The sequence below is a fragment of the Neolamprologus multifasciatus genome, chromosome 20 (assembly GCF_963576455.1).
Source record: "Neolamprologus multifasciatus chromosome 20, fNeoMul1.2, whole genome shotgun sequence".
NCBI classification, from domain to species: Eukaryota; Metazoa; Chordata; class Actinopteri; order Cichliformes; family Cichlidae; genus Neolamprologus; species Neolamprologus multifasciatus.
The window spans coordinates 12,338,848-12,460,743 of NC_140458.1; the positions used below are offsets into that span (position 1 = coordinate 12,338,848).

The 121,896-nt window shown below is 40.6% G+C and overlaps 6 protein-coding genes across 11 annotated transcripts; 3 read left to right on the forward strand and 3 right to left on the reverse strand.

Annotated features, from left to right (window-relative positions):
• The first annotated feature begins 21,281 nt into the window (after window positions 1–21,281).
• Window positions 21,282–38,616, forward strand: LOC146494524 (uncharacterized). 2 transcript variants are annotated; one of them, XM_085145617.1, is made up of 3 exons: window positions 21,282–32,213; window positions 34,839–36,565; window positions 36,895–38,616. In XM_085145617.1, the coding sequence occupies exons 2-3, from the start codon at window positions 34,997–34,999 to the stop codon at window positions 37,351–37,353; spliced, it is 2,028 nt and encodes a 675-aa protein (XP_085001743.1). In that variant the 5' UTR covers window positions 21,282–32,213; window positions 34,839–34,996; the 3' UTR covers window positions 37,354–38,616. The 2 variants fall into 2 exon arrangements, with proteins under 2 accessions (XP_085001743.1, XP_085001744.1); XM_085145618.1 differs by having other exon boundaries at window positions 21,282–21,824.
• On the reverse strand, window positions 38,481–46,704 carry irf10 (interferon regulatory factor 10). The gene is made up of 9 exons (XM_085145620.1): window positions 45,905–46,704; window positions 45,637–45,825; window positions 43,659–43,854; window positions 43,410–43,486; window positions 42,628–42,682; window positions 41,782–41,883; window positions 39,978–40,364; window positions 39,761–39,879; window positions 38,481–39,130 (listed from the first exon to the last, which is right to left on the reverse strand). Exons 2-9 carry the CDS (start codon window positions 45,805–45,807, stop codon window positions 39,026–39,028), a joined length of 1,212 nt encoding a protein of 403 aa, XP_085001746.1. The 5' UTR covers window positions 45,808–45,825; window positions 45,905–46,704; the 3' UTR covers window positions 38,481–39,025.
• Window positions 46,705–49,557: 2,853 nt separating this feature from the next.
• bmp7b (bone morphogenetic protein 7b) lies at window positions 49,558–71,185 on the reverse strand. Its single transcript, XM_085145619.1, has 7 exons — window positions 70,613–71,185; window positions 56,091–56,283; window positions 54,746–54,894; window positions 52,293–52,496; window positions 51,170–51,246; window positions 50,722–50,832; window positions 49,558–50,518 (listed from the first exon to the last, which is right to left on the reverse strand). Exons 1-7 carry the CDS (start codon window positions 71,010–71,012, stop codon window positions 50,369–50,371), a joined length of 1,284 nt encoding a protein of 427 aa, XP_085001745.1. The 5' UTR covers window positions 71,013–71,185; the 3' UTR covers window positions 49,558–50,368.
• A 6,911-nt stretch (window positions 71,186–78,096) lies between these two features.
• On the forward strand, window positions 78,097–96,444 carry spo11 (SPO11 initiator of meiotic double stranded breaks). 5 transcript variants are annotated; one of them, XM_085144934.1, is made up of 14 exons: window positions 78,111–78,305; window positions 80,744–80,857; window positions 81,512–81,600; window positions 81,938–82,004; window positions 82,106–82,229; window positions 82,559–82,645; window positions 84,408–84,444; window positions 84,538–84,647; window positions 84,747–84,846; window positions 85,197–85,234; window positions 85,609–85,685; window positions 86,109–86,220; window positions 88,161–88,306; window positions 96,162–96,436. In XM_085144934.1, the coding sequence occupies exons 1-13, from the start codon at window positions 78,190–78,192 to the stop codon at window positions 88,278–88,280; spliced, it is 1,191 nt and encodes a 396-aa protein (XP_085001060.1). In that variant the 5' UTR covers window positions 78,111–78,189; the 3' UTR covers window positions 88,281–88,306; window positions 96,162–96,436. The 5 variants fall into 5 exon arrangements, with proteins under 5 accessions (XP_085001062.1, XP_085001064.1, XP_085001060.1 ...); XM_085144936.1 differs by lacking the exon at window positions 96,162–96,436 and having other exon boundaries at window positions 78,097–78,184; window positions 88,161–88,490; XM_085144938.1 differs by lacking the exon at window positions 88,161–88,306 and having other exon boundaries at window positions 78,110–78,305; window positions 96,162–96,444.
• A 3,197-nt stretch (window positions 96,445–99,641) lies between these two features.
• Window positions 99,642–112,735, forward strand: LOC146494528 (dual specificity protein phosphatase 7-like). The gene is made up of 3 exons (XM_085144939.1): window positions 99,642–100,429; window positions 101,071–101,499; window positions 102,575–112,735. Exons 1-3 carry the CDS (start codon window positions 100,060–100,062, stop codon window positions 102,883–102,885), a joined length of 1,110 nt encoding a protein of 369 aa, XP_085001065.1. The 5' UTR covers window positions 99,642–100,059; the 3' UTR covers window positions 102,886–112,735.
• tnnc1a (troponin C type 1a (slow)) lies at window positions 112,387–116,415 on the reverse strand. Its single transcript, XM_085144950.1, has 6 exons — window positions 116,226–116,415; window positions 114,944–114,974; window positions 114,548–114,694; window positions 113,881–113,995; window positions 113,209–113,345; window positions 112,387–113,071 (listed from the first exon to the last, which is right to left on the reverse strand). The coding sequence occupies exons 1-6, from the start codon at window positions 116,247–116,249 to the stop codon at window positions 113,040–113,042; spliced, it is 486 nt and encodes a 161-aa protein (XP_085001076.1). The 5' UTR covers window positions 116,250–116,415; the 3' UTR covers window positions 112,387–113,039.
• Between the last annotated feature and the right edge of the window lie 5,481 nt (window positions 116,416–121,896).

The window sequence follows — 121,896 nt, forward strand, 5'->3', positions numbered from 1 at the left end:
GTTTGAATAAGAGGTACAACTTATGATAAAAAGTCCTTTGACCTGACATTGTAACTAGTGTGCTTAAATTGAATTAAATAGGTAACCACAAAATACAGCCTTATAAATAAACACCAAACAATGTTGTTGTCTTCTTTTAGCTAAGCAGATCCATCCCACTTTTTTCACACAAGACATTAACTTCTGCTGAACCTAGCTGTTTAGCTAACCAGATATGTTTTTCCCCTCACCTGCTTCCACCACCCACTGATGTTCAAGGAGATTTGAATATCAGTAGGTGACCAGTCTTTGTACAAAGGTAACTATGTACAGTCTGGTGTAAAAAAAAAAAAAAGTTTGAGGGAACCTATTTATTCCCGCAGACACTGCTCTACATTGATATATGTTATAAAAGACACATCACATAGATAAGGCTTACTAAATCAAAAAATAAATAAATAAAACCCTAACCCTCAGCAACAAAGAAAATAAAATTCAGAGAATTGATTAAAAGGAGAAATACAAGGCTTCCAATATGTGGGTTCAAGATTAATTTGCCATATTTATTGTAAGTGTTACTGAACATGCTATGGTATGGTAGTTACAGTCACAGATTTAATCTTTACCTTAAAATTATTATTATTGTATTTTTATTATTTAAGGGAAATCCAGGAGGAATATGTATAACTGCTGTGTGCAAGGACTTACTGATTCTGCAGATGATTATCCTGGGACTGTAAATGTGCTGCTATCCATAGTGCTCTATAATAGGAGTTATTCATTAGAAATGGAGTCTGGGTTAGAGTTGGGTAGACAGTATGCTAATTGGCTAGAGATGGTATAATTCGAAGTTCACATTAAAGCAGAAAAACACATTTCAACATTTTTTTTCTTTGCCATTCCATCACTTATTTATATTTGGATTGGAAATGGAATTGGGTACACCAGTTTCTTAAAATATGTGGACTGTAAATGGAAATGGAGTATATAAGTCAAAACTGAATTTTAATGAGCCTGAAAATCAATAACTGATATGATCACTTTCATTCTTCAGCAGAGCCTAAACTCTGTTAGGCGAGCTTGCTTATTTTTTAAGCAGCAGAAATAGATTTCCAGTCTTCTTGAAGGACATTTCAAAGCAAGTTTTGGATGCTGATAAGAGATTTCCACACTGCTTCAATAATGTTTAGGACTGGCTTCATGGGAGGCCAATCTATCACCGATAGTGCGTCACTGTGTTTTTCTACGTATGCTTTTACTACATCAGGAGCGTATTTCCTTGTGGCAAGTGGAAAGAAATCCCATCCCATTTTCAATTAATCAATATTGGGTTTTTATGTCTGTGAGAGAGCTAGTACGATAGTCACACTGCATGGCCATCTATCTTTTCAGCAGTATGCAGCCTCATATTCCCATAAACACACAGCTATGTGGCAGATAGTACATGAGGACTTGTCATTTATATTATGTTGTTCCACCTCTTACTATAAAACCTAGTGCCAACATACTAGCTTATGTTGTAATACAGGAAGCACAGCCTGAAGCCTAGATTACAGAATACTTTATTGGCAGTACATTATTACACAAAGTTATGCTAAGTATATGCAACTCTTCATTAGTTCTCTCATGTTAAGGTTCCTGTCTTGTGATTATATGCAACTTAGCACAAAAACTAAGGAAATTTGTGTTTGGTCGATTATTTCCCCTTAAATTGCTTCACATTTGTAAGGAAAATGTTTTTGTGGGTTGAGCAGCAGACTTGAGTATGTCGATTGTGACCATGACAAACTTATCAAATCTTTTCTGCTAATGACAAACAGCCTATTATGCTGTTGACTCTTGTTTGGTGTTGTTTATTGGATGATTGAATAGGAAGAAACAAGAAATGTTGGCAGTTAGTCTAACTGTAACATGTGGAAGAACTCTTTTTGCAAATAACAAGCTTGGTCAAATATTGCAGTGGGACACCATTCAATTCTGTAACCAGCATTTTCTCAAGTCTGCCAATGTGGTTGTGTTGGTCACTCTGGCATGAACAGCACACCTAAGCTGATCCCACAATTATTCAATGGGAGTAAGGTTGGGACTGCATGCAGGTCATTCCTTCCTGTCCACTCCCAAATTCTGGAGTTAGTCTCTGATAAACCTGCAATGTGCGGGTGAGAGTAATCATCTTGGAAGATAGAGTTTGGTCCCAGACTGCAGTGACATGGGATTGCTTCTGTCAGGGCTCTATGTGCAGGCGGATGGAGAGGAGGAACCAAATGCGAGACTCTGAGACTGAATTGAAACTGAGAACCTTAGCTTTATTGCTGGTGATAAACGAAAACATGAACTGAACAATGACACTGAGAACTGAACACACAGGCATAATTCTGAGGGTACGACGTGACACTGAGCACAGGAAAACACAGGGCTAATATACACAGGGTGGTAATCAGGGAATGGGCAACGGGAGGGAGACACAGCTGGGAGAAATTGGACTAACAAGACAGGGGGAGCAAGGCTGCACACACTAACATAAGACAGACTTTCACAATAAAACAGGCAATAAGACACAAGGACGCAGACTAAGAAACACAGACTTAACACGGGCAGAATTAAAAATAAACCAGAATAAGCTGGAACATAGAACATCATCATAATAATAATCATCATCGTCATCATCATCATCATCACAAGCACTAAGGGAATAAGAAAACAATCAAACACACCAAAGTAACTTGAAACGCAGATTCATCATAAAACCCAACAAAGCACCAGAGAAACATAAAGAACAATCCATCATTCAAAAATAAACCAAAACATAACTCAAAATACTGGGTCAAACTGACCCAGAACCGTGACAGCTACTGGTTGAAGAATTTCATCTTGGTATCTCTCTGTATTGAGATTTACTTCAGTGATTATTGGATTATTTAAAAAGAAATAAAAAGTCTTTCAATGAATATAAGATTTATTGCCAAGGCAAGTTGTTATAACAAAGAAATAATTGACCAAAGACAAATTTCCATACTTTTTGTGCAAAGTATTATAAACTTCCCCTGGCCACCCACTCTCTACATGTCTGATCAGATTTTCTATTCCCAGTCTGTTCCTATTCCCAGAGCCATTACAACACTTCATCCCAGCTGAAAACAAAGATAACCTCCAACCATGCCAGATGCTCGCTACTTGAATTGTGCTTTTAGTAGACACATACATATGTATTAATCGGTCTGTGTACAGTACTACCCATACACAATCCTACCCAATTAAAGAATTATTTATAGCACATTATTCTGTAGACACTTTAACATTACACTGGTTCAATTAGAAACTAAACTGTGTTTCCCCAGAAAGTAAATCATTGTCAGCAGATCTTTCCTGTTTCTATAAGAAGAAATTCTTTGTCAGACTCTAAGAACTAGTTCCTATACTTTCACTGTGATTAAACAACATCAGGGTTACTCATGTTGTACTTCTGTCGAGGCTGTCCAGCTCATTTAGCAGAAAGGAAAAGTGGGATCGTATAAACTGAGGAATGAATCATGGGTAATAATCTATTACCAGGTTTCAGTACCAGTCTTTAAATAAAGTTAACAGAACATGCATCTCATACCTACTATGTCTAGTGGAAGAAACATTAACGAAGTAGAGTGTATGTTGTTTTGCTGTCTTATAAAAGAGCCTAATGATGCTAAATGAAAGATGTCATATGAAGGAGATGTCAAATATATTTTGAGGCTCTGGATGTTGGGTTGTGAGTCATGTAAGGCTGTTGCACTAGGAGGAAATTAGAAATCTCAGTGCAGTTGTATATTAAGACTTTCATTGCCTGGAATATTCTGAAATGTGCTGTTGAAAGCAATTTGTTAAATTACCGTCGTAAACTGAAAAAGAGCTACAATACTAAAGCTACTAAATTACTCTGCAGAGTAATTTCCAGTGTGGGTCATAAAGTTATGCACTGCAGGTCCTGTTTACTGCTTTGTTTTTCTAACTACATTTCTGTTAACTCATTAACTTACATGCCTGGCACTTGTTGAGGTTAGTTGACCCAGCAGATGACATGGTTCGATGGTGTAGGACTGGTTGAAGAGCCTTTAGCTTTGAAGGTGTTTGAATTTGTCTTGTCCCCTCCTGTAGGGGCTCCAGGACAGGTGGTGTGCACTGGTGTGTTTGTAGTGGGTGGTCATCTAACCATTACATCTCCTGGCTTTGGTACGGGCGTTATTGAAGATCTAACATTCACATTGTTCTTTATCTGTCTTTGCTCCTTTTTTGCGCTTTCCTGCTGTGTTTGCTGACTCTTCCTCTCCCCCCTTTTTGATCACCCAAGCTGTATTTTCTAGGTTTTCCCTCTCACTGCTTGACACTCTCATCTTGGCTGCCTCTCGGTGTTTCATACACACAGAGAGACACACACGCTCTCTTGCTCGGTCTGTCAGACATCCTCTGTTGTGTTGCAGGGTGGTGTGTGTGTGTGGCTTGAAGGGTGTGATAGTGGGTTACAGCATTGTGGTTACTATGGGGAGCCATCAGGATCAGAAGGAATATAATATTTTTACACAATATTAAAGGGTATACCAAGTTCAAAAACCTCCAGTTTCAGTGATCCTTGTTTAGCATAGTTTTGTGTTTTATTATTGACAAATGTAATTAACTGTAATTTTCTTTTAAAAAAGCAAAGCAAAAAAAAAAAAAAAGAATGACTGACTTTTTGACACTGTAACATTACAAAAACCCAAGAAAACTCAAAAATATTAAGACAACATTATTCGGTAAATTTTTGATTTCAGTATGGAGCATACAAATAGTGTTTTGTGAACCACAGTACCCACTTCAGGCATTAAGAAACCGCAGTCATGCATGACAAAGCAAAGGTGTGACTTGCATGTTCCACTAGGAATTATTCCTTTACGTTTTTGCCTAGGACACTATTTATCTCAAGCTCAGTAATCAGTGTTTGGTCAGGTGTGGAGTGGATTAGTATTTTCTTTTACATCACTTGTCTGGGGGTTCTGCGCAGTATGTTGGCTCTTCCGAGGATGACACTCTTCTGGACAAGGGTGTCTGATGTTCCTGGAATTTTCAAAGAAAACAACCACAACTATGTCTGGTTGGCTAAGCCAGAAACTACTTGTCTGTCTTGAACTTGAACTCCTTCAGGACCTTGGTCCTATTGTTCTCTACCACAGTTGGTGATGTCTCCCATCAGGAAGATTATAGGTCACATGCAGCACGGATGTTCCTGTGCTGCATATGTACACTATCCCAGCCATTTGGTTGTGCCTCTGAGTGTACAGTGGTCCAGCTTGCATCTTACATGCTGCTACTATGTGGTGGATTGCTTCTGGGGCAACTTTGGTCCTGTGCACTGTTGTAGATTCCTACAATGGATGGATCTGTTGCTTAGAACCTGTTGTCAGAATTAAATTAAATTAAATTTAACTTAATCATTATTTTTTTAATACGATTTAAATTGATGTAAATATCCCAACCCAAACACTATTGAAATGCATAATGTTTTAGATAGTTAGTTCCTTTATATTAGATTAATACTAACAAAACATACCTTGTTTCCCGATAGTTCCTAAAACTTCCTCTTTGATTTAGTATAATCTTGAAATTGTAAACATTGTTTTGCTTTGAATAAATCCAGTAAAATCATTTTTTGACCCTTATTACGAGTGGAGTGTACATATCTCTATATATCTGTACTTTCAACTGCTCCCTTATTTCCCAAAGGGTTGCAAGACATATTTTGATTTGGCGCAGATCACTGGATGCCCTCCCTGGAATAACCTTTCCCACTGCATGTATGCGGGCTTTGGACTAGCACTGAGTGTACACTGGCCTGTGACTATTGAGGCTGGGTTTATGTCTGCTCAATCAAACTGCGTGCCTTTTACGTCTAAGGCAAATGTGTTAAACACTACACCACAGAGCCACTACAGTATACATATTTATGTAATAACTTATAAAGCTACAGTCACACACAGGATAAGAAGTTCATTAAAAACAGAAACACTACCTAAAATACACTGAACATTTGTGCTTGGGAGAGGGTTAATTGGCACTTAGCATTATGGGTTCTTGCAGGTCCTGACTCCCCCTTCCTCAATAAAAGGCATCTAATAGGCTTCTGCTGTACGTGGTCTTGAGTCATGAGTAAAACTCATTGTAGGCCATGTAAGGAGAAGAGCAATAAGATATTATTTAATGGTGCTCTTTGCCCATGAACTCTGAAATCCTCCTTATTTTTCAACAGACAATCTATTTAGATTTATAACAGAAAGCGCTCCAACTCAGCACTGTCCTGTTACAGTTGAACTTTGGGGACTTACAGTAACTCTTACAAAGCTTTAAGGGTACTTTTTTGCTTTCATCCTATAATCCAAGGCCTCATCCACTTGAGAGTACATTGCTATACTTGTCAACAACTTCCAGTACCTAATTTTTAAGTCAGTATTGACATCTGCTGGTGAAGATTGTGCATTACAGCTCATATTAGTTCACACTTCAAGAGATTCGTTGTGCAGCTCACGGCACCATTCCTCAAAAAAATACCAAGTGCAACAAATGCCAAATTCAGGAAATGAAAAAAGTTGAAATTTGGACTGATTGTGTGGAAAAGTATTTGTCGGATTTGCTGTTATCTCCACCAACAACAGATCGAATGTGAGTAACGTTCATCTACTGTTGATGTAGTGTCTTTGGGAAATAAAGAAAAATTATAATCGCATTATGTTTTTTGTTTGTCATTGTAGATACTCACAGGTTTAATTCATTCAGGTGAAGAAAAGGGGATTTCCAGTCAGTGTTCATGGTGTTGTTGAGCGCGTGTTCAGGAGTGTGTGTGTGTGTGTGTGTGTGTGTGTCTGTGTGTGTGTGTGTGTGTGTGTGTTGTGCTTGTTGCTCTTTCAGCTTTATCAGTGCTGGCTTCCTCTTTGAAACTGTGTTGTCTCAGTTTTCTGCAGCATAGTCTCTGATGTGGTTTGTGAGTCATAGTGTGGTAAATATACAAATTTGCACACACACATACAGAGTCACAAACACATATAGTCACATGTACACACACAGTTTTCATGGTCACTACTTAGTATTCCCTTTGCATTCATGTTTTACTTTGATGGAGCAATAAGCTATGAGCCCGCTGACATAAGCTGTTGGATTTTCTCAGGTGAACAAAGCATGCAGCTACGGCGCCTCAGCAACAGAGCAAAAAAAAGAAGAAGAAAAAAGGAAAAGAAAAGAAAAAAGTTCACATCTTCACTTTAAATCTTCACAGCTACACCAGACAGTAAAGGCAAAGGCCTCAAACTTTATTAAAAATATCACATTGTGCTGTGTGGGGATATTCTGGGGGTCACCATGGCAACAGACATCCAAGTGCCACATCCACGAATGTGCACACCTGCCTGCCAGTGTTCCAACTTGTGCCTCAGAGCCTCGCTGTTAGACATTATCTAGGTGCTGTTTGCTACATGTGACAGGACAGAGAGGCGACAGTAGCAGTGCCTTTGTTCTCAGAAAGAGGAGCACGCAGCTCTGTCAAGGTGTTAATTAGCCATTGTGAGACGAGACAGTCGTTAGGATTGAGCTTGCTTCAGCTGTGAGATGCACAACCTTTTGTGTGAAACAGCTTTGTCTTGTCAGACTTTGCGATGAATGCAATACAGTGAGTGACAGCTTCTTTGAAAGCAGCAATGCATTATATATACAACCACAGCATTCAATACCCTCTGTCCTTGCCAGCAGGAGATCTGACAGATGCAGTATATTTACCTGTTATGTCATTAAAACTTCCTGACAGCCGCCAGCTTAGTATAATATCACATTCCTTAGTTGTGCTTTGACTCTCTACAGCTCGGGCATGTATTTAAGCTCTAGTTTACTCAGTTAAGTTTAAAATGTGTAGTGGTGTAGTTTTGCAAGGGCATGCCATGTTTTTCTCAGTGTCTAAATGAGATGTTGTGACTCATGTGGAGAAAACCAGTAACTTGGACTGGGTGACTGACAGTATCGGTTTGACTCATCATTCTGATCCTTGCCACCGATATACAACAGTGAACTTAGTATTTTCTTGAGGACATTACTCATTGCAAGATAAAAAAAGGAATGCTGCACAGTAAAGTGGTTTGGATGACCTGTGAGTATAAAGGCCGATTGTATTTAGTGTTTTTCATCTGTGGAAATGCCAGACCATATTTGTGTGATATTATGCATTTTGTAAGTCAACACACACACACATATGGACAAAAACAATCAACGGTATAGTCTGCCAGTTTTGTGATGCCTAGATTAGAAAGCAGATTACATTTGTGAATTCTGAATAATAGCAGAAAAATATTCTTAAAATATTCACACTTATTTATTGCAAACAAGCGAATTTGAATTTTTTGGGCCATAGAAAGTTGGTGTCAGTGGTGTGTCGAATGACTAATTTGAAAATAAAAACAAGCTAGTGGAGATTTCTTATCGCAGAACACTTGTCTGCATACATGTGCATGTATGTGAGTGTGTGAATGTATGCATGAGTATGTGAGTCACGCACCACTATCCAGCCCCCTGGGCTTCGAGTTCTGACGCCCATCTTTCAGCTCTTCTACTGCACACTGAACCCAGTGAACCTTCTGCTGTTTACACTCTCCCCCTCCTCCTGCTCACTCTGTCTCTATTTATCTCTCTCACACACTCTCATGCTCATCTATTCTCCCTCCGTCTCTCCTACTTTCTCTCTCCATCTCCCTCCAGCTCCCTACAGTACATCTCTCATTCTCACGCACTCTCGCTCTCTTGTGTTCTTAGGCTTTTCTCTCACGAACTGTCCTCCATCTCTCTTTATAACTGTGCCTCTACACTGTGTATCTACCTCTGCAGATCAAGACTTATTCAGACTCAGACAGTCTCTGCTTTTATAAGGTTCAGACAGACACTCAGGGTTAGGCTGTGTTAGGGTTGTCCCTTTTAATGTATAGATTTGTGGCCATAGAAAGAAACAGACAGACAGGTGAACGGAGTGAGAGATGTAAATAGATAGAGAAGGATTTTTCTGATTTTCAGACATTTAAGCGCCAGACTGAAGATTGAATGACAATAGAGATCCTCATTCTCAACCTCCACCTTCTCTTCATCGCCGTCTGCCTGCACATCCACATTATCTCAGTGCCGTCATCACTATCATCATCATCACTCCCAAAAACAAACATGCACTCACTCCATCAGGTTGCAGAAAGTCGAACAGCTGCTGTGTTGTCAGCCCTCTGCTGCCCACACCAAGCCCCTTCTGTCCAATGCAACTTTCACCATCAGCAGACTGGTAAAATGTGGCTCTGTTTTTGTACGCGTCTGCGCAGGCCAATTTTATTTTTTTTCATGAATGAGGATATGTGTGTGGGAATGTGCTTGGGATAGTAGGTGGGAAGGTTCAGCGGGGAGGGCATGCCATTCATGCCAGCTCCTCTTGTAACTTTACCCCTCACATCACAGTAATGTCATCTTCGGCTCCTCAGCTCTGAACTGCTTCATTTGAAATTCTCTGGCGCATTGTGGAAGTGAAACACGCTATTAATAATCCTGGTTGGGTGAGCGAGTGTGTGTTGGACACAGCTTGAAAGTCCATTGAGCTGTGTAGAGGAGGTAAGCAGAATGTGCATCACATGGCGTGCACCTCAGAGGAGCACATCTCGCTGTGCCAGAGAACAGTTTGTGCGTGAGGGTTTTGCATGTGTATTTGAAAGTGTCTAAATATGTGCAAGGTATGTCGTGTGTTTGTATGCGTGAAAAGTGCTTTGAAAACGTGAGATTGCTATACTGAGAATTATGCATTCACCATAAGCCACAAGGTTAATCTCCATGCAACAGCTCAATAATTCACATCTCATAAGCTTTAACCATGTTCTGAAAAATCATGATTTTCCATTTACTATATATCTCTCGCTTGATGAGAAATGATGTTTGTCCTGAATAATGATATTTAGCAGGCTAACTCCACGTGTTTATTTATTTTACTTGTGGCAGAGTAGCTTTCTTGGCAGAATCTCATCAGTATTTGGTACAGGTTGGGAACCCCGAGCCTGGTCACAGAAGGCACACGTACACTGTAAATGGCTAATCGGGTATCAAACCAGCAGAGAGAAAAAAAGCGTCTCCAGTCCTTGTCTCATTCATTTTTCACAGCCAGCAAATGAAGTTGGTACGGTGGGAGCAATCAATTATAGATGAGAGAAGGTAGGATGGAAAGAGAGAGAGAAAGATGAAGGGGAAGAAAGAGGCCTACCTCGCATGCGGCAGAGCTTTAGCACATCATTGAATATCACAGTGGTATTCTGCAACCTGCATGCACAGGGCTGCTCAGGTAATGGAGTTTGGAGGCCCAGGACTGCACAGAGAACACTGGACAGAAAATCATTCAGTGTGCATGAACCTCAAACACTAAACCAGTAGCATTTGATTCAATAACAACTCCAAACGCAAAGTTTTACAGCGTCTTGGTTCACTCGTGTGTGCACTTGTGTTTTTCTATGGCTCATTGCACTGACACAGTCATAGCGAAACTGCATTGTGCCTTTTCACAAATGTCGAGCAACAGTAATAGCGTTCCCTCGGTAGGTTACAGCTCGCTATGAAACCAGGATATAAAATTGGTTAAGATGCAGCATTTTAGAGTTCACACATGCTCTCCGGTCTTTTCTGTGTTTGAGTCACACTGCATTTTGTCTATCCTTGTTACTCCTAGTTACTACAGTGTATGTTACACATAGCAGACCACAAACAGATTTTCCAAGATAAATTTAGTTGTGATTCTAGGAATTTAGAATTTTAAAAACATTAACGCAAAAACTACATTTGTATTATAATGAACTGCGGTTGATTGTAGCTGCTGGCAGAAATTATTTGTGAGTACATTTTCAGAACTCTTTGATGTGTTGCTTTCATCGATACCATAGTCTCTGACATTCAGTATTTTTTGTCATGTAGAAACTAAAAGTAAAGCAATAGCTTTGATCAAATTCAGGTACCGGGGCTTTCCTGGACAATCAAGCCACACATTACCTCTGTGCATTTTTTTTCTGTGCCATTTAGTCTTTGATAGTTTCACAACTCCAACCTGTGGCACTTTTATTCAGTTTAAATCCACGGGACTGTCCCACACATATAAATGCATATGCAGACACACATTTGAAATCACATTCAATGCGATTTCAGTGCAATTAAGAGGAGAAGTACTGTCTTCTCTTCGTAGCTGTCCATAGCTTTATATACAGATGTTTTCAGCGAGCTTTCAGTGCTATGTTTGAAAAGTCTAAGCGCAAAGCATCACTCCGTGGCCTCGCTATTCGTTAAATGTCAGATATTAGCTTCTGGAAACAGCTCTGTTTGTGCCGTCTGTATTTGGTGTCTGTGTGTTAATGTGTGTGTTAGTGTGTGTGTTTCTCTTTGTGTGTGTGTGTGTGGGCAGAGAGGCTGTTTGATGTGAGTCAGATCCAAACCCAGGCTGGTTTCTCTCACATGTGTGTGGGACGCATCCAGATGGCTCCATAGGACTGCGCAAATGTCACTCTGATAATGAGACAACAGGGCCTGCTGAAATACAGGTAGCAGGGCTGTGGTTTGCCCTTTTATACACACACATACACTCAAAGAAATTAAGTGAAAAATTAGAGACCATTGCAATGGGATTACAACAGCCACAGCAACAGCAAATTCTCAAGCAACAAATCTTCAAGCGACAGTGTTGAAAGAAATCTGTCCACAGGCACAAAGACATATGAATGTTTGTCTGCTACAGTAGATGACAGAGACATACTCTATAGACCCACAAGATGAAAACTATATCAGCTTTGCAATCACAGCTGCTACATATCACACGTTTCCTAAATTAATTTCATACAGGCAGATACTTTAAAACACTGGGGCTGCCAACACCAAGAAGGTTCTGAGTTTAAAGCTGCTGGTAGGATGGAGTTTAAATGTTTCCATGTGCCTGTAAGGGTTTGTGCTGGTTTCCTCCAAAGTTCAGTAACACTCATATTAGGTTATCTGGTGATTATATATTTACCTAAGGTGCTGATGTGGCCATCAATTATTGTCTGATTTTCTGCAACCTGATTGTATCCTCAGTTTAGCCCAGTGTCTGGTGGTGTCCACTGGTTAAGTAATAATATAGTGACATAATTTCTAGGTTCAAGGATCTACAGAGTTTGCTGGCACCTGCTTTTTACTGAATGTTTTTACAAGGCTCTATACATTCCTGTGAAAAACTAAGTTCACCCCATAATTTGGTAGTTTGTAGAACCGCCTTTAGCAGCAGTAACTTGAAGTAAACATTTTCTGCATCAGTTTATCAATCTCTAAAATCACAGAAGAAAATTTTTCAGGTTTGGGATTGCTTGTTTATGAACAGCACTCTTAACAGCCATCTTAGTATGTCAGTCAGGTGGAGGCCTGGACTTTGACTGGACAAGTCCAACACCTTGATTATTTTTTCTTTTTCAGCCATTCTCTTTAAGAATTGATTTTATGTTTTTAGGGTCATGACCAATGTTCCCTCTAATTTTTCACGTGTCTGAGCGAACACACAAACTACCTGAGCGGTCCTTTGGACCACTGTGAGCAACAGCAGACATGTGCACTGTGGTCACGCCAGCATCGAATCCATCCAAGTTACATGGTTTATTAAAATGATCAAATTACAGCATTTGCATTTATGTTAGACTACATTTAATTAACTGCTTTAGCCCACTCACAATGAAAATGTAAAAAATTCTTGTTCATGACCTGTGTAGTATGTTAACACTATTGGAACTAAAAATAACTTGAACTCCAATTTTGAAAACAAAACTTTCTTCTTCTTCTTCTCCTTCTTTTTTATTTTTATTTTTATTTTTTATAAAGCTCTGACTTGTATTATGAGTATGAGTCTGTGGTCTGGGAGAGAGTCCTGTAACTCTCTGTCTGCAAAATACAGTATGTAATGACCAATGGGCAATTAATTATATAGTTACTTCTTCAAAAAAGTAATAGTAACAGTAAGTTTTTTGCAGCTGTTTACCTAAAAATGCAGCCAAGGCGGTTTTTTAAATGGTAAATGGCCTGTATTTATACAGCACTTTACTAGTCCCTAAGAACCCCAAAGCGCTTTACATATCCAGTCATCCACCCATTCACACACACATTCACACACTGGTGATGGCAAGCTACATTGTAGCCACAGCCACCCTGGGGCGCACTGACAGAGGCGAGGCTGCCGGACACTGGCGCCACCGGGCCCTCTGACCACCACCAGTAGGCAACGGGTGAAGTGTCTTGCCCAAGGACACAATGACCGAGACTGTCTAAGCCGGGGCTCGAACCGGCAACCTTCCGATTACAAGGCGAACTCCCAACTCTTGAGCCCACGATCGCCCCGATAAATAAACCTTTCAAAATATTTACAGAACAATCAGCTGTTCTGCATCAAATCTGATGCCACACAAATAATTTCTGTCCACTATGAGATAAAGGAGAACAACAGCCTGATACATGCAGGCCTAACAACAGGAGATGTATCACTGCTGTAACACCTGTAACATTAAGTAAATGGTAAATGGCCTGTATTTGTATAGCGCTTTACTTAGTCCCTAAGGACCCCAAAGCGCTTTACAAGTTCAGTCATCTACCCATTAACACACACATTCACACACTGGTGATAGCAAGCTACACTGTAGCAACAGCCGCCCTGGGGCGCACTGACAGTAGTTGCCTGTTCTGACACACACAACAAAACTATTGACTACACTGCACACTAACTACACAAGATTTGCGCTAAACAACGCAAATCTCTCACATATCAAAACACCGCCCTCACTCATAAAACTTCACCGTCCCTAAACAACTAAATGCCATGTTGCCATATCATTTTTTGATTGGTTGACATGGTACATTTTTCCAACAATAGGAAAGGGTGGGGTTTTTGTGGTTTTGTTTTTGCTCACAGGCGGAGTGCTTTCCAGAGTTTTCCTTGTAAAACGCAGTTTTCACCGTTTCTTCCCACAGTAAATACGTGCATCGTTCTAATCCCATACGGGAGCAGCCAGTCACTTACTGACTAACACTGCAAAACAGAATTGTTAAAGTTTTAATTTTAATTTAAATTCAGGTTAGATTTTTTTTTTTTTTTTTGTGCGCAATTCAGATTTTCTGTGCGCAGTCCGTGCCAGCAGTGCGCAATTGCGCATGTGCGCAGCTTAGAAGGAACATTGGTCATGACCCATTTTCAACCATTTAGCTGTTAGATAGATGGCCTCACATTTGACTCTTTAATACTTTGACATGCAGGGGAGCTCATGGTTGACTCGATGACTACAAGGTGTACATGTCCTATAGCTGCAAAACAAACCCAAATCGTCACCCTGCTACACACTGTTTTTACCAATTGTTATGATAAGTTTGTGCTGATATGCTGTGTTTGGCTTTCACCAAATGTGGCGCTGTGAATTGTGACCAGAATCATCACCTTGGTATTGTGTATACAAAGGACGTTGTTATACTGTTGGATTGTTAGACCATTGAATATGTTATAGATTTTCTCTGGTTTGTTCAGCTGCAACTTTGCAAAGCAATCCTTCAAAACAAGTCATACTTGTTCAGTCTTTTTTTGCATGTGCTGTAGAGTTTGAGATGTGGCTCTTGGGCAGCACGTGGCTGCTACTTTTGTTAATTTGTATGGAAGCACCAGTTAGTTTTTTCAGAGGACTTCATAGAGTTAGTTAGTTTGTTGGAAGAACTAATGTTTCAGCTTAAAGATTACAGTAGGCTTAGAGCAGCAAATAATAACTGCTAATCTTGTTGTGGTTGGCTAACACATTAGCTGCAGTTTTGTTTTCTGTCTTCTTTCTGTCATATTATGCCACTTGCCTCTGCCCATCTGTAACTTGTTCGTGATTTACCTCACTGATAAATCCTCAACATGTACTGTTGTTCAGAACATTTTAACCTGTATGTTGAAACTTCTCAAATACATCTGTAATTTAAATAACTCTTTGGCTAGCAACTAAGCTAGCAAGCAGATTTTTAAGACAAATGTTAGGCAGGTAGCAAACTTCAGTTTTGTTTGAACCCCATGCACATTTTTAGATAATTTGTTAGAACTAACTCAACAAGAGCACAGAATATCACTTTTAGATGTCTACTGTAACTAATTAGTTCATTGATACTATTACGCCTTTCAGCCCTAAAAATCCTCTTTTCATGGATATCTAGATACTGTGCTTTGTCTATAATGACTATTGATCAATGTATGACAAAGTATTACAGTGACATTTAGAAAAAATATTACTGATCATTTTGAGAAAAAAGTCAAAACATTTTTTTTGAAATATTAGATGGTATATATAAAATGTTATACATTTTGAAAAAAAATCCAAATATGTAATATTATATAATATTATATATAATGTTCAAGTCAGACAACTGCCGTGGCTGCTATACCCTCTACAACAGGAGTTATTTAAGAGTTATGAATTTGTGAAGACACTTTTTTGAGTAACAGAAATTATTTCTCTTGTAGCACAAAAACACAGTGCAGTTATCAGTATAAGAATGCTGAAATGATGGTGCAGAAAGCTACAAAGAAAAACCACACAAAGCTTGAGGAGTTTGTTCAATATGAATCAGCTGGAAAAGGACATCTTTGGATAAAGTTAGTATCTATATGTTCACAACCGTTTAGTACACAAATTAGTTATTTTATAGCAATATTCCAAATAATGGTTCTAGTTTTGTCTCATTGAATCTCTGTTGTATTTTAGAAAAACATCTGTTGGCAGATGTTTACCATCATACTACTGTTTTAACCCTGTTCACTGGGTGGGTACTAAAAGTGGTATTTGGGCTCTGGAATTGCTAACTATGTCAAACCTTGAAAGTGGATAGGCTTTCACCCCCTCCCTTTGCTGGACAAACAGACAAGAAATCTAACGCATGAATGTAACAAACACACTGAGAAAAAATAAATATTTAAAGTAAAATAATGCACTGATCACATTTGCAGACATACCCACTAAGTGACTCATGAGTTATAGTCTAGAGGTTCATGTGCTTTGTTCTCTGATCACTTGATCTGTAGAGAAACACTGTATCTTTATTATCAAGGCTGGTTATTGACTTCATCAGAGAGATGAATGCAGTAATATTCTTTCACTGACTTGTGCTAAATGACGGCTTCACCTCCGTCCCTCTCCAGCTGTCGGAGGTCACCGTGGGTCACCACACAGTTGCCATGGGAACGGGAAACAAGAAGGAAATTTCTCCTGAGCACCAAACAGTGACACCTTACTTCGTCTCCGACAGACTCGGTTGAGTTGCACATCAAGTGTGAAAGCAGGAGTGAGAAGTTGTTGTTTATTTAATTTTCTTACGAGTCACAAGAGTGGCCAGTCAACCCCACTCTTTTTCACACTCCCTCTTTTGCTTTCTTTCTCCTATGTAGAAACCTATTTTCACACGTACCCTTGTGGATGTTTGCTCTCACATATTTTCTTTGTCTGCATCACTCCACTCCGTGGTTCTCTCACACAATATATATTCCTGCTATCTGGAACAGCAAAGCACAGGTGCAACCCTGTCTGTGTGTGCGCAAGTGAGACGGTATTTGTTATTTCAGCTCTCCAACTGCTGTGACCCAGTGTAACTATTGCACCTACATTGTCAACCCTCTAACAGCTCAGTCAGCCTCTCGAGGTTACCGCACCTGTTTGTCTAACAAGCACACAAACATACTTTTTATATCAGGCCTCAGTCACAAATACTAATCACTGACACCATTATGATCCAATGCGTATAGCATGTGTGTGTAGAGGGGATGGGGGTGGAGCTGATGGCATTGCTGCTGTATCAAACTGCTGGAAGCAAATTTCCTCTAAGGTGATTTGTTATAGTGACAGAGCAGGAAATATTTTTAGCCAGAGTGAAAGGACAAATAATCAAGCAGGAAAGACAAATGGTAGACAACAAGGGAAGTGAGGGAAGGAGAAAGCTAGAGAGCAAGGGAAGAAAGAGTGGGTAAGTGAGAGAGAGAGAGAGAGAGAGAGAGAGAGAGAGAGAGAGAGAGCAATGGGGGAGTGAAATCTGAGGGTAAACCAAAACCACCTGGATGTTGCTGACTTGCTACTCTTGTGTTTAGAGCAGTCTATCTACATTGCATTACACATGCGCACTCACATAACCACACATACCTCATGGTCATATGCACGCACACACACATATGGATCTAAATATGTGCAATTGCTGCTAAAAAAGTTAAAGATCCTTCTTACTTATGAAAACTCAAGTCATGTATGTTGTAATAAACGTACAGCAAAATGAACCACCAGTTAATGTAATCTTTTCTGCTGTTTAATATACAGTTTTAGTTAATTAAATGACTGCTTTTGATTTCTTGAGTTTATTTATACTTTGATGAAAATGTGTCTGACCACCTGATCGTCTGATCATCTGACTTGCAATTTATACGACTGTAATGCCAGATTGCCCAGATGGTTAACTAATGAAATAAAAGCTAAATGTAGGAATAATAAATCCAAGTCGAAGCAAATTTTCCTTGAAGTTGTGAATAAAGCATAGTGGAAACTTCTCGTAGGATTTACTCAGCAGATAAAACCAGGAGTGATATAATACAACTAAAGGGGCAGAGACTAAAACTTCTTATTTTTAACTTCTCCTTTTTTTCTCAATGGAATTCTTACAAGTGTAAGACTTTGGTTTTTTGGGTTCTGCTGTCACAGCAGTCAGGAGCCTTGGCCTTAACCTCAAAGCGGTTGGTAAAACAATATATAGTGAGAAGAGCGGTGGTCGGGACAATCTGGTTTGCATACACAAGTCGAGAGGCCGTTATGTAGCACAATGTCCTCCTCTCTGTCTCTGTCTCTCTTACACACACGAACATACACACACACATAGCCTACACACTTTCTCTCTCTCTCACTGGTTTGTTCCCTGAGTCAGCACTCTGCCTCAGCTCCAGTTTCTCTATCCTGGCCCTCCTCTGCCCGCCTGCCTGCAGGACACTATTAGGACATCATTGTGTGCATTTGTGAGTGTCTATGTGAGCCCATGCTTGTGTGTGTATAAAAGAATGGGTGTGCGTGCCTTTGAGGGAGAGAGCTACTGTTGCATTTACGTGGTCAGGTCCTTTCAGCATCTTATGCAATACGATATTTTTCACTTTGCGAGTAACCCTGGATATTTTTGTCGGCTCTACCGAATCAGCTATTATTGCAGCTCACCATAAAAGATGCACGTCTCCTCTCACTCTTCCAAAACACTCCCAATGGGTTTTGCATGTTGTAGTGTGAGTGTGTCTATTTCTGTGTGTGCGTGTGTGTGTGTGTGTGTGTGTGTGTGTATGAGAGAAAGAGAGAGAGATTCTGTATACTACTAGTTCTGCTAACATGGCCCAAAAATAGCGAACTGGAGAGGTGTGAAGTAAAAAAGGAAAGGACACTTTAGTAGAAGAGTAACTGACACGGGGTGAGTCACTTTCACACACACAAACACACACACACACACACACACAGGCAAACATGTGGTGTGCTCATGCAAACTATAGACTTACAAGCACACACATGCATACAGTATCCAAAACTGTAGCATGTCACAAAAACGCAGAGTTGCGAAATTGTCTCACTATGGCTTTGTCACCACTGAGTGTGTAGTCAAGACTCGCAAGTTTGTGTCTCACTGCCATGTGATTGGCTGCTTCACTGTTGGTTTGATTCCAAATTACTGTAAAAGATTCCCCCATTACTGGTTTAAGGTACTGCCTCACTTATAAAAACCTCCTTTTTTTCTTAATGGCTTAGCCTTTTGTAATCCTTTGCAGTTTCTCCACAGAGATCTGTGGGCCCGCTTACAATCAAAGACTGTTATATGGCAAAGTGCTAAATCGATTTGCCTGATTTAAGGGTAGACGGGTCAGATTTCACCCAGAAACCTACTCCCTTGCTATTATGGGCTTCTCAAGGTATATTTGACTTTGTGACAACCTCTGATCAGTGTATTGGCATTTGTGCTTGTCTGTTTACGCTCTAGGAAGTTAATCCCTTTAACACATTGTGAAACGCCCTACATCACATTGACTGCACTTTACACGTAACACCACCACACCTCACAAATTAGTCATTTGTTTATTAATGCACTTGAACACTCTAACACTACAAATTCAATGTGGTTACATTATTTTCTGTGCTCCTAAAGTGATTTGTCATTACTGTTGTTCTGAGTCAGCATTTTTGTCAATGAACTGATGATTTAACAGCGCATATATTCAAGTTCAAGCCAAAATGGAGTTGTTGGCTTTTTCCGTAACCTTCATTTTTGAATGTTGACTCAGTGATAAGACGAATGTTTTTTCCCAGTTCTATTTACACCAGTGCTTAAAGGATGTTGTATTGTAAATGCAGAAGTGAGACTGGGAGAGAGAGAAGGAGAGAGGAAACGATACTAAGACGTTTTACTGACACAGTGCCTAATGATCACAAGAGCGAAAGATACATGCACGATTATGAGCACACAGACACACACAAGCCATGTGATCTCTCGATTAGTGCTGTAGTCACACCCTCCCACTCTCTCTGGTTGTTTGATCACAATCTCCCTCCTACTCCTGGGCTCCAGTCAAACAGAAACTTTCAAGAGATAATGCTTGCTCGACATTAAATCACTGATGACCTTTGCTGAAATAACTTAGATATGTTCTTAGATTTATGTTCAGTGGAGATGTTCAGCTGACAGAAAAAAATAAATCGCTTCAAGCATATGTAGACATTTTTACGTCAGTTGATATTCAAAGGTTGCGTTTGATGGTATTCAAAACCTAAAGGTGAAGGATATAGCCTAGAATTTTATCTACGGGGGTTATAACGCTGTGATGTAGCTGTAATTTTGTGGGGGTGAGATGGTTTATCTTATCTTTGCCTAATAATCCTCTTGAAACATGTTGATAGTTTTAAAGATGGCTGCACTTTTCTAAAGGCCCTTTACAGAGCTGAATGTTAGTCATTCACCATTTACAAGGGAGATTGTTTTGCCTGTCGGATACCCAGCCTCTCTGTGCTGTTTGTTCTGCTTTTTTTGTTTTAAGAGGTCATCATATGATCAGCAGGAAAGAGTGATTGGTGGTGTGGTTAACAAAAATGCAATGTATTGAGTATATCCACAAATTAAGTTATTATTTTAGAGAAAAACTTTTAGGTATCTAACTTTTAAGTGTATGAGCTTCTCTGCAACTGTTATAGTGCCTCTGGGAAGCAATCATAAGATCATAATCATCAATGATTATTCATCATTTTCGATGGCCAGGGTTATTATAGACATGACAGAAGAAAAGACAATAACACAAACAGAACACAGTCTGTAATCTAAACAGAAACTATGCATTATTGATCAATCCATCGGGGAAGCTTGTGATCACAAATAAGGGAGTCTTGAGCTCTCAGTTTACTTTCACTGTTAAATAAAAGCATGCAGATCATACATTAGAACTCTTAAGTTGTATTTAATCATTCAGCGCAGTCAAGAGTTAACATAAATTAACCTCATAACAAGAAGCTTCCCACCAGAATGTCAGTCAACACAAACCTATGCTCCCAAACCTCGTTTAGTTGTCCTTAGAGTGCAAAATGTAATTTAATGATTAAAGGAAAGAGTTGGAACGGCAATGGTTTGAACTACCTTAAAATTTCTATAAGGAAATGTTTAGGTATTAGTTCTGTTTGAACCAAAGATCTCATGATTTTACTGGCATTCAATTGATGGGAAACTGCTGATGTTGATCCTACACAGCTGTCACATTGTGTTAAAGAAACCACCCTTCAAGGACTTATGCCAAGTCATATGTTATGGGAAGTGGAGCACACAGTACAGTAAAGAAAAGCATATGACTTATTGCTACATTACACAGGGCATTCCCATACCTCAGTGATTTTGCAATAAGACGTATGAGTGGTCTTTTGTGGTTTCACGCTTGAAAGAAAAGCACATGATGGCACTGCACGCAGATCATGAACAAGTGATTACGCTAAAAAGAGAACTGACTTGTTATGACTATGACGAAACTCTCAGTGTGTCAGATCTGGACAGCTGGTATTACACTTCATCTGTCACAGCATGTCAATACTTAGTGATTATGTTTAGCTCTCTTACCTACAAGTACTGTGTGCCCAGCAAGCACACCTTTTCTATTGTCCACGCCGACTGTGATTGGCTGATGGGCTAAGAGGCTGAGGTGTTGCAGCAAATAGCACAGCTTGTGGGCCGGTCCATTCTGCAGCTCGAGGGAGGTTAATGAGTGAAGCCACTGGGCTATCAGCCAAACATGAGCAGCAACGCTAAGGCTCCCACAATGAGCCTGACTGTATTACCACTGAGCTCTGTCTAATTATACACTCCCAGCGAGGGAGAGAGTGACAGAGAGCATGTTAGGCAGGGGAAAGAAAAAGTTATTAAATGTTGCTGTGTGTCAGAGAGACTTACTGAGGGGATGACTGTAGACTGAAGTTATAACAGTGAGATATATACAAGGTGTGTGCTAGCAAGGAGATAGAAAGAGAGAAGGAGAGAGAGAGGGAAGGAGGGGGTTGGAGAGATCAAGCAAGAGAGAGACAGAGAGCACACTCACTCAGAGAGAGAGAGAGAGAGCAAAGAGGCGTTTAGAAAGTGAGAAGGAGGAGAGGCAGGAATAGGATGAAGGGAGGGAAGGCTGAGCAGTAGAGAGGAGGAAGAGACTCGCAGTGTCAAAACTGGATATTCCTACGTGCCTGCTGCCGCCTGATCCAATGAGTAAACTCTCTGATACCTGCTACGCAAAGGCACCCGGCAAGGTATGTGACCACACTGCTTCCTCCTCTGAGTGCGCGCGCGTGTGTATGAGAGAGAGAGCACAGGTGTGTTGGCAACTTCAAGTGACAGGATAAACAGACTGGGCTGTGTGATTCGATTCGAAACTGGTTCATGAGTTACTGTAGGTGCATGTATTCTGAGAGTAAGCCAATCTGATTATAGCTAGAAAATGTGTTTCAATTGTTTGTTTGTTTGTGTGTGTGTGTGTGTGTGTGTGTGTGTGTGTGTGTGTGTGTGTGTGTGCGTGCATGCGTGCGTGTGAATGAGCATGTTGTACAGACTCATGTAAGTCAGCACCTATGTGTGTGGGTGTTTGTGTGCGTGGAAGAGAATAACAGAGAGCGTGTGAACAAGAGGGAGAGTGTGACTGATCCAGAGAGGAGTGTGTGAGAAAGATGGAGTCAGACAGAGTGAGAGAGGTGGAGGTTCATCACTCAGCCTCAGACGGCAGATCAGGGCTTTCAGAATTAGAGCAGTGGGCTTAAATAGCCTTGGTCCAGAGATAGCAAGGGGGCCCTCGAGGAGCCCACTTAAATTGGGAGGGATGGGTATAATATTGGTGAGGGTGGGGTTAGCCCATGTGGGGGAAAATTTAGAAAGGGAATGATGGAGGAGGAGTAGAGGGGGAAAAAGATTTGCAGATGTTGGGGACAAGTCTAGGAAAGAGCTCGTGCAATCAAAGGCAGGTGCATTAGGCATCTGTGATCTAAGTTCCTATTCAAGCAGTGTAAGAGATGCTTTATAATTATTCACTGGAAGAACTTATAAAGTCCCTTTTATTTTTTTAATTAACTTCAAAAGTTAGTCTTAGTCAAAGACTTCGATTTTTTCTGTTTCTGTGTTTTCCTCTTGAAAGCACAGAACATGTAAGCCAGTTTGTAGTTCCATTATTGACTGCTCCTTCCTCATTTCTTTCCCATTCGAGATAGAGATAGAGGGAGACTCATACTCCACCAGTGTGCACAGTTATCATTTCTGTGTATCTATTTCTGCTACATCAAGCACTGTCCTTCTGTTGTGGTGACATCCCATATGCTGCATAAAGGAACATTTCACAGGTTCAAACAATTCTCAACTACAGATGTGATTGAAGGGAAGCATATAACATTTGTCCCCATCGACTTAATTTACTTACTTCAATTATGAGGGTGATTTGCTGGAGTGTACAGGAAGTCTTATGTCTCAGACTTGTCTGATTGCTTTGAGAGATGCTTGTTTCTGAAAGGAACGTGAGTTTCATCTACAAGGTGCAATCGCTGCTTTGAATGTTGAATTTGTCATTTGCAATTTCAAGCAGGGATCCTCTGGTGTATCAGTGCAGGTTCATGCCAGAGCAGGGCTCTAGTTGTAAATGGGTGTTTTCAAAACCCAGGTCTCCTGTGTTTATTTTGTGTTATAGCAACTTAACAAGTCAAAGCCTACGGCTCTATGATATACTTCAGTGTACAGAGATGTGCCCTTATGAATGATGTAGAGGCAAACTGAATGTAGCGATGGTTCTATATATATTTTGGGAAAGAGAAATACAACTTTTCTCTGTGGGCTGAATTAGAAATACAGCATGTTCTCCCATGCCATGTTTCTTAGAGTACTGTCACCATGTAGAGGAGAACAGGCCTCTTGTGGGAGAAGGTTGAGTGGCTGCTGGCCCTTTAAGAGGTCTATTTTTACAGGGGCACACTCATGCATGGAGCGAGGTGCACAGACGAGGCAGTGGCACACGGAGACTGTATCTGTGCTGCCTCACTTCTGTGACTCCAAACAGCACATCCTGCAGGACCATAACCTTGTGACTGAGTGACTGAGAGAGAGTCATAAAACTTGTGCAGTCCACAGAGGAGCGCGTGTTCTTTTAACACAAGCTCAAACACGAAAATCATCAAAACTGGAAGTTACAAGGTTTTCACCCAACAGGGAGACTCAACCCTTTTTTTTTCCCTCCAAGTGGATCTCTCTGAAGTCTAAAAGTGATAATGAGTGGGAGCTTGCAATAAAGACACCCTTATGCACACTGTACACAAATGTGCCAACATTCCCACATACTTGTTTTGATATGCAGATAGCTATGAAAGAAATCTGAAAACATTCATGCCCCCTTCTTACAAACACATAATACACTTTAGTTTACTTAACACCCACACACTCCTCGAAAGAAACCACAAAAATGAGTACATTTCAGAACATTTCAACACAAACGCACATCCGTGCACTTAGAGGTGCGCATAGTGCTATACACCCACGTAAAAAAGAAAAAAAAAAGAAAAAAATTACTTATACATCCTCAATATCTGGACCCAAAATAATCTTCTCCTTATGCAATCTGCATGTTATATAATGCATGGCCTGTCATTATCACAGCGCTCCTTCACGCCCTGCTGTGCCTCTCCACCTACAGCACCACGCAGACAGGCACACACACACACACACACACACACCCTGCACCTTGTGTTAGCAGTCATATACTCTACTCTAGCACTCCCACCCACGTTGAGTGTATGCTCTCAAACAGCTACCCAGATGAGTGAGAGGGAAAGACGGAGAGGAAGACATAGAGTGGGTAGGGTAAGGAGACTGAAAGTGAAAGGCACAAAAAGGGAAAACTTACAGAATGAAGTGTAAATTCATGCAGAGACATGATTAAAGAAATCACATGTTGCTCATATATACGAGTCACTTTTAAGGCTGAATTTAAAAGGGGAAAATTCTGTCTTGAACACAGTGAAGCGCATCGTGGATGCAGTATTTTAGCAAGTGTCTGAGTTTACCTAACTCCACGTAACCTCATTTATGCGTTCATTTTCTTTTAAATTTTGTTTAACAAGTTTCTTTTCAGGAACTTAGAAGGCAAGAAAACATTCAGGCACGATGTGTGAGGAATAATCACTCTCATTTGTCCTTCCAAGTCACACCTATTGGCACACAAAGGCTTGCGTGTCTTTGCCTGTCTTGCATGTCCTCTCAAGGAATGGACAGGGAGTCAACTTAGTGCTGTCCTACTATAAACTCATACAGCGTCTAATTTAGGAGGCATGGTGAAAAGAGAAGCTGCGACATTGGGTAATTATTCTGTGAACTTTATTTCATTATGAAGTAGTTCTTCATTCGTGCCATTTTTAGTCAGTCAAAGGGACTTGCATGTCTGCTGTTCCAAGATCAGCACTCCCACAATTGGAATGGTATGAGAATTGGCTTGGGAGCTCAGCAGAGGAGCCAGGAGTGTGTGATGAATAATCCCAAACACAGGCAAGTGTTTGAATACAGTTGACACTGTGCCAGACTGCTTTAAGGTGACAGCACACCTGTTGATCAGTGTGTCCTAAGAGATGAAGGTGCAGGGAGTGGCATTTCATCGATGAATCTCCATTTGAATCTGCTTATTTTTTATGTTAACTGAAGATATGTATATGCTTATAAACCAGTGTATGTGTGTGGTCAAAAGCAAACTTACATATTTAATCTGCCCGTTATCCAAGTCTGTTCTTGCTCTTTGTATATATATACAGATCGTTTTCCTTGGCCTTGACATGCTAACCCTTGTGTATGATCAAGCAGTATGTTCTCCTACTCCTCCACACTTCATCTACAATAGGGGTCAGTGACCTTTCAACCGGGCCACCCACTACTAACACCCACTGTTTTTCAGCCAAGCCTGCCGTTCTGCCTGCTGAAGGCCGTGCAAGTAAAATTGCTCCCTCAGACAGACCCGGTGTGCACAAACAATAGAATGCACAGTATTGGCTTTGGTGTCACTGTACTGAAGGTGTAACATCTGATACATCCTGTATCAATAGTGACCTTAAACCCTATCCGAAAGTGGGATGTATATTACCTTTTTTATCCGAGCACTCTTTTCCTACTCATTCTCTCCCCCCCCCCCTTTGGTCTTGGAGAATATTAAAATAACTCATCGAAGCATCTTTCACTAATTTAATTTATCTTCTTTTTATTAGCAGACATCATCAAATTGATGGGTGATAAAGGTTCTCTCTCAAGTGGATTCGGGACTTTCCTTGTATTCATTTTGAAACGAAGCATTAAGCCCACTCAATCATATTTCGATATAATTTGCAGCACCCTCTATAACAAACTGAATAAGCATGTGTTGAGTAAATGACTGTGACCGTGTGTGGCTGGTTGGCAGATTTGGTGTGGGAGGGGTTGTACAGCAATAGCAATAATGGCAGTGTATAGCAATGTTGCCTTGAATACCAGCAGTGATAAAGGTACTCTAGACAGTATATGTGGAGCCAGTCTAGACAGTCTCTCTGAAAATGAATGGCACTTAAGCTACCAACAGGAGACCTGGCCATGCTCTCTCCATGGAGATGTCATCACTATGTTTGCTTACAGCTTGCTGACATTTTGCTGCTAAACCAGACAACCAACAGAAACCCAGTTTGAGTGGCAGTCGCCAGGGGACAATGCCAAAAACAACAAAACTTTGGAATGAAAAGTAATCCCCCTCCTCTTCAGCCACACACACGCGCACACACACAGACACTTGTCCTCTCCCTTTCAAGCTCTTTTCACCCCATCAGACTTCATCACCCTCCCTTTGGCTTTCCCCTATTCTCCCGCCTCCACCCCACTCGTAAGCTGATGATTTCATAGCGTGAGAGTACGGCTTGCATGAAGGGCTCTGAGTCGGGCTAATCATGTCACTAATTCACAAATTCCAAAACTCTGACTGTTCTACCTGTGAGAGAATGTACATAAGAAGTTGGAGATCTAAGTTAAAAGAAAAAGGAGCCTGTGAAAATACCAAAGCATGACTGTGCATCTGCAATGCGTGACATCACTGCTATTGCATAAGAATTGTTTTCATCTGACAAACACTAGTCAGTTGGTGTTTGTTTTGTGTGTTTTTATATCTTTGTGAACTATTTGATGCCTAGAAATTGAAACCAAACTAAGTACTTGGTGGTTGAAAGCATATGTGGTGTAGATGCTACATTATAGGCAAATGATCACACTGAGACAATGGAAAAATGCAAAAATGAAACTTCCATCAGCAGACGCTTTAAATGTCAATGAATGACAATTGCATGACACCCGCCCCAGAGAATGTCAGCCACAAGATTTGCAGAATACCTGCCAAGTTGTTTCACGCTGACCCATGTGTGCACACTTGTATGTGAAGTGCACACTGAAGTATTTACAGCAGTAAAGAGAGACAGACAGCAGCAGGCCGCCACGGTCAAAGAAAGAGGAGCATGAGGTGGAGAATTTTTTGCTTCTGCTGACTGGCTGACCTGCATGTAATTAGTCAAGTCATATTTTTAACTGATATTGCGTAAAAGCCAGCTTAAGGAGCAATAGCTGCCCTATTTATACCCTAGGGGCTAATGGCCTGTACCACTACATAGGGGGATTTCCTCCCAGAACTATACTAAGCCTGCCTTAGGCCGTACCAGTTAGGATTCACAGGGATTAACTCAGCAATACATTACAGACTTCACATTGTAGTCTGCCATACTCTCCTCCTATTAACTCTGCTCTTGCAATCTTCAGCAGTTATATTTTCAGTTGTCATGTTTAGGAGTTTATATGTGATGTTTATTTTTGCTGGACTGTTGATCTTATTCATACTAAAAAAAATAACAATATATTTATTGCTTTATGCAGCTATGAGGTGTACACAGCTGTCATAAGTGAACAAAGAATCAGTCTTTTGACTCTTTGCATGCACGTTTTTGTGTACATGGAGCCTGCCGTGTGTGTGTGTGTATTTGTGTATGTGTGTGTAGGGGTGTTAATAGTAACTCCTGAGCCATAATCTGATCTTCATTATGATGAACCTGCTGCGGGCAGGGCTGCTGGCTCATCCTGCTGAAGAATGGGTCAGTGCCCTGAAGGCTGACCTGGCGTTTTGCCCAACAAGCCCATATCACCGTGTCCTTTTATCAGCTTAGCCTGGCTTTTTGTAGAGTAATCCGCTGCACAAAGCTAGTAGTACTCACCCCCCCCCCCCCCAACAACCCACCCCTCCCACCCCACACCTCAACCTTACTCTACCACCACTCTACCAAAATTATAATGAATGAGAATGTTTGCTAACTTGTCTACAAATTAATCAAGACGCTTGACCCCTACGGCAAAGGGGATCCGGTGGATCAGTTGTGATGTGATGGTGCAGTTTTAATCCATTAAAAACTATCCCATTGTCTGTCCAGTGCTTGACTTAAAGAGAATGGTGGGTGCAAATCAAAACAAAGTTTATTATATTTTTTAATTTTGTTGTTTTTATCTATCTCTCTATCTCTATCTCTCTCTCTCCCTCAGTTCCCCACACCTTCTTCTCTTGTCTCCTCTTCTCTTCCCTTTGTTCCGATCTGTTACATTCAGCAACAAATTTCTGCTGCATCAGACGTCCATCATAGATCTTCTACCCAGCCTGAAACGTGATCGGATACTTAATACAAGGCTACACATGACGATGAGGGAGGGGTGGGGGTTTGGGAGGGGGGGAACCCCACACTAAATGTCATTTTCTTAAAAAAAAATTTTTTAAAAAGTAAAATGTCCCATGCTCTCTAAATCCTCAAATGTAGAGGTCTTTAACCCCTCATTGTACTTTACACTACTGCTACGGTTTGTTGGATGTAGTCTGACTCATCTGACCTTTCTCATCTTGGCCCGACCCCGTGTGTGTGTGTGTAGGTGTGTGTGTGTGTGTGTGAGATGGACAGATTAAATAGTGCAAAGCTAGAGAGTGAGACAAGCAGAAACAGAAGAGACTGAGGAAGAGTACACCAAACGCCTTAGTGGTATCATAGTACCATAAATGATTAACACGCAGTGTGTGTTTGTTGTGTTAATATTTGTATATATACGTTTGAATTTGCTTGAATTTCAAAGAGTGCTACATAAGTAGAAGACAACAGTCATTTCTATACCTCTGTCATAGTAAATACCCAGTGATGAACCCAGTCCTATTTCCTTCTCTTTCACTATGACTGGGCTATTACGTGTAAATGTCTATCAAATACTGAATAGTGTTTCATATAAAAGCTGACTGTGTTCATATGATTTTATTTACACCTCAACATTTAAAGTATTTCCTGTTTTTTTTTTCCAATATGAAAGTATTGCATCTGCTAACTGACCTGGCTTTGTTTATTTTAGTTTAAAATCTTTTATTTAAGCGGCAAGTTATCTTGCATAATCATCCAATTTATTGAAATAAAAATTTTTTAAAAATACATGAAATAAAGGTACAGTAAATCAGCCATTGTTTTAGAAATTGGTTGCTTTTGTGTATTTTTCAAAGTTGAAATTTTCAAAACTATTTGTTCAGCCTCCACATCTCGTCTCGTCACATCAGAAAGGCAATTTGTCACTCTTTTAACTGATTAGAAGGGCCTTGGCACACCCTTGTAAATCATTATTTACAACTGCCTGCTGCTTGCTATCTTGTCAGTCACTTACATATGCCACTTATATGTAATATGGTATGTGTAATTATTAGCAACATATAGTAGTACTAGTATAGTATAATGAATAAGTCTTAATATGCAAAGTAATTGAACCAGTTTTCAAAATCTGTGACTTATTTTCCATACATTTCTTTTTTCTTTTTTTTTTTATTGTCTTTGCTACACATACAAGAAATGTCACACTCTTCTACGGTACTGACTAGCACAAAGGAAAGATATATTTAAAAAATGTAAAAATAAGTGGAAATGTTCGTGCAGTGCTTTATGGTAAATTACAGAGCGATTTTTATACGCCTTCTGTCTTTTCTGTCTGTCGGGCTACAGCCTCTCATCCAAATCACAACAGATACGTCCCCTTGCAATGCAGTGCAGAAAAAAACCAAATCTTTTGGAATGTGTTATCCTGCCTCTGCAGGCATCTGCCACGATGTTTTTTTTCTTCTTCTTCTTTGTGATATGCAGTGCCATAAAACCGTTTCATCTTTTTTCTTTTCTTTCTTTTCTAATGCAATGATTGGCCAACAAGTTACAGTGCAAGCGGTAAAGGCGTAAGTGCGAATCCATTCCAGTCAATCTCCCACATACAGTAATGTGTAACTTTGCACTGTTGAAAGTGATACACCATAGAAAAAAAGTGCATATTTAATTATTGCTCTAGATCAGAAATAAGTGCAAATGCACAGCTACATTTAAGTTTCTTTTTTGTAAACAGCGACAAAGGGACTTGCGATTCAGATTTTATGTCTATGTCCATCACCATAAATAGAGTTTTGCAAGATAAACTATGGATTTTGAGTATTTCTTCACAGCTCTTGTTATAATTACTTCGATAAGTGCTCCCGCTGTCTTAAAAATGGGTTGGAAAGAAATGCAAGACAAGTGAGAAACAATTATAAAATAAACATAGCGTAATACAGCTTTTTTTTAACAACTGCAAATTATGTTCTGTTTGTGAACTACCTTTGTTCCTACTATACTTGGCATATTTTATCTTTATTTATTATGGCCTTGTGGAGCAGTCTACCTAATAAAAAAAAATCTAATTACCTTCAAAATATTTTTTTCACTTTTATTTTTGAATGTAAAATTTAGTTTCATTTAAAGTCCTAATATATGCCGTGTTGTTCTTAATCTGCACCGCCTCATGACTTTACCTACAGTCTCTTGTGATACGATTGTGATACTCAAATAACCCACATAAATTTAACAATTGCTTTAGCAGACAGCACTCATGCCCACACAACCTCAATGCACATCATTTTTACTTTGAAAAAAAATACAAGTAATGTTTTCTAAATGTCAGAGGAGATGCACTTGGCAGTTGTTGCCTGACTCTGAGATTGTTTTAATGTGGCCTTTAGGCTGATTTTTGAACACACACCTACTTGTCTGATTAGCTTTCCATTTCTTTGAAGATGAGAAGTTAGACAAGGTTAACTTCTGATGTGCTGTTGGTGGGTACAAATGGTTTGCTTATAGAACTGTAAAGGAACATAAAGATTTCTTTTTTCACTTAACCATGAATAATGATTTGATTGCTTCATTAAATCCTGTTTTCTCTTGTGCTCCACTTTGTTCTTGTTTCTGAATCGCAATTTTGTGCTGATAATTAACATAAGCTCGTTTGAGCTGAGGTTTGGCCCTGTTTCTTTGACGAGAATCAGACAGGGTTATTTGCATAGTATTGCGTTTTCAATGCAGGGCCTGTTTATTATTTTTCAGAAGGCTTTATCACTGACAGGTTTTTGATTTCTCGCTGTGAATGAAATACACCGCTCGCGCTGATACAGTCCTAATAAGCCATACCCGCTATACCAACACACTTGACTGAATCGACTGAATCACTGAAGCAAATCATTCAGAGCTCTCCTGCAGTGCTCCTGTTAGCGTACGAGCTTGAGTATGAGTGTGTGTCTGTGAGTGTTTGTGTGTGTGTGTGTGTGCATACATATGAAGTCAAATCAAATGTATTCATAAAAGCTCTTTGAACAAGCAGGTTCGCCATAAAGTGCTTTGATGAGAACAAAGGACACAAATTCAGATGAAACTACAGATAAACAAAAAAGAACAAGTATCGTTTGTGTGTGTGTGTGTGTGTGTGTGTGTGTGTGTGTGTGTGTGCATGCGCTTGATGGATGTGAGGTTTAGTTTTGAGTCAGAGGCAGCAGCAAAAGCCTAAGTCTGAGAGTGTGTGTAGGATGAGCCTCCTACCACGTCCCTCCCTGTCTCTCAACAGTCTCTGCCTCCCCTTTATCCCTCCCTTACTTTAATGTGGCAGCATGTCTTCTGAAATATGTTCACACATATAGATGAATGATTTTCATTACAGATTATTTTATTTTATGCATTTAAGATTGGGTGAGCAGTATATAATCTATATGGGCTGCATCCTCGATTGTGTGTGCATATATATATTTATATAAGTGTACACACACATATATAAATATAAATGTACAATACAATGTATACATATATGTGTATGCGTGTGTGTATATGAGTGTATGCATGTTTGTATCCCTCACAGTGATTAAAGCAAGTGGGCGGCAGCAGCAACTGGTCTGCCTGTGTGGCTCTGCATAGCAGACATGTTTCTCACTGCTAGATATTACTCATTTCCTCAGCCCTTTGCACACACAAGCATATACACACTCACTTGACACACACGTACTCACATACACAACAGACACAGAGACGGATAGCAGGCTCTCAGTTTTTCCCTCAGTTTGGTGGGCTCGCTGGTGCTATTTCATGCGTACAGAGATCAGAGGGAGTGTGTAGCTGGAAGCTGCTGATATCTGCGGGTGTTGTAACTGGCTGTAGTGCTTTGGAGAAGCAGTGTAGCACAGTAAGGAGCTGAGGAGTGGGTTGACCCTCTGGGAGGACTACAATATGAATGACTGCCAACTCCGGGATGTCTGCTTAGCCTGCTGTAAGGTCAGTGTGACATCAAGTCACAACAACTTGCAACTCCATCAACTTGTCTGTCTTCTCCTTGGATAACAGCACCTATTACATGTGTTTTTGTTGCAGTTAGAATGATGGAACTATTGTTTGATGTTTCTTTATTTAAAAAAAAAAAATAGGCAAAATATCAAAGTAGGCAAAAGTAGCAACCAAAATTTAGCAGTTCTGTTTTTCTGATGTTGGACATTACTCCTGAGTAATGTGTGAAGAGAAAAGGCGGGACGAGGAAGAGCACTGCAAATGTACATGTCAAATTTTAAAGTTGTTCAGAAGTTGAAAATGTAAGCATTTTGCATTTCAATGTAATAAAAAGAACATTTATGGATTAATTTATAAGTTGTAGTGAAAATGAGACACGCTTGCATTTATTAATTGCATATATTGTTACAAAGCCATGCAAAAAAACTGAGGAATCCCTAATTGGAAGGAACATGTAACATCATTATGGCTTTGATCGGACGCTTTTGATATATTTAAATGTTACAACAACAGTAGCTCCAGCTAAATTCCAACTCTCTGTGTGCATGTCTGCACAGTGTAGGAGTATTCTGTTAGAACCTGACATTTCTCTGCAAACTCCTCCACATGTACAATTGTGTTCTTTGTTTTCTTGTACTTTTTTTTGGCAAGTTTATATTCGGTCTATTTTGACAACCTTTTTCATAATGACTGTCAAGATGGCGAGAGTATAAGAGTCATTTGAGGACAAAAGCTGAAGCCAATTTTTTTTATTATTATTATTTAAGACATCTGGATTCTAGACAAGTGCTTGTTTAATGAAATTCTGCTATAGAAAAAAAAACATAAAAAAAACCTTTGAATACTTTGTTGATTTTGATGTTTGTTTTTACGTTTATTTTATTGCTTTCTAAAAAGGCATATTTTGGCATATTGAAGAAATCAATAAAACTTTACGTCAATGAATTTAACAAATTATTGTGAACATAAATATTAACAGCTCAGATGAACTCACATTGAAAATGTCTGTAGATTACGTAACGTCCGATTAAGGCCCCATATCCAGAATATATATTTTTTGAAACACAAGGCCTTTTTTTAGCCCCCAGCTTTCAGCATAACTTAAAAGAAGTCACTTAACATTGACCTTCATCATCTGCTTCATCTACTAACCTAATTATTGTGCATTATAAACATTTACGGATTTTCTTCACCTTTCTTGCCGGCATCCGGGACGAAAGGAAGCCCCTCCTCTCACTGCCCAGTTTTCAGTTTTCAACTCAGATGCACAAACAGCTTGCTCCACTCTAACACTTATTCTGTTTTTGGACCAAGTCACTTGATGAGCAACAGTGTTCCCGCCTCTCTATGGAGTATCCCTATCTAACCTCTCTAACCAGCTGGATGTGTGAGTGTGTGTGGATACAGTTGCCATGGTGACAGTGTGGCGGATGGTGAGACGGCAGGGAGTCGGTAGGCAGTTGAGACAGACTTGCGGGTGAGTGCGGGGCTGGTGCGGCGGGAACAACGATGGCGGTGGCGGCGGAGGGAACAGCTGGACTCGGAGCGTGGCAGCCATCATTTCAAAAGAGCTCATTTAAAGCATTTGGAGAAGAATTGAAGGAGCTCCCCCGCACTTCTCACTGAATGAAACAAGGCTGCAAAATCTCTGACACATTTGAGGACTCAAACACAAACACACACGCACACAAAGACCTAAACAAATAAACACATTCACATATTTTTCCAGGGAAAAAAGAAAAATAACACATGCACGCAAACAAACATCGCATACGTGCGTGCAGGGACGCAAACAGACGCGCATTCTTTTCCCCTGCATTCCCTGCTGTGACACATAATTAATATGCAAAGACATATACCCTGTATCCACAACAACTGGTGGTAATATCAACAGTGCTTCTGTCAGCTTTGGGTGGGTGGTGACCAGCTTTGCCTTTCACTGGGGGAGTAAGTACAGCTGCCTGAGGGGAGTATTTGTGTGTCTGTTGCTGTCCATGTGGTTGTCTCAGAGAGAAGGGTTGGAGGGGTGTTAGTAGTAAGGCTTATATAGAATAAAGAGAGCACCCGAGGGTGTCGAGGGGGTGGTTCATGAAAGTGGTACAAAAACGTATCTGCATATTCCAATCATCCCCTGAGAGTCAGAGATGAAAACTCTCCTGCTGTGAGTGCTCTGCGTGTGTGTTTTTGCGCACTCATACACATACATACTGCACTGCCTCTGAACTTCACTGGCTGCAAAATGTATTTTTAGCCCACATGTGGGAGTAATGTGTTTGAATGAATCGAGTAAGTTGGGTGGTTTCAGTCCCACCGCACAGCATAGGTAATGACTAATTAGCTACAGCAATCAGAAAAGCTTGGAGTTTCTAACCTCTTTAAAGTAGTTTGGAAGAGGGAGTCACCAACTGATTTCTCTCCATCTGCCTGATACAGCAGAATGTTTGTTTGTATGTCTGACCAGACTGACAGCTAAGTCTTAACTACAACTGATGCCAGGACCTAACAGACTGTTCCTCTTCAGTGTTCACACTTAATCTCTCTTACTTCTGTCTCTGTCCCCTCCCTCAAGTTTACCCACCTATCTCTGTTTTCTGTTCTCTTTTATCCTCTCTGTAGGTGAGTGGTGCTTCAGCGCAAGAGAATCCACAGTGATCTGACAGTGATGCTGTGTGTCAGCTTTCCCCTCTGTCTGCACCCCTCTTTCTCCCGTGAGGCCCATGTGACCTAGCCTACACCCATAAACAGGGGGCCCCCACTGCCGCTGGAGCCCACCCATGAATCCCAGCCCTGACCGCGGCAAAGAGTGCCTCCCTCCGAAGAAGAGGGAGTCTCGCCAAGGATCAGCAGAACACCACATCCCCCTGGATGAGTTTAAACCCCCTGTACCTCTGCGGAGTCGGTCCAGTATAGGGAGAGGAGAAGCCAGTGAAAGGGACCGTGTCCAGGCAAATCCAAACCCGCATCTCCTACATACTCCTCCACCCCTTCCTGCTCCAATACCAGGCCTCCCTGTGCCCATACCATGGACCCTAAGCTATTCACCCACTGTTTCTCTTCCGCTCTTCACAGGGCAGGTCAGCGAAAGGAGGGGCTCAGGATCACCCGCTTGGAGAGATGATCCTCTTTCCTCATCCCTGCCCCATCACTCCAGGTGGCTCAGAGGGGAGGTTCCCCTTTCTCTGCCACCTTCTCCATCATCCTCCTCTACTTCATCCTTTAAGACTCCCTTCCCAGCCAGTCCCAGAGAGATGTGGTCCTATATTAACAGCGGTCGGCGGGACTATAGCTCCTCTCTCTTTTCCCCATCATACCTGTTTGGCCACCACCCTCTCTACTCCCAAGAACCAAGCTTAGTTGAAGTGAGACCCAGGTACTTGGGAAAGCGGCCCAATGGCCTGGATGGGTCGGGCAGCAGGACTGCCTCAGCCTCCAGGCCTCTGCTCACGGGAGACTATGGGAATGATAGCAGCAGAGCCCAGCTTGATATTAGTCCACATAGCTCCCATGCCAATGGTGGACGGCGACAGCAGGAGGATCTAACAACACGTATCCATTCTGGAGGGCCATTTTTGTCAGACTCTCAAGCTCAGGGGGCCGCTGAGCCACATTCCTCACTGCAGGATAGACATCTGCCTGGAATAGTTAAGACCACCTCCAATTTGCTTTCTCTCAGTCCCCATCCTCTTGGACCAGACTCCAGGGCAAGTAGAGGGGGACTATTGGATCACCTAGGGGCCACACCAGCTGAAACCCAAATCATCTACTCCTTGGGATCGGCATGTCCCTCCAGCCCTCAGGCTCAAACCTATCCACTCTACAGCTCCTCAGGAACAAGTCTTTACAGCCTGCACAGGGAGCCAGGCCCCAGACAGCACAACTTTAGGAACTCCCCACACTCACCACTGGGTCTACCTAACAGCCATGACAGGCCACAAAGAGACCAGGACAGAGACCAAGAAAGAGACAAGGTCACACAAAGGGAGAGGGAGCGCAGTACAGATAAAGAAAAACAGAAACAATCACAGTATGACAAAGACCAAGAAAGAGACAGTGAGCGTGAGAGACGACGGGACAGAGAAAGAGACAGAGGGAGAGATTTGTCTCCTTCCCATCATCACCCATCTCCCCCTGCACTCCTACCTCACTTCACTAAGGGTTCTTTGATTGAGCTAGCCAGCGGGCGATTGAAGCGGGTGGAGGAGCTGAGGACTGAGGACTTCCTGAGGAGTGCAGATACCTCCCCAGAATTCCACCTCAGCACCTGCACCGTCCTGCAGATTTCCCCCAGTAGTACACAAGGCTTCAGTCACCTGCATGTCCATCTCACAGACCGCAACACTCAGGTCAGCTTTGCTTTGACATATCTTCTTAAGCTTACACTTGAATTTCTCACACACACACACACACACACACACACACACACACACACACACACACACACGCATAGATAGATATAAATCCTCAAGTAGATAGCCAAAATATTATAGGACAAACTTAGTGATTATTCATAGTGTAGGTTGCTTTGATATTCCCCGGTCAAAAGCTGCATTTTATAGGTTGTTTAATTCTTTATACATTTCACTAAACTCCAACGTGTCACTGTATTGATAATAAGTGCCAGACATGCACTGTCTTTTCTTTGAGTTTATAACAATGTTGTGGTTTTGTGTAGGAGTTACTGAAGGTCTTGGTGGAGTATCCGTTCTTTGTGCAAGACAGAGGCTGGTCTTCTTGCTGTCCCCAGAGAACCACACAGCTGTACAGCCTGCCCTGCCGCCAGCTCACAGAGGGTGATGTCTGCTTGGCCCTCACCCCCACCCCGACCCATCGGACACACACTCGTACCAGCTCCAGGACCCATCGCACGCAACTACCCTCGAGGGCTGCAGCAGAGTCCAGCACTTCACACAGGGAGGAGATGCCACCACCACCTCCTCCTCCCCCTCTGCCTCAACACCCACATCCAACCGTGCCGGCCCCTTCAAGCGCTCTGGCCCGAGAGCCCTTGGCTAAGGACCAGCAGCGCCCACGCAAACGGCGCTGGTCTGCCCCAGACACCCTTCCCTCAACCAGAACTGATGAAAGCCTCCTGGATTTACCTCATGGCTCCAAGCTAATGAAGTGGCAGTAGAACTCTGCACATGCATACTTACACATACACAGGTGCACATACACACCCTCCTTGTCTCTGTTGCACCAACCAAGACAAACAATGGAGAGACCTCAAGGCAGGGTTGCAGGGAAGGAAATTTAAAAAATACATATATATATATATACAACAGAAAACACAATTTGCAGGTGTCCATACTGCTGCCCAAATGATAGTCAACTCTATTAAGGCCCCTTCCTCCACCATTCTTTCCTTTCATTACCCTTTTTTCCTTTCCTTTCCTTTCCTTTCACCTTTTTCCCTTTCCTTTCCATCCCTCATATTTAACTTAGCACAGCCCTGAAAGGAGCAGCAGCTGAAGATTCTCTGGATGGCTGCTTACAAACACTGATGACATTTAGTGAGACAATCAAGCACTTGTGTGTTCACTCTGTTTTTGTAATGGTTGTTGTCCCCCACACCTACTTACTGAAAGTGTTTGCTGCAGGGTATTTTCAATCAGTGTTATGAAAGTTAATGCTACTGAAGAATTGCAGATATACATGAACAAAAATTGACTATATATATATTGCATTACAGGTGTTATATACAGTAAATATGCTAAACAGATTTAATGCAATCTCTCTGTCAATTTTGCAATGCATTTTTCTTTTCTTTTTCTTCTTTTCTTGCTTCTGAGCCGATGCCTACGGGTCGGCCTGGGCAGGCAAGGTGAATGTACGAGCAACTCTTAGCCTTTTTTTATTCTCATCACTGGGAGTCATTTCAAACGGTTGTTCGTCAAGGCATTACTCTCCAATATGTTCTTAACATTATCTCTGAGAAAGGGAGAACACTAATGAAAACTGCGTAACAGACAATCCCACCCACACAGACAGGTCTGTGCCACATCGCCTCGACACTCATGGTGTTTTTCCATTAAAAACTGAATGATGGAAAGAGTAAAAAAGTGCAGTATGGCTGAAGAGTAATGGTGCTAATAACACGTTGGAACATGATGCTTTGTGAATACTCGTGACCCCTGTGTACTGTATGCTTTTGTTCCCATCTCATTTTTTTATGTACTGTATATGTTTGAAGGCAGGGAAAATGATGAAAGTATTTTAAACTCAGATACGGGTATTCTCTGATTCAGCACACTCTCTCACTTTAGTTTGTGTTTTTTTTTATTTTCAAAAAGTTGATTTTTCTTTTTAAATGTTATAGCTACAAAAATGTATATTTTTAAAAAATTGTGAATGTTATATGATGTTGGCTAGAAATAAAGGAAAAAAAAGCTTTATAGATTTATTTACAAGTGTCACTTTATTCATGCCATTTGTTGTAAAGCATTGTGAATTTAAATTACTTAGCAGTACTACTCTGAATATATATATGCGATCAATATTGGATACATGATAAAGATTTAATGTTACAGTATTTTGGAAGCACATTTTATTGGGTTAAACAATATGTTTGCAGAGCACTTGGTAACACTTTACAGTCAACAAAAGGTAGAAATAAAAAGCAAATTACTTTGATGCATTACAAACAGGTCAGTGTTGCAATGATATGTTTCTTAAACACATCTCCATCTCTGCTGACAACACTGTAATGCTCTGCGGGTGTCTTTACAGGGGAGAAACACTTCTTCAGTAATCCACTTGTACACTGTCCAAGCCTACCCTGAAGCACGGTAGCTTTCCTCATCCTCCTACATCTTCTCTCCCGCTGTGTTGGAGGTGATGGTCAGAGGCTTCTCTTCAGTTTCTGCCAAATTGAACCTCTGCAATAGCTCCACTGCAAACAAGGGAACCACCTGACCAACAGGACATTGTGATACACAATTAATATGCTTATGGGGACCTCTGCTGGTTGACATTACAATTGCTGCACGGCGAGCTCATGTTCCAAAGTCCTGATTTGACTTTGGAAGGCAAAAGACTTTTCAGCTTGACATAAAATTTAGTTAATATTTACCAGGTGGGGTATTTTAAAAATGTACAAGGTGATGACAGCCAATCAGATGCACTGTCACATATCACTGAATGACATTCTAAGGGGAGTAACTGTAAAAGGGACATAGATTGGATTGGTATTTATATAGAGTACCACTTTTTCACTATGAGTCTCATTCATCCAGTGCTTTTATCTAACATGTATGCTCTGATGGATGCACTGGGGGCAACTTGGTGTTTGATACCTTGATCAAGGATGATTCAACACATGGACAGGAGGAGCCATTTGACCACCATTTTAACTCATAGCGCAGAAGATTTATAGAATATGAATCTTAATTTGAAACTGAAAACCGTTTTTAAATTAAATCCCCTGTTTTTATGAGCAAATCAAATAAAAATAATAAAAAAAAAGATATTTGATATATTATTTAAACCAGATGCTAAACAGTGACAATGTGTAAGTAAATCTGTAAAGTTTTTCCACCCACCTGAGCCATGATCAGCTTCTTGGTTTTAGGTACATTGGGGTCTGGATATTCCTCTCCAAAGCAGAGCTCAATCTCATAAGAGGGTGTAGGCCCCCTCCCCTGTAGACAGTTCTGGAGACCTGTGCAGATGATAATTGGTATATTCAGATGGATGATAAAAAGACAACACCTGTTTGCATGGAGGAAAGATTTGTGATGTATGCATGAGCTGCCTTACCATTGAGAAATGTGGGTATATCAAGCAGTTTGAAGGTTTTTTCTCGATCCAGTTTGTTGGGTTTGTCGGTGTGTTGGGCCATGGGGCCGTTCCAGTACACTCTGCCCTGGCAGAATCTCTTGATAAACACTCCATCTGGGGCCACCCATAATAGAACACCTCTTTCCAGGTGACAAAGAAGGCGATTCATTGCTTCAGCCATAGTGGGTGGCTGGCATACAGAGCCCGGGGAAGGAAAAGAAAGCTGTTGGGCAGTGCAGGGTCCGTAAATCTTCTCATTTCCTAAAGGAACATGTCCCTGCAGGATAAAACACCCATCTGGACTCCTGGTGGTCACTTTCATCACTATCTGGCCCTGATACACCAACATCACCTGCATACGGAAGTCTTTAAGATAAGAATAAGAATCAGAATACTTTATTAATCCCAGAGGAAATTATGTGGTCACAGTTGCTCCAAGAAAGCCAGGACAATAACTAGAGTAAACTAAATAATAAAACAAATTACAGAGTTACAAAATATAACAAAATAGTTCTATTTTAAAAAATACACACAAAAGATAGTATGTGTTCCAGACCAAGGTTATTATCGTTAACGAAAACTAACGAAATAACGAAAACTAGAAGTGAAAAAACATTTTCGTTAACAGAAATAAAAATAAAAACAAAAAAAGGAAAACTAACTAAAACTGGAATGAGTGTTCACAAAACGAACTAAAATTAACTGAATTTATAGCAAAAATGTGTTTAGTTTTCATTGATGTGTGCGTGTCATACAATAGTCAAGGGTGAAAATGAAGTTTAGTTTCCAGATTTTTTTCTTGCTGTGTCTCATTATGCCAGCAGGTGGCAAGTACGTTAGTCGAGTCGTCTGTGTTGCTGCTCCATCCACGCGCAGAATCATGTCAGGAAAAGTCGGAAGAAAGCGCCAGAGTCCAATTTGGGATTACTTTGAATATGACTGTGTTTTGGATAAAGCAAGTGTCTTGTAGTGGAAACAGACAAATTATGAGGGACATTTCTAAAGGGAAAAAAAATCCCACAAACCTTAAAGTCCACTTGAAAAGCTCACACAAGAAGGCTAAGCTAGCTTACCTTGAGAAGGTAAGGGAGCACACTCAACCCTCATCCCCAGAAAACAGAAGCTAACCCCAGGCAAGGCAGCGTGATGCATCCCGAGACAACAGGACTGGGATATCTACACAACTGTGTGAGTCAATTACCTTCAAAAAGTTTATCAATTCACTTGAACCAAAATTACGAACACCCGGTGCTGCAAGAGTTAATAGTCTCATTGGGGCCAAGATATACATTTTATAGTTGCCTGGTATCAATGGTTGTTCATCTGCCTTTATTTATTTATTTAAAGAACCCATAGGTGGGAATGTGAGTTGTCTGTCTCTGCATGTTAGCCCTGCGACAGACAGGCGACCTGTGCAGGGTGCAGGGTATGGTAGCTGGAATAGCAACATACCCAAGGATAAGCAGAAGAGAATGACTGATATGATGAAACTGGGATTTTGTTACACTTAATTATTGCAAACACAACTAAAACTATAACTGAAACTAATCAAAACTAAACTGAAACTAAGGATTTTCAAAAAAAAATAAAACTAAACTAAACTAGCAAACAATTGGTAAAAACTAATTAAAACTGATATAAAATTGAAAATCTGAAGTCAAAACTAAATAAAAATAAAAACTAATGAAAATTGCAAAACTATTAAAACCCTGTTCCAGACCATATGCTGAAAAAGCCAACAACACATTCGCCTGTCTGTGCATAATCCTAAAAATGCTCTTACCTGATATAGCAAGTGTAGGATTAAAGAAGGTTATAGGTGCAGGGGCCTGGTTTTGATGTTTTTCCACTAACTCACAGTACATGTGCTCCCTCATCAGGTTTTCTAAAGCAGAAAAAACACACATAAAACTTTCTCAGCACAGTATGCAGTGTGTAACGTTGCTGCTCCATTACTTTTAAGCTGAGTAAAATTCTGAGAAGTAAGGGTTGGCATATCAAACCATCTGAATGAAACAGGCATTTTTCCCATGTCAACAAACAGTTTGACATAAGGGTGACTATCTTACCAATCATGTTTGACCAAAAATAAAGAAAAAACAATTTGACAGCAATCTAACTAACAGTTGACTGACAAAAAGAAATACGAGAGTCCTTGTGGCACTACAAAAAAAAAAAAAAAACTGTTCAAAATGGAATTTAATTCTGTCTAAAGAAGTTTAGAGAATGACTGATTTATGGAGCAAATGGCTTTGTCTTTTTTTGCACCCAGCAAGAACCCCTTCAGCAAAAATAGAACTGTGTTAACAGCATCAGTATCCCAATGTAAGCCAGCTTCTCACCCAAATCATATGTTTACCCAATCAGCATCTCACAAACCATTTGGGAACACAGAAAAGGGCCAATATGGGGCCCTGGACGACATATCACTGCAGTCAACTCGTATATAGGAAAATGAACAAGCACTCAAATAGCTCAAAGGTGACCAAATGCCATAACAATCTCATGCCCACGTGTGAAACCTAGCAGGGATAAATGCACACTTTTACAAAAAATGTTTGATCTTTGTGGTCATGATTATCCTTAATGGTTCTATAGTGATGTACCAGTTTGTGTATGTAAGTCTTACCTGTTAATATTTTTTCTTCTTTGTCTCCTTGAAAGGATTCTTTTTTATTTGGGGGCTACAAAAAATGAAACCGAGGTTAGATAAACATTGCATGAGGCTTATAAGTAACATTTTTAACATAACAGCAAAAGCTTCTTATTGGAGGTGCACACTGTTGTGTACCGTGGTGAACACATACACATTTAAAGGGGACTTTTTTACATTTTTATCTATTTATATTCATGGATGTTTCTTATATTAAATTGACCAGCATATGCAGTAGTCATCAGGTTTCAGATTGCTCTAAATTCTTGGTTTCAGACAGTTTGACTGCTCTGTATTATGTCAGTGAAAGCAGATATTTCACTGACTTATCTCAAGCACACAGTTCTGGCTTTGAGGAAAGAACACCTACATGTGTTCTTCACACCTTCTGTTTATGAGGGACAACCAATTAGAAGAAAGTTCACATAAAAGGAGATAAGATAAAACAGCTTGTAGAGATAAATTGAGTACCTGTACCAACACCCCGGATTAATTAAATGAGGATTATTTTAAACTCGTAATCATGCAAAGAATATAAATGGCAAGATCCAAAATAGTATAATCGATAACTCTTTAAACTCCATTCAAAACTCGATTGCAATGAAGTGCCAACAAGAAATAATAGAAGTAATATTCCCATTTAAAAGCAAACTGATGTTTTCTTCATTTCTTTAGGATTATTACAGTGTGTCCACTGCATAATCCACTATCAGATATTTTGTTAATCCAGGGATTACTGGCTGCATGGGTTAGTTTACCAATTTGTCCAGATAAGCGGGGGTCCTTGGAGAACTCTTGGCATGGTGCATCACTTGATCCTTTATTTGAATAGACTCTGAGAAGAGCAACAAGTAGATAAAGTTAGCACAAATAAAATACTCACATATACTGTACTATATAGTTAAAGCAATACCCTGTAAAGTAAAGATAACATTTTTTTAAAAAAAGCTCAAAAACTGTAGATAGATCAAAGATATATATAAGAAACTTTTACACTCGGTTGTTACCTGCTGGCCTGGATTGGTTGTTATCATGTTGGATGCGATAGACCTTGTATGGCTCCGTGATATCTAGCTGGTTGCGTTCAGGGACTTCCTGGAAGTCTGTGCTTTTGTTAAGTGCACAGCGTAGACGAGTCTTCCACATGGTGGGATCAGCTTTGTCCCTGCCCTCCCTATATTTGCCCTTGTACACAGCCCAAGCCTGAATACAAAGATTAAAATATGAGACAATCTATGTTTAGAAGTGGTCGCATGAAAGAAAACTGAATGTAACTCTAAACTTCAACATATTTAAAGCATGTTTTGATGCACTTCATCATCTGCAAGTGTATGATTAATCTTCTTTTCTATCATTAAATTATTAAAAGTGTGAATTCATCAAACCATCATTGAGGAAAAATTGAAATGAATTGCTTTAGAAAAAGATAACAAGTAGGGATATTTTCAAATAGCAGTTTTTGACTTTTGGGTTTATTCTTTCATAAATATGCTTAAAATACTTAAAACCTTCCTTTTTGACAAAGAATATAGTTAGGACTGGATCAGGGGACTCTGAATCCTCCCTTAGTTACATTGCAATAAGTCTAGGCTACTGGGAGCTTCCCATGATGCACGATTTTTCTTTTTCACTCACCTTTTTTACTTTCTATGTGTTAATACACCACTCTGCAATTAAACACGAGTTATTATTAACCTCTGGCATTCTTCCACAGCGTGTCTTTCCGATCTTCTTCCCCTGATCCCCAACCCATCGCAGCAGATGGCTATCGCTCCCTTAACCGGGGTAAGCTGGAGGTTTCTTCCTGTCCAAAGGAAGTTTTTCCTTTCCACTGTTGCCAGAGCTCTTGCTCATAGGAGGGCTTGGATTGTTGCGATTTTCTCTTTCTCTTTAACTTACAATATAAAGCACCTTGAGGCAAATGCTGTTGTGATTTGGTGCTATATAAATAAATTTGAGTTGACTTGCATTAATAAAGTGATACACCAAACATCTATTGAAACAGATATAAAATAATTATTTCTCTGCTATAAATACGTAAATAAAAATATATTGTTTACCACATACTTTCAGATGAATAAATCCAGTGAAGTCATATAGTCTAGTTATTATAGCTTTGTATTAATATCGTCTTTTCTTTTTCATTATGTTTTCAGCTTTTGCTTTTAAATCTGTTCAGTTTCATTTTGCTTCCAAAGCTGAGTTTCAGTTTTTAATTTTTGAAAATTGTGAGTTTTTGTTTACTTTGTGTTACAAACACTATTAGTTTATTGAGATTTTAACATGGATATTTTGTATTACAAAATGGTTCAACACAAACTTTTACTGAATATTTGCATTTTAGTGAGAAACTAGGTTTCGTTTCTTGGTTTTCTCTCTTTCTTGAAAATGATGTTTTAATTTTATTCAGTGTTTTTTTTTTTATTGTTATTTCCAGTTATTTATTTTATACCTAGTTCTAGTTTATGGTCACTTAATAATAACCTTAGTCCATATCGCCTCTATTCAGTCAAACTTGGCTGCCTCCTAGTGACCATTAAAAAGCACTTTGCTGTGTTGGCCAGGCCTAATAGTGGCCTGGCCAACACAGCAAAGTAACGGATTTTATCAGTAGACAATTTTTTTTCTTTCACATAGTTAAAGTTAAATAAATAAAAACAATAATAAAAAAAACACTTCCTAACAAAGACTTGCAGATCATTAATGCGACCATCTGCAACCGTCCAACAATCTGGCGAAAAACTAAACACCCTCCACTTCTAATGTTCAATGAAATGAATGTTTTCTCATTTCCTTTGCATCTGCTATGGTTTAAGTTCTTATGACAATAATCCAGTGCAGGAAATAAGGGTATCGTCCAGATTACTTCAACGCAATTGCAAATTGGGATCCGATTATTTATGCAGTTTAATACACCCCCAAACAGTATTTTCGGCAAATTTTACGTTTACAGTTTTGGAAAATAAAAGTTTAGAAAATGTTGACCTTGAACAACGCCGCATCTTCCGTCTGTTTGTAGTCCTTCTTGGCTGCGTGCTTCCACGGTATCCTGAACATAGTTTTGTTCTCATCCTCCCAGCAAAGTCCTTCATATTCCCCACTCTCTATCTGGACTATGAGCCACTCTTTCAGGTGCAACTTAGCCCCGTCATCCATCTTCAGAACATACTGTGTCTTAGAAGAACAAAATTCCACTTTCAAATATCAGAGACATGTGCACAGTTGACCCAGCACAGTTTAATCACGTTCCCACCTTGCAAACTGGAAAAACACCAGTATTTTTTATCTCGCTGCCGTCCGAGCTTCTTATGTGATGTTAAGTACGGCACAATAGACCAAAAACAGACTAAAAGTTTATCAATTTAACACAAACGGATCTCACCGCAAGCTTAAATGAAGAAGTCGCAACTAAAATTAAGTGGGCTCTTGGAAGCGAAAGCGAAAGCTTTAACTCGTTTGATACTTTCGGTTTCCCCCCTCGCTTGCAGAGCTGCCACGAAGGTAGATTCGTTTCAAAGGAAGGTGAATGAAAGAGAGTGAATTCACTGTGCCACGCGGATGGCATTCGGGCAAAGACTTAAATGTAAAACTGTAAAAATGTAAAACCGCTTTTTGAACTCAATTTGTAGTCACCGTTTAAAGTAAACTATTTAAATATGCATTTGATCACAAAACTCCAACCAAGGACTCATTATTGTGTAAAAACAGCTAACTAGAACCAGAAAACTACTAAAAAAAAGTTTACAGGTATTCATTAATTAGCTGGGAGAATCTGAATGAGCACTTGTGTAGAACCGAGTCTAAATGGGGAATGAACACAGACACAGCTGTGTCTTTCATGGTTTTAAAACACATTACATTGGAAATACACTCCAACCTTACTCATAACCGCCCCTGAAGCCCAGTCGGACCTCTAAGCCTATCCTTTTATCCCTATAAAAAGTCGCCACACTGTGACTGTATAAACAGATTTAGGTCCTCGCAACATGAGTAATAACCGCCCACACACACACACACACACACACACACACACAGATACTAACAAACACTTGTACCCGTCATACCGAAACGTTCTTGTGAAAATGAAAGCGTGTGGGCGTAAGGATTTTTTTCTTTTCACCAGAAGCTCCCCCTCTATTATGTGGGGTTTAATGCTCCTTACTTAAGACCGATATTATTTCACATCGGGTAACGAAACTGAGTGGGCGGAGACTAAAAATTCAAAGTTCACTTGGATAAAAGGTGAGGCGCGTAGGTGTTTTAAAGAAGACTTTTGGCACCGTTTTGCAAACACACTGTTTAGTTCGCCCAGCAGGGGGCACTGTAAACCTTGGTTAATGCCTGTTCCGACAACGTGAACTTCGAGTGAACCTGATCAACCAAACGATTGTGTCATAGTAAATTAATATGGTCTATGGTCTATAGAGGTGGGTATATGAAAAGCAGTTATAATGCCTAACTGTAGAGCTAAGACACTAAAGTGCTATCAGTAAGAGGATCTAATCTGTTGTGGATCATTTGTGGACTTATGATCTTGGTGAGATTTAATTCACAAGAATTTGTTCATAGGATTGGGAGCGAAGCAGGATTAAAAGTGTCACATTTTTATGTTAAAAAAAAAAGTTCAGCACAATACTTCCCCTTTGTAAGAGCAGGTATGAAGTGCAGTGTTGTAGAAGTGGCTCTGAAACCATGTGATGATGTGACCTTGACACAGAATGTCTTCAGAGGAATGATATGAGCTGTTTATTAACTAATATACATATATATAATTCAGGATCCTGGCAAGACAGGACAGTTTGAAAATTGGTTGACAGTTATTAAGCTAAGCATAGCAGAGGGGAGGGGGTAACACTTACCTGCCGCTTCATTAGGTATACATGTTCAGTTGGTCATTAACACAAATATCTAAGTGCATTTCAGCATTAAGTTCAGCTGAAGTTCAAAATATGCAGCAGAATGAGGAAGAAAGGTAAGTTACCTGTCTTTAAAATATGGCATTGTTGGTGGTGCCAGACAGGCTGCTTTGAGTATTTTAGTAACTGCTGATCTGCTGGGATTTTCCCCCATACAGTCATCCCCTGGAGTTACAGAAAATGGTTTAAAATATGTGAAAAATACCCAGTCACCAAAAGTTCTTTGTGTGAAAATACATCAGAAGAGGATGGGCAATCTTTGAAGAGGACGGGCTACAGCAGAAGATCACACTGGGCAGCTAAGAACAGGAAACTGATTTTAGTTGTCTGAGAAGACGGGGAAAAAACATTGCTTAGGGGATATTTTCTTAGCACACGTTGGACCCGTATTTCCAAGTGAGCACCATTTAAACAACATAGCCTACCGGAGTATTGTTGTTGACCATGTCCATACCTTTAGAATGAACCCCTATGGCTGCTTCCAGCTGAACACATTATGCCTCCAGTTACAAAGCTCCAGTTATGTCAAACTGCTTTAGTAAACATAAAAATGAGATCACAGATACTCTGGGGAAAAAAGCCCTCCACAGCCACTGGATCCCAGTCAAAAGACTACCTTGGGCATAGGCTGGAACAGGAGATTCACATTAAATCTGCATCAAATATGAGATGCTTTCGTGCCAGTATGGACTAAAATCTCTGTGGAATGTTTCCAGCACCTTACTCTGAAAGTCAAATCGGGTCCAACCCAGAACTAGCAAGATGTACCTAAGTGTTTGTTCAGATTTCCACATCAAAGGGGTAACACCAAGACAAATGGAGACATTAAAATGATATCAATTGGCAATATATGAGGGCATGCAGCTTTTAAAAACATGTAGTAAATCTTAATCAAGCTTGTGCTGATAATATAGCTCCTAACACTCTCCTTACTGGTATGTGTCTGACAGGAAAACAGCCAGAAGTCTGTCTCATTCTGGCCATCTCTGCAGGAACTGACCCTTGATGTTAACTGCACCAAGAGGAAGCCAATCCAGCACAGCAAGTTAGTATTTGTAGTTATACATACTTTATGAATTTTAGAATTTTTACTTGTCAACACAAATTCACAATTTTACAGAATATTTCTCACAGATGAAATATCGGAATTATAAGCTGAAATTTCAAGACTGTCCAGCCTTCAGCAGGTAGTTATATGAACACACAGAAGCTACCTCAACCATCCCATAATACAGTTATCCAGCCAGATTACTACTGGGGTTATAACAATCACCTTACACTTCTTTAAAGTACCCAGCACTTAACCAAGTGTGCAGAAGTTCCACTCAGCTGTTTTCACAATTTTCCTCCACTCATTCAAGTGTGCAGGGAATTGCACATAACGTAACTCTTTATTTGTTTTCATCAGCCCTTTCGGTAAAAGTTCTCAATATACTGTAAGAGCTCCAATGCTTTGGAAACAGAAACTGCTGTGTAGTTAAATGAACAGCTGTCCTAATGAATCCGAATCTGAAATCTGAAAACAAAAGCTCGTGTCACGGATCGCATCGTTTAAATGTAAACGTTGGTGCAGCGTGCTCGACACCGATGCGCACAAGCATCCTGCATTTTCCCCAAATCTGCTGTCAGCAACCACCGCAAAATATTTACACGTAAACCCAGTGTGTTTTGTACTTGAATGCATGTGGGAGCATCGACACACACTCGCCGACAGAAAACAACCCACATCCACCTCATATACGTAAACCACAGACACGGGCATGCAAACCCACACACACGTAGTAACTAAGCCTGAGAAATTCTTAGTTTGCTTTTGAATGTGGAAAAAACTTGTTGCAGATCTCAGGTCAGCAGGTGAAGGGTGAGGCTACAATCCGAGCAAATATTTGTGCAGGAACGTGTAAGACAGTTCAATACCAGCGTGTGTCCTCCTCAGACTTGGACACAGTTCTGCTCTCCGTCCAGATTAAACAATAAATCTCAAAGTGGCTTTGTTGCTTTTCTCCTGTTTATTGTTGTACCAGTTCAGCAGTGAAACATAGTCGAGACATTGGAGCACATGGTTACTTAGCCGGCTCTCAATAAATAGACCTTTTAAATATGACAGATTGTATTACAGCAGAAAAATATAAACCTGAAAATGTCGAGCACACAGAACAAGATGCTTCATACAAAGATCCCACTCTCTTCCCCCCCGTCTCTCTGACAGCTCAGCTGATTGTTGTTACAAAATAAATGTGTCATGCTTCTGAGGCAGAGCGCCGTGTGCCGTATTTGAACTCAATGCTAATGCCAAAAGTAGTTTTCTTTTCATTTCTTCAGAGTTTGTGTGCACTCATACTGACAAAGGAAGTAGGCAGCTTTACATAAAGGAAGAAAAAAAAAACACAAATCCAAGTGACAGAAAATAAATACACTTGCTTTGTTTTTGAAAAAACAAAATATTTACATGGTATTGTACATAGAAGAAAAATACAGATTCACCCTCCCTCGCTCAGTAAAAGTATAAACTACAATAATTAGAATAATTACTGAAATAAACAAAAGATTGTTGGGTGTGAATGAATATACATTACAATCACTGTTTTAAATGCATCGTATACACAGTAGAAAGCACAAACATGAGTGTGTGTGTTTATCTGTTCATCTGAGGATGACAGAGTCTCTTCCAAAAAAAAAAAAAAAGCACATAGTATATTTTGTAACCAACTCTCAACATGTTTAAATTACAGCAAGGGGGAAGCCCTTTTTTTCCCAAGAGTGTGTGCGTACGCATGTGTCCATGCGAGGATGGTGATGGTCTAGTGGCAGCCACAAGCTCTGACCACCATGTTGCGGTATTTCTTGAGAATGACGTTCGAGCTGTCGTCGAAGTAGAGCACAGAGATGGCATTGAGCTGCGTGGGGGCGCAGCAGGGTTTAGGAACTGTCTCTGGGTTAATGAAATGAACCTGGGAAGAGGAGGAGGAAAAGAAGTTGTGAAGAAGAAGAAGAAAAAAAAGGTATTTGCGTGGATACTGCTGAAAATGATGCCCTTTTTGGATAATTAAACACAGTTGTTCCAACAGTGGCTACATTGTCTTGACATTTGATGAGATGATTAGACTCTTAACATGACTGCTGCATTTTTTCCCCTCGTTCTATGGTTACTCACAAGTGTTTGCACAATGGCATGGTTTGTGGCGTTCATGTAGGAGTTCAACGGGAAGGCACACTCTCCCTCGCAATAGTATGCTGCATATCCTTCTGGAGCAATGATCCAGTCCTGAGAGTGGAGGAGAAATTCAGGTTTGTTTGGCTATACTGTTTTGATATGTCGGATATTTTCATCCTTTGTTTCTATAAAAGGCATACAGGAGTTTAATGTGTTTTCTGTTACCCTTCAGTATTGTCGTCATATGGCCTAATTATGCCATATCTTGTACTATGTGTTGGGAGAACACAAATAAAGCAGTAACTTCATCTAACAAAGGTATTTCTGGGCTTTTATTGTGTCACTGATCAAGATTCTGGGATAGGAGCAGCAAACAGCAGTGTCTGGTTTAGGTTTCTGTTGGGCCAAGCAATTCTGGCGACCGAAGAAAGAGGAATGGTTTCCGTACCTGCCACCCCAAGTCTCTGAAACTGACGTAGAGCTCATGCTTCTTGCATGCCTGCTTCTGATCAGTACTGCTGTTTTCTATAGAACAGGAAGAAAAATAGAGAGAGTTTATACTTCAGCACAAGTGCTTTTATCCTTCTCAGCTAGACGAGTAACTATTTTCTGTCGTCAGACCCCAATTAGGCAGCAATGATAAAGAACAGACCTAAACACACCACCATGTTCTCATGCAAAACATCAACACTTGTACAACGACTAAAAGAAACCACCTCCATCTAGAGCAGCAGTTTGGTTAATTGACTTAAATGAATGGGCTATGCTGCACAGAGGTCACTGTGCCGGGCTTTGAGTTTCCACTGGATGAAGCAGATGTGCACGCAGAGTAGCCGAGCCACATTTTCACAACTCTTGACTTTATTTATTCTCTCTCCCCTTTCTCCCGCTTATTTCAACATGTGTTTTTTTTCCTTTTTACTCGGTCCATGTGTTGAAAAGAATAGTCTGTTTTCGATCAAATGCTATCTCTAGTTCCTGAAAGCGGTTCACATTGGAAATGATGAGCGACTGGTTCTCATCATCTAGTTAAAGACCACTGCTATTCAGAGTTCTAAACAGGCCCATTTAGCCCATGTGTCGTGGCCCGGGTTGCCCCACAGCAAGCTGCAGATGTGTTCTTCCATAAAAGCCCGTGCTGCCTTACCTCCATGCAGGGAACTTGGCCCCAAGTACTCTGTAATGCTTGTGTAAATAAACAAAGACAGCAGAGGCATATTTGAAGCTCAGGCATTACAGTCTAATGTTTCAGTGCTTCACATAAACACAGCCCTCTCACACCTTCAAAACAAAGGCCTTGAATATTCATCGCAGGAATCACATCCATTAAAGGGAAGTACTTTTGCATTTCGGTACATGCGTGTGCTTGTGTGTGTGTGTTAGCGCCTCAATGAGCATGCTGCATGAGTTGGCCCTTTTATTATGAAACTGTAGAGTACCAGTTATTTATTTCCCATTCCATGAATTCTTCACTAAGGATACAAAAGACAAATGGATCCGGGGGTTATCCCAACACACCAGAGTAAATCATAGCTGAATGTTTATAAAACACAAACACATTCTGTGTTTACCTGCAACATTGGCCACTCTAAGCGCCTCTTGGCTTTTTGCCCCTTTCGAGCGGTTGGGGTTACGCTGTTTGCCCCCTCCTGTAGCTGAGCGGATGCTTCGCAGGTGCACCTCAGTGGCTTTGAAGAAGGCCACCATGAAGGGCTGTTTATTCTGAGGCCCACTGCGACCAACCAGGCCTGCCGTACGAGGACTGATACTCTCTCCTGTAGGGGGTGACAGAGAGGACAGTGCAACAGGTGTTCAGACAGATCAGTGTGCAAACAAGAAAAGCTGAATTTAAATGAATATGTCCCTGCTTAGTGTGGCTGTTTTTAAGTTTTTATTTTGCATACAAACTGCTCTTACTGAAACCACTTTCGCTGCATTTGGTTTTACACATGTGACTTTCTTCTCTGAATTCCTCTCCCTTCTCCACCTCTGAAATAGCAAGAACAAACGCAGCGCTGAACATCAAAGCCTCCCTCCTTGTGTTTGCGTGGGTGTGTTTGTGCTTGCGGGTGTACAAGCACTCCAGTAGTGTCTATCTGGTTCCCGCATGGAAGAATGTGTGTCTGATCACTGTTCAGTGGTAAATCAAGGTTTCTGGTCGCTGCTGGCGACGAGAAGTCGCAGGAACCTGTCTGTACACGCTCATCCATAACCCCTTCATACCTGATCCAACACACAAACACACACTCATAGATATAGCCTCACCAGCACACCCACTGCACGCCTCGAAGGCTACATAGTGTCTGTTTTCCTCGCCTAACATGTAACATCCTGCCGTCCTTTGATGGATGATATTCTCAAACACTCCCTGCTGACTGTTTGTTGATAAAGTTTTTCGCTGACAAACATTTAAGGCTCTCGATGACAAACTCCTGCTGAGATGTTATCCTTTGGTTAGCACACTGTATTTTCCGCATGTCTGCTAATGATGCTGAGGGTATGGCGGATGATAGTGGTGATGAATGATGAGAAGCAGGGTTTGATTTATCTTTCCACGCACAAGGAAGAAATCATCTGACTGTAACCTTTACAGCGATGATGGAGGCCTTTGTCTGTTGCAATACAATGCCGACCTTCATTTGAGTTCAACATCTAACGTTAATCATCTGCACAGTACTGTGATTCATGCTGTTTATTCACGCAAGCTTGTTATTTTGTAACGTTTACCCTTAAATATAGCTGAAACTCTGTTGCATTAGAAGCCTGTATTCTGAAGACATTTTAAGGTGCACCCTCTTCTGCTGTAGTAGTTCATCTGCTTCAAGGTTTGATGTGTTTATGTGTTCAGAGCTGTTCTTCTGCATACTTTGGTTATATTGAGCTGTTATTTACTGTTACCTCTGACATCTGACATAAAAAAGGTATTTTCTCATTCTCTGTAAACTGTAGAGGTGGTTGTGCGGAAAATTCCAGCAGCTCAAAGGTTTCTGAAACACTCACAGCAGCCTGTCTGGCACAAATGACGTGCCATTTTCAAAGTCACTTAAATCACCTTACTTCTCCCTTCTGATACTTGATTTGAATTTCCATTGACCCATGGAAATTCTGATACATGCCTAAATGCACTGAGTTGCTGCCATGTGGTTGGCTAAGTAGACACTGGCATTAATGACCAAATAAATGAAAAAAGTGAACATACATCTTACCCTTGCAAATCTTACAGTTTGCATATACAGAGTCTAGTATCTTTTATATTTTTTTATTGGCTAGCCTCTGTACCTTTGTTCATGTACTTTTCTGTTGCAATTTGTGAATAACAGCTATTAATTTCTGTGGAAAACACATTACACAAGTACACTAGCTCAGTTACCTGGCACATACCCATCAGACAGTAAATATAGTTACAATCAAAATATTTTTTCCTGCCCATTTGTTTTTTTATGGGCACACCCGTGGACCGAATCTCTTTCTTTGTGTTAAATCAGTGACCCTTGAACTCATTTTTCTTTCTAGAAAATTAAAACAGATAAACTATTCTTTCCGAACTGTGCTTTTTCACTCCATTTTATGGTGACTGATAATGATTCATGCCACAGTTCATACTATTGGCAGTTTTTTGTTCTTCCTCAGTCACCTCAGGACTTTACAGTAAAACTCTGAGTTGAGATTCTGACTCAGGAAAACTTAATTCATGACATCCTGTGAACGTCTTGAAAAAACCCTTCGACTGCTGTGTAGTTTCTCAGTCATAGCCAAGCACTGAAGTCTCCTTACCAGTAATGACTGGGTCAGTATGACACAAAAGTTCAATATTAGCTCTTTGCGCAATTTCGAGTTTCACAGTGAACAGAACAGGACTTCCGGGGAATGATCCAAATGTACCAGGAGCACTGGAAGCAGTCCACAAGTGCACAAGGAAAAAGCTGCCAAATTTAAAGCTGGACAGGTTTTTGCTCTTTATGGGCCAAGTCACTAAACATTTTGATCACACTCTGTGTATTTCTGTGACATTCATTGCCCTGACCATTTGTGCTCTCCAGAGCCAGCTGTAGACCCAAATTTCTGCCAGGGTTCAGGACCCAGTGGTTACTGGTGGCTGTTACATCAAACACCAACCAGCCCTCCTCCGCTGCCCAGATCACTCTCGAGTCCAGCAGAAATAGGTCTGACTCCCTGAAAGGGACAAGAAAACTCATTTAAAATTAGGTGTTGACTTGCACTATTTTTTTTTTAAAGGTAGAGACAAGGTGACAGCATGTGCAGCTAAGTGACCAAAGCAGAGCTGTTGAGGGGAGAGAGGGAGTGTGACAGAGTCAACCAAAGAGAGATGAAGCAAGACAGAGAGTAAGGCAAGGGAGGCGGGGAGGGCTCCAGCTGGTGAGGCCCAGGGGAACACTTCATTTTCTTAATTGACAATAATGGCTTTATAAACGACGGGTCCTTTCATACACTACACACGGTCCATCATTGGCTGGAATTTTGTGGGAGAGCCAAAAAGCCAAAGAGAGAAAGGGAGCAAAAAGTACAGCTGTGAGAGAGGACAAGAATGTGTGAAAAGAGAAACAGTGCATATCCAAGTCGGTATCCCAGTGCATATCCTATTGTTCAGCAGTAAACTCTGACCCTTTCTGCCCTTTCACCATTGGAGACTAAAATCCCTTGTTCTTCATATGGCCATTCATGTATCCCGACCTATTTTCTGACTGGGAAGATAGTGTGTCACAGAGCTCTGGTTCATTCATGTACCTGGGCCTGTCTTTGGCAAAGGGATAAATGACGGTGTTGTTCCCTTTGGATAATAGAAACCTTTAGGAGGGGCTGAAGATAGCTGGATATGGGCCATTCCAGGGTTACATGTATAACTACTGGTAGGTGTATCAAAGCCTTCAAGATAAGTTGTTAAAACTTTAATTCATTTATAAATTTTAGGTCATTTTACATGTCTCAATAGAAAAAGCATAGATCTATGACATAAAATTATTGATGACTAGACTTCTTTGAATTTATTGAATTTGTTTTCAGGTTCTGGGCCCACCCCTCTGTTAAGCTGTTACTTACTGGGACATTTGTATAAGACAGGGGAATAGTGCTTGCTATTTGTATTTTTTTTCCAGATCAGTCAAAGTGTTTGCTACAGGAAACATACATTACAACAAAAGGAAGCATTTCTTACTGATAAATGACTTCAGACTAATAAAAAGAAAAGAAAAGGTGAGGCAAGGAAACAAGAATATACTAGCATGTAGGGAGAAGAAGCTTATAAATCTACAACCGGCAGGTTAGTAAGTGAGGTGTGGTCCAGCCCCTGAAACTGTCTTTTCAGCATCCAACTAATCTTTTGAAACACATAACCACGAACCAATGCTCACCTGTCTGAGTGTTCCTCCAACACCTGGTAGATGCTGATACGGAAGGTCTCATTATCATACCGTTCATGGATGAAGTCTTTATATATACGGAATTCGGCAGCAGTGACTGCCTCACCCTCAGGGATCCGTGATAGATCAAATTTGAACTCTCGATGATGCCGCCGCACCGGTAGGAATTCTTTATCGTGCTCCACTGCAAAACATAAACATAAAAAAAACAAACATGAAAAATGTATCTTTTAAGAGGCTCTATGTATTCAAAGAATGTTTCCCATTCACATGAGTTATGTTGCATTCTCCCCTTTAGCAGTGATACTAAATTTTTACAGGCAGACACAAAGAGCTAATGTGACTTTTTTATGAAACTTAAAAGCTTTTCGTGTGGTATTGAGTTGCATCTTCCAGGGAAACAAAACATATGCTTGCAGAGTAGGAAGACAACAAATGTCTTTTACGCTCAGACTTTCTACAATTCATTTTTCCTAAACCATCCATCATCCTCAGTTATTAGCGAGGAGATGACATAGCTTGTCAGACTCTGGGTCAGCCCCAAATTAAACACATCTATAGCTATTCAATACACATGTTGGCTTATGATTGAAACATTCATGAGAACTAGCACTAAAAGCAATGCATCTGGCACACACCGAGCCGTGATAGAGAGATGCGGGCGGACTCTGACAGCTTTATGAGCCTCTTTCTTCCCCCTCTCTTCCCTTCATAGCCCCAGAGAGTCATCCAGTCTGCCCTTCATCTGGTTCTCATGAGTTGGAGCTTGATGTTCGGTGTACCCCTTCCCCACCCCTTGTTCTCTCTCATCCTCACATCCCAGCTTTCCAACCCCTCCTGTACCTCCCTGACCTTGCTCATCTCATGTCCCAGCAGGAAATCCCAGGGGTCAGTGCCTTTCTTATCTCATCATCTCCTGAGGCACCCGCCACTTTTGTCTTTATTAGCTGATAGACAGGTTCCCCACCCATATAAGTATGCATGCATATACACACAAATATAAAATATGCACTCAAATGTACAAAAAGAAATCAAAGGAAATAAATATACATTATTGAGTCAGGCTCAAGTGATATTGAAACTTTAAAAAAAAAAATTCTTTTGCTTGTGTTTAATTTAAATGAAAGAGGAGGGTCACAGGAAATGTCAGTGGATCGGCATAGTTATAGGATTTGTCCTCATCTGTCGAGATATAAAATGGGATTGTGGGTGAAATGACACTTTCTTCTGATGACTTATGTGTTAGATAAATTTCCAACAGCTCATATGTGTTGTTATAGGCTTCAACAGACCCCCTTTAAGTACATTACTTCATTACATTTTGGAGAAATTGATTTGTAGAACGCAGGTATCCCCTTGGTCAGTCACCTATAGTTAACAAAAGTTCAAATATAGGGTTAGGATTAAGTTTCTCACAAGAACTTTAGGCAGCTATTCCAGCCAACAAAGCAGAAAGGTGGTATTCAGAATACAGTTACTTTGTTGAAATAAAGGGATTACACAGCGGTCTTTTCCTGTTTCATATGTTAGGCTATGCTCTCTCTATTTTTGGTAATTCCACACTGGTGGAAACCCAAACAAAACACGCAATAAGAGGCTCAAATGCCCGTGTCTCAATCTCCCGTCTCATAATGACGTGAAGAAATGTTTTTAAAAATGATTTAACATGAAGGCAATAGGGAGAGTGTTACAGGCATCGCCCTAAAAAATGTAGCCTTATGGGCAGTGTAGTCCATGCTGCAGGGAGAATCGACTGCCATACCCGTTATGTGTCTGTGAGCAAGGGAGGGAGAAAAAGGAGAAAAGTACGAGTTGTCACCAACCAGAAACGGGAGCTGGAAGCATGTAAATATAATAATAACCACTGCAGCCAAGAAGAGTGCCTGACAAGTCCAGTTGTATGTAAGCTATTAAGACTCGACTGTACACCGTGTTCGTGTTTTCCTTCGAAACAATAAGTTCTGTTGGAGCAGCCTTTCAGCGCCTCTCTCTGTCTCTCGCTAGCAAAGTTGACCCACACAACAAAGTAAAGCTAGTTTTCGGCTATGAGCCCGACACGGAACCCGACGTATTAGTCAGAGGTCCATTTACCTTGGTTCGGAGCCACGGACTTGTTTTATATACGCGCGGAATAGTTTTCTATATGAGATCGCTGCAAAAAAGTGCAGGCTTACCTAATGTCCACCTGACTGTTACTCATTTTATATTAAGATTTAAACATCCAGTTGGTATTGGTATGGCGAGTAACCCTCAATAAATCACACAGCAATAGTACATTCATGTAGTTGTAAAAAGCATGACAATATTAAGTAATCCAAAGTATTCAGAATACGTTACTCTCATTGAGTAACGTAACGGAATACGTTATAAAATACATTTGGGGGCATGTATTCTGTAATCTGTAGTGGAATACATTTTAAAAGTAACCTTCCCAACACTGTAGATAGATAGATAGCTAATATAAGTACAAGGATCTCTTTCCTACATCCCCTTTCATTTCTATCTTTATTAAACCCTGTTGCTGAAGGACAACGTACAATGGCAGCACTGTGAGATGATTCGGTATAAGAAAGGATCTAATTACTCTTCAGTGAGGGGCAGCTTTAGGCTCCCATTGTTCTCCATCTATGGGCACACACTGAACTGGTTTCAAAAGCTGTACAGCTTTTTAAATTCAAGGTTTTTTGGATTTCACCACATGCTTTTATCAATTCAACACCAGTGGATCTAAGCAGTGCCACTTGTTTATTATCTCTTCTCATCAGAGCCTTCATTGAGCTCCCACCCTGAAGTCAAACATTACAACATTATACTGTGTTTTGACAATACATGCATGCATACAAGCTTACTTATACCTCTCCACCTGCAGGTCACCTCAAGCTCAGACTCTACTGCATACTGGATAACAGCACGGTGATGGCTCGTTTTGGCCTCTGACCACTTAAAGCAAAGTCTGTCTGTTTGGGGCCTTTGTTGCATGCATATGCTGTAAAAGAATTTAAAATTTATGATCATTTGAGGTTCAAAGACTCCTAGGTAACTCTAAAGAAGTGTGAAAAAGAAATATATATTCTCCTTCATATTCCTACATCACTATCATGTGTCATCTTCCAGGACCTTCTAGGACACATCCCCACACAACAGGACATGCCCACAATATTATGAGGAATGCAACAAGTAAGGACTACCACTTTAATGTTATTATTCCAGGAAACAATTACTTCTTGTTACTAATTTACCCTGGTACCTTCTCACACAATTTTAGAGCCTGCCTATTCTTCTACTGTCCCAGGGAACCCTCCCTCCTCTGTTGCCCAGTGCAGGTGCAGTCCCTCTGGGGAGAAAGCCAGACCTGTTCTTGAGCCCCCCCTGAGCAGCCGCCCCGCCCCTTTACTGTAAAAGCTCTTTATCTTTGCTTATGAGAGCAGTTGGATGCTGCTGCTGTAAAACTCCCACACTAAATATTTTCCTCTCACATCAAATGTCCACTCTTCAGTGCTGGTATTTGTGTAATTTGTGTAAAAAAATATAACGCAGTGTACAGTGTGCAGCTAAGGCCTCTGCCATAATTCTTCCGTTTTCTCTCTTTTAATTCTCTCCAAAGGAAGCAGTCGTCAGATGAGGGGACAAGGCACAGCTAAAGCCAAGTGAGTGCATTTATGACTTCCTCTGGGAGGAAGTGAGTAGCCTTCACCCCACCTGTGTCGCAAAAACACACACCACAAACATGGCAAACACACCCTCTGATGCCATGTGAACCCTTCATTCAGAGTTTTCAACGTCCAAATCAGTCAGAGTCCTTAACACGGACACACACACACACACACACACACACACGAACAGAAAAATAGTCCATTGCACACGCACAACTATCACAAAGTATTGCCTGTGAAGTGAACAGTCTTGTGCGTCACAGCACGGTAACACAATCATTATGGGTTTTTGTAATCCATAATTAGAGATGCAACAACACACAAATGCAAAGAGGCAAACACACACACACAAGCGCACAAGCACTTACTCTTACACAGCGAGCTGCTTTTATTATTTGGTCTTAAGACGTCTGATTGCTTTTTCTAAAAACGCTGATGATGCATGGTTATCCCATATTATTTAACAAGAAACAAGAGCAGGCCACACACGTGCACAGCAGCACACATCACAGATATCAGAGGGACAGTGAGTCCTCCATCCTCTCAGTTTACCATGCACCTGGCAGCCAGAAGGTTTTTCATGAACACTGTATTAGCATCTTAGCCCGTGCTAAGCCAAAATCGCAATTCTTTCTCAAGAGAAGAATCAAATGTAAAAAAGGATCATTCTGTTATGTTATTTCAGCACTTTGTATAAAGCCACGGCTTTAATGTCACATACACCTTTCTGTTTGCATAAATAAATCAAACTGAAATAGTCCCCAGAAAGTGCACTTACTCACTAATTTACTTGTGTTAGACTAACATTTGAGTAAATTGCTGCTCTGTGAAATCATAGGGCTCGAGGACTTTTATCCATTAGAAAAAAGGATTTAAAAAAGCCCACTCACATTTAAAACCTACATATTTAATAACAGCAAAAACAGACACGACCACTGTTGATTTACACTTCAATAAATTTTTTTAACCATAAAATAATAATTTCAAAATGAGTAACTGGCACATTAACACATGTCAAAGAGAGTGACTCCCCTTTTCATTTCCACTGGCCTCAAATGCATTACGTAACTTTGCCTGATTGAACACAATTTTTCGACAAGAAGCATGCTGCTTAATGCTCAAAGGCACTATGTCACAAACCACCAAATATGAGCTTTGTGACAGCTTGAAGAAGACCAAAGAGGACGCTGACCAAGAATTCTAAGCCGGGGGGGGGAGTCTTGTGCAAGAGGCAGGACAAGAGTAAATCTTTGACTTTCTTTAAGTCTGAATAGTGAGAGCTTAGCACTGATGTCAACCTGGCACTCATGCAACTGAATTAGGAAGTAATATTAACTGGCTTACTAAGAGTATTTATTGACCATTAAAAATGGGTAACCCACATATGTCCATTAATAAGTCAAAGATTAATACACAAAAGCTACTTTTCAACACAAATAAAGAGTTTAGCCTTGTCTGATTGTTGGTAGGATTACTCAAATATAATAAATACATTTGCATGGAATTTGTTTTGCCAAAGATTTAGCAGTGATTGAATTTCATTCAGATCCTTTTTTTGTTTGTTTGTTTTGTTCTTTGCAAAACAGGACATGTTGCATCATATTTCAACAAATAGTACATATGAAACTGAAGAAAATGTGGGAAATACCGTCTTGTTTTTGTTCTCAAGAAAGTATTATAAGCTAATCTGGATCCAGATACATCTCTGGATCCGGGGACCAATCTCATGCATGATGTGGACGGAGTTTTCAGCCTGGGTGCAAATATGTACTCTCAGACCTCTCTTGTTATTATCACATTATGGAGATGAACAGTATTACACAGGTCTAGAGTGTATGTTGTCCTTCCTTCTCTGTACTTGTGTCCCATTCTTTATGCTTATATATGAATAGCTGGGTTCTTCTCTTGCTTTTGTGGGAACTAAACCCGATAGATCACGGGACATATAAGCAGCAGCAGTAATATTCTAAGTCACAAGGGAGGCTGTAGCAAAAACATCTACAAAGTGAATAAATACCAGCCAATGAAAAATTATATTAATTTTTAAGTGTTCTAGTGCTGCTAATCAGCACCAGATGTGATACATCTCACTAAACAGATGTGAAAAGAACTAAACGAACAGATTTTTCTCTCATCGTGGAGATGGAGAAGTACCACACAGACCTGCACTTGCATGTACATATTCCTCTGTGTTGCCTCGATGACTTGATATGGCACCACCTGGCCCTGCACCATTCATGCCCCTCTGTCTGTTCCCATAGGAGCTGCCACAGTTCCTTCTCCACATATTGTGTGTTAAGAGCAAGATAATGGAGACCAGAGAAGGGAATGAATGACTAACTGGTGAATTAGTTTAGACATATAAGAGGCTCTGGCTTGCAGACAACACTGTGTCACACACTTGTGCGCTCAGAAGCAGTTGTGTCACGCTATAGTCACACCAGAGGCACGCAGCTCTAGTTTTATAGCTAGCAGCCAAGTCAGGTAATAGCAAGTGAAGAACTCTAATATTTCTTTTTTAAATACACACTCATATCTCACATTCATTCCCTCCCCACCCTTCTCTCTATTGCTCCTTGCATTCCTCTTCACAGTGGGCTGCCCGTGGTGCTGAGGCTAATACAGATGTTTCCCGCTGTCTGCAGGCCAAAGCAGCTGTGCAGAGAAACTTTATCTTTTCGGCGTCCAACAAGTCCCCTTAACTAAACCTCCACCATTACATCTGGCCCAGTTTTTAGTATGTCCTACACACAGGGCCATATGATACCAAATTTCCCTGTCTATTCTCCTGAATCAACAGTATTGATTATCACCACTGGCCTCCTAGTATTAATGAACTTGTTGTTTTATGGTCCCAGAGGTGCTGCGTGGTATTTAGTCTCCAAACTCCTACTCTGCCCCTCATCTCCAGAGGTTTAGGCCTCCTGTGCTCCCAGACATAAAACATTTCAACACTTTCTCAAGTTCTTTTGTATGTTTTTCTACTCCCCATCTCTCTTTCACACACATCCACACACTTTCTCTGAATGCAAACCATAGCATTCCCTTCCTCTTCCCTTAATTTCTCCATGCTTTTCTATTAAACACAGCAGAGAGAAGCAGAGAGATTTCCACCTTTCATCTATTCTTGAGTTGCTGAATTTGTTTGCCGCTGTCTTTCTTTATTACAGCTTCTTCCCCAGCTGTGTTTGAGGAGGCTTCTCACATGGGGGCCAGAATAAAGTCTGGCCTACAAAGTATGCGTTGAAGGCCAGTCTTTCCTGTTTGCATGCAGCCTGTCCTTGACACTGTGACTGTAACACATCTTTCTTCCTCCTCTAGATTTATGTAATCGCTTCTGTGTACACTCCCAGTGAATGAAAAAGCACATGCATATTTATCTACTTTCATGTGTACAAGTGTGGAGAGCAACGTATGCTCACTTTCCTGCTCAGAAGGAATGTTTCTGGAGCTAATTAGTGTTATTGAGTGCACGTTTTATTGCCTTCTGCTGGACAGGGAGTGAGCAGAAGCAAAGGAATGTAATAGCTAGTACAGATAGCCTGGCCTTCCTCTCAGGTAATTTCTCTTAATGTACTCCACAATTTGATGTATTGCACCAAGGTCTAGTGTGTAAATAAATACCACAAATGGAGACAATTTATATCTTTTCTCATAAGCTTCCAACAGCTTCACAGAGTACACAGCTGACAAGATCAAGGAAGATTATGTTTTTTCCCCCAATGTCTTATCTAAGAAATTCACCTGTTGAACCCAGGAGTCTGAAATGATATCTGGATGTACATAACAGAACCTCTGTGCATTTGGCCAGGCTAAGGCACTCGCTGAGAGAGATGATGAAACAATCTGCGGGTGGGACGATGTGGCGAGTGGTCAAAAAGCCCAGATGTACTAAGCAGCGGGCGTTCTAGCTCTGCCTCAATGATAGACGGACCTCCTTCATTGCCAGGAATGCTGCACTCATTTTAGTGTTTCTAATAATTTTACTCTCCTTCCTTGCATACTCTCCTTCTTTTGTCCATATGTGGCTCTAATTCTGCAGTAACTGAAATAATTTGCTTTTTGGCTAAAACCCCAATATGCATATTTAAATGCAAAAACCTGATTCACTGAATAAAAAATATTTACACACATTTTCCTACTTTTCTATCGTCTGGGTTACTTTGGCCTTGCCTTATCAGTGCGCAGCAGCATCTGCACTCCCCTGCACTTCCATGACAGCAGGTACCAAACAGTGAAGCTGAGAGGGCAGATGGGGCGAGAGCAAAGTCAAAGATCCTGGGACCAATAGCTCTGTCGATGCAAAAACAAATGCACCGCTCTTTGCATGGCACTGACGCACTGACAGGGCAGAGGGGAGAGAAAGAGAGAGAAGGAATGAAATGAAAGAAGAAACATGAGGATAAAGGTGGATCGCAAATAGATGCCACACATTTCATTCCTTATTGTCTTTCCTTGTGTGAACATCTTGTGCTTGTGAATTTTCATGTTGGAGCCGTGACGGGAGTGCGTACTCAAACACTATTTTAGAGCCACCTACCCTGCCCAGTCACCAGCTGCATTGTGTAATGTGTGTTAGTTCTCCTAGCGGAAGATTGCGTTAGCGGAAACCCATAATACTGACCAGATTCCTCACCAGGCTCCGACAGCCAAATCAAAGCTTGTAAAAGCCAAGCAACAACTGTACGCAAGTGGTTTTATGATAAGTGCTGAAACATTGTGCCTGTGAAGCATGGAACATGAACTGGCTGTCACAGGTTTCTATTTCTTCAGGCAAGCAGCTGAGTTTCCCTTGAGTTTCCTCACAGCTATTTTATTTATTTCAAGAAGGAATGGGCTGTGATTCCACCACATAAACAACAAGCTGATAAAAACAGGGTGTCAATGTGGCCATCACACGTGCGTAAGACACTGCACTGTGATGCAGGAGACAATTTTAAGAAGTTTCTCCTCTTGCCAACATGAGTATTGTATGTGAATTTTCCTGAGGTCTATAATAAGGGGTGGCTTGGCTGGATGAGGAGGGTGTGGCTCCTGTGGTCACAAAATTAGAGAACATAAAAACAGGGGGATGAGGGGAAGAGTGGGTAAGTGGGGGAAACTGAATGGCTGCAATTCCACATCTCTGAGTTGTTTTATCCTATAGTTAATCCCTACAGTTTATCCCTGTCTTCCAGCACATTATATCAAAATAAAGACTGCTGTAGATTTAGGATGTGGCTGCTTTATAGTCACAGTCACCTTTCAATAATATCGAATTGCCTTTGACAAGGGAGCTGATGCAAGTGGCAGGTTCTTCAGATTCACTCCTTAGTTAATGAGTATTTGAAAAATGAACTGTGATTTGATGTAGTGAGCAACATAAAAAGATTTCAGTTAACCTCTATCATACATCATACAGAAAAAAAATCTCAATATAGGGTATTTCAAAGATAAACTGAAGGAATCTTTTTTTTAAACTGGATTTGTTTGCTGTCTCATCTGTATTTTGATAAAAAGATCAATATTACACCATGGCAGAGCTAAATTAGCTTTGTACAAAGATTTGAAGCACAGGGCAGCATCTAGCCTGGCTACATCAAAATCTAACTACAAGCATCTCTGAAGTTCACCAGCTGTTTTATTCATACAAAAACAGAAATGTAAAAATGACAGCTTTAGGGTTTTAAGGAGGAGTTGTGTCAGATAGAGGATGACAGTATACAGTAAGCTACTGGAGCAATGAAAAAATAGCTTGGCAAATAAACCTCGGCAAAATGTTGCTTTTACACTTCACTGTTTTCATTATTTAAACAAACAGGGTGTAATTAGTGCAAGTCTCAGCTGCCCTGCTGCTTCATGTTTCACAGCGAGCTATTGATCTTTTTACCCAACAGCCCACTACAAAGTGATAAAGCGTGTTCACTGAACAGCCAAATTATTGCTTTAAAACAAAACCATCTGCATGGCTCTATACCAGCAGAAGCAAGTGAGACTGACTGTACCAAGAAAGCCCCAAAAATTTTATTCTGGTGGAATTGGGTCACAACGTTTTCAGTGAGAGAACTCTTTCGTCACTCATCCAAGTGACTTCTTCGGCCTCTTTGGAGACTGACTTTATCACTTTGTAGTGCTTCGGCTTTTTGGGATTGTCTTACCTGGATGATTGAGCATGCATCAAGATACCGAGAAAGTCTTTACAGTCAGTGTTTCTTTGAGGTTCTCACATATTCTGTATAAATCTCTGATTCGTGATGCCCAGTGAAGCATGAGGTAGAACCCAGAAGTAAGGTTTATGGGTGCAGAGGGCAAACATGTTTTATGGCTGCAGTGAGAGAAAGAGGTCAGCAAAGCTGCTGTTAGTATAATCTCAAACCTCTCCATGGCCTTCAAGCAAAAGACGTCTGGTTTGACCACAAGTCTTAAATGTAAAGACTCTTCTTCCTGTGGTTACTGTTTCTTCTTGTGCACAGGCTCAAAGGCATGTGTTCGTGACCGTGCACACACTCCTGCTGTGGCAAGTTAATGATCGTTAAGTGTGAGTAAGTTATAGCATGAAACTTTGCTGACCCTTTCCCAGAGAGCCAGTGCTGTCAGACCCTACAGCAGTATAAATGCATCACGCAGGCATGATGTCATCAGTAGCTGCCAGTGGGCAGGATGTTTCCTAACGTGGTAATCGCCCTACTGTGGATAGTCACTCTGTACCCAAGAGATCAAACTCTCTTTGCTCTTTATAGGATAAACATCTTGAGCAAGCTACACTTCCCTTGCACTCCACTTTTCATCACCAGTCTCCTTTTAGCATACGGAAAGTATGACTTACTTGTTCCCGGTTCTGTGTTTAAAACACTGTTAGAGTGAGAGCAACCGAAAAATAAAGAAAAAGACAGATCATTACAGGGCATCAGTCAATTTGTATAATTTAGTGCAGTGTTCCAGTCTTGTTTGTTCAGCCCCTTTTGACTGACTACGCATATCTGGTTTTAGGTACCAGGTGTGTTATTAGAGTTAATGAGCTCTATGGGGATCTAAAGGAGGTGCAAATAGTGGTAGTTAACTCTAGGGAGAGTGAGATACCCCCTGCAGAGTAGCGGAAGCGCACAAACCAGGACTCAGGGGTGTGAGGGTGCAGAACAGACACTTGGGCTAATGCGAGCCGTCAGATCTGTCCGCTGCCGCTCCGAAGCCTGAGGTGTCGCAGAAGTGTCTCAGATCCACAGGACCGGCATGAGAGAGCAAGAGAAGGTAGAGGAAAACAAAATGCGATCAGAGAAAGGGAGGCCCTACAGACAGATACAAAAAAGGGTTATAGGAACTTTTACCGCAACTTCAACTGTAAAATGGTAACAGCGCCATCTGTGGCTTCAAGTAGTAATTAAAGGATTATGGCCCGTTAATAGTGTGGAGCTCAAGGGTATCGGTACATAACCTATTAAATGTGAAACAAAAAAACTTTTTCAGTGAATAAAAACCACAAAATTTACTGTGAACAGCAAGAGGGGACTAAGTAATAATATTGTTCTTTAGCTTAAACCAAGCTTACTTCAACAAACAAAATTTTTTTAAACAAACTGCCAATTCTACAGTGTTGGACCTTACACTGCCAGCTGAAAACATCCCACAGACGAAGAAGTTGACAACTTTGCAAACACTGCCACAATTAATAAGAATTATCTGTAAAGCCACAGTTTGATAGGGCGTTCAGGCCTTTGTGGTTATCTAAAAACTTTAAAGGGATATAACTTGAGAACAACAAAATGTGAATTTGTAACTTTGATTACCCTCTTCAGTTGGACTTAATAGGCTTGAAGCTGGGTGCCACAGGCAGGGTAGGACATTCAGGAACTAAAATCAGACATGCCAGAACTTTAAGAATTGCTGGCAATTAGAAAAACAAAGGATAAAATTGGTCTTAACTTGGAGTAATAACATGACACTACCATATCATAGCCTTACGAACTTGCTTAATGTAGCTTCCACTAAATGATTGCCTTAGTGTAGCACTGTGATTGACTCACAGCCCCATAAGAATACATTAATCCGTGATTGCATGAGAACAGGAAAAATAAGGACGCTGTGACTAACACACCTCATGAAAACATCTTGCAGTAACAGACTATGCCCTCACCTCCCTCTTCACACACACACACACGTACGCACACACACAGCACAGGTGACGATGTTGCTTCTCTTTAAGTCATCCAGGATGCAAATAGCAGACAGCCAAGTCATGGCCCTTTCCTGTGGTTGGGAATGTGTAAATAGGCATTTCAGGTAAAATTCATTATTGTTACTTAGCTATGACAGCAGTGTGAGTGTGCTAATTTTCTGGTGTGCTACATGTACATGTGCGGCACACACCCAGGACCTGGGTGAGCTGCGCTCCATGCAGCAGTATGCATTCTGAATGCATGCTGTAAGTCATTTACACAGCTGGCCTTTTAAACTGAAGTGACTCAGAGAGAGGACTTCCCTGGCCTGAGGTCTGTCCCAAAGCCCACACCCACCCTAGCTGGCTGCATTGGTCTCTGCATATGCTCAAACAAGCTGACAACAAAGTGTATCAGCTCTGTTGAGTGGCAATCAGTAAGGAAGAGCGAGAGCTAGAACAATTATTTTGCATTCTACATAATATGGACTATTCTAGTGGCTCAGGGATCTTTGATTTTGATGGCAATCCTAAAATCAGATCCATTTTCACATATTTGACCTTAAATTTAAATGCAAACAGTGCATGAAAACAGACCTTTCAGGAAGCAGCGCCCAGGGTACAAAGTCTGACTAATGTACCTTGGCTCAGTAGCTATGGAGACATGCAGTTTTGAGGGACAATTTTTAAATAAAAGCTACACTCATTTTGCTCTCAGACAACCTAAATAAGAAAACAAAAACCACAACGAGCAAATGTGGAAAGGAAGGAATTTGGAGAGGAAATAGTCAATCCATTTGAAAGCCATCACTTTCTTCTTGGTGAATTCCCTCTCCCTCCCTCTCGTGTAAAGGGTAACGAAATTGCATATTATCTGCTGTTTTGAATAAAGCCACCAGGATGTCTATTTGATGGTATCACGTGAGAGTACGGAACCAGCCTAACAATAGACCCTACTGATAGATCTAACACATGGCAGATTAAATCACGAATGCGCTGTTTATATCCAAATGAGTGTCATTTGAGGGAACACTAAATATGTGCTGTGAGGAAGACTCAACCTGAGCAGATGCCATTAGTGATTACATTAGCCACAAGATTTCAAGAGGGCAGTGTGACTTTGTTTTTGTTAACATAGGAAATAAAAAAGTTCTCCCTAGCTGATGTAAGCCATCTTGCAAAGGTTTTTTGCTAAAAAGATGTTTGCAAAATAGACAGACCAACTTTATCACGCTGCCAAAGGCTCCCTTCTCCCTCCTTTCTTGCCATCTTAGTGCTGTCTTGGCCCTTGACTTTGCGAGGCCCTTGACTTGTGTCTTGAGTCTCTGTGGTCAGATCCATCTGTGTCACAGCCTGTCAAAAATAGTCACAATGCAGCAGCTCCCACAGTAATTACACAGTGCAGTGGAGGAGCCAGTGTCACCTCCCTCTCTCTTGCCAAGACACTCCAACAATGAGCTTTCCAGGATTGAATGTAAATGTCTCCCTGCTTGCAGAAAGTCAAGAAAAAAAATCTATTGGCTGACAAAAACCGTAACCACGCGTATGCCTACTACAGATTTGATTTATTTCTATGTCTGTCTGGTACCAGATTGATATGTAAAAGCTACTCTTCTGGAACCTAAATGGAGCTGTTGCTGTGACTACATAATTTGTTAAGTAAATTGAATTATAATGATGCTTTTATCAATCCATAAATCTGATACCACATGCTAATGTTTTGATTATTTACACCTAACAACCTCTGACTGTTGCTGGCAGCAATAAAAAGTCAATAAACATATTTGATTAGATAAGCACATTGGGCCAGAAAACAACTTTCAACAAAGCAGTTTTATTGATGTGAAGTATGTCCTATGCGATTGTTATTCACTTTGTGAACAACTGAATCTAATTAAACCACACTGTGACTACACTAACATCACTGGCTGGCATTATTTGTGATGTGAGGGATGTCTCCAGATTAGAGTTAAGGGAGGACCCAGTGCACTTTGAACTCATTCTGCTGTTGACTTACTCATTCTTTAGATAACACATGGCTGACAAGTTAGCTGCTGGCTGGTCCATCATCCACAGAACAGCACCTGAACATTAGCTGGTTGCACAGCTGTTTAACAGAGAAGGACACTGGAATGTGCCACTCCTGGTATTAGCTAGATAACTGCAGTATGTAAACGTGGTTATTGTGCTGGTCTCCTTTGTGTGGACACAGGTGTACCATCAGAAAAATACTTGTGCTGTTTCTTTACGTGAAGCGCTGTAAGAAGATAAAATACCACCACAGTCATTCTGCTCTTCCACCTTTGACACTTACATATCATATGACTAAAAGCCTGATTTGTCCCAAAAACAATGTGTAAGATGTATCAAGCAGAGTGCAATATTAAAAGTGCTAAATCTCCTTGTGGTTAGCGTCTGAAGAACACCGACGCGAATTAACATGTGAAACTTCTCAACACTTATAATCGTCAAGCCAAAGATATGTGTCCTTAAAAAAGCTTTTTTTTCAAAGTCCTTGCTATGTGTTTGATAATTAATAGATAAAGACAGCCATACTAGTACTACATTTTAATAATCAAATAAAAGACCTGGGTTATTATGACGCGCATAACAACGATTACATTGATAATATTTCAACATGTTTATTATTCTCCACCGTCTTGTTTTTCTGGAAGGGGATTTATATAAAACTGAATTTGATGGGCGACTTAAGAAAATAAAGTGCCTACCTAAATTCACAAAGCTCATGACCATGTCTGCATCGTTTAAGAAGTTGTTGTCTTGCAGGCTGGCTATCGGTGGACCTTGTGTGGTGAAGACGGGTTTGTAAGGATAGGAGTATCTGTCCTCGTCTCCGTCTGTAGACATGGCGTTGTATAAGTCCAGCATGAACATCGGGGCAGCATTGTGTTTTCCATGGAGGTGGGGTCGCGGCCGGTGCGGCAGCCCCAAGATCGACAGGATCTCCCGCTGCATCTCTCTGCGCTCCTGGCTCTTCAGCCGACGGTGGATGAAACTGGAGTGAAACTCGTTGTCCAACGTAAAGTTCGTAAAGGCAGTGTTTGCCAGGACGCAGTAGCTCCAAACCAAGAGCAAAACGGGAGCACGCTTATCCAAAATCTGTGCCATAATGCTCGCAGTGCGTAATTGCGCCCAATTCGGATCACTGAAACTCTAAAAAAAAAAAAAAAAATGGTTAGTAAACTTTTAGCAGCAGGCACTCTGTGTTTAATATCCAAAATCAGTTACGGTCCCTCATGTTGAGGGACGTGCTGCCGAGTGAAACATCAACTTCACTTCAAAGTCCTTTTATTGACTGCTTTCCTGGACGCGTGGACCTCATGCGCAACCTGTGGTCAAGCTCTACCAGCTGTAGTGCAGCCTGCAACTGCAGAGAGGAGGCTGCAAGCAGACAGGTTTCACTAGGAGAGACGAGAACAAGTTTTGAGGAGGCGCTGTTTGCAAAGAGGAGTATAGGGGGAGAGAGAGAGAGAGAGAGAGGGAGGGAGAGAGAGAGCGAGAGAGAGAATGTTGTGGTTGCCTTATTGAGCAGAGCTAGCCCGGCTTTGTTGCCAGTAGGAGAACGCCTTGAGGCTACATGTGCAAATAAGAAAAGGATTAGGACTGGATTTGTATTATGACGCTTCAGTTTATTATACACCACATTTCGTCAATGCTTTCCACATTTCCTAGTACCTGTAGGCTCGTGATAATTCACTAACGACTGATGTTAAAACAGCCACAACAGACCGTTCATGGTGAGTGTACATATGGAAGACTGATTTCATATCAGAGAGTTCTTATTTGACTTTGCAAGTAAGTACTTCAGTACTGTAGGAGAGGTCGCAACATGTAGTTGCAGTCCTGCCATTACAATAGTTAATTGGCTGATCCGCAGGTGCACTCTCTGAATGCCTTGGGTCATGTGGCTCTGAGACTCTAAAGCCTGTTGTCTTTTGATGTCAAAGAGGCTGTACTGCAGCCCCACAACTGCCATTTCACGCTGCATTTCTGAAGATATCCTAGTTTTCCATCCCCAAAGCTAGAGCAGGAAGTTTGTGACAAAAGCAGCAGTGCACAGGGCTCAGACTGCAAAGGAGGGGTGCAGATGTTCGGCAGCTGCTTCATTCCTCCATCTGCCCCCCTGGCACCAGCACCTCTTAAACACCACACTTTAATACCTGACCCTCATGTGCGCTTTGCTCTCACTGACACAGGCGGAGGGACTTCAGATGGCCGAGAATGACTGCTTTATCTAGAGAGTACTCACTGCACAGAAAGAGGAGTTTCAAAGGGTCTTCAGGCTACAGCTTGCCAGGTGATTTTTATGACAATAAAATTAGACTTCAATGGCACAGCAAGAGAGGCTGCCAGACAGCTTAAGCTATGATTGCAAACAGAGGAAAGGGAGGAAAGGAGGTAGAGCATGTCTTGGGGTCTTAGCTCACCTTCCTGCCCATTTAATGTGGTTGTTCTTGTCTTCAAAGGCGTTCCACTGCTCTTTTTTCCAATGACAATTCAACATTGCTTAAAGCATTAAAGCTTACATAGCCTGCCCCTACTCATTTTGTATATCTAATACTCTATTTGCTTTTAACTCGCCTTTCAGTAGTATGTAACATATAAACATTTCTATCCGGTGCCTCAGATAGAATCAGCTAATGGCTGCAGGTGTTTACATTACAGCAGTTTCCGACAGAGGACTTGAAAGGTTCTGGGTTATAGCTCTTTCTCACTTTCTTTTGACTTTCTCATTGTCTCATTCTCATGCCCTTTCTGTAAGTCTGGTGAGGTCAGATGCCCCCAGTGCTCTTCAAACAACCCCCAGCCCTCAGTTCAGTTTGTGCCCAGAGAAGGGCTGACAATCCTGGACAGGACAATAAGAACAGACCCCCCTTTGTTTCGGCCTCCATGAGTCTGGTGACAGTCCCAGTAAACAGTGGGCACAAGCAGAGGCCAGGCAGGGTAAGCTGCACTAAGGGGCCTTTGACAAGGGGGACTAGTAGAAAAGTAGAACAAACAGTGTTTGAATATCCTGTCAGTAATGCACACACACACACACACATACAAACTTCCAAAAGAATAGCCACAACTTGTCTCAAGTGTGTCCCACTAAATTGAATATTTAGGCTAAAATACACAAGCCAGACAAATGGTGAGACACTCCGTTTGGGCCTGTAAAATAAAATGTTAAAAATAAATGAATAAAAAAAACTTACACAGATTATTTCTGCTTAGCTGCTGAAAAACGTAGTCACGTAGACATGCAGTGTACCCGAGTAAGTCTTTTCAGGAAGAAAACTCTGCTGAGTTGAACAGATGTGCAGCCATGATGACAAGGCTTATTCTATTAGAGCTCATAATGGTAAACTCAAAAGGTCTTTTCTTTTAAAACCCAGCATTTGGCCTGGAGCATTTTGACTGCACACACATGCGCTCTTTCCATTATGATCTTAGGGGATCTGAGCAAATAAACACCTCCCCACTACACTCCAACAGGTTGGAGCATGATGCAAAGCTCCAAAGAAGACCACACAGCGGTGCAGTGAAATATACCTGGAAATGCTTTCACATCCAGGTAACACTTCAAAATATTGTGCTTCTTTCTTTTTACTTCTTTTTAGCTATGACAAGAGTTGATGCTCTTTCTGTCTGCCCGGTTAACTCTGCTTAGGAGCTCAAAGCATGCGGTCAGAGGTCAGATTAATATTTATTTCATGTGTTGCCTCAGAGAGCAGCAGGCAGTAGTCCTTTGAAGACCCGTGCATGCAGTGAGGTGAATGAGGTTTGGTGGAAGAGGGGCGGGGCGGGTCTGACCAAGTAGACCAACAGACGATACAGTAAAACTTTTTTTCAAGGTAAACTGACCTTCAAATAAAGAAGTGTAGGGCTGGGGTGCCAGGACACAAGAGGGCGGAGGCACATTTTTTGCTCATGCCCCCTCCCTCTTCTGCTGGTCTTGTCCTCCTTCGTCTATGTTTTTGGCGTAACCCCACTGTGTGCGCTGTACAAACCGACGGCCTGTTAAAACAGCCTAACCAGGTGGAGCTGAGCTATTGCAAATGTTCCCCTTCTGGTGTCTCACACTTCCAGGGGCCTCATGAACATATGAGACACAGCTGTGAGACAGGCAGAAGAAAAGAGGGGGGTGGGTATATGAAACAGCTTCAAACTAGTTCACATTGTAAAGCTCAACAACCAAAGAACCAAAACTCAATGTTTAACAACTAAACGTAATGTTTTGCCGGGTACAATAATCATGAAAAAGGACGGCGATAAAAATTCAAGAGGGCTTTTATTAGACTTGAGCAATAACAAATAGGTTACATATACTATGGAACTGGCAATTGCAACCCAACCCTTATGTCGTTCTTTAAAAATGAGCTTCATGATACTGTGACACGTCCAAATGATCTGCAGATATTTTCCACTGAGGAATATGTGATTATCTTATTTGAAATAGTGCACCTTGCAGCTCTCCTCTCCATCACTCACTGCTTTCTTTCAACCTGGTATGTCCTGCCACCCCATGTTTGTCTGCAAGCTGATATCACACTTGGGATCACCAGAGCAGCTTGAACCTGATTTATAGCTCTCAGCAGTCCAGCCAGACCCATCAGTTATAGTTGGTGTCGCTGACAATCAGAGATACCGTTTTAGTTAAGCCTTCTATAACACCCAGCTTAGTAGAGCTTATCCTTTATAGGATATTATCACTCAGGCGCCCTGTCACTTGTGTCATCAGCACAGAGTCCAGGCTTGACACTAGTTTCCTCACCCAGCCACACACTTATCGGCATCCGTTACTGAGGTGTGTGGGCCTGATAAATGTCCACCCAGTTTCAGCAACTCTCGACAGAGGTCCCATTAAGATTCCTGTCTGTGTAGCGAGAGGCCTTGCCCCTTTGACTCTTGCTTTCATCACTCCGTAAGGCTATGTTGGTCTGTCAATCAGAGAGGACCCTGGGTGATCAGTCAGCCCCTCTTTAGGGGATGCTGGTCTGAGGAGCCATTAGAGAGCAGGCAGCATAGACAGACTGGCCAAAAACTGATGAGAAACAGAGGAGCAGCAGAGCCTGAGGTAGTAAGTGGAGGGGAGGTGGGAGGGTTGGCGTGTAGTGGGGGGTAGAAGAGTAAGCGGTGGATGAGCTGAATGTGGATTGTGAAGGGAGGGTGGTTCTGTTTTCTATTTGTGAGGATTAGGTTGACAGATCTGTATTTAGTTTCTTTGGGCCTCTAGCTGCAGCTAATCCCCCTCACCTGCAGCGGCCGCCCCCCCCCCCTTTCTTTCCTCTGACCCTGCAGCCCCTTACTTCCCCCATGTTCCCCCTCCTGCCCAGCACAAACACTCGTCCCGAGACAAGCACATGACTCGTTGCACTCTGTCTCCTCAGGTTAGCGCCTCACACTCGACACAAATCTCTCTTGGGCCAAAGGAACAGCAGGGGCCTCAGGCTTTCTGGAACAGAAGAAAAAGGACCCCGGCAACCTGTGGTCTTCCACATATTAACATTTTTTCAGCTTGGGTGAGGGGTTGTTCCTCATCACTAAGAGATAGCAATTACTTTGAAATTAAGAGACATTACTACGGAAGCAGCTTGTCAAAGTCACTCAGGGGAAAGAGGGACCATTGGTAAAGCTGCACATTAGAAAATATTCAGGGTCAGGTCAGGGGCACGGACCTCTTCTCTTTAGATCCTGGCTCCCACACGCTCTGAGCAGGCCTTCACACTGTGGAAAAAAAAGACCACAGCGCCTCTCCAAACACACGCAGCATGCCTGCCAGCAATTCCAAAAGGTGGGGACTCTTGATGACCTAATAGTTGTAAAATCCAAGCACATTTTTCTGCTTTAATGAAGAGACTTGACTGCAGCACAATGCAACCAAGAGACAGAAACAGGTTCTGAAAGGTTGTTTATGAAGCAAAATGTGTAATTTCCTCAGGGTGTCGTATTTATTTAATGTCTTTTTAATGTTTGTAGCTTAAAACAGCTGCAAATAGGCAATAACTGTCTGATATAGTAAACTGAGCTCCTAACAAAAGAATGAGCAGCATTTGTACCATTTAAGAGAGCCTTAAAACACATGTTGGCCAGCATTATCGTTACGCACACAGTCATCATCAAAATTACATTTAAAAATCACTTCCACATGGCTAACAGAAACAATATATATTTGGCTTCTCACAGACGCTAACCACAACCAATTAAACTTGCACCCACCCTACGGAAACCACACACACACACGACACACTTTTGGACAAAAAGCAGCAAGCTCAGCGACACGGCTTTATGAATGTCACATAGGGTGCTGATGTGGATTTTTCTAGATTACCAGGATATGCCTCCTAATTTACACCACTGAGGTGTTAACTGGCCCACACACACTGGATCACTGGTCTTTATCTTTAACGGGAAGACTGGTAGGAATAAGTTTTAAACGTATGTAGTGATGTGCAAAAGACCTGAGCCACCCCTCATTTCTTTTTGTTTTGGCAGGAAAATGGGAAACAGGTGAAGGAATTAATTGAAACGTGCAAACATATACAGAGATACAGTTTACAAAGCAAAAACAGTTTGTCTGGTTCTAACCAGGTGAAAGTCAACATTTGGTATAACCCCCTTTATTCTTCAACACAGCCTGAACTCTTTTAGGCAAGCTTTCTTATGATATTTATAGTATTCAGGAATAGTTCTCTGCCTTCTTGACGGACCTTCTTGAAACTCTTTTTGGTCGTTGGCTGCCTTTTGCTCTGTTCTCTATCAAAATGATGCCTTTTTTCCACACCGCTTCAATAATGATGAGGTCCAGGCTCTGGGGAGGCCCATGCATGACTCATAGTGTTCCACTGTGTGTTTCTCTATCCAGGTATGCTTTTACTGCATTGGCAGTAGTGTTTGGGATCATTGTCATGTGGAAAAAAGAAAGTTCTTGTGTGTCATGCAATTTCCAGATCGGATTGCATTGTTGATTAACATCTCACAACACTTTTCTGCATTCATAATTTCATTGATTTTGACAGGATATCCAACACCTTGTTTTGCAGATGGCTTCAGACATGCACTGTGGCACCTCTGTCTTCAACTCTTCCATACAAATTGATGATGAGTTGAACCATCTTTAAACAAAAAAAATAATAATTGGAATCATTAGTTTTCAAAAGTTGAAACTGACAAAGTTGTATTTTTACTACAGCATTTGTATTCTATTTTTATCCTATTGTATATTTTATTCTATTATTGTACTGTATATAGTATTTTTATTTTATTCTATTCTGTACAGTTGTGTACAGTATTTTATTCTTATTGTATTCTAATTTTTGCTATGTAACTTTTGCACTGTCCACTTCCTGCTGTGACTTATCTTATCTTATCTTATCTTATTTTCTTCCTATTTGTTAAGAATATGGCTCCATGCCGTTCCTCTGCTCTAGATCATTTTTAGATCTGCCACTTCTTTTGTCCACCACTTGTCCAGTTTTCTTAAGGTCACAATGCACGCAGTACTGAGATATTCTATGTTTTCAGTTAATAGCTCTTTGGAAATCAACTTGTTTGTCCAAAAATGGTACTTTCTGTCTCTCAAACCATGTTGTCTTTTGGATTTTCCCTAAATTTAACAGAAGAAATTGAAAAGTATTTACTTCACAATGTGTGAAGTATCTAAAGTGTCTAAAGATGCAGTTTAAAATTGTCTCTTTGTCTGCCAAGATGTCTGTTAGGTGTCAGCACAACACTGTTCTACCTCTTGACATAAGTGAGTTTTTATGCTTGAATGATTCATAAGTCACTGTTAAGTGACCTAACAAAAAGCAGGCCTTCAGAAAACCTGGGGAACTATTGCTTAAGACCACTTTAAAAAAAAAAAAAAACTTAAAACAAAAAAGTCTGGAGAATGTAAGTGTTGCCTGTTTATCAGAATCACACAAGGCTGAAGTAGCATCACTTTTATTTATTTATTTAACTTTTAGTATCGGTCATTAAAAACGGCGTGATAGTGTTAGGAGACACCTCTTTTTTTACTTTCAAAAATCATATTAATTTAAAACGTTTATTATTAATATTAATCACTTTATCATTACTATTTGTTATTACTTTCACAATGTATCTATTTATAAGCTCAGTTTTGCTTGAATACCATGTAGAAATTCTTAGGGCAGAATAATTGTTGTAAATTAATTTATTCAAAACAAATACTACAGGTCTGAACTGCGTGATCGACACAAAAACGCGCGAGATTTCCGTAAAACATCCTTACGCGGGAATTTCTTGCAGGTAGATAACATGACATCTAGTAACAGGTAACATGATGGAATCCCGTGCGGCTCATTTTTGTTCTGAAATTGATAAGCTCCATGCAAAACTGTTGATCAACGTGGGAGTCACGACAGACTGGCAGCGTGCTGAAAGAGAAATCAACCAGTATGTTCACAGCGATCTGCTCCAACCGGCTAATAGCCAGTTACGCTAGCTTAGCTTATTCTCTGTGTAGTGCAACAGTATTCGCTCTGTGTGACTCTGTGTGGATGTTTTGAGGAGCCAAAGCGGTTTAATGTAACTGGTATTGCGGTTATATTTGATATTTAAACTCATATTGATGTGTATATATTCACAAAGAGCAGTTTATCTAGGGTTTACGCGACATTGTGTTTCGTAGTTGGCTAGCTGTGTACTTTACCAATTCACCATAGCCTGTCATTATGCCCTGTTATTATCCCAGTGTAATCAGTCACATGTAAAAATGTCTGCCAATCATGGGTAGTGTTAGTTAATTTGATTTTATCATGTACTTTACTTGAAACACTTTACTGTAGAAACAGTTATGTGTCCGGGAAGTATTTAAAAATGTGGTAGTTAGAAAAAAATTTGCACAAAATATGTTGAACTAGCAGGATAAAAATCATACACTGAGTTGCCCTTTTATTAGGTGCACCTGTTCAACTTCTAATTAAAGAAAATGTGTAGTTGGCCAATGATATGGCAGCAACTTGGTGCATGGAGACATGGTCAAGCATCAGGATATGCAGAGAACATTATGTGACTTTAAATGTGGCATAGTTGTTGGTGTCAGACAGGCTGGTCTGTAGGTCTGAGATATTTTCACACAATCATCTTTAGGGTTTAAAGAGAGTGGTGCTGAAAAAAGTAAATATCCAGTGAGCAGCAGTTCTGTGGGTAAATGCCTTGTTAATGCCAGAAGTCAGAGCCTTTGAACTGCTTTGAACCAACGGGAAGCTAATAATTCAGATAACTACTTGTTACTACCAAAGTGTGCAGAAGAGGATCTCAGTATATGCAACATGTCAAAACCTTGAAGCCGATGGGCAACAGCAGCAGAAGACCAGATTGGGTGCCACCCCTGTCAGCTAAGAAGAGGAAGCTGGGGCTACTGGCACACGCTCCTCTTGCCTTGTTTCAGTGGTTCAGACCGATGGTTGTGCAATAGTGTGGTAGAAAACGTGTTGGCACATTTTAGGGCTGTTAGTACCAACTGAGCAATGTTTAGTGTGTATTTTTGCTGACCATGTGCATCCCTTTATGACTGCAGTGTCCCTATCTTGTAATGGCTGATTCGAGCAGGATAACACACCATCTCACAACATTCCAGTTATCTCACACTAGTTGCTTGAACAAGACAATAAGTTCTCTGTACTCGGATGGCCTCCAAAGTCTCCCATGGGATCACCTTTATCCTGTGATGAAACATTTCCATCTTGATAAGAGTCGTTTCTTACAGTCTGAAGATGACCGTGAATGATTTGATGAATATGAAAATGATTTCAAACTTGACTGTGGCCTTTGCAGTCACAAGATCTCATCTTAATGGAAGAGCTAGAAATTTTAGACTAATCTGGCTTATTGTGATTTCCAGCACCATCATCATAATACCAAATGAGGGAATAACTTTGCGATGATGGTTCAGTTATAGAATCAGTGCCAAAGCACTTAAAAGGTGTTTGCATAAGACATTAGAGAACTTTAACACCAATAAGGTATTTAGTGATTTATAAAAGTATATATTTTTCCCCTTTCAGACACTTAAAGTAAACAGATTTTCCTAGCAGTTGTCATGTCTAGTTAATAATAATAGTTCTTACTGAAATAATGATAATGTGTTTTAAAATTAATCTTGTTTTATTGTTACAAAAATTCCTCAGCACAGCTGGTGGTTGTTTGTTTCTTTCCAAACAAGTTTTTGCCCACAGGGAGGCTGCTGAGTGCCCTCTGGTGAACAAAATATGTAACATCAACAGAAATAATATGGTTGAAGGGTGTTTCTCCTGTCTCTTCTTTCCTTTTTACATTTTTGTTAGTTGGTCATTTAAAATTCCAAAATCAATATATTAGTAATTATATCGACCCCATTGATCTATTGGGCTCTATAAGACAATTTAAGTTGCTTTATCCTCTAATTTGTTAGCCATTTATAAATACATTTCTTTTATCCAATTTTACATTATAGGTGAAATTTTGTAATAATGATGAATTTAGAAAGTTGAATTTTTAGCCTCTAAAGATTTATTATTAAACACACAGCTGGTTGAAGTAACAATTAGAATAATCTGGTTAGAAATGACAGTGATTCAAAGCTGGGTGCCATGGGTACTCACAATGAACAGCATTGCCTGATGGTATTATATCATTTGACAGCAGTGTGATGTAGCTTCTAATTTAGGTATTTATTTAAATCAGAAACAGTTTCTTTGATTTTCCTAAATTCTGCTGGTTGCATATTATTATAAAAGAGAATCACAGTCCTAGACTACAATTGGTCTTTGACATGAATTGTAGAATTGGTTGTCTGTTTGGAAAAAGTTTTCTTGTGATATTATAACTTCATTTAGTATTTCTATTTCCAGCCAGGAAATTTTAAACCGAATTGAAAGCATAATCCTGGAAATAGTCACCAGTCTGTCCAAAGCTGAGGCCCCTGTCCTGGTGCTGCCCAACAGATCCAGCTGGGCCAACATAAGGTATTTTGATTTAAACATGCTGTAGCATGGCAAGTTTCCCTCCACACATGTAATCGCTCATTTATTTTAAGCCACATGACCTTTGGGAGATGGCACAAGCCAAAAGTAATCGTGTGTAAAGCCACACAGGATTATTTCATTGTTATTTAATTTCCCTTAAAGAGATAAATGCAGACTTTTGCTCTGTTTGAATTTTTAGATGGGGTTTTTCAAGCTGACCATGGGGTCAACCAGGTGGTGGAAATCAAAAGCTTCTGCTTTGATTCAGAGAAAACCTAAAAGAACTTCCTGCTGCTAAAAAGATGACAGACTGATAAGGAATTGAAAAGCACAGCATTTGTCAAGAGGCTTTAATGTGACTAGGATGTGGAGACCTTATGCTTAGAACAAAGACTGTCTGATCTCAAATAGATCAAACCTTGCTACAGCTTAAATCACATTCTGGCTCAGCCATTTTAAATGGAACAGTGCTACAGGTAGCCCTCGGGGTGTGGGGAATTTTAGATAATTTGCAGGTGGGAGCTAATGTTTGAAAGCGCTGACTGTAAATGTAGCACACACAGTCTGTGCAGATGCTTTTTTTTAATGGCCTCTTTTGTTACTTTGTTTACATCATGAAATCATAAATCTTTTTTTGATTGTTTCCCACTGAAGCTTTGACAGTGCCATTGGGCTTCAGATGAGTTCAAGACAGTCTGTCACCACCATTAGGGCCGACTGCCCTTCATCTGTCACTAAATTTGGTGAGAAGATGAACTGTTATGTTTGTTTTTTAATTTTATTTGTTAAGCAACATCTCTGTTTTTGAAGTTCTTTAACACAGTTGTATGGTGCATATGGATTTCATTTGTATTCGTTGTGAACATATGCATAAACTGCACAAATGTCAGTAAAAGTCAGAGCTAGTTTTAGGTGACAAATTGGCAGAGACGTAACATGTTGCCTTTTTGGGATCAGTTTTACGGCATGGATACAGAATGTGTTGTTTAAATCTCTGATATATTGATGTAGTGTTTAAGGTTTAATTAGTTTTTGTTTTTTTTGTTTTTTTTCCCCCCAAATCTGTGTTATTCTTCAAAGCCCAGATTCTCAAGATTCTCTCAGTCATCTACAGGCTTGTCCAGAGCAACTCATATGCTACAAAAAGGTTCTTTATAATTAATCCATACTTTACTAAAGCCAACATATAGATACCCTTGTTTTTCATAGGAATGCTTGACCTTCACTTTATTTTTTTTCACATAACAGTGTTTGTCTCCACAGAGACATCTATTACAACAACACAAAGCTCTTTGGTTCACAGAAAGCTGTTGATAGTATCGTAGATGACATCTCCTGCATGCTAAAGGTTCCTCGCAGATCACTACATGTGGTGAGTGTGCATGTCCGTGTTAGCGCGCGATGCGGTTCACATGATTGTGTGGTAGAAAATATTGAAAACTTGTAGAAAAATTCCTTTGGATATTAGTTCAGCTCCCACAGATGAAGTATGTTAGTTTAGGATGGTATTTTACTTTTGTTCTGCTTCTTGTCCCAGGAAACACCTGTGGAAAACAAACAGCTCTTTTGATCAAAGAGAAATAAAATTAAAGTTGAATTCAGGGGCCAGTGCTTGAAATAGCGCATCCCTTGTATGTGTGTGATAATACATTGTATGGGCTTGTGCTAAATTCTGTAACTTATCTGTAACTTTGTTGCTAGTTGGCCACATCCAAGGGATTGATCTCAGGTGACCTGTGTTATATGGAGGAGGACGGCACGAGGATTGACTGCCACTCCAGCTCAACTGTAAGCACCACTTTAATGCTTCTTTGCCTGATTTAGTGTTTGTTTTTGTCGTGGGGCATGGTCTGTGGTGCCGTGCAGGGAGGGCAGACCTGCACGGCATCCTTAATCACGCCCGCCTAGTTAAAAAGTCGGGGACTCAAGGGTTGGTGGGTTGTGGTGTGACAAATATTGAATAAAATGGCTCAAACCTACGATCCCTGGACCCGCCGTGTCTCATTCACACCACAGTTTTGTTTTTTTGTTTTTGTTTTTAAATGACACTGCAACAAGAAACAGTACATCATTTATAGCTGGATTTTTGGTTTACTGTACTCCCCAAGAAAGTAACTGTAAGTCTGAGCTACGGAAGCCAGGCGTCCTTTTTTATTTATATAGGTTAATACCACCATACATGAAATTTCTCCAGGGGCCTTTAAAATATTGACATTATCTGACCATACACCAAATATAGTCAAAATACAGCTCAGGGAACAGAACCAGCCCTTAAAAGTGAAATCTAAATAACCCCTCAAATGTCAGTAAAAGGCAGCATTATGTTAATGAATCTGTACTAAATCTGAGCTGCTATTTAAGTCGATTCCAACAGAGGGCGCTCAGTTTATACTGTACGTGCAAACAGACTTTTACTGTTTTACTGATGGCTAAATGTCCTTCTCTGCTCTGTATTTAATTTTGTTTTTCTCCTCTCTGCTTAACTGATCTCAGCTGATTGCAGTGCACAGGAAAAATGTTTATTGATCTATCATTGTTTTAATTTCTATCCACCCATTGTGCACATAATTGAAGAAGCTGTATAATGTAGGCAATAATATAATTTTAAGAGTAATGTGATTACGGAATTTAGTACAGTAATGCTTTGCATTTGTGTGTCAAAGAAAAATGTAATTTAATCATAGTAGCCTTTTGCTTACTTTTTTCTAAAACAGTCTGGCCCTCCGAGGATGAAATGTTGCCATAGATGTTTGATACGGCTAAAAGCCTTCATTAAACTAGGACAAAGATTAGGTTCTGCTTGCTCGATGGACAGGCATGAAATGGACTATGCTTAGTTCGACGCTACAGCTGTGGAAATGTGAGAAACATTTGGCTTATTTAGCAAAACCATCCTAATGACCTCGTGCTCACTGGGTTCAAACTTTTTATTACAGTGGTAGAATGTAAAGCCAGTAATTACAGGAAATTATCTCATTGAGTAATGACTCAAGCCTGCCACGTGCACCACAGACTGATAGTCAACACTTTGTTTGCCGCTATTCTGCTAGGGTTGTGAGCAGCTAGAGCCACTATGTCAATAATGTCACTGAATGAGAGATGGGCATCACAGAGGCACAGGCAACCATTGTCCCACAAAAAAACATTCCAGCTAATCTACTGAAGCCCAGTGTTGCACATCATTGTCTAGCATTTATTAGTATTAAAAGATTTAATCTAAAATAAATTCTAAATATAAATCCATAATATAGATAACCTGTATGTGATTCCCATCAGTAGATCCAAAGGGTTAATTTTCATTGTAGACAGCATAACGACAACCGTTTTCTTCCAAGAAAAAGATGAACAGTAAATTCAGCTAGCAATACAAAGCACTTAGACTGCTTTGCAGGGGGAAACTCAAACTTTTTTTGTCTGTGTGTCATTGTTGCATTTTACAGCATATCATTGCCATTTTTTCTTCAGTTATTAAAATTAAATGCCATGTAATAGTGCAATTTTTTTTTAAATGTATTTTTTTTTTTTTACTTCTCTATTCTTTTGCCTTCAGGCTGTCTCAGTTTCATCGAACATCAGTGGAATTAAAAGTATGCTTTGTAATCTGTTTAAGAAGCTACTTTCATGTTTTGTCCCATGATTGTAAGTCTATCATTGCAGCTGTCGTCCTTGACCTTTTTCAGATATTGTATCATCTGCAAAATTTGTCATGATCATCGAGAAGGATGCGACATTCCAGAGACTGCTGGATGATGACTTCTGCACAAAGATCTCCCCTTGCATCATTATCACAGTATTTTTCTGTGTCTGCTTTTGATCTGAATGTTGTCTTCTTTCAGAAAGAGCAGTCTTAGTAATCTGTTTACTTAATCATTGTGTTTGTGTGAATCAGGGTAAAGGTGTGCCAGATGTAAACAGCAGGCTGATGGTGAAAAGGCTTTGGGATGAGCTGCACATCCCCATCTTTGCCCTCGTGGATGCTGATCCTCATGGTATAATTCATCTGCTTGAATACTTAAGCTGTCGGACATACTTTGCATTTTTCCACACATTTAACAGCATTTCAGATCCACACACAGACACAGCTGGGTTGCATGTCTCGCTAAGCCAACAAAAGTTAGCACCTGTCCACTGCGTCATGGTGCCTAGTCTAGCTATTATTCCCGTTGGTGTGTTGTTGGCTCTGTTTCCATCAGCCTCCATACCACTAAGTTTTTTGCCGCTGCGTGGCGAGACACATATGTAATGCTTTACTTTGTTCTAAGATCACATCACAGAGGATAATTGCTCTGGTATGCAAGTGATTGCAGCGTCTCTCTGTCCCTCCCTCTGATTTTCCCAGGCATTGAAATCATGTGCATCTACAAGTATGGATCAGTGGTGAGTCCTGTTATGCTGTTATTCCTGTACTCTGCATTATCCAGTGTAGCCTGTTGAATGTCTCTCTGTTAGCACGTTATAATCATGCACCTCTTTACATAAAAAGAATCAGTCATGCATGTTAGAAAATAAAACAGACACGCTATGAAGTGAAACTGTTATGCGATTGTGTGACAATCGCATCACTTTTGACCTTTGTGAGGCTTTTGTAGTCATTCTTGTTTCATTAACTTCATTGTAAACATGTGTTGGGGTTCGCTGTGGTATGAGAGTACAGCACTGATTATCTGTGTGTTTGTTTTCTGTGTAAGCATGCTATGTGTATTTGATGTGTGCGTATGTGACTGGGTGTGTATGCGTCGGTTTATCCGCAGGCAATGTCGTTTGAGGCCCACAGTCTGACCGTCCCCAGCGTTATGTGGCTAGGCCTCCTCCCCTCTGACCTACAGAGGTTTGGACTGAGCATTCGCTACTTCCTACTTCCTCCTCCTGCCTCTAATTGGGATTATATTCTGGGGAAGTTTAGATTGTTTGCTTTGGTTTCTGTTGCTGTTGCCATCACTTCCCCCCCCCCCCCCCCCCCCCTTCATGGAGCTCTTTGCAAAAACATATTGAGTTTTAAGTATACACCCACTTGAACAAATTTGGGCCAAAAGAAAATTTCTGACATACATTAAATTGTAGTCTATTCGGTTTTTCTTTTCTTTTTTTCTTCTTTTTTTACTTGGCTGAACCTACACATAACCTCCTTTCTGGGAGTCTGTTTAAAAAAAAAAAAAAAAAAAAAGGGGAACGAAACATTCTTCAGGGATAACATCCATGAACTGAAGTCACTTATATATATAGGTTTTTAAATCTAAATTTTATTTTTTAGGTTGCGGGTTCCCAAGGACGCTCTGATCCCACTTACGAAGAGAGATGAAAGCAAACTCTGCAGCCTCCTTGAAAGGCCGTACTTAACCAGCCAACCAGAGTGGATGAAAGAGGTGAGTGAAGGAGGACGCCAAAGAGGAAAGTGCTGCTGTTTATGTAGGAGGATAGATGAAACTGTTTGTAGAAATATGTGGGATGGGAAGGAAAGGTATCTGAAAGGTATGATTCTGAGCTTTGAAGGATTTTTCTATCTACATATGGATTAATATGGTTGATTTGTCCTGTGTGAAGTCCAATACATTTTATTCTCTTTAAGAAACCAGTTTTTTCTGGGTTGTTTTTTTTCTTGCCTGTCAAGAGCCAAATATACAAAAGCTTCCAAAGCTCATGGTACTACATAAAGAATTAATGACATTAAATCCAGAATATTACAAAATCTAATTTTTAGACTGGAGGAATCTGGAGGTCTAATTTGTGAGAGAAGCAAGCTGAAGCAGTCCAAAGTCTGAAACATTTCCTCTCCCAGTTAGAACAACATTTCGGTGCAGTTAGTTACAGTCTCTGGGTTTAGTTTGCTTATTGTTTATTTGAAAGAATGTAACATGAACCATGCCACACACCACAGCATTTATAGTCTAAGTTAATTTGCAATCCCCGTCCCTAAAACGCTCTTTAAAACACAGAATACTGAGCAACACATGCATGAGAGTTAACAAAAAAAATGTATAAAATGTGATACATAAATTAAGAAACACAAAACTCTAGATGGAATAGGTGTAATAAACTAAAAAGTAATCAATTTTAGAACAATAAAGCACTGTAAGACAAGAAGCAGACAATTCTTCGTGACTGCAGGACTGATCTACTTTTAAAAAACTGCTTCAGTTTTAGGGTTCCTGTTTGAGTTCTGCAGCTAAGGAATTCCACATGTTGATTAGCTGAATGGAAAACAAAAAAAAGCTGTTTATCCAAATGAGCATTTACGTAATGGCGCCTTACAATTCCTACAAGATCCTCCACGTGTTACTGAGCCCAAACATTTAAGGGAAACCACAAGGTCACTGAGCACATGGGCAGCCTGATTATTTTATCCAACAACAAAATGAGCAAAAAAATAAATAAATACAAAAACATAACAAATAAGAAGCAGTTGAGCACAATACAGGTTGGTTATCGCTGTGTGTCTTGCGAGACTGTGGAGCTGCGCTCTTTGTGGCGGTACTGCGACTGGACAGGCAGATACGGGAGTGGCGGTCTTTCTCACTGTGAACACAAGTGTAGTCTGACGCTGGTCTCTGCAACTGTTGAGATCTTTCTCCTGAAATTCTTTGCACACATTTGGATGCCTTTATGAGCTGAACTTTCTATAAGCTGATTGTTGTGATACTACAACTTTCCAAGTGTTCAGATCAGTGCCCATGGCCTTAGGATCCTACAGCTTCCAACTTATAACACCGTGAGCCTCTGTTTCAACAGGGTATACATGCTAGAGATTCACACGCTCTCTGGGACTGTGTGTGTGTGTGTGTGTGTGTGTGTGTGTGTGAGTGATACACTAGCAAATTTAAGTGGAACTCAACTTTGGAAAGCCAACTTACCAAAGATTAACTTTGACAGGGCAAAGCGGAATTTGGTGAGCGAGAATCCGGATCTGGTCAAACAAAATTGTCCCACTTTGACCACAAAACTCAAAGCTTTGCCTCTTTTCTCCCTCAGTACACTCATCCAACCCTGTGAGATGTTTTTTGGCAGTTCTGTTGTAGCAATAAGAAAAAAGTTGATTGGATGAATGAATATAACTTGTTAATTTAAAAAAAAATAATAAAAAGGTCAGGCCTTGAATTTTCTCCATAAGCACAGAGCAAACCTATCGCATTGAACATTTTGATCTTGTGCCGCACAGTAGAGGAATGTTTGTGAGAGGACTGTTAGCTTCCTGGAAGTTTGTAACAGCTATTTTCCATTGCTGAGTGTCTGTTGTGCATCTATGATTTGTCTGTTTGCACAGCTTCCTGTCTGATCCAACTAAAATTGTGTGTTGCTGTTTTTGTAGATGAAACTGATGCAGCAAAGTAAAGTAAAGGCTGAAATACAGTCTTTGACAGCTATAGCTCCTGACTTCCTCACACAAATCTACCTGCCCAACAAGCTGCGCTATGGAGGCTGGATATGAGCTCAATGCTGCCACTTAGTGGATGAGTAAGTGAACTGCTAAAGTTGCTTTGAAGCCTGAAGAGTGGTATTAGACGTAAATTGTCAGACAAATTAAAGTATTAACTTCAGTTTGTTAGTTTGTAGTGTTTGGATATTTATTCACCTTTCTTTGTGTATATTGGATGCAGTTGTTTGAGAAGTGTAATTAAAACCTCCGTGATCCCACTGATGAGTGTTTCCACTTTGTCTTCATTAGCATTGCTGATATTCCCAAGATGTTTGTGTGTACTTCTAAAGTGAAACCACTCTGTTGTACAGTAGATTTCCCCCCCCCCCCCCCCCCCCCTCTTCCAGCAAGGCTTTGCGGACATCATAGCCACTGACGTCTTTGGCTTCTGATGCAAAAACCACAAGTGTGCTCAAAACAATTTGGTGGTTTGTAATTGCAGCACAGTATCTGATTCATTCACAAAGGCACAGCAAATCAAGTCATGCTGCTGCCCTATAATCTGCTTTCCAGCTGTTGTAGATGGTGTGCATTAAAATTCAAATCCACTCATGTCATGAGCTTCACCAGAGAAAGAAGATGTAAATAAACATGCAGCTCTCTGCTTGACTTTGGTCAATCAGTGTCACAGACAGTACTTTTTTTTTTTTTTTTTGTGAAGGATATGATTTCTTGCTGAGCGGTAGTAACGGGTAGTTAGCTCTGTAAGTGTTCAATAACATTGTTATTTTTTGTAACTTTCCCTCTACACCAATACAGTGACTTTTAACCATCAAGATGTGATTAAAGTGCAGACTTTAATTCATGATGTTCAAAAACAGCAATGCATTAGCTGTTTATGGATTACAGCCATCTTTTATACATAGTCCCCTGTTTTCAGGGTAATTAGAAAATTAACTGGCGAGCAGTTTCACAGCCAGGCAAGGCCTGTTTGTTTTCATTATCCACTGGCAAATTAAGCAGATAAAAGATCTGGATATTTTTTTTCCAAGGGTTGAAATCTCATTTGGTAGCTGTTCACTAGAACTTAGATTCAAAGACATGTTGATCTATGTGAATCATGAAACTGAAAAAGCACAATAAAGTTAAATACAAATAAAATGCAGGACTGACCAATCTGATGCATTAAAAATGAATGGACTGACGAACTCCATAACAACAAAAAAGTGGATGACCCTGAATCATTTGCTTGGTTAAGAAAAACAACGTCACAGCATTTTGCCAAGTGACGCTAATGAGGATGTAGCCGAGCCATTGTTGATGTCTACGAGAGAGGCCTTCATGAATGTAAATAAAAATGGTTTACAACAAGGCGCAAACTACTGGCTGCACTCAAAAACAAGGCCAGAATAGATTTTACCAGAAAAAAAGACACTAAAAGAAACTGCAGTTTGGGGGGGGGAAAGTGAATAGATAAAACCAACTACGAATGATTAGAAGAGATCTGAAGCATACCATATCATACGTTTGCTGTGGTGGACACAGTTTTATGGCATGGCTCATGATAGAATTGGGCCTACAGTGTTTATTGATGATGTGATCGCTGATAGAAGGAGCGGCATGACTTCTCAATTGTTCACGGCTTTACTCTGTTCAGATTCAGTCAAATGCTGCAAAGCTGATCACACAGACCCTCACAGTGCAAACAGATAATGATCCGAAGCATACTACAAAAGAAACCCAAAAGCTACCAAAGAAGTGTGATGTTCTTAAATGACCAAGTCAGTCACTTTATCTCAACCTAACAGAGGATGCATTTCAGTTATTGATGACACAAAGTGAACAGTAAAGACCTGGCAGAGTATCTCAAGTAGAGAAACACCATTTGGTGACGTCTGTGTCTAACAGTAACTTTGTGTACATTTAGATTGATACATAGAAATGCGTCATATTTGCATAAACTCAAAATTATTAGGGTTATGACAAAATAAAAGAAGATATAAAAAAGAAAAATGTGAGAATTCAAGGACGACATTAAATCAAGGCACACAAAAAGTATCCATACCGAAAATCTAGTAAAAGTGCGTTTGGTTTAACAGACGTAAATTGAAGCCAAAGGCAATAGCCCCACCTGCTGGCAGTACGAATCACTACACCCTTATGAGACGCGTGTTCGTCGCCGCCATATTGCAGCGGTGTTTCTGAGCAAATTCAAACTGGATGACCAGAGTAACATTTATCATGTAGGTACTTATCTTACAATATTTAACCGTCTGTGTTTTAATTTCGACAATTAGAAATAATATTTGTAGTCTGCACAGTGTTGCAGGTTTCATGAAGTGGCAAACATTATTTTCCGTAATACATACTGTACAAAATCTGGAGTATTTGTTTATATTTACATGCGCAGCTGCTGATGCAATTTTGCTGACGTATGTGTGTAATTTTTACAACTGCTGATCTACTTTCAGTGCAAACAAGGAGGCGATTTTGCTTGAAATGTGGAACCGCCAGACTTCCTAAAGTTTTATGTTGTTTTTGGTGTTCGTTACAGTCATGTGTGTATGTATTAAGCTCTCTATTTCCACAAAGTTAAACAAAATACTATACTACTTTACTAAAACAAATATAGTCTTATGTTAGACCAATAGAAAAAAAAAGCAATTAACAAAAAATAAAGATACGCACATATTTTGTAATGAATTAATTTGACAAAGTATCATTCATAGTGGCTACAAAGTGTTCTGTTAAACTAACCAAACAGATGAAAATATTATGAGTGCTTTAATAACACATGGGATCCTGTCTTTGCAGGCGCAGGCCATCTAGAGATAAGACTTTCCCGCACCAATATGGCTGCGTCTATGTATATGCGCTGTCGTTAAGAAATGTAAATAGCAAAATATATGAAACTCTTCTGAATATATTACACTGTTGCCTAATTTTTCGTAATTATTTTCCACGTTTTTTGTGGTGTACTATTATTTGTTCTTTAAAAAAAACGTCAGCGAACGTAACGTCCTCTGATTGGGCTGCAGGACCATCTTCCACTCGCTGAGTGACTGTTAGAGGGCGTGCTTTTGCTTTTGCTTTTGCCACACACACTGTAGCTACCTAACCTGCAATGTCAGCTGCTGGATTTTGGTAGAACACCATTTTAATTCAACAGGATAAACCAGATTTTTGTAAGATCAAAGTAACTGAAAGGTGGGATAACTGGAGCTTTTATCAGTAGCTACTTTCAGCTTTAGTCTCTTACAATATGAAAGACCCTGCCTTGACCCTGTTTTGTGGGAAACTCCGACTGTTGCTGATATGTATCTGCATTCATCTGAACAGCTGCTTTCTTCTCTGCTTTAGATATGACCAAACTGTTGCATTAGTGAAAGTGGTTCTTGAGGGGCCTTCCTTTTTCCATTTATCAAGGACAGCTGACCACAGAATGAAATCAGGCTCCTATAGCTAATCTTTACTTTGTGGAATATATAGCTAGATAGATAGATAGATAGATAGCGTAGTTGTTAGACTACACGCCTTTGGAGCAGAGGATCACAAGTTCGATCCTGGGGCGTCTGTATCCAGTAAGGGTCCTAAGGCTAGACCCCCTATGCTAAGCAAGCCTACCGCAGACATGAGCGAAACAGATAAACATGAGCGAAACAGATAAATATGAGCGAGACAGATAAATATGAAGGCATGCCGGCTCGGACATCGCCCGGATCAACAAGGTCCATGTCAGGTGTTGAGGAACCAGGGCACCCTGACTAGAGGTGGGCTACTGGAACAAGAAGGCATCGGTGGGCAAGAGACGAAAACAGGGCAATGACAGCAATGACATTGGAATGTCATTCGGTATGGTAACAAAGGTAGTCAGAACGGAGGGGATCAAACTACCAGAAGGCAACATTGCAGACAGTTACAAGTACCTGGGGATCCCGCAGGCGAATGGGAACCATGAAGAGGTAAGAACAAGATCTGGGCAATCAACACCTACGCCCTGCCCGTGATCAGGTACCCTGTAATAGGCTGTCCAAAGGAGGAGTTAGAAGCCACTGACATCAAGACAAGAAAGCTGCCAGGTAAGAAAGCTCCTTTTTCGCTGTATGCTAAGGGTTTTCCGCTTAGCATACAGCACCCTGAGGCTGTATGCTACTTAGCAGGGTGCTGCTTAGCATACAGCACCCTGAGGCTGTATGCTAAGCGGAAGGAAGGGGGCCGGGGACTGGTGAGTGTCAGCACCACAGTCCAGGATGAGACAAGGAACATCCACGAATACATCACGAAGATGGCCCCATCTGACAGCGTGCTCAGTGAATACCTCAGGCAGCAGAAACCCAAGAAAGCGGAGGAAGGCGAGGAACCATCATGGAAGGACAGGTATGTACCACCAGCAGATATCCAGAAATCCTACCAGTGGCTGGACAAAGCTGGACTGAAAGACAGCACGGAAGCACTAATCATGGCAGCACAGGAACAAGCACTAAGCACAAGATCCATTGAGGCTGGGGTCTATCACACCAGGCAAGACCCCAGGTGCAGGCTGTGTGAAGATGCTCCAGAGACAATCCAGCACATAACAGCAGGGTGTAAGATGCTAGCAAGGCATACATGGAACGCCATAACCAAGTGGCCGGCGTAGCGTACAGGAACATCTGTATAACCTGGAAGTCCCGGGGTAAAAATGGGAGATGCACTCCATAATCGGAGCACTAGGTGCAGTGACTCTCAAGCTAGGCGAGTGGCTCCAGCAGATCCTGGGAACAACAGCGGAGATCTCTGTCCAGAAGAGCACAGTCCTAGGAACAGCTAAGATACTGCGCAGGACCCTCAAGCTTCCAGGCTTCTGGTAGAGGACCCGAGCTTGAATGATTGACCGCCCACAGGGGCGAGTGGGGAATTTTTTTAATATATTGGTTACCCTCCTGCCTTTCCCCAAGGGTTTTAATATTTCTTTTTCGCCTTTTCTTATAGACTCCCTCATATGGATGCAGTAATCCGCTGATAGCCCTTTCTTAAATTTTGGGCCCAATGTTTTCTTCCACTTGTGTGGGAGGTCATCACTGGTGAGTTATGCACTAAAGTGCCCAGTGATGACTGACATGGCCTCCAGTCCTCTGTCCAGAGCCTTGCCCTCTTCAGCGTTCGTGTGTGTTCAGTGATCTGATTGTAATAGAAATTTTGACTCCAGATCCGAAATGTAAATTGAAGTTGCCCACAGGACACTTTACTCCCATGGCCTCAGGCCAGCTGTTCAGGCTGTGGGCTCTAAATGCCCTTTTCTGACTGCAGAGATGGTGCAGAAAAACAATAGGTGAAAGGTCATTGTTTTGAGTATGCACAGTTTAGTGACAGTTCATGTGCATACCTGAGGAATGTCATGCATTTAAAGACTGCTGAATGGGCCATACTTGAATAAGAAAAACGAACATGAAGTTATCAGTTGTGGATCTTATCGGGGCACACGAGGCCAATGCAGTGGAGCCAGAAAAACCCTTATCTTCCAGTGTCACACCTGACACTACCTGGATGTAAGCGGATTCTTCTATTGCACAATTATTTTCAAAGGGAATAAAACTGATTTGAAGTTTAAAACCCTTCTTCCACAATTGTTTTTTTTTTTCATTATGAACTACCTGACCTGCCTGGGAAGGATGCAGCACAGCTGTTCACTCTCTGCTTTGTAGCCAATGACTCTACATAGTTTACCCTGTCAAAGATGCTACCAGCTACTTCAATTTTGGCTTAAACTAATAAGTGACCTAAAGTTGAATGTCTTTGAATGGTTACACATTTTCTTATTTTGATTGAAATGTATTGGAGAGATTTTTTTCTTTCTTTTGTTTATTCTGCAAGGTTGTGAAATTTACTCGAAAGCCGGAAACCATGCGTCAGTGATTCAGGGTTTAAGAAACAGCTGGGCTAAAAAGTTTATATCGTCACAATGACGCCAACCGCCTACAAGAGCTACTTGAGAAATCGGACTCCTCCTGTAGCGACTTCCACAGTCGCTAGAGGCCGGGGATGGAGCCTGCCTATTTGCCTGACGCGCTGTCAACTGTACGCAATAATGCGAGAGGTAGAATTGTTTGCTTGTTTATTATAGTGCTTACAGAGTAATGTCATCTCGCGATTTGGACTCTTACAACGTCACAGGCTCTAATGTAACAAGGCGAAACATGTTGTGCAGCGGTCAACAAAAACTACGGCTACCCAGCCCTCCTCTCTGTTAAAAATCAAAACCAGTGAATGACAGACTGACAACGCCCTCTTAATGTCACCGCTAGCACCCACGTGACTCCCATTACACATCACCATAGCAACCAAACAAATAAAAACCCAGTGATCATCAAAATTCAATACATTCAATTATGGCTCCTACACCTCCACTTCAAAAATCGTTGCCTTTGAGGCTGTCCGTTCAATGGATGGTAAGTACGTGGTCCTCTTAGTGTGAAAGTCTTTAATTGGGCTTTTAAAATGTTCAGCTATTCTTTTTAATTAGAATGTACAGGATTTCTAGAAGTTTCTATTGCTCTCTGTGTAAGTGGATTCAGTGAAATCACACATCTAATACACGTCAGGGTCAGCAATGAATAAATAAATGCAAACTGTTGATTTGTATGAATAAAAATATTTTAATTTTCAATGCCGTGCTCTCTGCAGGAGCAGTGTGCCTACTTGAAGGGATGTGCAACGTTGCCCACATGTTTGGTGCTATTACATTTGTGGATGAATTGCATGCTAGAGGATTATAAGGCCCCAGAGGAGGAGGGATTGAAGACAGAGATAAAGTCATGAAAAAAATGGATATCATCTCTGGTACACTTTGTAAGTGGACACTTCATCAGTGAGAGCAAACATTTTCTGACAGCTGCTGCATAGGTTTTATAGAGGATTTAATATCCAGCTATGGCAATCAGCTGTTTTGGTGGCTGTATTGCCAGCACCAGCCCCTGGTGGACACAGTGCCCTGTTGTGCTGCAGGTTTCTTCTCTACCAAGTCTCTGCCCCCATGCTGTTGGCAGGGGAATACATTAAGATCCTGAAAAGTGAAGAAGGCCAGATGCTCAGAAGGAAACATCAGACGACTGTCAAGCTGCTTCGACAGATGCTGATGGATTCTGGCTTTTCCTGTGGTTCACTGTCCAAACCACATTATTCTTGTCCAAGTAAGAAAATTCATGCACATTATGCTGTTGCACGAATTGCCCATGGAATCTTTAGTTGACAGGACAGTTGGTTCTGAAACAGGCATTTGATGCCTGGATAATTTTTTTTTTTACCCTATACTCACTTAGTTACACTTAGTTAGGCCCACTTTGCTAGTAACAAGTTGGACTCGCTTTTGATTTTTTTTTATACTTATATGATTATATTTCATATTTGCATTTACAAGTAGTTCAAAAGGTGTACCTAATAAACTGGCCATGAGAGATTCTGTAAATTTCTCTTATAGAATGAGTTCCGTCTTACACTCAAAATTCAATTTGAGACTAAGACTGTGGGAAATGCAGAGAAGAACACTGTGGTTTGTGACACTATGACGTCTTGTGACAACATCAACGTTCAGGCGATTGACTACCCCGCCGTGGGTAAAGGAGAGGTGCTGCGCACTGCCCCCACAACAGACCACAATCCCCAGAGGATGCACTACTTTTTTAGTGTCAGTTTAACAATTCAGTTGCCAATCCTGTTTTTGTTGAGTTCTCCTTACCATATTGAAGTGTAAAATGCAGAAAAGTTGACTTTTATGCTCAATAATATGCCTGGCCATTAAGTAACAAAGATGATGAAAGGTATTACTTTAAAGCTTCATCAGATAGTGAACCAACTAATGGTTTAAAAACCTCGCTTATGATAGGATTATTTGGTCAGTATTTAAGCTGTTAAGGTTATCCAACATCTGTAATTCTCAGTCGTCACTGCATCTTTTGTGTTGCTTTGTCTTCACAGATCGGCTGATGAAACATGAAAGGAAGTGGGTTTGGACCTGAGGTCGCCCGCCTTAGCAGAGTGCAACTTCTGCCAGCAACTTCTTCACTTTGAAAGATGAGTGTGAGAGAGAAGTCTTACTGCAAAGGCCTCAGTCCCATGATATCAGCAGTTGCCTGACATCACCAAAAGCACTGAATTCTCACGATATTAAAGCTGTATTTTTTTTTTTTTAAATTTTAAATAAACATGCGGTCTGTGTGTGGTTAAAGCATCAAATACTGACCACAGTTTCCATCACAGAGGTTTTTATGTCAACATATATTTAAATAAATGATCCATGTTCCTAGTCTACTGGATTTCATATTTCATTCTTTGATTTTCTAATATTTTTAATTGTATTTCTTTTTAATAATATATTTGAGTATTCTGGGAAAAGGATGACAGCAGTGGACAAATATGTGGACAGATGTTCTTGCGTTCTTCTCAGATGAATCTTTTCAGCTGCTGTTTGTTGGAAGAGTTTTGTTACTCTACCTTTCACTTCAGTCTTGAACTGTGAATCCAATTATGACCAGGCCATAGTTTTCAAATCTTCTGTCATTCTTGGAGTGTAGAAACCTTTACCCCTAGTTCCATCTACTGTTTTCGCTCATGCATACATTGTACACATCAGCTTCAGCTGTTGCAGGCAGTGTAGTCCATGGCCATGTCAATCTCATCCCAACAAATTTGTTTTCATTTTATCTGGCCAATGATTTGCTGCCGATATTTATCAAGCTTCAAATCTTTTTCTTTGGTTACGTTTAATCTTTTAATTTTGTGCCATTTAAATAATCATTGTTTTTCTTGGACATTGTATTCAAAGAACTACTTCATACTGTGTTCTTCAGACATTCAGCCCCTTGTGCTAAACAAAAAGCATACGTCTCCAGTTTTATTTTCATACATTTATATGACAGTTAGGGTATCTGTGGTGCATATGTGCTATACTGATATATGAGGAATTTTATTACATGCTTTACTCCTGACAGAGATATATCTGTTGCAACTAAGGCATGCTAAAGGGTGATTGCAATTCAGTTTTACAGATTAGAAAATAAAATAAATAGCATAAGCAAAATAGTTTGGGTTTTTTTTTTACTGTTAAAATATTCTTCTGCTTTCATTTTTAATGTGAAACATATGAAACGACAGATACAGATGTTCAGTTTAGTAGTCTTCTGCATGCAAAATGAACTTAAGGGCAGATTTGTGGTCATCTGGTTTTTCATTCATGAAATGCCCTTTGTGACATTCATGGCTTCACCACATGGAGGCACACTGGGCCTCCTCTTTGCAGCTGTGAGGCAGTGACATCAGACTCCACCTCCCTTTGCAGATGACTCATAACTGGTGCAGCAGCTTTTGTAATGAACCACTAGAGGGTATCAGCAGAAAACAGGATATTGTGTTTCCCATCTAGATAACACGTGAGATCACATTGGTTGTATTAAAATCCGACAAACACACTTCCATACAGCTCACAGCATGTCACAACTGTAAAATCTGAGATTTTAGATACTAATTTCAATTAAATGAACTACTGACTTAATCTGCTATAACTGTAACAGCAGTATTATCAGTATTTTTTTCTTGCATGATAGTGGTGCTCTATGCTGTAGGCCGTGATCACCATGATTAGATTAACATACTCCAACGCAAAGACAGAAATCAATGAAGAGGAAGCGCCTGCTTTATTGCTCATTTCTTAATTCATCTAACTGTGCATCCGGACATTACAGGAGGGTGCTTGTGCATCCACCGTGTTTGCGTGGAAGCCCTTGAAGCAGAACTTGACATGAAAGACGTGGGATTCTGCAGCAGAGACGTTTCCCCTCTTTGCTCTGGGAGAATTACCATGAGCTCACGTTTAGAGCCCGTTATGTAACCGTGTCGGTGGAAGTGGAGTAGACCACCAATATGATGCAAGTCTTGCTAGCTCAGAGCACACCCATATTTGGTTTTATTTAAATGAATGTTCTTCTTATGCATTGAGTTGACTTAGTAGAGTTTGATTTATTACATTATGCATAGATATTATCACCCTAATACGTGAACAACTCACAGCCTCTTGTGCATTGTTTGACCTCATTATCACACATTACTTCCCTTCCCATCAGTGTCCTTTGTAGATACGGGATGTTCAGTTCCTTATTGGAAACTTTTCTACACTTCCTGTAAGATAGCTGAAGTGGAGCAGAAATCATGCTGGCATGAAGGCCCACAGGCAGTGTGTGTGTGTGTGTGTGTGTGTGTTGGTTTTCAGACCCCTTGAAATAATGAGGAAGTTTGCTGGCTGCAGGTGCTGAAACGGCAGTAAGGTGTAGAATGGCAGTGATACGATACGTGCTGCGGAGTGTCTGATCAGTTTGTGGCTGCGAGCGTTTGTGTGTGAATGTGAGTGTATTTAGCTCCATTTCTCATACTGTGTTAATCCCGATGCCCTGCACATCTGTGTGTCCCCCCACTCACGTGTGCAGACAGATGAGCTGCATGGCTGGGTTCCCACTGCACGCATCACCCTCTCCCTCTCTCCTTTCCCTTCTCTTATTTCTCCCAATCCGCCTGCATTATTATACACCAGTGATGTACTATGGCAGTGTCTTGGAGGACCGTGATGTTGTGCTTTTTAGTAAAGCACAACAGCACACTTAGCAGTCCCCGTGATATTTAAATTTAAGGAAATTAGTTTAAAGGGAAGAGGTGTGAATTTTTTTCTATTTCCACCTTCAGGGCTGTGTCCAATCTGATTATGAATATTATCATCATGAAAGATAACACAAATATTATGTAACTACGTGAATCACCAGCTAAAAGTGTCTGAATTAATCTCATTTTTGTTTTTTTACCTCCTGAAGGGTGTGATTTTAATCTTAAATACTGCACCACACACTACAGTCTATGTAATGAACTGGACTGTACTGCATAGCGACAGCTACAGTGCAGTATATCATTGGATTTCGGTTTCAAAAGGGTATCATGAAGATCCCACATAAAATTCCACACAGATCAGGGGAACGTGGCTGTGACCAAGAGATAATGCTACAATAATAATGCATTATTATATGGACCAATGCAGTTCCACCTCAGTTCTAAGCATCTCAAAGGATAAGTTACACCTCAAGGTACAAATGTGCAAATATATCTGTTATACTAACCTACGTGTTGTTCTCAAAGGGGGGGGGGGGGGGGGGGGGGGGAATATACTTTAGAAAATAATCAAAATCGCCCAGTGTTACTAAAATGTAATAATACCAAGTGCCAACAGCTCCCTTCTAAATAAAAACTCGCTATAATGTTACAAAATCGCAAGGAAATGTTTCGCTCATACAGCGATTGACAAAAAGTGGTTTCATTGAGACCTGGTCGTAACAAACTTTGTTATATTTCCGCTATGACTTTAAATCGTAAGGATAAAACTCCTCCCTCTTGAGTTGCTCTACTGTCAACTAAAAAAAAAAAACCTCCCATGCATGCATCGGAATGGTAAGAAGAGAATGCGCATGGATGCCCCGGATACGATGTGGAGCAGTTGAAGTTGATGAAGAAACTATTGGCCACAAAGCGTCCACATTTAAACGTGTGTCTCGTAAATTAAAGTGCAAATAGATCTCCACTGAGTCTTTGCTTTGTTGGGGGCAGACCAGACTCACTGACCGATGGAAATAGAGAAGAGGAAAAAGGGGAAATCTCTTCGCTCAAGCAGAAGCACCACGAACTGGCGGGGCAACATTTAACGTCTTTTTTTTCGGGTGATATGTAGGGCTTTTTTTTTATATTCTTTTATTTTGTTTTTTGTTTGTTTGTTTGTTTTCGTCGATCGGTGGACTATGTAGTTAGTGTTTGCACTTGCGAGTAGTATGCTATTGACTCCGATATGTCTAATGTGACGCCGAGTAAAAGCGTGGAATGGCTGCAACTCGAGTTAGAGTCCGGGGGCACTTCTCTCCTCCTGCTGGACTGCCGCTCACATGAGCTTTATGAATCATCCCATATAGAGACCGCCATAAACCTGGCCATTCCGGGGTTGATGCTCCGGAGGTTCAGAAAGGGAAACATACCTATCCGGGCTATCATTCCCAACCACGAGGATAAGGAGAAGTTCATGAGACGGTGCAAGACGGACACGGTCCTTCTGTACGATGAGTGCTCCGTGGGCTGGCAGGACAGCGGGACTCCGACGTCGGTTCTGGGTCTGCTTCTTCAGAAACTGTGGGAAGACGGCTGCACAGCGTATTATCTGGAAGGTAAATAGTTTTTCCGTTAAAATATCAAACAACAAACAGAGAACTGTGTATGCAAATGTTCTGTACTTGTAATTGAGTTCATAAGGATAAAAAAAATGCCTCACGGCGCATAAGTTTCCTTTAAGGTAAATTTGTAAAGTAAGATTTGGCCCAACAGCAGCAAAACTTTATTATAAGAAGTAAAGGCGAAGAAATGATTTTTTTTCCTCGGTGGAGCAGAAGTTGGGACACTGTGAGGTTTTTTTTAACTGTGAGGTTTCTTTTTTTAGCTTCTGAGGTTTAAAACGAAACTGTAAATGTTTATTGCGCTATACAAACGTAAATGTTAGTCCTGCGCAGATGTTCATCCTGTGCTGTGTGTTTGCTGTTTGAAGCTTGTTCAGAAGTTTGTGTGTCACTACTGAGATTCTCAATTAAAATTCCAAAATGGCTGCGCCATGTTTTGCTCTAGCAGGAACAGGCATGCATTTCATGAATGGCCTCTTTGGGGGGTCTTTACAGTACTGCCAGTCTCAACACCCTGCAGCGATTTTCCATTGATATGTGGTTTAAATAAACTTTTATGTAAGGTTGCACTTTAAGAAAAAAAAATGATTTAAATGTGTATATGTGACTTGTTTGTGTCTTTGGCTCTTGTCCAGGTGGGTTTGTAAAGTTCCACACGGAGTACCCAGAGCACTGTGAGACCCTCTTGGACAGCTCCTGTCCCAGCTCCTCACCGCCAGTGTCTGTTCTGGGCTTCGGAAATCTCAGAATCAGCTCCGATTGTTCCGACGGGGAGTCTGATCGCGAGCCTACCAGTGCCACAGAGTCCGAGGAGAGCCCCATTCCGAGTAATCAGCCTGCCTTCCCTGTCCAAATCCTACCCTACCTTTATCTGGGCTGTGCCAAAGACTCCACTAACCTAGATGTGCTGGGCCAGTACAACATCAAGTACATCTTGAATGTCACACCCAATCTCCCCAACATGTTTGAGCATGATGGACACTTCAGGTACAAACAGATCCCCATTTCGGACCACTGGAGTCAGAACCTGTCCCAGTTCTTTCCAGAGGCAATATCATTTATAGGTGAGTAACTCAGATATTGGTTTTGTTGGAAAAAAAAAAACCTCGGAGACTCACTTTTCAGAAAGTTTAGTTTGTTTTGCTACAAGGCGTGTCGTGTGAGAGTAGGTTGTAAGTTCAAGTAGGCTTGGCAGCTTTTGTTCGTGGGATTAAACGCAAACAAATGAGGGATTTACTTTTTTTTTCTTTTATTTCTTTTATTAATAATAAAACAACAAATGAGCATGCTTGAGCTAGCCATTAGTTAGCTCAGTTGGTTCTCGAATGTGCTTGTTGGACAGGTGGGAGTTTAGTGGGTGATTAAAGATGATGCTCTCAGGTGTTAGACAGCATTATCACATTTATACAGGATAGCAACCTTGGAAGAGAACGTCCTCCTTTTTTTGTTTTGTTTCTAGCAGCATCGCAACGCTGTTTTAATTTTGCTTTTGATTTAGCGTCTCTTCCCGTCACTGCACCTGAAACCACAGCTTTTCGCTTGTTTGTTTGGTGGCTGCGGTTCTGCATCATGAACCAGAATGAGGAAGGAAAAGTTGTTTCCACCCTGGGCATGTTTTTGCCTTTCCAAAACATGAAATTGAGACAATGGCAGAAGTTGCATTACTACATGCAGACATTGCATTACCAGTTGGGGGAGATAATATTTAGTTAGTGAGCAAAAAACGTATCAAGTACATTCCCTTAATCTTTAGAGTCGTTTAAGCTAATATCTATTTACATGTTAATGTGTTATTAATGTCTGTCTAAACACTTTCTGATGATTATTTTCATGTTGGCTTGATATAAAATATCTCCCTCTGCTGTTACTGCAGATTGCTACAACTACATTTCAGGTTTTGGAGAGGCAAAGCATGAATTGGATACAGTGGACTGGCGTGTCTATTACACGCTTTGTCTGGATTTCAGGTTGCTGGGTTGCCAAGCTTTGTTGTGTTGTTTAGATTGAGGTTGCTTGCTAATTTTGGCAAGTAACCGGGTTTTAGGTATGCTGTGTTTGTTTTGTTAAAAGCAGACACGGCATTGATAACTAAAATAACCAAAGAGTTATGCTGACCTTAGTCTACCTTTTCTCTCACAGACGAGGCTAGGTCAAAGCAATGTGGCATCCTGGTCCACTGCCTGGCCGGCATCAGCCGCTCAGTCACCGTCACTGTGGCCTACCTGATGCAGAGACTCCACCTCTCTCTGAATGATGCTTACGACTTTGTCAAGAGGAAGAAGTCTAACATTTCACCAAACTTCAACTTCATGGGTCAGCTCTTGGACTTTGAGAGAACTCTGGGGCTGCACAGTCCCTGTGACAACTGTTCTACCAACCAGGAGCAGCTCTTTTTCACCACACCAACCAATCACAATGTCTTTCAGCTAGATACGCTGGAGTCGACATGAGATGTGATAGAACAGCCTTTTTTTTGTGGTTTCCTGAGGTGACTCTGAGGTTTCTGAGCCTGTCAGATGGCTGACACTTATAGTACGTCAGTTACAGTATTTCTGCACCAAAAGGAACTACTCCTATATGCAGAAAACATACTCTGTTAGATCCAGTCTCAATGCCTTAATATCTAACACAATGATGACTTTTGGTATCTGACATACATGGTATTAATGAATGGTCATGTACAGCCATAATAACAAGACATTTCTCTAGCATTGTTCTTTGACTGTTATTCGCTTTTCACCAGCTGTACAATGGATGTTCCTGTATCTGTATCAGTCATCAATATTGCCTTGATGGTCTAAAAAAAAGTCTTTGGCCGATTAGAATGTTTTCTTTGAACCGATATGAGATATTTTGGGGGGTTACCTAAGCTGATGGGGGGGGGGGGGGGGGGGGGGGGATGGCTACTGCAGCAATCCCACCTTGAATTACTGTCCAGTTTTTCTTATATAAGTATTTAAATACATTAGAAATATTTTCTTCTTCCACTTTCACTCAGAATACTTTCACAAATTTCTGCTAAACATTATTAGACTTTACACGTAAGATCTGGCAGCCTGTTCTGTGTATATATATATTTTAACTGTGATATTTTTTATTTCAAAATATCAAAGTTTGAATATGTTATCCTTCAAAAACGCTCCCTGTACGTCTTGTTGCTCAAAGCTGCATTATTTGCATGGGACTTTGTTCTATCAAGGTTTTTTCTTGTAACCTTTACATCATATAACCTGTTGTTGGTGAGGCCTTGACCATACCTTAACATGAAATTATAGGTATAACGTGTAGGAGTATCCTTTTAGTCAGTTGAAAGGAACAAATATGTAAGTATTCCGTTTATGAACAAGTACACGTCCACCTTGTTTTTTAATCCAACCTTCTTCAGTCTGCAGCTACTTCTGACGAAAAAGTAATGTTTCGAGAAAGATGACGTGTAATTAGCTGTGCTTTGTCGCCCGTCTCATCTCAGAACAAATGAACGAGTTTGATGAATGAAAGGGCATAAAAGGAAATGAGATTGACCAGTGTATTCTTACCTCACAGTGAGACATTTTCAGGGATTTTATACAAGGCATCTGTATCTCATCATGGCCTCTTAAAGTGCTCCCAAGGGCTGTTTTGTTTGGTATGTTTATAAAGATGTACATAAAATGTGGTTGCCATGGGAACATTTTTTTTTTAAATCAACAAGAATATGAAAGTGACCCTTGTTGGACCCTTATGTATAATATGTGTAAAGCTAAATGTCCAAGACATTCTGTAAAAGTTTATAGTTCAAATATATTGTATATTTTTACTTGAATATGATTTGTTTGTCTTTGCTTAGACTTTTGCTTTCTTTTTACTGAGAGTCGATGACGTTCAAAACAAAGGTGGTTACGTGGTCGAGTCAGTAACAAACAGGGCTCTGAGAGATCCAGAGAGAGTTGCAAGCAGTTGTTCAGTGTTTTCTGGGATCAAGGTTGCCACTGTGGTTAGATGTCTGTTTTCTGTCCACTCTGAAGCCCGACTTCCTGTCTCCCACAGGCTTTCTTGACACAAGACAAGTGACAGGGCCAGATCTGTCAATACCACAGTGCAGGCACACCCACTAGTCACTCATATATTGCTTAAAGGAAGAGGAAGGTGACACAGCATGTACTCCACCACAGATACAAGACTTCGGACAGCTCCCCTCTGCAACTTCACTCCTCTAGAGTGATAAAATTTAATAACAGTGCTGCACAATAGCTGTTATTCCTAGTGAAATTACCTTTTTTAGTTTGTTGTTTATTAAGATTTGCACATTTCCTGAAGGGGGGTGGGGAGGGGGCAATATCCTATAAAGCCATTAATGAAATTTGTTTATTTACAAAGAAGAACTGAGAACTCTTTAACACTCTTGCTACCATTTAGAGGGAAATTAACACGTCCTTTTGCTTTTCTCACGGTACCAATTAAAAAAAAGTCATTCACACAAAGTTTACAAGAAAGTATTTACTTTCTGGTAAAAAAAAGAAGAGAAAGTACATTAAGTATATTTCATAATACCATGCAAACAATATATTCTATCTCATATCCGTTAAAACAATAATTAGACGGCTTGAGTTTTGTCTGGAAGTTTCTGAATTGGTAAGCAGTTCTTTGTTTTCTCCATTTGATGTGTCATTACAGCTCCCTGAATGCTCAGTAGGTCTCGTATCCTTTCTACCTTGTCAGGGAGATTTATTCAAATGTTCTTTGCCAGATGACAGAAAGATGGTGTAATAAATTCCCAAAGAAATTGTTTCACGAACCAAAGCCAAGCTTTCTAAGTCAGACAAAAAAAAAAAGTAGAGATGGGGGGAAATGCTTTGTATTGCCCCCCTATCCATACAGCAGTTCATTGTCCAATAACTGTCACCGTATGGCATTTAATGAATTAAATACTACATTAAAACTCTTTTAGTTCCAGCTTTGAGACAAAGACAAATGAGAATATTTTGGCGGGTTAGATATAAAACCTTACAGCTCTCTGAGCAGCAATATAGCACATGAAAAGACGTGCCTAGCAACACCTCGCAGTTGTGACGATAAAAGTTGTTGAATGATGGGTTTTCCAGCATGACTGAACCTGGCAAGCCACATACCTGCAGGCTAAAGCTATGATTAGGTCTGAAAAGACACCCACTCTAAGGCAAAGGCAATGGGTTGCTGCAGCGCATTGGAAAACTAGTGTCCGGTGCCTGGGGATAATGGAGTGAGAACAATCATAGTGAACTTATCTGTAAACGGCACCGTAGACCCACAACGTATCATCAGTGCTCTACACAAGTGAAGAAGAGTGATGTAAATGGTTACACACCTTTTAATACCTGATTTTATTGCCGTCGCACACTAGTGTCTATCAAACACTTATCTTCAGGTAGAATGTACAAACTGGTGTTCATAAGTGAGATTCCCATGCATCTACCATTCAGCACTTCTGACACCTGTTATTTGTGGAATGCCTCACCTGAGATTTAAAAATAGCTTTTTGCATTCTGCAGTTATGAATCACTTTGTGTTTTGCTGCCAGCTTCAAAGCTGGGTGTGAGGTCTGAGCAGACGGTGTATTCCCCATCACTTGCTCACTCAAGAAACCTGTGAAATTACAGAGTTCATTCTGAAGTTTGGCAGAACCTTTTAAGCAAACCTTTGATAAAGAAAGATGATTGACTTCCATTTACAGGAAATGGATGCCAAGTAGTTTTTTGTTTTTTGTTTTTAATTTTTTGTGAGATATAAGGGGACTTTTTCTGTCTTGTTATGATCATTTATGAAGGAAAGCAGAGGCTAATGTAGTGCTTACTCAGCAGCCACTGCTGGTGAAGCAGATGTGCATGAGACTTGACTTGATTTTAGCTCTGGGTGGGGGTTGGAAGGGGCTTGTGCCTGTTTGCAAGCTTATGCTTATGTTGTATTTGTGTGTGTGTGTGTGTGTGTGTGTGTGTGTGTGTGTGTGTGTGCCTGTGCTGCTGGGGCTAAGCAAAAGCCAGCCAGAGCTGGTTCACACCTGCTGTGGTTATAAGAACATACTTAACATACTGCATGACTGACAATAATTTCACAGCTGCTGCTGCTTTTGATGCACACTAACAGCATTAGCTCATTTATTCAGTTCACCCTCACTGAACACAGAGCCATGGTATTCACAGAGGACTATTTACGCTATTTCCATAAAATAAGAGTCCATTCGTACATTTCGAAAGGGGTGACCACGATCCTATGAATGTTTGGCCCTCCTGCTATAAAAGCCATTCTTATCTAAATAACTGCCATCTTTAGTGCAGGGATTTTTACTCCTGCTGGTCTCATTCTGTTTGTGTACAGCAGATGTTCAGAGCAAATGAGAATAATCCTAATCTCAGTATTTGGGCGAATGCTGTCCCTGAGTAGGGGATGACATCATAGATGCAGTTCTGCTCTGTCCCCTGAGCCTTGCTGTCTTTGTTATATCTAAAAGGTTGTGTCATATTTTATGATACGGCTACCTGCTATTCTTTTGTTTGTTTGTTTTTTGCCAGCACTCATGATGATCGTGGAAGTGTTTAATTCTTCTTAGTCAGTTCATAAGTGCACTGAAACATGGAAATTTCCTATTGCCATGTATAACTACAGGGGAATGGTATGTGTTATCATGCCAATTTCCCGTTTGGGAGATTGCCATTTGATTCCCAGATGCTTGGAGTCACAGCAAAGCCATTTTCAATCCTTCCTATTTTCCCACATTTGTTTTCAAGGGAAAAAGATTTTTAAAGTTAGATTTCAGATGCCAAAAAGCTCAACTGATTTGTTACCATATTGCAAAAATTAACAACATAATGACAAAATCAAAACAAATATTATGGTTTGGTAAACTTAATTTGAACTCAAAACCTTTCTAAGTCACATCAGTCTGTTCTGGGAGACATGTATGTTATCTGAGGAGGAAGAGAAGTGTAAGTTTTGGCCAAGAGAATACTGGGTCATGTGTAAAGCAGAGCCCCATGGAATCCGAGTGGCAGGCCGAAGCGGCCATCTGTTAACACCAGAAGTCTCTCATTTCATAGCCAAATTCACCATCCAGTAATATACAGTAGCCTGCGCTCACCAAGCACAAGAACAGAGTGATAGTTATTTGCAGTTTTAATCTGCAGCTAAGTCAGTGAAAGAAAACATTCCTTGTGCAGACCCAACACAAAGTAAAGGTCATCTGTCTGTTTTGCGCTCCCGTTCAGGAGCTACACAGGAGGCCATGCTGGAAATGTCTTGCTGTCTGGTATGCCATTCATACAAGGCCATATGTTGCTCATAGTACTGGACTGCTGAGTGAGATGAAAAGCATGTCGTGCTACGGGATGTACTTCTACGTCATCGGTGCCTGAAATATTGATGTCGTAGTGCCAATAGCAGGAATCTCCACGTGTCACTCAAAACAAACCCACAAACAAACCAACAAAAGTAAGCCCCTTTAAACATCTCCAGCTGAACTATTTACACTGTAGCAAAACATAAAAAACGCATATTACTCAAGCACCAGCCTTGAAGCAGTTTTGATTAATATTTTAAAATGAACAACGACTCAAATTATATAATATGTAAATGAGAACACTCTGCACAGGTTTTGACCCATTCAGCTCACCAATTTCCCTGCCCACAATTTTCCTCTTTGATTTAGTCTCACACGTCTTCTTGAGTTGCCTTTAGTTGTAAGAGAAAACTGTTTTCACAAAAAAAAAACCCCACACTAACAGCTAACAGCACCAAGCCAAGAGGAGCCTAAAGCTGCCATCCATGTACTAAATATTGCAGCTTCTTACTTTACTACATAGTTAGTACAGCAAATGGCAGATTTATTATGTAAGCAAGGCATAACACATCACAGCATCTCAATGCATTTTGGCATGTAGACATGGCTGAGGTTTAAAACGAACATCGGAATGAGGAAAAAAGGTGATTTAAATAACTTTGAATGTGTCATGGTTTCTGGTGCCAGGTGGGCTGGTCCGAGTATTTCAGAAACTTCTGATCCACTGGAATTTTCCCACACAACCATCTCTAGAGTTTAAGAAGGATGGTCTGAAAAGGGAAAATATCCAGTAAGCTAACACTGTCTGGTTGAAAATGCTTTGCTGATGAAGTCAGAGGAGAATGACCACACTGCTTGTGGCCATGCAGAAGAGCATCTCTGAAAACAAACACCACATGAATCTCGAAGCCGCAGACAAACACACTGGATGGGTCTTCTATCAGCTAAGAACAGGGAAATTAGTAAACAGTCCATACAGGTTCAGGAAAATTTTGAAAACAGAAAAACCTTTGAATTGAATTTGAAAAACCTTCCCTGGTCCCACGAGTCTCAATTTCTCCTGCCACATTTGAATGGTAGGGTCAGAATCTGGCACAAAAACAGCATGAAAACACGGATCCACCCAGCCTTGTATCAACAGATCAGGATGGTGGTGGTGATGTAATGGTGTGGGGGATATTTTCTTGGCACACTTTGGGTCCGTTAGTACCAAATGAGCACTATTTAACCACCACAGCCTACCTGAGTATTGTTGCTGACCATGCCTGTCCCTTTAAGATCACAGTGTACACACCTTGTGATTACTGCTTCCAGCAGGATGACACATCATGTCACAAAGCTCCAATCATCTGTCTGGTTTACAGCACTGTGTTGAAGGCAGTTCTGAAGGCAAAGGGTCCAACACAGTACCTGCAAGGTGTAACTAATGAAGTGACTGGCGAGTGTATATTAAACATGATGCCATAGTGCCAAATGCAGGACTCACCTTTGTGATCAGCTTTTAAAACTTACTTCATGCACTTTTTTGTCAAATACACTGTCAATAGCATAAGTAATTAAATTGAGTTTTAAAATGCTAATAAATAAGCAATAATTCAAGTTATCTAGGCTAACATTTTATTGCAGGACTTGGAGAATTTCAGTATTGTTGTTCAGCTCTATAACTTAAGTGTGCAGTGTGTATTCTTCATTTTACATGCATAACTAGAAGTAAAAATAGATAAACCCTCCAGTGGTGCATTAAAACAAAACAATAGCTGTTATTCATTTGATTCCATGAATAGTTATTGTGGAATCTGAGAATTCTGTGTCTTGTAGTCTCGCTGTTCTATGGGCCATTATGGCAAGGCAGTCCAGAAACAGTACTTTAGTGTTCTCAGCACCAGAAGTGGGATGGAGCGTCATGATACAATATTCCGTCTGTTCCAGTTTGATTTGCAGTCCTTCCATTCCACTCTCTCTTTGTCTAAAGTGTTCCACTTCCTCATTGTGTATTTATGGCAACAAAAACAACCTAGCATTCGTTCTCATACAGACATTCATTTAAAACTGTCTTTATGTATTTATTGTATTTATGTAATCATTTACAATGAATACGTCATTTTACACGGCCAAAACAAACAAACAAAAAGTCACTGTCACATGACCTAAAAAGGAACAACGGCTGGAAATGGGTCAGAGAATCTGGAAGCTTATATTCATGTATTTTCTGCTATTGTGAATGGTGAATAACAGAAATTTCCAGAGATTAATCTTTAATATTTGGCACTGGACAGCTTCCAAGGCCATGTGATGTAGACAAGCAAGAAAAACAGCAATCCTAAACCCAAACGCCTGTTGGCTTTAAGTGAGGTCTACATGTGTGAGTATCAGGAAGACAGCACGTTAACTGTGTCCGGGGTATTCCTGGCTCTTCCGGACAGTTTGTACATGTATTAATCACAGTGAGCTAAGTTGGTATAGCTTGGTATTGCAATTTTAGGCCATTTTCCTGGTGAAGCATTACTTTTATGTGATCTAATGGTTTGAAGAACTGTTTTTATAAATCAATAAAACAGCAAAGCAGCGTGTTTCCCTGAGAATTTACTATATAAAGCTTTGTGTGTGACTGTCTGACTCACTCTCAGGCAATGGAATAAACCCACTTTGTTTTCTATGAATGAATGAAGTCAGTTATATAATAAACTAAGCTTACCATTACCTATGCAAATCCTCCGTCTCAGTCACATTCAATAGTCGTTCTTACAGGTGTGTCGATATTTGACCAATGAGGAAACAGAGATGGCTTATGTGGCGACAATAACAAAGGTGGTTCATAACTGCAGTGTGTGTTAATAAAAGCAGGCATGAGTCATCATCAGGCCTGTCTTACGTAAGTGCTTCTCTTCTCCACCCAGCTTACTGCTACAGTGCACCACACCCCAGATTCATTCACACACTGCTCTGCTGCTGCCCAGCCTCCCATTGATGCCGTAGAGTGCACTACTCATCTTTTCCACGCTGCAAATGTCAGTTTAAACGAAAATGCTCAGGCCGCAGAGCAGCCTAATCAGCGTGATCAAAAAGTAGCACCTCAAATTTTGACGTGACATCTTTTCACTTGAGATCATCGCTTTAGTTTTAATGCAGTATTTTTTTGGCCAGTGCAGCAGGAATGTATAAAACTGTAGATTATTCCGTAAATGTGGTGTGCTGTCTTTGTCAGGCTGGTGACACTGATCTAGAAGGGCAGTTGCGGTTTGCTGTTGGTTAGGGTTTATAATCCGATACGTATCACACGACCATGGGGTGGGGGGGTGGGGGGGCAGAATGGAGTTAACAGGACCCCCAGGGAAGCAGAAAGAGACAGAGGGAGGTAGGAGGGCTGTCATCAATCAGGCCACTGACGTCACACGCTCGCACAAAATGCACTTGATCCCATTTCCAAAATCCAAATTACAGAAAAGGTCTCTTTCATAGGCAAAAAATGAATAAAAATGCGTCATATTGATTTTGGACATAGATCAAATGAACATTTTACTTATCAGTTGGTATCAAAACACAAGAACATTTTTTCAGATCTTGTAGTAACCTACTGCTATGTGAATACTGTTTTTATTTTTGACATTACAATTTCAACCACTAAAAACACGAAGCAGTTTACTCTGGATGCTAACCCTATTTTATAACCAAACAAATCGGTCTGTGGAATCCATCAACGGTCGACCATTATCTTACTTTGGAAAGGCTGTTGCTGTGCCATGAAATCTCTCATCTTTAGCTTGCTGTATCTGAACCAAGCAAAAAGATAAGAATGTGTTTTCCTGCTGACATCAAGTGGCCACAGTGATAACTACATGACTCCTGTGCTACTAAGGCTGTGTCCTGCTTTTGTGGACTGGATGGTTTAAAACGCTAGATAATGGCCATTTTTAAGGAATGCTTGGTGAGATCCACAGAACCTGGCTGAAGCTGAAATTGAAAATTACTCACATAAATAAAAACGGAAAGGGGAAAAAAAAGGAAAAAAAGAATCCTTTATTATGTAAAATTAATCTCTGGGCTTTATTATTTCCGATATTTCCAGAAATCAAGCTGGATTTTTAAAAGATCTGTTATCTCTTTGTAGTCTAACAGCATGCTTTTTATGGTCACAGGCATTTGATTGTCAACTGGTGTCTGTCAATGCACATCCCCTAACATGGGCACTAACATGATTAGACATAAATAGCTCCTGTCTCAATAGTCTGTGTAACTAGATACCTCCAAAGCGACCATGTGGATGGTTTGCATACCAGAGGCACGAGCCACTATGGAGTAAAAATGTCACAGATAACTCAAAAGTTATGATAGACAGTCTCACACAAAATCCACTGTTATCTTGGTAAGACAAGTAACATTTCAGGCCTCCTTTGCTTGTTTTTACTTGTTCATCTGTGAAAAGCAGAGCTGGCCAAAGAGGCAAGCATGTGATCAGCCTGTAAAATCTGGAGTACATTTAGGCAAAATGGTATAAATAACAGTGCTTTGTCCCCCAGTATAACCGGTGTAACTCTGTCTAGCACGCTAGAAACACTCAACAAACAGCAAAAGCACTGACTGAAGTATGTAGACCTTGTCCTTAAAGTGAGTACAGATAAGACTGAATGAATTTATTCAAAGAGAGAAACTGACGAATTGACCATACTGACAAATACATCTCGTTTATTATATGAGTGCAAATTTCAAGCCGACCTTGCAGATGTTCCAGGGGTAATATAGGGGAATAAAAAGTCCTGAAGACATTTTCCACATCCAGAAATGTATCCATGAAATGAGCTGTATCCAGCACATTATTCTTATAATATGATTGGTCTAGCAGAGATTGCTATAAAACTGTGTTTACTCAGAGATATGTTTTGTTTTTTTGCACATTTTCTGCCCAAGTAAACAGTAGCCTCTTAGTAAATGGATTTGTAAGCTCAATGGGGCACTTTCGAGATAAAGAATTTAGCTGGAGACAAACATAGCATTCATATTTCAAACAGCCAAAAGGAGGGTGGTATCTGGCCTCTGTAAAAAAAAATAAAAAATAAAAAAAAAACCCCAAAGACATAAGTAATTTGGATACATTTACAAAAAAATCGGTATACATGGGCACCAAAAGTCACAACTGCATTTATAACAATGCAAGAGACATGATAGAAAAATACAGAAAGTTTGAAAGATGATATTTGACTTAATTTTACAAAGTCATCCAATTGTTTTTATCAACTACATCCAATTTGGCTTCCAGCTTCACAAGATGGCAGAGGAGTTGCAAAAAAATACAAAAACACCACCCTCTTGTTCACAGGCTTACTCCACTCCTTTCATGAACTCCAAGAACTCTGCAAAAAAGAAGTCAGTGTTACAAACAGCTGAGCTTCAGACAAACTACTACGAAACCAGAACATGTCTTTATCAAGCAAATGTCTCATTGTGAATGTGTCTTAAAAAGTAAACAGAACTGGTCCCAAGTCCTCACCATCGTAGTCAATTTTGCCATCGTTATTTTTGTCCCCATCCTTCATCAATTCCTCGATGTCGTCCTCTGTAATGGCCTCTCCCGTGGACTCCAGCATCATTTTCAGCTCATCCAGGTCAATATAACCATCTGTGTTTCTACAGAATCAAAGGTGTGAAATGTTGTTAATACATAACAAACTTTAATTAAGCTTTACAGCTGGCATTGGGGGAAGGAGCAAGCTTGTATTTGATGTGTGACTGGTCATATCTAGAATTTAAGTGTCTGGGAACCACCACGGTGAGAAAGGGAAAAAAAGCACAGCGAGTTTGTTCTTTGATGCTCAGACGAGGTGTCTGGCTTACATCGAGTGGGTGTTTAAAATATTCGGAGCTGTCAAAAAGGATTATGGAGCAAACTACATGCTGTACTCTGCAGAGCTGCTTGGCATTTTGTCAGTACTCATAATTGCACATTGGAAGCATACTTTGCTGGAACCACACGATGAAGAAGAGCAATTTGTTCAATAGACTGTGGAAATGCTCCAATGATAGCATCCTCTTGCCATAGATATTTTTTCCCCCAAGTCTGTCAGTAAGCATGTAGCACAGTATTTCTTTTGTGGTGAGATTTTGCTAACAAACCGCTCTGAGCGCAGGATAAAGTAGCTACAGGTTTAAATATGAAACTTACTTGTCAAACATCCGAAACAGCTCTGCCAGTTCTTCCTCTGACTTCCCTTTGCTGTCGTCCTTCATGCATCTCACCATCATGACTAAGAACTCATCAAAGTCCACCGTGCCACTCCCTGCACACACAACACACTTCATCACATCCTTAAACTGGGATTTTATATTATCCCAGTTTAACCAGATGATCAGCTTAAAAGTACACTCTGTTCACCAATGGATCACTGCAGTGATGTTATAGCATCTCAATTGATGTTACAAATGTATTTGATTTGAAGCCTATAATTGTCTTATTTATTATATTTATAAAAGCCATACCTGTAAATTAAAGTGTGTGTGGTCTAACTATACAGAACTCAATTATCAGCTTTAGCTTTAGCAAACAAAACCAAGATGCTGTTTTCATATTTCATCATTAAATCACATGGAAAATCCAAGGTGACAAGTGCAACATCTGACACACATTTCCCTTTAATTCAACCTGACACATCGAGTTGTATTTAAGATCCCTGACTAGCATTTAAGGTCAGAGGGCTCGAATGATGCTTGTCTGCATAACATGCTTGTGATGCACTTGGCAGCTGACCTGTGAGAATGAGAGTCAAACACAACCAATTATTTTGCTCTTTTTTTTTTTTCTTATCCATAGCCCAGTAGCGGTTTCGATTTACCATCTTCATCCACCTCGTCAATCATCTCCTGCAGCTCCTCCGGTGTGGGGTTCTGACCTAACATCCTCATTACCTTCCCCAGCTCTTTGGTGCTGATGCAGCCGTCCTCTGCATCCTGTACGAAGATGTCAAAGGCGGCCTTAAACTCTGCAGCAACAAAGCAGCACACACACACAAATATCTACTGAAGCACGTCTGGTTTAGAACAGGGTTAAGATTAATTCCTGGGCATCAGCACAAAAGGCTATTTGTCTTAAGTGTTGGTGCAACTAATGGTTGCAGTCCTGTTGAGGTATAGATTTTTTCTACCAACAACTATAACTAAATCATCTTTTAAAGTGACTTGATGGCATGCTCAAAGCTTTTACGCCTTCAGTTGAAAATCATTTCACGCACCATTTTTCTGTTCATCTGTCAGCTGCTCAACCTGCCAAAGAGAAAGAATTGAGAGAGAAAACATCAGCTTTCTGGGATATATTCTGGAATTTCTCTGTAACAAAAATATTTATGGGTTTGATTGCATTTTCCAAAACTCCAAATATATCTAGGTTAAGATATCTGGAAATCTAGACTAGATTATTTCTGTTTGTTTTGATAACTTTTCAGTTAACAAAGGTCCGGGACATCCCTGACATTACACAGCACCTACATATCATACATGAGAGCTGGTAAGAGGAGTTAAAAATAAACAGTCAGAAGAGAGGCTCAGGAACGACAGATAAAGGACACAATACACAGTGCTCTAAATTAGCATAGCTGTGGATCTGTCCCAACAATGGAACAGTAATCCTGGAAAAGCTACCAAGAATGAAAGAGGGAGACAGCTGCTTATGTAAGAGTTATTGACAGTTGTCCACTGTAAATTAACCACATACATACAGTATACAGACTTTCACATTTAAATTCCACTGCTGATGATACTGTAAAAGAAAAAAAAAAACCCTGAAACAGATGTAATATACATTCCAGTGTGTTTTTATTATCTCCCTGTTGGACTGTGAGCAGATAGGAGAGCCAGAGGACTGTCTGTGCAAAGGTGGATAAATAGCCACACGGCTCTCGGGCTCACAGATAATGCTGGAATTCAGCCATGGGGCGGTTTATCTAAACCTGAAGCTCTTCTCTGGCACCAGAGAACCACTGAAACAGAAGCATCTGAGCAACTGGCCAAAATTAGCCACGTGAAGTGAGACCGTTCCTTTTGAAGTCATGAATGAAGCAGCAGATTGTGGTCCAGGGACATGTCCTGTCAGTGACCTTATGAGTGGCTCTTATCAGTTCTGATAGGGCTGAAGTAGGAGGAAATCTAGAGACATACTTGGTGTTAAGGCTCCCCCAAGACGATGTAGCACTAATGAAGGCAACATAGGTATTTTACAACTATTTTAGTAATGTGAGCTTAAAAAGGCTTAAAAAATGATGGGTGGCATTTTTTCATGCAACAAATAAACATTAAAGTGCAGCTTTAAATGGGGAAATTACACTCTTTCACTCTTAACTACTGATCACATTTAGCACTATTAAGAAATGTTAAGGATAATGGTTTTACATCCATAAAAACATCACTCCCACACTAGATTAGTTCTCACAGTGTTCTGGTGAGCACCCAACAAATCAAATAACTTCACCAGAGGAAGTCAACTGCACTCTTTCAGCTGTGTTTTGAGTGGGATCATACCGCTGCCTTGTAGATGTCGTTCATGTCGGAGGCTCTCTTGCTGCCTGTCCTGACAGCGTCCTGGCACAAAGGAAGGAAGTACTGTCCAGTTCAGGGCAGGACTCTGGCCTCATCCTCCGAGGGTTTTATAGCTGGAGCCCAGCGCTCTCTGGTCCCTCCCTGGGCCGAGCAACCTCCCCTCTGTTTGTGTCCCCTTGTGTGTCCATAAATGTGTGTGTTTGTGTATGTGTGTCATTTGGCAAATCTGTCACAATCACCGGGCTCAGATAAAAATGTGACAGCTCTTAGGGGGCACACTTTGGAATGGAATGAAGTGAGGGGGGCAAGTGTGGTGAAGCCTAATCTCCTGAGGGGGGGTGGGGTGGGGTGGGGGCTGTAGGAACACTCAACATTCCTCTAGACCTGGACCACAGAATATATATGTGTGCATGTGTCTGCGTGTGTGCATAGAGGTTAGGGGGTATGCATGGAGGAAAGCCAAGCTGGGAAACATCTACAATCAGAAGACCAAGGAGGTAACAAGAAGAGAAAGAAGGAGAATCCTTTCGTTTTTCAACAGTGGACATTTTGAGTTGTTGTAGTTTTAAAAGTAACGGGAAATAGATACATAATTTAAAGCACCAACTTCTAGGAAGCTATTCTATTGTGCAACACCATGAAGGTGGACCTGGAGTCCCCAAAAGGATAGCAATCATTGGTTGTACCAGTGATTAAGACGAATAACCTTTTATGCTGATGATAGGAAGAAGTTTTAATGTTAGCTGGAAAAATTAAAGGCTGTATTTTCCCTATGAAGAAAAGATAATTCTATCATTTCTTTGGGTTTCTGCCTCCATCAAAATACAATCAAAGTGACTGGGATCTTGTTTCTGATGTTCACAAGACTGAAGATGACATTAAAAACTTCAATGGCCACGTCTCTTTCCAGAAACGGTGTCCCCGTTTCTCTTTAATCTCTCTCTCTGTCTGACATTAATGTAAAAAGGCTCAACTGGAACTACTTTCTTGAAAAAAAAAAATCCCCAGTTAAACTGTTGACAGTGTCCTGCGTGGATTATCCAGAATAAAAGGATCATTGTGCCTAGAAAAAGACTTTGATGCAACATTGTTAAATTAAATGCCACATTTTCAGCGATGTAAGCGCCAGAAACAAAATTGCATTCACGCCTGCTGTGTTGGGTTAAAGGTACAGAACATTATTTTGACAGCTCTGAATATTTTAAGCATTATCTCCAAACACATTAAAGTGAAAAAAGACTATCTGTTGGATTCTGTCTGAAGCAAATTTTCAATGTTAATCACAACCTCCGCATATTTGACCACCTGCAATATGCTTGCATTTATAATGCAGCGTATAGGCCATTGTTTGAAGTACAATTTAGCCAGTTGTGATTTATGTGTGCACATTTTGGTTTGACCGCATTACAATCAGACACAAACAGGTTCGCTAACCTCTCTGAAAAGAAAATATTCACTAACTTTGTTATTTATGGAAAAGTAAAACATTCATTTGCTGCTTTATTGCTCATTATATTATGCCTTAAGCCATAATTTCTGATGAGTTCTTCAAGATGCTCAGTTGTAAGCACTAACCAATTTTTAGCTTACAGATTAAGTCAGCAGAGGGTGCTGTTCACTACATATCAACTAAATTAAATTGTAGCACAAGGCTGCCTCCAGATATCCAATTTATCAATAGAGGGGTAGGTGAGAAATCTGGGTCAAACAAACCAGACACATTCAGACACTTTTAAATTGAAATGTTTGCGGCACAAGTCTTTGGAAGCTTTTTTCCCCCTGTGTTCTTTTGAAACAAGGCCATCTCAATCACTTGACTGTGTGATTTACACACGTTCACACACGTGCCCTCACAACAAGCGCTCTCTCACACTCTCTCACACACACATACACAGAGCACGCTGTGGCAGGCATTCTAAGTGACGAGTGATCATGCTGGTTTATAATGGGATGCTAATGGAGACTGGCACAGCTTGCAAGCATCATACAGATACTCAGATGGAGAGAGGGAGAGAGAGAGCTCACATCGCGCAGCATACATGTCCCACTCTTAACATGGATAAAGACGCAGCTCTCCTAACATCAGTGAAAGCCAGCCACACGGAAAAGTTTGAGCTTATATTTAATAAGAAAGGCAGGGTGGGTGGGGAGGAGGTGTGGAGGTTTGGGAGGAGGCATGTGGCAAAACACATTCTGTGTGTGTACGTCAAAATTTCATAATCAAGACGCCGTGCACTGTGTCGTACACTGCTGTTGGAACTCAGAACAGAAATGAACCGTCATCAGTGGCATCGAGTCAATCAGCTGAAACCCAAAGCATACTGATGAGTCTACATGGTCAGCCAGACAGATTCATTTGGAAAGCTGAGTGCAGCCTGGTGGGTGCCAAGAGTGACGAGCAGCTCTGCAGGGGGCACTAGCTTCTAATGTAAAGCTTCCTTGAGTGTGCACGCACACCCACACACACACACACACACACACACACATGCTCTAGGACCAAAGACTGGCACGCACATCAAAGAAAGCATATGGAGTGCTGTTTCATTGGAGCTCTCCACCAATTTCCTCTTACAGAGGAAGACTGACGAAAGAGCCAGCCATCTCCTCCACACAGCGCAATCAGACAGCGCATCTCAAATCCACAATTCACCGCACACCGCTTTTTGAGGGGTTGCCATAGAAACTCTGCTGGGTAGTAGCGGGCAGAAAATGAGAGGAGATGAGCGGGGCTATTTCCCCCCACCACCACCTTCCTCTCTGCCTCCCTGCCACCACATTTTGTCCTCAGAGCGACTATATTATTTTTCTATTCCTTGGCTTCTTCATGTGTGTGTTCACGTGTTCATGCATGAACACAGCAAAACTGCATATACATGCGCCGTGTCACAATTAGGGTAAACAGTCGCAATTTGTGCACAAGAACCATTCATTCATGCAAATTTGGTAATTCCAAATGATTGTGTTTCATGTCTGTAGATTAAGAGTGGAATGCAATGCTTCCGCTCCATTTATATTTGTATTTAAGCAGGTTTAAGACATGTTTTAAAGATTCGAACATGCACAGTGCACTTGTGAATCCCACTTAACATAATAATAGTCATCTCACTGGCTTATTTGAGACTCAACCAAAATCTCTTACAGCAGAACAACATTGAAGATTTCCAGTGTGCAATATGTTGAAGTGGACATGGTGTGACATCTTGCGCTGGCAGTTCTGAATCAACTGGAGTTACTACTATACATAGCATACTTCATGTGAGTTTAAATAGTCATTCGACATAATGATTGGGTTGACGTGCAGCTGAGCTTGAAGCATTGGTCCTGTGCTCTCTCCTTCTTGTCTGTGTGTCCTCACCTCCCAGATTGTCAAGAGGAGGAGGGGAGCTGAGCCTGTCAGCATCTCTTTCTTTCTCTCTATTATTTCCTGCCTTCCTCTCTGTGTCTATTTTTCCCCCCGCTCTCTCTGCCCCCTTTCATTGATGACCAACCTGTCAGCAGCTCCTGTTGTGGTAGAAAGTGGATGCTCTGCATGTGAGTGAATGAGATGCACAGTCTTCTTTTTTCTGTATGAAAGCATTTCTGTCTGTCCTGCCCAGTATTTAAGAAGCAGCTCAATTTCTCATCAGTTTCTCATTTGAACCCAAATGGAGGGATTTCTCTTCGGTTGCAGGAGAGAGGGAAGTCTTCACTTTGCTTCACTGCATTCAGTGGTTCCTTTCTGAAAGTCTTTGCGCTTAGAAACTTGGTGTCACGCAGTGCTCCTTACATCAGCGCTCTAATGAACCAGTGGCCATATTAGCGCCACCACAGATACAGCCACACACTATCTTTCTGCCAGGGGGCAGCGTTTTCCAGTCCACTGGACCACCATGGCGCCTCCTACCACTCTTCATACCCTGCGCTTCCCCTCCTAACCTCTATAACGTAGGAGGCACCCAGAAAAGATTTCATCTGAGATATATGGCACATGAAGTTCCCTTCAAGGAAAGGACAAAATGTGTTTTCAGAATTTTGTCTCGAAATAAATCATCGAACAAGCTCCACTCTGGCAATGGTGAAAAAAATAAATAAAATAAATGGCAGATCTGTCGAGTGAAATATTAATAATGCAAAGTAAAGTTTTCATCTGTTAAATTTTATGTGTAGTAAATACCTTAGCTTAAATACAGCTACCTTTGCTTTGATTTGTATAAATGACTAGAGTTTACCACTTTTTATGCTGTTGAACTCCAAATAACAAGAGCTGGCTTCAACAAACAGAAAATACCAAATACAAAGTCAAATTTCTTGCGACACATTAACTGTCTGATTGTAATTCTGGGTTAAACACAAGGGCTAAATGTGTGGCGTAAATACAATAAATGAATCCAGCAAAACCTATTTATGAGCCTTTATAAATGTAGCAAATCAAACGAGTTGCCCGTCTTTGTAGAAATGCTCACTGCGTGCAGACACACACACCCATTTTGGATTTGTCAGTGTCACTGCCTTCTACCCTTCGCCTCAAATAGCTGCTCTCTGAAATGGAATCCAAGGGCCCTCAGGGTTTCTGACAATGTTTCAAACATTTCTAAAAGAAATGAACAGCGGTGTAACCTCGGCATTATTAAATCTAAAAGTTAGCTCCAATGAGAATGTATTGAGGCAAAGCGGGTCACAATTTCTACTATTCCAAGTTGTTATCACCCTGCTTTTAGACTGTCAGCTCGAGCACTATAGATATGCAGTGAAATGCTGGCGAATGTGGATGAAAAGACCTAAATAGCAAAAAACAATATTATAAATGTATTGCTTTTCAATGGAATAATTGTAAACATCATAATTGCCGCATGTAACATTTATTGCACTATTTAAAACCAGCTGATGGTTAGAGTGAAGTTCATTGCATGCATATTGTATCTATAATGTGACAACTGCTTTTAATTGATATTTAAACCCAGATCCAATGAAATAACATTTTAAAAAGTGTAACCAAATTGTAAGGAGTCACACATTTTTAACATCCTGCATGCCTTTGCTTTGTTTACTGTGTAAAGTAGAACGCATCTCATGCATGCACTCGCGTCTCACTTGTTATCGTTACTGCAATGTGAAAAAGAGAATACAAAAATCCCATAATGGAGATTTATAATCAGTATATTCTTTTCCATTGTACAGTTTTAAATTACCAGACTGCAGGATAAAAAATGTTTTTATTTTTATTTTATTTTTATTTTTTTACAGGCCTACTTGACTACTAGGCAGCATTAACAGGCTGGGTGGGATTAAAATAAATATATATATATTTGTGTAGTGCAAATCTATGAAAGGTTTCTGTGCTGAGGAGGTAAAAATCACAAACTAAAGGAATGTTTTTAGGTACAACGGGTGTTTCAGTATAACTTGGGCATGTGGTGGCTCTTTGATTCTTACATCTATCTATCTATCTATCTATCTATCTATCTATCTATCTATCTATCTATCTATCTATCTATCTATCTATCCATCTGTAGGACATTGTGCTAGATTCTACAAACCACATAACACTTTATTTTCTTATTCACCCATTTACATACACATTCCCCTACACTAGCGGCAGTGGAGCTGTGATTGGGACCAACCAGTGATTCAATGCCTTGCCTGAGACACTTTAACACATGGATGTGCCAGGGAT

What these genes read in the sequence shown, in the direction of transcription:
- LOC146494524 (XM_085145617.1), top strand. Translation starts at nt 34,997, where the DNA reads ATGAATCCCAGCCCTGACCGCGGCAAAGAGTGCCTCCCTCCGAAGAAG. An exon ending in TCACAGACCGCAACACTCAG is followed by an intron (nt 36,566 to 36,894) that starts GTCAGCTTTGCT and finishes GGTTTTGTGTAG; the next exon opens with GAGTTACTGAAGGTCTTGGT.
- irf10 (XM_085145620.1), bottom strand. Translation starts at nt 45,807, where the DNA reads ATGGATGACGGGGCTAAGTTGCACCTGAAAGAGTGGCTCATAGTCCAG. An exon ending in CAACCAATCCAGGCCAGCAG is followed by an intron (nt 43,487 to 43,658) that starts GTAACAACCGAG and finishes TGCTCTTCTCAG; the next exon opens with AGTCTATTCAAATAAAGGAT. An exon ending in TATACCCACATTTCTCAATG is followed by an intron (nt 39,880 to 39,977) that starts GTAAGGCAGCTC and finishes TCATCTGCACAG; the next exon opens with GTCTCCAGAACTGTCTACAG.
- bmp7b (XM_085145619.1), bottom strand. Translation starts at nt 71,012, where the DNA reads ATGGCACAGATTTTGGATAAGCGTGCTCCCGTTTTGCTCTTGGTTTGG. An exon ending in GGCTCTGGAGAGCACAAATG is followed by an intron (nt 52,497 to 54,745) that starts GTCAGGGCAATG and finishes CACCCCCTACAG; the next exon opens with GAGAGAGTATCAGTCCTCGT. An exon ending in ATGCCATTGTGCAAACACTT is followed by an intron (nt 50,519 to 50,721) that starts GTGAGTAACCAT and finishes TCCTCTTCCCAG; the next exon opens with GTTCATTTCATTAACCCAGA.
- spo11 (XM_085144934.1), top strand. Translation starts at nt 78,190, where the DNA reads ATGATGGAATCCCGTGCGGCTCATTTTTGTTCTGAAATTGATAAGCTC. An exon ending in ACTGCCACTCCAGCTCAACT is followed by an intron (nt 82,646 to 84,407) that starts GTAAGCACCACT and finishes TTTTGCCTTCAG; the next exon opens with GCTGTCTCAGTTTCATCGAA. An exon ending in GAACATCAGTGGAATTAAAA is followed by an intron (nt 84,445 to 84,537) that starts GTATGCTTTGTA and finishes GACCTTTTTCAG; the next exon opens with ATATTGTATCATCTGCAAAA.
- LOC146494528 (XM_085144939.1), top strand. Translation starts at nt 100,060, where the DNA reads ATGTCTAATGTGACGCCGAGTAAAAGCGTGGAATGGCTGCAACTCGAG. An exon ending in CACAGCGTATTATCTGGAAG is followed by an intron (nt 100,430 to 101,070) that starts GTAAATAGTTTT and finishes GCTCTTGTCCAG; the next exon opens with GTGGGTTTGTAAAGTTCCAC. An exon ending in AGAGGCAATATCATTTATAG is followed by an intron (nt 101,500 to 102,574) that starts GTGAGTAACTCA and finishes TTTCTCTCACAG; the next exon opens with ACGAGGCTAGGTCAAAGCAA.
- tnnc1a (XM_085144950.1), bottom strand. Translation starts at nt 116,249, where the DNA reads ATGAACGACATCTACAAGGCAGCG. An exon ending in GACAGATGAACAGAAAAATG is followed by an intron (nt 114,695 to 114,943) that starts GTGCGTGAAATG and finishes TTGTTGCTGCAG; the next exon opens with AGTTTAAGGCCGCCTTTGAC. An exon ending in TGGCAAAATTGACTACGATG is followed by an intron (nt 113,072 to 113,208) that starts GTGAGGACTTGG and finishes TCTTTTTTGCAG; the next exon opens with AGTTCTTGGAGTTCATGAAA.